Source organism: Symphalangus syndactylus, chromosome 21 (assembly GCF_028878055.3).
Source record: "Symphalangus syndactylus isolate Jambi chromosome 21, NHGRI_mSymSyn1-v2.1_pri, whole genome shotgun sequence".
Lineage (NCBI taxonomy): Eukaryota > Metazoa > Chordata > Mammalia > Primates > Hylobatidae > Symphalangus > Symphalangus syndactylus.
The window spans coordinates 2,898,070-3,042,248 of NC_072443.2; positions in this window are offsets into that span (position 1 = coordinate 2,898,070).

The following is a 144,179-nucleotide window of genomic DNA, read 5'->3' on the forward strand; positions in this document are numbered from 1 at the left end:
ATTTCATCAACTTCTCAAACTGTCACCCTGTTTATATTGCAGTTCCACAATGTCAGCTTTCTTTTTGCTTCACCGTTAAATTCCTTTCCATTCCATTCCCTTCCTTTCCATGTCATTCCATTCAATTCCCTTCCTTTCCATTGCATTCCATTCCATTCCATTCCATTCCATTCCATTCCATTCCATTCCATTCCATTCCATTCCATTCCATTCATCTTCCATTGCACTCCATTCCATTCCATTCCATTGTACTCCATTCCCTTCAATTCCTTTCTTTTGACAGGATCTCACTCTGTCACACAGGCGAGAATGCAGTGCTAGAATCTTATCACAAATTTCATTTCAACATTCCATTCCATTTCCTTCCACTCCATTCCACTGCACTCCACTTCTCTCCATTCCATTCCATTCCACTCCATTCCATTCCATTCCTTTCTTTCAAACGGTTCTCACTCTGTCACCGAGGCTGCCGTGAAGTAGCATAATCTGAGGTCACATTTCATTTCACCATTCCAGTCCATTCCATTTGATTCTATTCCACTCCACTGCATTCCACTCCAATCCACTCCACCCCATCATATTCCCTCGCATTCCATTCCACTCCATTACCCTCTACTTTAATCCACTGCATTACACTCCTCTCTATCCCACTCCTCTCCATTCCACTCCACGCTACTCTAAACCACTCCACTCCACTACATTGCATTCCATTGCCTCCCATTCCATTCCACTCTACTCCACTGCTCTCAATTCTACCCCATTTCATTCCATTCTAATCCATTGCACTTCATTGCAAATCCACTCTTCTCCACTACAATCCTCTCCACTCCACTGCATTCCATTACTTCCCATTCTCTTCTATTCCAGTCGACTCCACTCCATTCCATTCGATTCCATTCCATTCCATTGCATTCATTCAATTCCATTCCCTTCCATCCCATTCCATTCCATTGCATTCCATTCCATTCAATTTCATTCCATTCCATTGCAATTCACTCCACTCCTCTCCACTCCACTGGATTGCATTCATTCCCTTTCGCCCCCATTCCAGTCCACTCCATTCCATTCCATTCAATTCCATTCCTTTCCATTCCTTTCTATTCCATTCCTCTCCATTTTTTTCGACTAGAATCCACTCCACACCACTCTAATCCATTCCTTTTCTTTCCATTCCATTCAAATCCACTATTCTCCACTCTACTCTTCTCCACTCCACTGCATTGCATTCCTTCCCTTTCGCTTCTATTCCAGTCCACTCTATTCCATTCCATTCCATTCCATTCCATTCCATTCCATTCCATTCCATTCCATTCCTTTCCATTCCTTTCCATTCCATTCCTTTCCATTGCTTTCTATTCGATTCCATTCCAGTCCATTCCATTAGACTCCATTCCAATTCTCTCAAATTCCTTCCTTTCTTCTCCATTCCACTCCACTGCACGCCATGGCACTTTATTTCATTCCTTTCCTTTCCATTCCACTCCATTTGAATCCATTCCATTCCATTCCGTTCCATTCCACTCCATTCCATTCCTTTACATTTCATTACATTCTTTTCCCGTAGAACCCACTCCACTCCAATCCAATCCATTTCATTCCATTCCATTCAAATACACTATTCTCTGCTCCACTCCTCTCCACTCCACTGAATTCCATTAGTTCCCATTCGCTTCCATTCCAGTCCACTCCATTCCATTCCATTGCATTGCATTCCATTCCATTCCACTCCTTTCCACTCAACCCCAATCCCTTCCTTCCTTCTCCATTCCACTCTAGTACACTCCCCTCCACTTTTTTCCATTCCATTCAATTCCATTCCTTTCCATTCCACTCCATTCCATTCCATTCCCTTCTTTTCACTGGAATCCTCTCCACTCCACTCCAATACATTCCATTCCATTCTATTTAAATCCACTATTGTCTACTGCACTCCTCTCAACTCCACTGCATTCCATTCCTTCCGACTCACATCCATTCCTTTCCACTCATTTCCTTTGCATTCCATTCCATTCCATTCCTCTCCAGTCCACTCCATTCCATTGCTCTCCATTCCACTCCATTCCATTCCACTCCATTCCATTCCATGCCACTGAAATGCGTTCCATTCCATTCCATTCTTTTCCATTCCATTCCATTCCATTCTTTTCCACTGGAATCCACTCCAATCCACTCCAATCCATTCCATTCCATTCTATTCAAATCCACTCTTCTCCACTCCACTCCTCTCCACTCCACTCCGTTCCGTTCCTTCACATTCGCCTTCATTCCAGTCCACTCCTTTCCATTCCATTCTTTTCTTTTCAATTCCATTCTACTCCTTTGCACTCCACTCCACTCCCTTCCTTTCTTCTCCATTCCACTCCACTGAGCTGCACAGCAATTTTTTCCATTCCATTCCATTCCATTCCATTCCATTCCATTCCATTCCGTTCCATTCTATTCTTTTCCACTGTAATCCACTCCATTCCACTCGAATTTATTCCATTCCATTCCGTTCAATTCAAATCCACACTGCTCCAGTACATTGCTCTCCAATCCAGTGGATTTCATTCCTTCCAATTGGCCTCCACTGCAGTCCATTCCATTCCATTCAACTCCATTCCATTCCATTCCATTCCATTCCATTCCATTCCATTCCACTTCATTCCACTGCACTCCTCTCCCATCCTTACTTCCCCATTCCACTCCACTACACTCCACTGAACTTTTTTCCATTCCGTTCCATTCCATTCCATTCCATTCCATTCCATTCCATTCCATTCCATTCCATTCCACTAAATTCCATTCCATTGCATTCGATAGCATTACACTCCATTCCATTCTTTTCTGTTCCGTTCCATTCCATTCCATTCAAATGCATTCCATTACCCTCCCTGCACCTCCACTCCAATCCACTGCATCCCATTCCATTTCATTGTATTACATTCCATTCCATTCCTTTCCATTCCATTCCATTCTACTCCAATCCACTTCACTGCAATCCACTGCATTCCATTCCATTCCATTCTATTCCATTCCATTCCATTCCATTCCATTCCATTCCATTCCATTCCTTTCCACTATAATCTACTCCAGTAAAATCGAATCCATTCCATTACATTCCATACAATTCAAATCCACACTTCTCCACTAAATTCCTTTCCACTCCACTGCATTCCATTCCTTCACATTCGCCTCCACTCCGTTCCACTCCACTCCTTTCCATTCCATTGCATTGCATTCCATTCTACTCTGTTCTGTTCCATTCTGTTCCTTTCCATTCCATTCCATTCCTTTCCATTCCACAGTATTCTATTCTATTCCTATCTTGCGACAAGTTATCAATCTCTCACCCTGGTTGGATTGCGGTGGCCCTATGTCAGCTCTCATTTTATTTCCCCTTTCCATTCCAATCCATTCCGTTCCATTGTATTCCATTCCATTCCATTCCATTCCGTTCCGTTGCGCTCCATTCCATTCCATTCCATTCCATTCCATTCCATTCCATTCCATTCCAGTTCATTTCGTTCTATTCCTTACCATTCCACACGATTCTATTCTATTCCTTTCTTTCAACCAGTTCTCAATGTGTCACACTGACTGGATTGCAGTGGCACAATGTCAGCTCCCATTTTATTTCACTGTTCTATTCCATTCCGTTCCATTCCATTCCATTCCATTCAATTCCATTCCATTCCATTCCGTTCCATTCCTTTCCATTCCATTCCATTCCCTTACACTCCATTCCATTCCATTTCATTCCATTCCATTCCATTACATGCGATTCCTCACTGTTCTATTATATTCCTTTCTTTCAATAAGTTCTGAGTCTGTCACGCTGTCTGGATTGCTGTGGCAAAAATTCAGCACACATTTTATTTCACAGTTCCTTTCCAATAAATTAGATTATATTCCATTCCATTCCATTCCATTCCATTTAATTCCATTCCGCATGTTGCTCACCATTGCATTCCATTCATTCCATTTCATTCCATTCCATTCCATTACTTTCCTTTCCCCACTAATCTATTCTATTCCTTCCATTCAAAAATTCCTCAATCTGTCACCCTGGCTGGATTTCAGTTTTGCAGTATCAACCCACATTTTATTTCACCATTCCTTTCCATCCCATTCCATTCCATTCCATTCCATTCTCTTCCCTTCCGTTCCATTCCATTCCATTCTATTCCATTCCGTTCCATTCTGTTCCATTCCTTTCCATTGAAACCAATTCCTTTCTATTAAATTCTATTCCATTCCATTGCATTCCATTCCATTCCATTCCATTCCATTCCATTCCATTCCACAAGATTTTATTCTATTCCTTTCTTTCAACAAGCTCTCAATCTGTAACCATTGTAGGATTGCAGTGGCACAATGTCAGCTCATATTTCATTTCACCATTCCATTCCATTCCGTTGCATTCCATTCCATTCTATTCATTCCATTCCCTTCCATTCCATTTGATTACCTTCCGGTCAATTCCGTTCCGTTGCATTCCATTCCATTTCATTCCATTCCATTCCAAACTATTCTATTCTACTCCTTTCTTTCAACATGTTCTCAATCTGTCACCCTGGCTGGATTGCAGTGGCACAATGTCAGCTCACATTTTGTTACACTGTTTCATTCCATTCCATTCTTTTCCACTCCATTCCATTCCATTTCATTCCGTTCCATTCCATTCCCTTCCATTGCATTCCATTCCATTCCATTCCATTCCATTCCATTCCATTCTTTTCCATTCCATTCCATTCCACACTATTCTATTCTACTCCTTTGTTTCAACAATTCTTAAGATGTCACCCTGGCTGGATTGCAGTGGCACAATGTCAGCTCACATTTACTCTCACCATTCCATTCTGTTCCATTCCTTTCCATTCCATTCCATTCCATTCCATTCCATTCCATTCCATTCCATTCCATTCCATTCCATTCCATTCATTTCCATTCGGTTCCTTTACACTCCATTCCATTCCATTCAGTTGTATTCCACACTATTCTATTCTCTTCCTTTCTTTCAACAAGTTCTCAATCGGTCACCCTGGGTGGATTGCAGTGACACAATGTCAGCTCACATTATATTTCACCGTTCCATTCCATTCCATTCCATTCCATTCCATTCCATTCCATTCATCTTCCATTGCACTCCATTCCATTCCATTCCAGACTATTTGATTCTATTACTTTCTTTCAACAAGTTCTTTATCTGTCACCCTGGCTTGATTGCAGTGGCACAATATCAGCTCACATTTTATTTAACCATTCCATTCCATTTCATTCCATTCCATTCCATTCCATTTCATTCCATTCCATTCCATTCCATTCCATTCCATTCCATTCCATTCCACAGTATGCTATTCTATTCCTTTCTTTCAACAAGCTCTCAATCTGTCACCCTGGCTGAATTTCAGTGGCAGTACATCAGCTCACATTTTATTTCACTGTTCCATTCCATTCATTTCCATTCCTTTCCATTCCACGCCACGCCACTCCACTCCACTCCACTCTACTCCACTCCACTCCACTCCACTCCATTCCATTCCATTCCATTCCATTCCATTCCATTCCATTCCATTCCATTCCATTCCTTTCCATTCCATTCCATTCCACAGTATTCTATTCTATTCCTTTCTTTCAACAAGCTCTCAATCTGTCACCCTGGCTGAATTTCAGTGGCAGTACATCAGCTCACATTTTATTTCACTGTTCCATTCCATTCATTTCCATTCCATTCCATTCCACGCCACTCCACTCCACTCCATTCCATTCCATTCCATTCCATTCCATTCCATTACATTACATTTCATTCTATTCCATTCAATTCTTTTCCATTCGATTTCATTCTATTCTCTTCTATTATGTTCAATTGCACTCCATTCCATTCCATTCTTATTTCATCAACTTCTCAAACTGTCACCCTGATTATATTGCAGTTCCACAATGTCAGCTTTCTTTTTGCTTCACCGTTAAATTCCTTTCCATTCCATTCCCTTCCTTTCCATGTCATTCCATTCAATTCCCTTCCTTTCCATTGCATTCCATTCCATTGCATTCCATTCCATTCCATTCCATGCCATTCCATTCCATTCCATTACATTCCATTCCATTTCATTCCATTCCATTCCATTCCATTCCATTCCATTACATTCCATTCCATTTCATTCCATTCCATTCCATTCCATTCCATTCATCTTCCATTGCACTCCATTCCATTCCGTTCCATTGTACTCCATTCCCTTCAATTCCTTTCTTTTGACAGGATCTCACTCTGTCACACAGGCGAGAATGCAGTGCTAGAATCTTATCACAAATTTCATTTCAACATTCCATTCCATTTCCTTCCACTCCATTCCACTGCACTCCACTTCTCTCCATTCCATTCCATTCCACTCCATTCCATTCCATTCCTTTCTTTCAAACGGTTCTCACTCTGTCACCGAGGCTGCCGTGAAGTAGCATAATCTGAGGTCACATTTCATTTCACCATTCCAGTCCATTCCATTTGATTCTATTCCACTCCACTGCATTCCACTCCAATCCACTCCACCCCATCATATTCCCTCGCATTCCATTCCACTCCATTACACTCTACTTTAATCCACTGCATTACACTCCTCTCTATCCCACTCCTCTCCATTCCACTCCACGCTACTCTAAACCACTCCACTCCACTACATTCCATTCCATTGCCTCCCATTCCATTCCACTCTACTCCACTGCTCTCAATTCTACCCCATTTCATTCCATTCTAATCCATTGCACTTCATTGCAAATCCACTCTTCTCCACTACAATCCTCTCCACTCCACTGCATTCCATTACTTCCCATTCTCTTCTATTCCAGTCGACTCCACTCCATTCCATTCCATTCCATTCCATTCCATTGCATTCATTCAATTCCATTCCCTTCCATCCCATTCCATTCCATTGCATTCCATTCCATTCCCTTTCATTCGATTCCATTGCAATCCACTCCACTCCTCTCCACTCCACTGGATTGCATTCATTCCCTTTCTCCCCCATTCCAGTCCGCTCCATTCCATTCCATTCAATTCCATTCCTTTCCATTCCTTTCTATTCCATTCCTCTCCATTTTTTTCGACTAGAATCCTCTCCACACCACTCTAATCCATTCCTTTACATTCCATTCCATTCAAATCCACTATTCTCCACTCTACTCTTCTCCACTCCACTGCATTGCATTCCTTCCCTTTCGCTTCTATTCCAGTCCACTCTATTCCATTCCATTCCATTCCATTCCATTCCATTCCATTCCATTCCATTCCATTCCATTCCTTTCCATTCCATTCCTTTCCATTGCTTTCTATTCCATTCCATTCCAGTCCATTCCATTAGACTCCATTCCAATTCTCTCAAATTCCTTCCTTTCTTCTCCATTCCACTCCACTGCACGCCATGGCACTTTATTTCATTCCTTTCCTTTCCATTCCACTCCATTTCAATCCATTCCATTCCATTCCGTTCCATTCCACTCCATTCCATTCCTTTACATTTCATTACATTCTTTTCCCGTAGAACCCACTCCACTCCAATCCAATCCATTTCATTCCATTCCATTCAAATACACTATTCTCTGCTCCACGCCTCTCCACTCCACTGAATTCCATTAGTTCCCATTCGCTTCCATTCCAGTCCACTCCATTCCATTCCATTGCATTGCATTCCATTCCATTCCACTCCTTTCCACTCAACCCCAATCCCTTCCTTCCTTCTCCATTCCACTCTAGTACACTCCCCTCCACTTTTTTCCATTCCATTCAATTCCATTCCTTTCCATTCCACTCCATTCCATTCCATTCCCTTCTTTTCACTGGAATCCTCTCCACTCCACTTCAATACTTTACATTCCATTCTATTTAAATCCACTATTGTCTACTGCACTCCTCTCAACTCCACTGCATTCCATTCCTTCCGACTCACATCCATTCCTTTCCACTCCTTTCCATTGCATTCCATTCCATTCCATTCCTCTCCAGTCCACTCCATTCCATTCCTCTCCATTCCACTCCATTCCATTCCACTCCATTCCATTCCATGCCACTGCAATGCGTTCCATTCCATTCCATTCCTTTCCATTCCATTCCATTCCATTCTTTTCCACTGGAATCCACTCCAATCCACTCCAATCCATTCCATTCCATTCTATTCAAATCCACTCTTCTCCACTCCACTCCTCTCCACTCCACTCCGTTCCGTTCCTTCACATTCGCCTTCATTCCATTCCACTCCTTTCCATTCCATTCTTTTCTTTTCAATTCCATTCTACTCCATTCCACTCCACTCCACTCCCTTCCTTTCTTCTCCATTCCACTCCACTGAGCTGCACAGCAATTTTTTTCCATTCCATTCCATTCCATTCCATTCCATTCCATTCCATTCCATTCTATTCTTTTCCACTGTAATCCACTCCATTCCACTCGAATTTATTCCATTCCATTCCGTTCAATTCAAATCCACCCTGCTCCAGTACATTGCTCTCCAATCCAGTGGATTTCATTCCTTCCAATTGGCCTCCACTGCAGTCCATTCCATTCCATTCAACTCCATTCCATTCCATTCCATTCCATTCCATTCCATTCCATTCCATTCCACTTCATTCCACTGCACTCCTCTCCGTTCCTTACTTCTCCTTTCCACTCCACTACACTCCATTGAAATTTTTTCCATTCCATTCCATTCCGTTCCATTCCATTCCATTCCATTCCATTCCATTCCACTAAATTCCATTCCATTGCATACGATAGCATTACACTCCATTCCATTCTTTTCTGTTCCGTTCCATTCCATTCCATTCAAATGCATTCCATTCCCCTCCCTGCACCTCCACTCCAATCCACTGCATCCCATTCCATTTCATTGTATTATATTCCATTCCATTCCTTTCCATTCCATTCCATTCTACTCCAATCCACTTCACTGCAATCCACTGCATTCCATTCCATTCCATTCTATTCCATTCCATTCCATTCAATTCCATTCCATTCCATTCCATTCCATTCCATTCCATTCCATTCTTTTCCACTATAAACTACTCCACTATAATCGAATCCATTCCATTACATTCCATACAATTCAAATCCACACTTCTCCACTAAATTCCTTTCCACTCCACTGCATTCCATTCCTTCACATTCGCCTCCACTCCGTTCCACTCCACTCCTTTCCATTCCATTGCATTGCATTCCATTCTGCTCTGTTCTGTTCCATTCTGTTCCTTTCCATTCCATTCCATTCCTGTCCATTCCACAGTATTCTATTCTATTCCTATCTTGCGACAAGTTATCAATCTCTCGCCCTGGTTGGATTGCGGTCGCCCTATGTCAGCTGTAATATTATTTCCCCTATCCATTCCAATCCGTGCCATTCCATTCCATTCCATTCTATTCCATTCCATTCCATTCCATTCTGTTCCGTTGCGCTCCATTCCATTTCATTCCATTCCATTCCATTCCATTCTATTCTTTCCCACTGTAATCCACTCCATTCCCCTCGAATTTATTCCACTCCATTCCGTTCAATTCAAATCCACCCTTCGCCCGTACATTGCTCTCCAATCCAGTGAATTTCCTTCCTTCAAATTGTCCTCCACTGCAGTCCATTCCATTCCATTCAACTCCATTCCATTCCACTTCATTCCACTGCACTCCTCTCCCATCCTTACTTCTCCATTCCACTCCACTACACTGCATTGAAATTTTTTACATTCCATTCCATTCCATTCCATTCTATTCCATTAAATTCCATTCCATTGCATTCGATAGCATTACACTCCATTCCATTCCTTTCTGTTCCGTTCCATTCCATTCCATTCCAACGCATTCCATTCCCGTCCATGCACCTCCACTCCAATCCACTGCATCCCATTCTATTCCTTTGTATTACATTCCATTCCATTCCTTTCCATTCCATTCCATTCTACTCCAATCCACTTCATGGGAATCCACTGCATTCCATTCCATTCCATTCCATTCCATTCCATTCCATTCCATTCCATTCTATTCTTTTCCACTATAATCTACTTCACTAAAATCGAATCCATTCCATTCCAGTCCATACAATTCAAATCCACACTTCTCCACTAAATTCCTTTCCACTCCACTGCATTCCATTCCTTCACATTCGCCTCCACTCCGTTACACTCCACTGCTTTCCATTCCATTGCATTGCATTCCATTCTGCTCTGTTCTGTTCCATTCTGTTCCTTTCCATTCCATTCCATTCCTTTCCATTCCACAGTATTCTATTCTATTCCTATCTTGCGACAAGTTATCAATCTCTCACCCTGGTTGGATTGCGTTGGCCCTATGTCAGCTCTCATTTTATTTCCCCTTTCCATTCCAATCCATTCCGTTCCATTGTATTCCATTCCATTCCGTTCCATTCCGTTCCGTTGCGCTCCATTCCAATTCATTCCATTCCATTCCATTCCATTCCATTCCATTCCATTCCATTCCAGTTCATTTCGTTCTATTCCTTACCATTCCACACGATTCTATTCTATTCCTTTCTTTCAACCATTTCTCAATGTGTCACCCTGACTGGATTGCAGTGGCACAATGTCAGCTCCCATTTTATTTCACTGTTCTATTCCATTCCGTTCCATTCCATTCCATTCCATTCCATTCCATTCCATTCCATTCCATTCCTTTCCATTCCATTCCATTCCACAGTATTCTATTCTATTCCTTTCTTTCAACAAGCTCTCAATCTGTCATCCTGGCTGAATTGCAGTGGCAGTACATCAGCTCACATTTTATTTCACTGTTCCATTCCATTCATTTCCATTCCATTCCATTCCACGCCACTCCACTCCACTCCACTCCATTCCATTCCATTCCATTCCATTGCATTACATTACATTTCATTCTATTCCATTCAATTCTTTTCCATTCGATTTCATTCTGTTCTCTTCTATTATGTTCAATTGCACTCCATTCCATTCCATTCTTATTTCATCAACTTCTCAAACTGTCACCCTGATTATATTGCAGTTCCACAATGTCAGCTTTCTTTTTGCTTCACCGTTAAATTCCTTTCCATTCCATTCCCTTCCTTTCCATGTCATTCCATTCAATTCCCTTCCTTTCCATTGCATTCCATTCCATTGCATTGCATTCCATTCCATTCCATTCCATTCATATTCCATTGCACTCCATTCCATTCCATTCCATTGTACTCCATTCCCTTCAATTCCTTTCTTTTGACAGGATCTCACTCTGTCACACAGGCGAGAATACAGTGCTAGAATCTTATCACAAATTTCATTTCAACATTCCATTCCATTTCCTTCCACTCCATTCCACTGTACTCCACTTCTCTCCATTCCATTCCATTCCACTCCATTCCATTCCATTCCTTTCTTTCAAACGGTTCTCACTCTGTCACCGAGGCTGCCGTGAAGTAGCATAATCTGAGGTCACATTTCATTTCACCATTCCAGTCCATTCCATTTGATTCTATTCCACTCCACTGCATTCCACTCCAATCCACTCCACCCCATCATATTCCCTCGCATTCCATTCCACTCCATTACACTCCACTTTAATCCACTGCATTACACTCCTCTCTATCCCACTCCTCTCCATTCCACTCCACGCTACTCTAAACCACTCCACTCCACTACATTCCATTCCATTGCCTCCCATTCCATTCCACTCTACTCCACTGCTCTCAATTCTACCCCATTTCATTCCATTCTAATCCATTGCACTTCATTGCAAATCCACTCTTCTCCACTACAATCCTCTCAACTCCACTTCATTCCATTACTTCCCATTCTCTTCTATTCCAGTCGACTCCACTCCATTCCATTCCATTCCATTCCATTCCATTCCATTGCATTCATTCAATTCCATTCCCTTCCATCCCATTCCATTCCATTGCATTCCATTCCATTCCCTTTCATTCCATTCCATTGCAATCCACTCCACTCCTCTCCACTCCACTGAATTGCATTCATTCCCTTTCGCCCCCATTCCAGTCCACTCCATTCCATTCCATTCAATTCCATTCCTTTCCATTCCTTTCTATTCCATTCCTTTCCATTTTTTTCGACTAGAATACACTCCACACCACTCTAATCTATTCCTTTACTTTCCATTCCATTCAAATACACTATTCTCCACTCTACTCTTCTCCACTCCACTGCATTGCATTCCTTCCCTTTCGCTTCTATTCCAGTCCACTCTATTCCATTCCATTCCATTCCATTCCATTCCATTCCATTCCATTCCATTCCATTCCATTCCATTCCTTTCCATTCCATTCCTTTCCATTGCTTTCTATTCCATTCCATTCCAGTCCATTCCATTAGACTCCATTCCAATTCTCTCAAATTCCTTCCTTTCTTCTCCATTCCACTCCACTGCACGCCATGGCACTTTATTTCATTCCTTTCCTTTCCATTCCACTCCATTTCAATCCATTCCATTCCATTCCGTTCCATTCCACTCCATTCCATTCCTTTTCATTTCATTACATTCTTTTCCCGTAGAACCCACTCCACTCCAATCCAATCCATTTCATTCCATTCCATTCAAATACACTATTCTCCGCTCCACTCCTCTCCACTCCACTGAATTCCATTAGTTCCCATTCGCTTCCATTCCAGTCCACTCCATTCCATTCCATTGCATTGCATTCCATTCCATTCCACTCCTTTCCACTCAACCCCAATCCCTTCCTTCCTTCTCCATTCCACTCTAGTACACTCCCCTCCACTTTTTTCCATTCCATTCAATTCCATTCCTTTCCATTCCACTCCATTCCATTCCATTCCCTTCTTTTCACTGGAATCCTCTCCACTCCACTCCAATACATTCCATTCCATTCTATTTAAATCCACTGTTGTCTACTGCACTCCTCTCAACTCCACTGCATTCCATTCCTTCCGACTCACATCCATTCCTTTCCACTCCTTTCCATTGCATTCCATTCCATTCCATTCCTCTCCAGTCCACTCCATTCCATTCCTCTCCATTCCACTCCATTCCATTCCACTCCATTCCATTCCAAGCCACTGCAATGCGTTCCATTCCATTCCATTCCTTTCCATTCCATTCCATTCCATTCTTATCCACTGGAATCCACTCCAATCCACTCCAATCCATTCCATTCCATTCTATTCAAATCCACTCTTCTCCACTCTACTCCTCTCCACTCCACTCCGTTCCGTTCCTTCACATTCGCCTTCATTCCAGTCCACTCCTTTCCATTCCATTCTTTTCTTTTCAATTCCATTCTACTCCATTGCACTCCACTCCACTCCCTTCCTTTCTTCTCCATTCCACTCCACTGAGCTGCACAGCAATTTTTTCCATTCCATTCCATTCCATTCCATTCCATTCCATTCCATTCCATTCCATTCCATTCTATTCTTTTCCACTGTAATCCACTCCATTCCACTCGAATTTATTCCATTCCATTCCGTTCAATTCAAATCCACCCTGCTCCAGTATATTGCTCTCCAATCCAGTGGATTTCATTCCTTCCAATTGGCCTCCACTGCCGTCCATTCCATTCCATTCAACTCCATTCCATTCCATTCCATTCCATTCCATTCCATTCCATTCCACTTCATTCCACTGCACTTCTCTCCCATCCTTACTTCTCCATTCCACTCCACTACACTCCATTGAAATTTTTTCCATTCCATTCCATTCCATTCCATTCCATTCCATACTTTTCCACTATAATCTACTCCACTAAAATCGAATCCATTCCATTACATTCCATACAATTCAAATCCACACTTCTCCACTAAATTCTTTCCACTCCACTGCATTCCATTCCTTCACATTCGCCTCCACTCCGTTCCACTCCACTCCTTTCCATTCCGTTGCATTGCATTCCATTCTGCTCTGTTCTGTTCCATTCTTTTCCTTTCCATTCCATTCCATTCCTGTCCATTCCACAGTATTCTATTCTATTCCTATCTTGCGACAAGTTATCAATCTCTCACCCTGTTTGGATTGCGGTGGCCCTATGTCAGCTCTAATTTTATTTCCCCTTTCCATTCCAATCCGTGCCATTCCATTCCATTCCATTCTATTCCATTCCATTCCATTCCATTCTGTTCCGTTGCGCTCCATTCCATTTCATTCCATTCCATTCCATTCCATTCTATTCTTTTCCACTGTAATCCACTCCATTCCACTCGAATTTATTCCACTCCATTCCGTTCAATTCAAATCCACCCTTCGCCAGTACATTGCTCTCCAATCCAGTGGATTTCATTCCTTCAAATTGGCCTCCACTGCAGTCCATTCCATTCCATTCAACTCCATTCCATTCCACTTCATTCCACTGCACTCCTCTCCCATCCTTACTTCTCCATTCCACTCCACTACACTGCATTGAAATTTTTTACATTCCATTCCATTCCATTCCATTCCATTCCATTCCATTCCATTCCATTCCATTAAATTCCATTCCATTGCATTCGATAGCATTACATTCCATTCCATTCTTTTCTGTTCCATTCCATTCCATACCATTCCAACGCATTCCATTCCCGTCCATGCACCTCCACTCCAATCAACTGCATCCCATTCTATTCCATTTTATTACATTCCATTCCATTCCTTTCCATTCCATTCCATTCTACTCCAATCCACTTCACGGCAATCCACTGCATTCCATTCCATTCCATTCCATTCCATTCCATTCCATTCCATTCCATTCCATTCCATTCCATTCCAGTCTATTCTTTTCCACTATAATCTACTTCACTAAAATCGAATCCATTCCATTCCATTCCATACAATTCAAATCCACACTTCTCCACTAAATTCCTTTCCACTCCACAGCATTCCATTCCTTCACATTCGCCTCCACTCCGTTCCACTCCACTCCTTTGCATTCCATTGCATTGCATTCCATTCTGCTCTGTTCTGTTCCATTCTGTTCCTTTCCATTCCATTCCATTCCTTTCCATTCCACAGTATTCTATTCTATTCCTATCTTGCGACATGTTATCAATCTCTCACCCTGGTTGGATTGCGGTGGCCCTATGTCAGCTCTTATTTTATTTCCCCTTTCCATTCCAATCCATTCCGTTCCATTGTATTCCATTCCATTCCATTCCATTCCGTTCCGTTACGCTCCATTCCATTTCATTCCTTTCCATTCCATTCCATTCCATTCCATTTCATTCCATTCCAGTTCATTTCGTTCTATTCCTTACCATTCCACACGATTCTATTCTATTCCTTTCTTTCAACCAGCCCTCAATGTGTCACCCTGACTGGATTGCAGTGGCACAATGTCAGCTCCCATTTTATTTCACTGTTCTATTCCATTCCGTTCCATTCCATTCCATTCCATTCCATTCCTTTCCGTTCCATTCCTTTCCATTCCATTCCATTCCCTTACACTCCATTCCATTCCATTTCCTTCCATTCCATTCCATTACATGCGATTCCTCACTGTTCTATTATATTCCTTTCTTTCAATAAGTTCTGAGTCTGTCACGCTGTCTGGATTGCTGTGGCAAAAATTCAGCACACATTTTATTTCACAGGTCCTTTCCAATAAATTAGATTCTATTCCATTCCATTCCATTCCATTCCATTTAATTCCATTCCGCATGTTGCTCACCATTGCATTCCATTCATTCCATTTCATTCCATTCCATTCCATTACTTTCCTTTCCCCACTAATCTATTCTATTCCTTCCATTCAACAATTCCTCAATCTGTCACCCTGGCTGGATTTCAGTTTTGCAGTATCACCCCACATTTTATTTCACCCTTCCTTTCCATCCCATTCCATTCCATTCCATTCCATTCTCTTCCCTTCCGTTCCATTCCATTCCATTCTATTCCATTCCGTTCCATTCTGTTCCATTCCTTTCCATTACAACCAATTCCATTCTATTCCATTCTATTCCATTCCATTGCATTACATTCCATTCCATTACATTCCTTTCAATTCCATTCCATCCCATTCCACACGATTTTATTCTATTACTTTCTTTCAACAAGCTCTCAATCTGTAACCATTGTAGGATTGAAGTGGCACAATGTCAGCTCATATTTCATTTCACCATTCCATTCCATTCCGTTGCATTCCATTCCATTCTATTCATTCCATTCCCTTCCATTCCATTTGATTACTTTCCGGTCAATTCCGTTCCGTTGCATTCCATTCCATTTCATTCCATTCCATTCCAAACTATTCTATTCTACTCCTTTCTTTCAACATGTTCTCAATCTGTCACCCTGGCTGGATTGCAGTGGCACAATGTCAGCTCACATTTTGTTACACTGTTTCATTCCATTCCATTCTTTTCCACTCCATTCCATTCCATTTCATTCCGTTCCATTCCATTCCCTTCCATTGCATTCGATTCCATTCCATTCCATTCCATTCCATTCCATTCCATTCCATTCCATTCCATTCTTTTCCATTCCATTCCATTCCACACTATTCTATTCTACTCCTTTGTTTCAACAATTCTTAAGATGTCACCCTGGCTGGATTGCAGTGCCACAATGTCAGCTCACATTTACTCTCACCATTCCATTCTGTTCCATTCCATTCCATTCCATTCAGTTGTATTCCACACTATTGTATTCTCTTCCTTTCTTTCAACAAGTTCTCAATCGGTCACCCTGGGTGGATTGCAGTGACACAATGTCAGCTCACATTTTATTTCACCGTTCCATTCCATTCCATTCCATTCCATTCCATTCCATTCCATTCCATTCCATTCCATTCTATTCCATTCATCTTCCATTGCACTCCATTCCATTCCATTCCAGACTATTTGATTCTATTACTTTCTTTCAACAAGTTCTTTATCTGTCACCCTGGCTTGATTGCAGTGGCACAATATCAGCTCATATTTTATTTAACCATTCCATTCCATTTCATTCCATTCCATTCCATTTCATTCCATTCCATTCCATTCCATTCCATTCCATTCCATTCCATTCCATTCCATTCCATTCCACAGTATGCTATTCTATTCTTTCTTTCAAGAAGCTCTCAATCTGTCACCCTGGCTGAATTGCAGTGGCAGTACATCAGCTCACATTTTATTTCACTGTTCCATTCCATTCATTTCCATTCCTTTCCATTCCACGCCACGCCACTCCACTCCACTCCACTCCACTCCACTCCACTCCACTTCATTCCATTCCATTCCATTCCATTCCATTCCATTCCATTCCATTCCATTCCATTCCATTCCATTCCACAGTATTCTATTTTATTCCTTTCTTTCAACAAGCTCTCAATCTGTCACCCTGGCTGAATTGCAGTGGCAGTACATCAGCTCACATTTTATTTCACTGTTCCATTCCATTCATTTCCATTCCATTCCATTCCACGCCACTCCACTCCACTGCATTCCATTCCATTCCATTCCATTCCATTCCATTCCATTACATTTCATTCTATTCCATTCAATTCTTTTCCATTCGATTTCATTCTATTCTCTTCTATTATGTTCAATTGCACTCCATTCCATTCCATTCTTATTTCATCAACTTCTCAAACTGTCACCCTGATTATATTGCAGTTCCACAATGTCAGCTTTCATTTTGCTTCACCGTTAAATTCCTTTCCATTCCATTCCCTTCGTTTCCATATCATTCCATTCAATTCCCTTCCTTCCCATTGCATTCCATTCCATTGCATTCCATTCCATTCCATTCCCTTCCATTCCATTCATCTTCCATTGCACTCCATTCCATTCCATTCCATTGTACTCCATTCCCTTCAATTCCTTTCTTTTGACAGGATCTCTCTCTGTCACACAGGCGAGAATGCAGTGCTAGAATCTTATCACAAATTTCTTTTCAACATTCCATTCCATTTCCTTCCACTCCATTCCACTGCACTCCACTTCTCTCCATTCCATTCCATTCCACTCCATTCCATTCCATTCCTTTCTTTCAAACGGTTCTCTCTCTGTCACTGAGGCTGCCATGAAGTAGCATAATCTGAGGTCACATTTCATTTCACCATTCCAGTCCATTCCATTTGATTCTATTCCACTCCACTGCATTCCACTCCAATCCACTCCACCCCATCATATTCCCTCGCATTCCATTCCACTCCATTACACTCTACTTTAACCCACTGCATTACTCTCCTCTCTATCCTACTCCTCTCCATTCCATTCCACGCTACTCTAAACCACTCCACTCCACTACATTCCATTCCATTGCCTCCCATTCCATTCCACTCTACTCTACTGCTCTCAATTCTACCCCATTTCATTCCATTCTAATCCATTGCACTTCATTGCAAATCCACTCTTATCCACTACAATCCTCTCCACTCCACTGCATTCCATTACTTCCCATTCTCTTCTATTCCAGTCGACTCCACTCCATTCCATTCCATTCCATTACATTACATTACATTACATTCCATTGCATTCATTCAATTCCATTCCCTTCCATCCCATTCCATTCCATTGCATTCCATTCCATTCCCTTTCATTCCATTCCATGGCAATCCACTCCACTCCTCTCCACTCCACTGGATTGCATTCATTCCCTTTCGCCCCCATTCCAGTCCACTCCATTCCATTCCATTCAATTCCATTCCTTTCCAATCCTTTCTATTCCATTCCTCTCCATTTTTTTCGACTAGAATCCACTCCACACCACTCTAATCCATTCCTTTACTTTCCATTCCATTCAAATCCACTATTCTCCACTCTACTCTTCTCCACTCCACTGCATTGCATTCCTTCCCTTTCGCTTCTATTCCAGTCCACTCTATTCCATTCCATTCCATTCCATTCCATTCCATTCCATTCCATTCCATTCCGGTCCATTCCATTCCTTTCCATTCCATTCCTTTCCTTTGCATTCTATTCCATTCCATTCCAGTCCATTCCATTAGACTCCATTCCAATTCTCTCAAATTCCTTCCTTTCTTCTCCATTCCACTCCACTGCACGCCATGGCACTTTATTTCATTCCTTTCCTTTCCATTCCACTCCATTTCAATCCATTCCATTCCATTCCGTTCCATTCCACTCCATTCCATTCCTTTACATTTCATTACATTCTTTTCCCGTAGAACCCACTCCACTCCAATCCAATCCATTTCATTCCATTCCATTCAAATACGCTATTCTCCGCTCCACTCCTCTCCACTCCACTGAATTCCATTCGTTCCCATTCGCTTCCATTCCAGTCCACTCCATTCCATTGCATTTCATTGCATTCCATTCCATTCCACTACTTTCCACTCAACCCCAATCCCTTCCTTCCTTCTCCATTCCACTCTAGTACACTCCCCTCCACTTTTTTCCATTCCATTCAATTCCATTCCTTTCCATTCCACTCCATTCCATTCCATTCCCTTCTTTTCACTGGAATCCTCTCCACTCCACTCCAATACATTCCATTCCATTCTATTTAAATCCACTATTGTCTACTGCACTCCTCTCAACTCCACTGCATTCCATTCCTTCCGACTCACATCCATTCCTTTCCACTCCTTTCCATTGCATTCCATTCCATTCCATTCCTCTCCAGTCCTCTCCATTCCATTCCTCTCCATTCCACTCCATTCCATTCCACTCCATTCCATTCCATGCCACTGCAATGCGTTCCATTCCATTCCATTCCTTTCCATTCCATTCCATTCCATTCTTTTCCACTGGAATCCACTCCAATCCACTCCAATCCATTCCATTCCATTCTATTCAAATCCACTCTTCTCCACTCCACTCCTCTCCACTCCACTCCGTTCCGTTCCTTCATATTCGCCTTCATTCCAGTCCACTCCTTTCCATTCCATTCTTTTCTTTTCAATTCCATTCTACTCCATTCCACTCCACTCCACTCCCTTCCTTTCTTCTCCATTCCACTCCACTGAGCTGCACAGCAATTTTTTCCATTCCATTCCATTCCATTCCATTCCATTCCATTCCATTCCATTCCATTCCGTTCCATTCTATTCTTTTCCACTGTAATCCACTCCATTCCACTCGAATTTATTCCATTGCCTTCCGTTCAATTCAAATCCACCCTGCTGCAGTACATTGCTCTCCAATCCAGTGGATTTCATTCCTTCCAATTGGCCTCCACTGCAGTCCATTCCATTCCATTCAACTCCATTCCAATCCATTCCATTCCATTCCACTTCATTCCACTGCACTCCTCTCCCATCCTTACTTCCGCATTCCACTCCACTACACTCCATTGAACTTTTTTCCATTCCATTCCATTCCATTCCATTCCATTCCATTCCATTCCATTCCATTCCACTAAATTCCATTCCATTGCATTCGATAGCATTACACTCCATTCCATTCTTTCTGTTCCGTTCCATTCCATTCCATTCAAATGCATTCCATTCCCCTCCCTGCACCTCCACTCCAATCCACTGCATCCCATCCCATTCCATTGTATTACATTCCATTCCATTCCTTTCCATTCCATTCCATTCTACTCCAATCCCCTTCACTGCAATCCACTGCATTCCATTCCATTCCATTCTATTCCATTCCATTACATTCCTTTCCATTCCATTCCATTCCATTCTTTTCCACTATAATCTACTCCACTAAAATCGAATCCATTCCATTCCATTCCATACAATTCAAATCCACACTTCTCCACTAAATTCCTTTCCACTCCACTGCATTCCATTCCTTCACATTCGCCTCCACTCCGTTCCACTCCACTCCTTTCCATTCCGTTGCATTGCATTCCATTCTGCTCTGTTCTGTTCTGTTCCATTCTGTTCCTTTCCATTCCATTCCATTCCTGTCCATTCCACAGTATTCTATTCTATTCCTATCTTGCGACAAGTTATCAATCTCTCACCCTGGTTGGATTGCGGTGGCCCTATGTCAGCTCTAATTTTATTTCCCCTTTCCATTCCAATCCGTGCCATTCCATTCCATTCCATTCTATTCCATTCCATTCCATTCCATTCCATTCTGTTCCGTTGTGCTCCATTCCATTTCATTCCATTCCATTCCATTCCATTCTATTCTTTTCCACTGTAATCCACTCCATTCCACTCGAATTTATTCCACTCCATTCCGTTCAATTCAAATCCACCCTTCGCCAGTACATTGCTCTCCAATCCAGTGGATTTCATTCCTTCAAATTGGCCTCCACTGCAGTCCATTCCATTCCATTCAACTCCATTCCATTCCACTTCATTCCACTGCACTCCTCTCCCATCCTTACTTCTCCATTCCACTCCACTACACTGCATTGAAATTTTTTACATTCCATTCCATTCCATTCCATTCCATTAAATTCCATTCCATTGCATTCGATAGCATTACACTCCATTCCATTCTTTTCTGTTCCGTTCCATTCCATTCCATTCCAACGCATTCCATTCCCGTCCATGTACCTCCACTCCAATCCACTGCATCCCATTCTATTCCATTGTTTTACATTCCATTCCATTCCTTTCCATTCCATTCCATTCTACTCCAATCCACTTCATGGCAATCCACTGCATTCCATTCCATTCCATTCCATTCCATTCCATTCCATTCCATTCCATTCCAGTCTATTCTTTTCCACTATAATCTACTTCACTAAATTCGAATCCATTCCATTCCATTCCATACAATTCAAATCCACACTTCCCCACTAAATTCCTTTCCACTCCACTGCATTCCATTCCTTCACATTCGCCTCCATTCCGTTCCACTCCACTCCTTTCCATTCAATTTCATTGCATTCCATTCTGCTCTGTTCTGTTCCATTCTGTTCCTTTCCATTCCATTCCATTCCTTTCCATTCCACAGTATTCTATTCTATTCCTATCTTGCGACAAGTTATCAATCTCTCACCCTGGTTGGATTGCGGTGGCCCTATGTCAGCTCTCATTTTATTTCCCCTTTCCATTCCCATCCATTCCGTTCCATTGTATTCCATTCCATTCCGTTCCATTCCGTTCCGTTGCGCTCCATTCCATTTCATTCCATTCCATTCCATTCCATTCCATTCCAGCTCATTTCGTTCTATTCCTTACAATTCCACACGATTCTATTCTATTCCTTTCTTTCAACCAGTTCTCAATGTGTCACCGTGACTGGATTGCAGTGGCACAATGTCAGCTCCCATTTTATTTCACTGTTCTATTCCATTCCGTTCCATTCCATTCCATTCCATTCCATTCCATTCCATTCCATTCCGTTCCATTCCTTTCCATTCCATACCATTCCCTTACACTCCATTCCATTCCATTTCATTCCATTCCATTCCATTACATGCGATTCCTCACTGTTCTATTATATTCCTGTCTTTCAATAAGTTCTGAGTCTGTCACGCTGTCTGGATTGCTGTGGCAAAAATTCAGCACACATTTTATTTCACAGTTCCTTTCCAATAAATTAGATTCTATTCCATTCCATTCCATTCCATTCCATTTAATTAAATTCCGCATGTTGCTCACCATTGCATTCCATTCATTCCATTTCATTCCATTCCATTCCATTACTTTCCTTTCCCCACTAATCTATTCTATTCCTTCCATTCAACAATTCCTCAATCTGTCACACTGGCTGGATTTCAGTTTTGCAGTATCACCCCACATTTTATTTCACCCTTCCTTTCCATCCCATTCCATTCCATTCCATTCTCTTCCCTTCCGTTCCATTCCATTCCATTCTATTCCTTTCCGTTCCATTCTGTTCCATTCCTTTCCATTGCAACCAATTCCATTCTATTCCATTCTATTCCATTCCATTGCATTCCATTCCATTCCATTCCATTCCATTACATTCCATTCCATTCCATTCCACACGATTTTATTCTATTCCTTTCTTTCAACAAGCTCTCAATCTGTAACCATTGTAGGATTGCAGTGGCACAATGTCAGCTCATATTTCATTTCACCATTCCATTCCATTCCGTTGCATTCCATTCCATTCTATTCATTCCGTTCCCTTCCATTCCATTTGATTACCTTCCGGTCAATTCCGTTCCGTTGCATTCCATTCCATTTCATTCCATTCCATTCCAAACTATTCTATTCTACTCCTTTCTTTCAACATGTTCTCAATCTGTCACCCTGGCTGGATTGCAGTTGCACAATATCAGCTCACATTTTGTTACACTGTTTCATTCCATTCCATTCTTTTCCACTCCATTCCATTCCATTTCATTCCGTTCCATTCCATTCCCTTCCATTGCAATCCATTCCATTCCATTCCATTCCATTCCATTCCATTCCATTCCATTCCATTCCAGTTTATTTCGTTCTATTCCTTACCACTCCACACGATTCTATTCTATTCCTTTCTTTCAACCAGTTCTCAATGTGTCACCCTGACTGGATTGCAGTGGCCCAATGTCAGCTCCCATTTTATTTCACTGTTCTATTCCATTCCGTTCCATTCCATTCCATTCCATTCCATTCCATTCCTTTCCATTCCATTCCTTTCCATTCCATTCCATTCCACAGTATTCTATTCCATTCCTTTCTTTCAACAAGCTCTCAATCTGTCACCCTGGCTGAATTGCAGTGGCAGTACATCAGGTCACATTTTATTTCACTGTTCCATTCCATTCATTTCCATTCCATTCCATTCCACGCCACTCCACTCCACTCCATTCCATTCCATTCCATTCCATTACATTACATTACATTTCATTCTATTCCATTCAATTCTTTTCCATTCGATTTCATTCTATTCTCTTCTGTTATGTTCAATTGCACTCCATTCCATTCCATTCTTATTTCATCAACTTCTCAAACTGTCACCCTGATTATATTGCAGTTCCACAATATCAGCATTCTTTTTGCTTCACCGTTAAATTCCTTTCCATTCCATTCCCTTCCTTTCCATGTCATTCCATTCAATTCCGTTGCTTTCCATTGCATTCCATTCCATTGCATTCCATTCCATTCCATTCCATTCCATTCCATTCCATTCCATTCCATTCCATTCCATTCCATTCCATTCATCTTCCATTGCACTCCATTCCATTCCATTCCATTGTACTCCATTCCCTTCAATTCCTTTCTTTTGACAGGATCTCACTCTGTCACACAGGCGAGAATGCAGTGCTAGAATCTTATCACAAATTTCATTTCAACATTCCATTCCATTTCCTTCCACTCCATTCCACTGCACTCCACTTCTCTCCATTCCATTCCATTCCACTCCATTCCATTCCATTCCTTTCTTTCAAACGGTTCTCACTCTGTCACCGAGGCTGCCGTGAAGTAGCATAATCTGAGGTCACATTTCATTTCACCATTCCAGTCCATTCCATTTGATTCTATTCCACTCCACTGCATTCCACTCCAATCCACTCCACCCCATCATATTCCCTCGCATTCCATTCCACTCCATTACACTCTACTTTAATCCACTGCATTACACTCCTCTCTATCCCACTCCTCTCCATTCCACTCCACGCTACTCTAAACCACTCCACTCCACTACATTCCATTCCATTGCCTCCCATTCCATTCCACTCTACTCCACTGCTCTCAATTCTACCCCATTTCATTCCATTCTAATCCATTGCACTTCATTGAAAATCCACTCTTCTCCACTACAATCCTCTCCACTCCACTGCATTCCATTACTTCCCATTCTCTTCTATTCCAGTCGACTCCACTCCATTCCATTCCATTCCATTCCATTCCATTCCATTCCATTCCATTGCATTCATTCAATTCCATTCCCTTCCATCCCATTCCATTCCATTGCATTCCATTCCATTCCCTTTCATTCCATTCCATTGCAATCCACTCCACTCCTCTCCACTCCACTGGATTGCATTCATTCCCTTTTGCCCCCATTCCAGTCCACTCCATTCCATTCCATTCAATTCCATTCCTTTCCATTCCTTTCTATTCCATTCCTCTCAATTTTTTTCGACTAGAATCCACTCCACACCACTCTAATCCATTCCTTTACTTTCCATTCCATTCAAATCCACTATTCTCCACTCTACTCTTCTCCACTCCACTGCATTGCATTCCTTCCCTTTCGCTTCTATTCCAGTCCACTCTATTCCATTCCATTCCATTCCATTCCATTCCATTCCATTCCATTCCATTCCATTCCGTTCCATTCCATTCCTTTCCATTCCATTCCTTTCCATTGCTTTCTATTCCATTCCATTCCAGTCCATTCCATTAGAATCCATTCCAATTCTCTCAAATTCATTCCTTTCTTCTCCATTCCACTCCACTGCACGCCATGGCACTTTATTTCATTCCTTTCCTTTCCATTCCACTCCATTTCAATCCATTCCATTCCATTCCGTTCCATTCCACTCCATTCCATTCCTTTACATTTCATTACATTCTTTTCCCGTAGAACGCACTCCACTCCAATCCAATCCATTTCATTCCATTCCATTCAAATACACTATTCTCCGCTCCACTCCTCTCCACTCCACTGAATTCCATTAGTTCCCATTCGCTTCCATTCCAGTCCACTCCATTCCATTCCATTGCATTGCATTCCATTCCATTCCACTCCTTTCCACTCAACCCCAATCCCTTCCTTCCTTCTCCATTCCACTCTAGTACACTCCCCTCCACTTTTTTCCATTCCATTCAATTCCATTCCTTTCCATTCCACTCCATTCCATTCCATTCCCTTCTTTTCACTGGAATCCTCTCCACTCCACTCCAATACATTCCATTCCATTCTATTTAAATCCACTATTGTCTACTGCACTCCTCTCAACTCCACTGCATTCCATTCCTTCCGACTCACATCCATTCCTTTCCACTCCTTTCCATTGCATTCCATTCCATTCCATTCCTCTCCAGTCCACTCCATTCCATTCCTCTCCATTCCACTCCATTCCATTCCACTCCATTCCATTCCATGCCACTGCAATGCGTTCCATTCCATTCCATTCCTTTCCATTCCATTCCATTCCATTCTTTTCCACTGGAATCCACTCCAATCCACTCCAATCCATTCCATTCCATTCTATTCAAATCCACTCTTCTCCACTCCACTCCTCTCCACTCCACTCCGTTCCGTTCCTTCACATTCGCCTTCATTCCAGTCCACTCCTTTCCATTCCATTTTTTTCTTTTCAATTCCATTCTACTCCATTCCACTTCACTCCACTCCCTTCCTTTCTTCTCCATTCCACTCCACTGAGCTGCACAGCAATTTTTTCCATTCCATTCCATTCCATTCCATTCCATTCCATTTCATTCCATTCCGTTCCATTCCATTCCATTCTATTCTTTTCCACTGTAATCCACTCCATTCCACTCGAATTTATTCCATTCCATTCCGTTCAATTCAAATCCACCCTGCTCCAGTACATTGCTCTCCAATCCATTGGATTTCATTCCTTCCAATTGGCCTCCTCTGCAGTCCATTCCATTCCATTCAACTCCATTCCATTCCATTCCATTCCATTACATTCCATTCCATTCCACGTCATTCCACTGCACTCCTCTCCCATCCTTACTTCTCCGTTCCACTCCACTACACTCCATTGAACTTTTTTCCATTCCATTCCATTCCATTCCATTCCATTCCATTCCATTCCATTCCACTAAATTCCATTCCATTGCATTCGATAGCATTACACTCCATTCCATTCTTTTCTCTTCCTTTCCATTCCAATCCATTCAAATGCATTCCATTCCCCTCCCTCCACCTCCACTCCAATCCACTGCATCCCATTCCATTTCATTGTATTACATTCCATTCCATTCCTTTCCATTCCATTCCATTCTACTCCAATCCCCTTCACTGCAATCCACTGCATTCCAATCCATTCCATTCTATTCCATTCCATTCCATTCCATTCTTTTCCACTATAATCTACTCCACTAAAATCGAATCCATTCCATTACATTCCATACAATTCAAATCCACACTTCTCCACTAAATTCCTTTCCATTCCACTGCATTCCATTCCTTCACATTCGCCTCCACTCTGTTCCACTAAACTCCTTTCCATTCCGTTGCATTGAATTCCATTCTGCTCTGTTCTTTTCCATTCTGTTCCTTTCCATTCCATTCCATTCCTGTCCATTCCACAGTATTCTATTCTATTCCTATCTTGCGACAAGTTATCAATCTCTCACCCTGGTTGGATTGCGGTGGCCCTATGTCAGCTCTAATTTTATTTCCCCTTTCCATTCCAATCCGTGCCATTCCATTCCATTCCATTCTATTCCATTCCATTCCATTCCATTCTGTTCCGTTGCGCTACATTCCATTTCATTCCATTCCATTCCATTCCATTCTATTCTTTTCCAATGTAATCCACTCCATTCCACTCGAATTTATTCCACTCCATTCGGTTCAATTCAAATCCACCCTTCGCCGGTACATTGCTCTCCAATCCAGTGGATTTCATTCCTTCAAATTGTCCTCCACTGCAGTCCATTCCATTCCATTCAACTCCATTCCATTCCACTTCATTACACTGCACTCCTCTCCCATCCTTACTTCTCCATTCCACTCCACTACACTGCATTGAAATTTTTTACATTCCATTCCATTCCATTCCATTCCATTCCATTCCATTCCATTCCATTAAATTCCATTCCATTGCATTCGATAGCATTACACTCCATTCCATTCTTTTCTGTTCCGTTCCATTCCATTCCATTCCAACGCATTCCATTCCCGTCCATGCACCTCCACTCCAATCCACTGCATCCCATTCTATTCCATTGTATTACATTCCATTCCATTCCTTTCCATTCCATTCCATTCTACTCCAATCCACTTCATGGCAATCCACTGCAATCCATTCCATTCCATTCCATTCCATTCCATTCCACTCCATTCCATTCCAGTCTATTCTTTTCCACTATAATCTACTTCACCTAAATCGAATCCATTCCATTCCATTCCATTCCATTCCATTCCATTCCACTCCATTCCATTCCAGTCTATTCTTTTCCACTATAATCTACTTCACTAAAATCGAATCCATTCCATTCCATTCCATACAATTCAAATCCACACTTCTCCACTCAATTCCTTTCCACTCCACTGCATTCCATTCCTTCACATTCGCCTCCACTCCGTTCCACTCCACTCCTTTCCATTCCATTGCATTGCATTCCATTCTGCTCTGTTCTGTTCCATTCTGTTCCTTTCCATTCCATTCCATTCCTTTCCATTCCACAGTATTCTATTCTATTCCTATCTTGCGACAAGTTATCAATCTCTCACCCTGGTTGGATTGCGGTGGCCCTATGTCAGCTCACATTTTATTTCCCCTTTCCATTCCAATCCATTCCGTTCCATTGTATTCAATTCCATTCCATTCCATTCCGTTCCATTGCGCTCCAATCCATTTCATTCCATTCCATTCCATTCCATTCCATTCCATTCCATTCCATTCCATTCCAGTTCATTTCGTTCTATTCCTTACCACTCCACACGATTCTATTCTATTCCTTTCTGTCAACCAGTTCTCACTGTGTCACCCTGACTGGATTGCAGTGGCACAATGTCAGCTCCCATTTTATTTCACTGTTCTATTCCATTCGGTTCCATTCCATTCCATTCCATTCCATTCCTTTCCATTCCATTCCTTTCCATTCCATTCCATTCCACAGTATTCTATTCTATTCCTTTCTTTCAACAAGCTCTCAATCTGTCACCCTGGCTGAATTGCAGTGGCAGTACATCAGCTCACATTTTATTTCACTGTTCCATTCCATTCATTTCCATTCCATTCCATTCCACGCCACTCCACTCCACTCCATTCCATTCCATTCCATTCCATTCCATTACATTACATTTCATTCTATTCCATTCAATTCTTTTCCATTCGATTTCATTCTATTCTCTTCTGTTATGTTCAATTGCACTCCATTCCATTCCATTCTTATTTCATCAACTTCTGAAACTGTCACCCTGATTATATTGCAGTTCCACAATGTCAGCTTTCTTTTTGCTTCACTGTTAAATTCCTTTCCATTCCATTCCCTTCCTTTCCATGTCATTCCATTCAATTCCCTTCCTTTCCATTGCATTCCATTCCATTGCATTCCATTCCATTCCATTCCATTCATCTTCCATTGCACTCCATTCCATTCCATTCCATTGTACTCCATTCCCTTCAATTCCTTTCTTTTGACAGGATCTCACTCTGTCACACAGGCGAGAATGCAGTGCTAGAATCTTATCACAAATTTCATTTCAACATTCCATTCCATTTCCTTCCACTCCATTCCACTGTACTCCACTTCTCTCCATTCCATTCCATTCCACTCCATTCCATTCCATTCCTTTCTTTCAAACGGTTCTCACTCTGTCACCGAGGCTGCCGTGAAGTAGCATAATCTGAGGTCACATTTCATTTCACCATTCCAGTCCATTCCATTTGATTCTATTCCACTCCACTGCATTCCACTCCAATCCACTCCACCCCATCATATTCCCTCGCATTCCATTCCACTCCATTACACTCTACTTTAATCCACTGCATTACACTCCTCTCTATCCCACTCCTCTCCATTCCACTCCACGCTACTCTAAACCACTCCACTCCACTACATTCCATTCCATTGCCTCCCATTCCATTCCACTCTACTCCACTGCTCTCAATTCTACCCCATTTCATTCCATTCTAATCCATTGCACTTCATTGCAAATCCACTCTTCTCCACTACAATCCTCTCCACTCCACTTCATTCCATTACTTCCCATTCTCTTCTATTCCAGTCGACTCCACTCCATTCCATTCCATTCCATTCCATTCCATTGCATTCATTCAATTCCATTCCCTTCCATCCCATTCCATTCCATTGCATTCCATTCCATTCCCTTTCATTCCATTCCATTGCAATCCACTCCACTCCTCTCCACTCCACTGGATTGCATTCATTCCCTTTCGCCCCCATTCCAGTCCACTCCATTCCATTCCATTCAATTCCATTCCTTTCCATTCCTTTCTATTCCATTCCTCTCCATTTTTTTCGACTAGAATCCACTCCACACCACTCTAATCTATTCCTTTACGTTCCATTCATTTCAAATCCACTATTCTCCACTCTACTCTTCTCCACTCCACGGCATTGCATTCCTTCCCTTTCACTTCTATTCCAGTCCACTCTATTCCATTCCATTCCATTCCATTCCATTCCATTCCGTTCCATTCCATTCCTTTCCATTCCATTCCTTTCCATTGCTTTCTATTCCATTCCATTCCATTCCATTCTACTCCATTCCAATTCTCTCAAATTCCTTCCTTTCTTCTCCATTCCACTCCACTGCACGCCATGGCACTTTATTTCATTGCTTTCCTTTCCATTCCACTCCATTTCAATCCATTCCATTCCATTCCGTTCCATTCCACTCCATTCCATTCCTTTACATTTCATTACATTCTTTTCCCGTAGAACCCACTCCACTCCAATCCAATCCATTTCATTCCATTCCATTCAAATACACTATTCTCCGCTCCACTCCTCTCCACTCCACTGAATTCCATTAGTTCCCATTCGCTTCCATTCCAGTCCACTCCATTCCATTCCATTGCATTGCATTCCATTCCATTCCACTCCTTTCCACTCAACCCCAATCCCTTCCTTCCTTCTCCATTCCACTCTATTACACTCCCCTCCACTTTTTTCCATTCCATTCAATTCCATTCCTTTCCATTCCACTCCATTCCATTCCATTCCCTTCTTTTCACTGGAATCCTCTCCACTCCACTCCAATACATTCCATTCCATTCTATTTAAATCCACTATTGTCTACTGCACTCCTCTCAACTCCACTGCATTCCATTCCTTCCGACTCACATCCATTCCTTTCCACTCCTTTCCATTGCATTCCATTCCATTCCATTCCTCTCCAGTCCACTCCATTCCATTCCTCTCCATTCCACTCCATTCCATTCCACTCCATTCCATTCCATGCCACTGCAATCCGTTCCATTCCATTCCATTCCTTTCCATTCCATTCCATTCCATTCTTTTCCACTGGAATCCACTCCAATCCACTCCAATCCATTCCATTCCATTCTATTCAAATCCACTCTTCTCCACTCCACTCCTCTCCACTCCACTCCGTTCCGTTCCTTCACATTCGCCTTCATTCCAGTCCACTCCTTTCCATTCCATTCTTTTCTTTTCAATTCCATTCTACTCCATTCCACTCCACTCCACTCCCTTCCTTTCTTCTCCATTCCACTCCACTGAGCTGCACAGCAATTTTTTCCATTCCATTCCATTCCATTCCATTCCATTCCATTCCATTCCATTCCATTCTATTCTTTTCCACTGTAATCCACTCCATTCCACTCGAATTTATTCCATTCCATTCCGTTCAATTCAAATCCACCCTGCTCCAGTACATTGCTCTCCAATCCAGTGGATTTCATTCCTTCCAATTGGCCTCCACTGCAGTCCATTCCATTCCATTCAACTCCATTCCATTCCATTCCATTCCATTACAGTCCATTCCATTCCCCTTCATTCCCCTGCACTCCTCTCCCATCCTTACTTCTCCATTCCACTCCACTATACTCCATTGAACTTTTTTCCATTCCATTCCATTCCATTCCATTCCATTCCATTCCACTAAATTCCATTCCATTGCATTCGATAGCATTACACTCCATTCCATTCTTTTCTGTTCCTTTCCATTCCATTCCATTCAAATGCATTCCATTCCCCTCCCTGCACCTCCACTCCAATCCACTGCATCCCATTCCATTTCATTGAATTCCATTCCATTCCATTCCTTTCCATTCCATTCCATTCTACTCCAATCCACTTCACTGCAATCCACTGCATTCCTTTCCATTCCATTCTATTCCATTCAATTCCATTCCATTCCATTCCATTCCATTCCATTCTTTTCCACTATAATCTACTCCACTAAAATCGAATCCATTCCATTCCATTCCATACAATTCAAATCCACACATTTCCACTAAATTCCTTTCCACTCCACTGCATTCCATTCCTTCACATTCGCCTCCACTCCTTTCCACTCCACTCCTTTCCATTCCGTTGCATTGCATTCCATTCTGCTCTGTTCTGTTCCATTCTGTTCCTTTCCATTCCATTCCATTCCTGTCCATTCCACAGTATTCTATTCTATTTCTATCTTGCGACAAGTTATCAATCTCTCACCCTGGTTGGATTGCGGTGGCCCTATGTCAGCTCTAATTTTATTTCCCCTTTCCATTCCAATCCGTGCCATTCCATTCCATTCCATTCTATTCCATTCCATTCCATTCCATTCTGTTCCGTTGCGCTCCATTCCATTTCATTCCATTCCATTCCATTCCATTCTATTCTTTTCCACTGTAATCCACTCCATTCCACTCGAATTTATTCCACTCCATTCCGTTCAATTCAAATCCACCCTTCGCCAGTACATTGCTCTCCAATCCAGTGGATTTCATTCCTTCAAATTGTCCTCCACTGCAGTCCATTCCATTCCATTCAACTCCTTTCCATTCCACTTCATTCCACTGCACTCCTCTCCCATCCTTACTTCTCCATTCCACTCCACTACACTGCATTGAAATTTTTTACATTCCATTCCATTCCATTCCTTTCCATTCCATTCCATTCCATTCCATTAAATTCCATTCCATTGCATTCGATAGCATTACACTCCATTCCATTCTTTTCTGTTCCGTTCCTTTCCATTCCATTCCAACGCATTCCATTCCCGTCCATGCACCTCCACTCCAATCCACTGCATCCCATTCTATTCCATTGTATTACATTCCATTCTATTCCTTTCCATTCCATTCCATTCTACTCCAATCCACTTCATGGCAATGCACTGCAATCCATTCCATTCCATTCCATTCCATTCCATTCCACTCCATTCCATTCCATTCCAGTCTATTCTTTTCCACTATAATCTACTTCAATTAAATCGAATCCATTCCATTCCATTCCATACAATTCAAATCCACACTTCCCCACTAAATTCCTTTCCACTCCACTGCATTCCATTCCTTCACATTCGCCTCCACTCCGTTCCACTCCACTCCTTTCCATTCCATTGCATTGCATTCCATTCTGCTCTGTTCTTTTCCATTCTGTTCCTTTCCATTCCATTCCATTCCATTCCTTTCCATTTCACAGTATTCTATTCTATTCCTATCTTGCGACAAGTTATCAATCCCTCACCCTGGTTGGATTGCGGTGGCCCTATGTCAGCTCACAATTTATTTTCCCTTTCCATTCCAATCCATTCCGTTCCATTGTATTCCATTCCATTCCATTCCATTCCGTTCCATTGTGCTCCATTCCATTTCATTCCATTCCATTCCATTCCATTCCATTCCATTCCATTCCATTCCATTCCATTCCAGTTTATTTCGTTCTATTCCTTACCACTCCACACGATTCTATTCTATTCCTTTCTTTCAACCAGTTCTCAATGTGTCACCCTGACTGGATTGCAGTGGCACAATGTCAGCTCCCATTTTATTTCACTGTTCTATTCCATTCCGTTCCATTCCATTCCATTCCATTCCATTCCATTCCATTCCATTCCATTCCATTCCTTTCCATTCCATTCCATTCCACAGTATTCTATTCCATTCCTTTCTTTCAAAAACCTCTCAATCTGTCACCCTGGCTGAATTGCATTGGCAGTACATCAGCTCACATTTTATTTCACTGTTCCATTCCATTCATTTCCATTCCAATCCATTCCACGCCACTACACTCCACTCCATTCCATTCCATTCCATTCCATTCCATTCCATTACATTACATTACATTTCACTCTATTCCATTCAATTCTTTTCCATTCGATTTCATTCTATTCTCTTCTGTTATGTTCAATTGCACTCCATTCCATTCCATTCTTATTTCATCAACTTCTCAAACTGTCACCCTGATTATATTGCAGTTCCACAATGTCAGCTTTCTTTTTGCTTCACCGTTAAATTCCTTTCCATTCCATTCCCTTCCTTTCCATGTCATTCCATTCAATTCCCTTCCTTTCCATTGCATTCCATTCCATTGCTTTCCATTCCATTCCATTCCATTCCATTCCATTCCATTCATCTTCCATTGCACTCCATTCCATTCCATTCCATTGTACTCCATTCCCTTCAATTCCTTTCTTTTGACAGGATCTCACTCTGTCACACAGGCGAGAATGCAGTGCTAGAATCTTATCACAAATTTCATTTCAACATTCCATTCCATTTCCTTCCACTCCATTCCACTGCACTCCACTTCTCTCCATTCCATTCCATTCCACTCCATTCCATTCCATTCCTTTCTTTCAAACGGTTCTCACTCTGTCACCGAGGCTGCCGTGAAGTAGCATAATCTGAGGTCACATTTCATTTCACCATTCCAGTCCATTCCATTTGATTCTATTCCACTCCACTGCATTCCACTCCAATCCACTCCACCCCATCATATTCCCTCGCATTCCATTCCACTCCATTACACTCTACTTTAATCCACTGCATTACACTCCTCTCTATCCCACTCCTCTCCATTCCACTCCACGCTACTCTAAACCACTCCACTCCACTACATTCCATTCCATTGCCTCCCATTCCATTCCACTCTACTCCACTGCTCTCAATTCTACCCCATTTCATTCCATTCTAATCCATTGCACTTCATTGCAAATCCACTCTTCTCCACTACAATCCTCTCCACTCCACTGCATTCCATTACTTCCCATTCTCTTCTATTCCAGTCGACTCCACTCCATTCCATTCCATTCCATTCCATTCCATTGCATTCATTCAATTCCATTCCCTTCCATCCCATTCCATTCCATTGCATTCCATTAAATTCCCTTACATTCCATTCCATTGCAATCCACTCCACTCCTCTCCACTCCACTGGATTGCATTCATCCCATTTCGCCCCCATTCCATTCCACTCCATTCCATTCCATTCAATTCCATTCCTTTCCATTCCTTTCTATTCCATTCCTTTCCATTTTTTTCGACTAGAATCCACTCCACACCACTCTAATCCATTCCTTTACTTTCCATTCCATTCAAATCCACTATTCTCCACTCTACTCTTCTCCACTCCACTGCATTGCATTCCTTCCCTTTCGCTTCTATTCCAGTCCACTCTATTCCATTCCATTCCATTCCATTCCATTCCATTCCATTCCATTCCATTCCATTCCTTTCCATTCCATTCCTTTCCATTGCTTTCTATTCCATTCCATTCCAGTCCATTCCATTAGACTCCATTCCAATTCTCTCAAATTCCTTCCTTTCTTCTCCATTCCACTCCACTGCACGCCGTGGCACTTTATTTCATTCCTTTCCTTTCCATTCCACTCCATTTCAATCCATTCCATTCCATTCCGTTCCATTCCACTCCATTCCATTCAATTCCATTCCATTCCATTCCATTCAATTCCATTCCATTCCATTCCATTCCATTCCATTCCATTCCACACGATTTTATTCTATTCCTTTCTTTCAACAAGCTCTCAATCTGTAACCATTGTAGGATTGCAGTGTCACAATGTCAGCTCATATTTCATTTCACCATTCCATTCCATTCCGTTGCATTCCATTCCATTCTATTCATTCCATTCCCTTCCATTCCATTTGATTACCTTCCGGTCAATTCCGTTCCGTTGCATTCCATTCCATTTCATTCCATTCCATTCCAAACTATTCTATTCTACTCCTTTCTTTCAACATGTTCTCAATCTGTCACCCTGGCTGGATTGCAGTGGCACAATGTCAGCTCACATTTTGTTAAACTGTTTCATTCCATTCCATTCTTTTCCACTCCATTCCATTCCATTTCATTCCGTTCCATTCCATTCCCTTCCATTGCATTCCATTCCATTCCATTCCATTCCATTCCATTTCATTCCATTCCATTCCATTCTTTTCCATTCCATTCCATTCCACACTATTCTATTCTACTCCTTTGTTTCAACAATTCTTACTATGTCACCCTGGCTGGATTGCAGTGGCACAATGTCAGCTCACATTTAGTCTCACCATTCCATTCTGTTCCATTCCATTCCATTCCATTCCATTCCATTCCATTCCATTCCATTCCATTCCATTCCATTCATTTCCATTCGGTTCCAATACACTCCGTTCCATTCCATTCCATTCAGTTGTATTCCACACTATTCTATTCTCTTCCTTTCTTTCAACAAGTTCTCAATCGGTCACCCTGGGTGGATTGCAGTGACACAATGTCAGCTCACATTTTATTTCACCGTTCCATTCCATTCCATTCCATTCCATTCCATTCCATTCCATTCCATTCCATTCCATTCCATTCCATTCCTGTTCCATTGCACTCCATTCCATTCCATTCCAGACTATTTGATTCTATTACTTTCTTTCAACAAGTTCTTTATCTGTCACCCTGTCTTGATTGCAGTGGCACAATATCAGCTCACATTTTATTTAACCATTCCATTCCATTTCATTCCATTCCATTCCATTCCATTCCATTCCATTCCATTCCATTCCATTCCATTCCATTCATCTTCCATTGCACTCCATTCCATTCCATTCCATTGTACTCCATTCCCTTCAATTCCTTTCTTTTGACAGGATCTCACTCTGTCACACAGGCGAGAATGCAGTGCTAGAATCTTATCACAAATTTCATTTCAACATTCCATTCCATTTCCTTCCACTCCATTCCACTGCACTCCACTTCTCTCCATTCCATTCCATTCCACTCCATTCCATTCCATTCCTTTCTTTCAAACGGTTCTCACTCTGTCACCGAGGCTGCCGTGAAGTAGCATAATCTGAGGTCACATTTCATTTCACCATTCCAGTCCATTCCATTTGATTCTATTCCACTCCACTGCATTCCACTCCAATCCACTCCACCCCATCATATTCCCTCGCATTCCATTCCACTCCATTACACTCTACTTTAATCCACTGCATTACACTCCTCTCTATCCCACTCCTCTCCATTCCACTCCACGCTACTCTAAACCACTCCACTCCACTACATTCCATTCCATTGCCTCCCATTCCATTCCACTCTACTCCACTGCACTCAATTCTACCCCATTTCATTCCATTCTAATCCATTGCACTTCATTGCAAATCCACTCTTCTCCACTACAATCCTCTGCACTCCACTGCATTCCATTACTTCCCATTCTCTTCTATTCCAGTCGACTCCACTCCATTCCATTCCATTCCATTCCATTCCATTGCATTCATTCAATTCCATTCCCTTCCATCCCATTCCATTCCATTGCATTCCATTAAATTCCCTTACATTCCATTCCATTGCAATCCACTCCACTCCTCTCCACTCCACTGGATTGCATTCATTCCCTTTCGCCCCCATTCCAGTCCACTCCATTCCATTCCATTCAATTCCATTCCTTTCCATTCCTTTCTATTCCATTCCTTTCCATTTTTTCGACTAGAATCCACTCCACACCACTCTAATCCATTCCTTTACTTTCCATTCCATTCAAATCCACTATTCTCCACTCTACTCTTCTCCACTCCACTGCATTGCATTCCTTCCCTTTCGCTTCTATTCCAGTCCACTCTATTCCATTCCATTCCATTCCATTTCATTCCATTCCATTCCATTCCTTTCCATTCCATTCCTTTCCATTCCATTCCTTTCCATTGCTTTCTATTCCATTCCATTCCTGTCCATTCCATTAGACTCCATTCCAATTCTCTCAAATTCCTTCCTTTCTTCTCCATTCCACTCCACTGCACGCCATGGCACTTTATTTCATTCCTTTCCTTTCCGTTCCACTCCATTTCAATAAATTCCATTCCATTCCGTTCCATTCCACTCCATTCCATTCCTTTACATTTCATTACATTCTTTTCCCGTAGAACCCACTCCACTCCAATCCAATCCATTTCATTCCATTCCATTCAAATACACTATTCTCCGCTCCACTCCTCTCCACTCCACTGAATTCCATTAGTTCACATTCGCTTCCATTCCAGTCCACTCCATTCCGTTCCATTGCATTGCATTCCATTCCATTGCATTGCATTCCATTCCATTCCACTCCTTTCCACTCAACCCCAATCCCTTCCTTCCTTCTCCATTCCACTCTAGTACACTCCCTTCCACTTTTTTCCATTCCATTCAATTCCATTCCTTTCCATTCCACTCCATTCCATTCCATTCCCTTCTTTTCACTTGAATCCTCTCCACTCCACTCCAATACATTCCATTCCATTCTATTTAAATCCACTATTGTCTACTGCACTCCTCTCAACTCCACTGCATTCCATTCCTTCCGACTCACATCCATTCCTTTCCACTCCTTTCCATTGCATTCCATTCCATTCCATTCCTCTCCAGTCCACTCCATTCCATTCCTCTCCATTCCACTCCATTCCATTCCACTCCATTCCATTCCATGCCACTGCAATGCGTTCCATTCCATTCCATTCCTTTCCATTCCATTCCATTCCATTCTTTTCCACTGGAATCCACTCCAATCCACTCCAATCCATTCCATTCCATTCTATTCAAATCCACTCTTCTCCACTCCACTCCTCTCCACTCCACTCCTTTCCGATCCTTCACATTCGCCTTCATTCCAGTCCACTCCTTTCCATTCCATTCTTTTCTTTTCAATTCCATTCTATTCCATTCCACTCCACTCCACTCCCTTCCTTTCTTCTCCATTCCACTCCACTGAGCTGCACAGCAATTTTTTCCATTCCATTCCATTCCATTCCATTCCATTCCATTCCATTCCATTCCGTTCCATTCTATTCTTTTCCACTGTAATCCACTCCATTCCACTCGAATTTATTCCATTCCATTCCGTTCAATTCAAATCCACCCTGCTCCAGTACATTGCTCTCCAATCCAGTGGATTTCATTCCTTCCAATTGGCCTCCACTGCAGTCCATTCCATTCCATTCAATTCCATTCCATTCCATTCCATTCCATTCCATTAAATTCCATTCCACTTCATTCCACTGCACCCCTCTCCCATCCTTACTTCTCCATTCCACTCCACTACACTCCATTGAACTTTTTTCCATTCCATTCCATTCCATTCCATTCCATTCCATTCCATTCCATTCCATTAAATTCCATTCCATTGCATTCGATAGCATTACACTCCATTCCATTCTTTTCTGTTCCGTTCCATTCCATTCCATTCCAATGCATTCCATTCCCCTCCCTGCACCTCCACTCCAATCCACTGCATCCCGTCCCATTCCATTGTATTACATTCCATTCCATTCCTTTCCATTCCATTCCATTCTACTCCAATCCACTTCACTGCAATCCACTGCATTCCATTCCATTCCATTCTATTCCATTCCATTCCATTTTATTCCATTCCATTCCATTCCATTCCATTCTTTTCCACTATAATCTACTCCACTAAAATCGAATCCATTCCATTCCATTCCATACAATTCAAATCCACACTTCTCCACTAAATTCCTTTCCACTCCACTGCATTCCATTCCTTCACATTCGCCTCCACTCCTTTCCACTCCACTCCTTTCCATTCCGTTGCATTGCATTCCATTCTGGTCTGTTCTGTTCTGTTCCATTCTGTACCTTTCCATTCCATTCCATTCCTGTCCATTCCACAGTATTCTATTCTATTCCTATCTTGCGACAAGTTATCAATCTCTCACCCTGGTTGGATTGCGGTGGCCCTATGTCAGCTCTAATTTTTTTTCCCCTTTCCATTCCAATCCGTGCCATTCCATTCCATTCCATTCTATTCCATTCCATTCCATTCCATTCTGTTCCGTTGCGCTCCATTCCATTTCATTCCATTCCATTCCATTCCATTCTATTCTTTTCCACTGTAATCCACTCCATTCCACTCGAATTTATTCCACTCCATTCCGTTCAATTCAAATCCACCCTTCGCCAGTACATTGCTCTCCAATCCAGTGGATTTCATTCCTTCAAATTGGCCTCCACTGCAGTCCATTCCATTCCATTCAACTCCATTCCATTCCACTTCATTCCACTGCACTCCTCTCACATCCTTACTTCTCCATTCCACTCCACTACACTGCATTGAAATTTTTTACATTCCATTCCATTCCATTCCATTCCATTAAATTCCATTCCATTGCATTCGATAGCATTCCACTCCATTCCATTCTTTTCTGTTCCGTTCCATTCCATTCCATTCCAACGCATTCCATTCCCGTCCATGCACCTCCACTCCAATCCACTGCATCCCATTCTATTCCATTGTTTTACATTCCATTCCATTCCTTTCCATTCCATTCCATTCTACTCCAATCCACTTCATGGCAATCCACTGCATTCCATTCCATTCCATTCCATTCCATTCCATTCCATTCCATTCCATTCCTTTCCATTCCAGTCTATTCTTTTCCACTATAATCTACTTCACTAAATTCGAATCCATTCCATTCCATTCCATACAATTCAAATCCACACTTCTCCACTAAATTCCTTTCCACTCCACTGCATTCCATTCCTTCACATTCGCCTCCACTCCGTTCCACTCCACTCCTTTCCATACCATTGCATTGCATTCCATTCTGCTCTGTTCTGTTCCATTCTGTTCCTTTCCATTCCATTCCATTCCTTTCCATTCCACAGTATTCTATTCTATTCCTATCTTGCGACAAGTTATCAATCTCTCACCCTGGTTGGATTGCGGTGGCCCCATGTCAGCTCTCATTTTATTTCCCCTTTCCATTCCAATCCATTCCGTTCCATTGTATTCCATTCCATTCCATTCCGTTCCGTTGCGCTCCATTCCATTTCATTCCATTCCATTCCATTCCATTCCATTCCATTCCATTCCATTCCAGTTCATTTCGTTCTATTCCTTACCATTCCACACGATTCTATTCTATTCCTTTCTTTCAACCAGTTCTCAATGTGTCACCCTGACTGGATTGCAGTGGCACAATGTCAGCTCCCATTTTATTTCACTGTTCTATTACATTCCGTTCCATTCCATTCCATTCCATTCCATTCCATTCCATTCCATTCCGTTCCGTTCCATTCCTTTCCATTCCATTCCATTCCCTTACACTCCATTCCATTCCATTTCATTCCATTCCATTCCATTACATGCGATTCCTCACTGTTCTATTATATTCCTTTCTTTCAATAAGTTCTGAGTCTGTCACGCTGTCTGGATTGCTGTGGCAAAAATTCAGCACACATTTTATTTCACAGTTCCTTTCCAATAAATTAGATTCTATTGCATTCCATTCCGTTCCATTCCATTTAATTCCATTCCGCATGTTGCTCACCATTGCATTCCATTCATTCCATTTCATTCCATTCCATTCCATTACTTTCCTTTCCCCACTAATCTATTCTATTCCTTCCATTCAACAATTCCTCAATCTGCCACCCTGGCTGGATTTCAGTTTTGCAGTATCACCCCACATTTTATTTCACCCTTCCTTTCCATCCCATTCCATTCCATTCCATTCTCTTCCCTTCTGTTCCATTCCATTCCATTCTATTCCATTCCGTTCCATTCTGTTCCATTCCTTTCCATTGCAACCAATTCCATTCTATTCCATTCTATTCCATTCCATTGCATTCCATTCCATTCCATTCCATTCCATTCCATTCCATTCCATTCCATTCCACACGATTTTATTCTATTCCTTTCTTTCAACAAGCTCTCAATCTGTAACCATTGTAGGATTGCAGTGGCACAATGTCAGCTCATATTTCATTTCACCATTCCATTCCATTCCGTTGCATTCCATTCCATTCTATTCATTCCATTCCCTTCCATTCCATTTGATTACCTTCCGGTCAATTCCGTTCCGTTGCATTCCATTGCATTTCATTCCATTCCATTCCAAACTATTCTATTCTACTCCTTTCTTTCAACATGTTCTCAATCTGTCACCCTGGCTGGATTGCAGTGGCACAATGTCAGCTCACATTTTGTTACACTGTTTCATTCCATTCCAATCTTTTCCACTCCATTCCATTCCATTTCATTCCGTTCCATTCCATGCCCTTCCATTGCATTCCATTCCATTCCATTCCATTCCATTCCATTACATTCCATTCCATTCTTTTCCATTCCATTCCATTCCACACTATTCTATTCTACTCCTTTGTTTCAACAATTCTTAAGATGTCACCCTGGCTGGATTGCAGTGGCACAATGTCAGCTCACATTTACTCTCACCATTCCATTCTGTTCCATTCCATTCCATTCCATTCCATTCCATTCCATTCCATTCCATTCCATTCATTTCCATTCGGTTCCATTACACTCCGTTCCATTCCATTCCATTCAATTCAGTTGTATTCCACACTATTCTATTCTCTTCTTTTCTTTCAACAGGTTCTCAATCGGTCACCCTGGGTGGATTGCAGTGACACAATGTCAGCTCACATTTTATTTCACCGTTCCATTCCATTCCATTCCATTCCATTCCATTCCATTCCATTCCATTCCATTCCATTCCATTCCATTCCATTCCATTCCATTCATCTTCCATTGCACTCCATTCCATTCCATTCCAGACTATTTGATTCTATTACTTTCTTTCAACAAGTTCTTTATCTGTCACCCTGGCTTGATTGCAGTGGCACAATATCAGCTCACATTTTATTTAACCATTCCATTCCATTTCATTCCATTCCATTCCATTTCATTCCATTCCATTCCATTCCATTCCATTCCATTCCATTCCATTCCATTCCATTCCACAGTATGCTATTCTATTCCTTTCTTTCAACAAGCTCTCAATCTGTCACCCTGGCTGAATTGCAGTGGCAATACATCAGCTCACATTTTATTTCACTGTTCCATTCCATTCATTTCCATTCCTTTCCATTCCACGCCACGCCACGCCACTCCACTCCAGTCCACTCCACTCCACTCCACTTCATTCCATTCCATTCCATTCCATTCCATTCCATTCCTTTCCATTCCATTCCATTCCACAGTATTCTATTCTATTCCTTTCTTTCAACAAGCTCTCAATCTGTCACCCTGGCTGAATTGCAGTGGCAGTACATCAGCTCACATTTTATTTCACTGTTCCATTCCATTCATTTCCATTCCATTCCATTCCACGGCACTCCACTCCACTCCATTCCATTCCATTCCATTCCATTCCATTACATTACATTTCATTCTTTTCCATTCAATTCTTTTCCATTCGATTTCATTCTATTCTCTTCTATTATGTTCAATGGCACTCCATTCCATTCCATTCTTATTTCATCAACTTCTCAAACTGTCACCCTGATTATATTGCAGTTCCACAATGTCAGCTTTCTTTTTGCTTCACCGTTAAATTCCTTTCCATTCCATTCCCTTCCTTTCCATGTCATTCCATTCAATTCCCTTCCTTTCCATTGCATTCCATTCCATTGCATTCCATTCCATTCCATTCCATTCCATTCCATTCCATTCCATTCCATTCATCTTCCATTGCACTCCATTCCATTCCATTCCATTGTACTCCATTCCCTTCAATTCCTTTCTTTTGACAGGATCTCACTCTGTCACACAGGCGAGAATGCAGTGCTAGAATCTTATCACAAATTTCATTTCAACATTCCATTCCATTTCCTTCCACTCCATTCCACTGCACTCCACTTCTCTCCATTCCATTCCATTCCACTCCATTCCATTCCATTCCTTTCTTTCAAACGGTTCTCACTCTGTCACCGAGGCTGCCGTGAAGTAGCATAATCTGAGGTCACATTTCATTTCACCATTCCAGTCCATTCCATTTGATTCTATTCCACTCCACTGCATTCCACTCCAATCCACTCCACCCCATCATATTCCCTCGCATTCCATTCCACTCCATTACACTCTACTTTAATCCACTGCATTACACTCCTCTCTATCCCACTCCTCTCCATTCCACTCCACGCTACTCTAAACCACTCCACTCCACTACATTCCATTCCATTGCCTCCCATTCCATTCCACTCTACTCCACTGCTCTCAATTCTACCCCATTTCATTCCATTCTAATCCATTGCACTTCATTGAAAATCCACTCTTCTCCACTACAATCCTCTCCACTCCACTGCATTCCATTACTTCCCATTCTCTTCTATTCCAGTCGACTCCACTAAATTCCATTCCATTCCATTCCATTCCATTCCATTCCATTCCATTCCATTCCATTGCATTCATTCAATTCCATTCCCTTCCATCCCATTCCATTCCATTGCATTCCATTCCATTCCCTTTCATTCCATTCCATTGCAATCCACTCCACTCCTCTCCACTCCACTGGATTGCATTCATTCCCTTTCGCCCCCATTCCAGTCCACTCCATTCCATTCCATTCAATTCCATTCCTTTCCATTCCTTTCTATTCCATTCCTTTCCATTTTTTTCGACTAGAATCCACTCCACACCACTCTAGTCCATTCCTTTACTTTCCATTCCATTCAAATCCACTATTCTCCACTCTACTCTTCTCCACTCCACTGCATTGCATTCCTTCCCTTTCGCTTCTATTCCAGTCCACTCTATTCCATTCCATTCCATTCCATTCCATTCCATTCCATTCCATTCCATTCCATTCCATTCCATTCCATTCCTTTCCATTCCATTCCTTTCCATTCCATTCCTTTCCATTGCTTTCTATTCCATTCCATTCCTGTCCATTCCATTAGACTCCATTCCAATTCTCTCAAATTCCTTCCTTTCTTCTCCATTCCACTCCACTGCACGCCATGGCACTTTATTTCATTCCTTTCCTTTCCATTCCACTCCATTTCAATCCATTGCATTCCATTCCGTTCCATTCCACTCCATTCCATTCCTTTACATTTCATTACATTCTTTTCCCGTAGAACCCACTCCACTCCAATCCAATCCATTTCATTCCATTCCATTCAAATACACTATTCTCCGCTCCACTCCTCTCCACTCCACTGAATTCCATTAGTTCCCATTCGCTTCCATTCCAGTCCACTCCATTCCATTCCATTGCATTGCATTCCATTCCATTCCACTCCTTTCCACTCAACCCCAATCCCTTCCTTCCTTCTCCATTCCACTCTAGTATACTCCTCTCCACTTTTTTCCATTCCATTCAATTCCATTCCTTTCCATTCCACTCCATTCCATTCCATTCCCTTCTTTTCACTGGAATCCTCTCCACTCCACTCCAATACATTCCATTCCATTCTATTTAAATCCACTATTGTCTACTGCACTCCTCTCAACTCCACTGCATTCCATTCCTTCCGACTCACATCCATTCCTTTCCACTCCTTTCCATTGCATTCCATTCCATTCCATTCCTCTCCAGTCCACTCCATTCCATTCCTCTCCATTCCACTCCATTCCATTCCACTCCATTCCATTCCATGCCACTGCAATGCGTTCCATTCCATTCCATTCCTTTCCATTCCATTCCATTCTTTTCCACTGGAATCCACTCCAATCCACTCCAATCCATTCCATTCCATTCTATTCAAATCCACTCTTCTCCACTCCACTCCTCTCCACTCCACTCCGTTCCGATCCTTCACATTCGCCTTAATTCCAGTCCACTCCTTTCCATTCCATTCTTTTCTTTTCAATTCCATTCTACTCCATTCCACTCCACTCCACTCCCTTCCTTTCTTCTCCATTCCACTCCACTGAGCTGCACAGCAATTTTTTCCATTCCATTCCATTCCATTCCATTCCATTCCATTCCATTCAATTCCATTCCATTCCATTCTATTCTTTTCCACTGTAATCCACTCCATTCCACTCGAATTTATTCCATTCCATTCCGTTCAATTCAAATCCACCCTGCTCCAGTACATTGCTCTCCAATCCAGTGGATTTCATTCCTTCCAAATGGCCTCCACTGCAGTCCATTCCATTCCATTCAACTGCATTCCATTCCATTCCATTCCATTCCATTCCATTCCATTCCATTCCATTCCACTTCATTCCACTGCACTCCTCTCCCATCCTTACTTCTCCATTCCACTCCACTACACTCCGTTGAACTTTTTTCCATTCCATTCCATTCCATTCCATTCCATTCCATTCCACTAAATTCCATTCCATTGAATTCGATAGCATTACACTCCATTCAATTCTTTTCTGTTCCGTTCCATTCCATTCCATTCAAATGCATTCCATTCCCCTCCCTGCACCTCCACTCCAATCCACTGCATCCCATTCCATTTCATTGTATTACATTCCATTCCATTCCTTTCCATTCCATTCCATTCTACTCCAATCCACTTCACTGCAATCCACTGCATTCCATTCCATTCCATTCTATTCCATTCCATTCCATTCCATTCCATTCTTTTCCACTATAATCTACTCCACTAAAATCGAATCCATTCCATTCCATTCCATAGAATTCAAATCCACACTTCTCCACTAAATTCCTTTGCACTCCACTGCATTCCATTCCTTCACATTCGCCTCCACTCCTTTCCACTCCCCTCCTTTCCATTCCGTTTCATTGCATTCCATTCTGCTCTGTTCTGTTCTGTTGCATTCTGTTCCTTTCCATTCCATTCCATTCCTTTCCATTCCACAGTATTCTATTCTATTCCTATCTTGCGACAAGTTATCAATCTCTCACCCTTGTTGGATTGCGGTGGCCCTATGTCAGCTCTAATTTTATTTCCCCTTTCCATTCCAATCCGTGCCATTCCATTCCATTCCATTCTATTCCATTCCATTCCATTCCATTCCGTTCTGTGGCGCTCCATTCCATTTCATTCCATTCCATTCCATTCCATTCCATTCTATTCTTTTCCACTGTAATCCACTCCATTCCACTCGAATTTATTCCACTCCATTCCGTTCAATTCAAATCCACCCTTCGCCAGTACATTGCTCTCCAATCCAGTGGATTTCATTCCTTCAAATTGGCCTCCACTGCAGTCCATTCAATTCCATTCAACTCCATTCCATTCCACTTCATTCCACTGCAATCCTCTCCCATCCTTACTTCTCCATTCCACTCCACTCCACTGCATTGTAATTTTTTACATTCCATTCCATTCCATTCCATTCCATTCCATTAAATTCCATTCCATTCCATTCCATTCCATTTCATTAAATTCCATTCCATTGCATTCGATAGCATTACACTCCATTCCATTCTTTTCTGTTCCGTTCCATTCCATTCCATTCCAACGCATTCCATTCCCTTCCATGCACCTCCACTCCAATCCACTGCATCCCATTCTAATCCATTGTATTACATTCCATTCCATTCCTTTCCATTCCATTCCATTCTATTCCAATCCACTTCATGGCAATCCACTGCATTCCATTCCATTCCATTCCATTCCATTCCATTCCATTCCATTCCATTCCAGTCTATTCTTTTCCACTATAATCTACTTCACTAAATTAGAATCCATTCCATTCCATTCCATACAATTCAAATCCACACTTCTCCACTAAATTCCTTTCCACGCCACTGCATTCCATTCCTTCACATTCGCCTCCACTCCGTTCCACTCCACTCCTTTCCATTCCATTGCATTGCATTCCATTGTGCTCTGTTCTGTTCCATTCTGTTCCTTTCTGTTCCCTTCCATTCCTTTCCATTCCACAGTACACTCTTCTATTACTATCTTGCGACAAGTTATCAATCTCTCACCCTGGTTGGATTGCGGTTGCCCTATGTCAGCTCTCATTTTATTTCCCCTTTCCATTCCAATCCATTCCGTTCCATTGTATTCCGTTCCATTCCATTCCAATCCGTTCCGTTGCGCTCCATTCCATTTCATTCCATTCCATTCCATTCCATTCCATTCCAGTTCATTTCGTTCTATTCCTTAACATTCCACACGATTCTATTCTATTCCTTTCTTTCAACCAGTTCTCAATGTGTCACCCTGACTGGATTGCAGTGGCACAATGTCAGCTCCCATTTTATTTCACTGTTCTATTCCATTCCGTTCCATTCCATTCCATTCCATTCCATTCCATTCCATTCCATTCCATTCCGTTCCATTCCTTTCCATTCCATTCCATTCCCTTACACTCCATTCCATTCCATTTCATTCCATTCCATTCCATTACATGCGATTCCTCACTGTTCTATTATATTCCTTTCTTTCAATAAGTTCTGAGTCTGTCACGCTGTCTGGATTGCTGTGGCAAAAATTCAGCACACATTTTATTTCACAGGTCCTTTCCAATAAATTAGATTCTATTCCATTCCATTCCATTCCATTCCATTTAATTCCATTCCGCATGTTGCTCACCATTGCATTCCATTCCTTCCATTTCATTCCATTCCATTCCATTACTTTCCTTTCCCCACGAATCTATTCTATTCCTTCCATTCAACAATTCCTCAATCTGTCACCCTGGCTGGATTTCAGTTTTGCAGTATCACCCCACATTTTATTTCACCCTTCCTTTCCATCCCATCCCATTCCATTCCATTCCATTCTCTTCCCTTCCGTTCCATTCCATTCCATTCTATTCCATTCCGTTCCATTCAGTTCCATTCCTCTCCATTGCAACCAATTCCATTCTATTCCATTCTATTCCATTCCATTGCATTCCATTCCATTCCATTCCATTCCATTCCATTCCATTCCACACGATTTTATTCTATTCCTTTCTTTCAACAAGCTCTCAATCTGTAACCATTGTAGGATTGCAGTGGCACAATGTCAGCTCATATTTCATTTCACCATTCCATTCCATTCCGTTGCATTCCATTCCATTCTATTCATTCCATTCCCTTCCATTCCATTTGATTACCTTCCGGTCAATTCCGTTCCGTTGCATTCCATTCCATTTCATTCCATTCCATTCCAAACTATTCTATTCTACTCCTTTCTTTCAACATGTTCTCAATCTGTCACCCTGGCTGGATTGCAGTGGCACAATGTCAGCTCACATTTTGTTACACTGTTTCATTCCATTCCATTCTTTTCCACTCCATTCCATTCCATTTCATTCCGTTCCATTCCATTCCCTTCCATTGCATTCCATTCCATTCCATTCCATTCCATTCCATTCCATTCCATTCCATTCCATTCCATTCCATTCCATTCTTTTCCATTCCATTCCATTCCACACTATTCTATTCTACTCCTTTGTTTCAACAATTCTTACTATGTCACCCTGGCTGGATTGCAGTGGCACAATGTCAGCTCACATTTACTCTCACCATTCCATTCTGTTCCATTCCATTCCATTCCATTCCATTCCATTCCATTCCATTCCATTCCATTCCATTCCATTCCATTCATTTCCATTCGGTTCCATTACACTCCGTTCCATTCCATTCCATTCCATTCAGTTGTATTCCACACTATTCTATTCTCTTCCTTTCTTTTAACAAGTTCTCAATCGGTCACCCTGGGTGGATTGCAGTGACACAATGTCAGCTCACATTTTATTTCACCGTTCCATTCCATTCCATTCCATTCCATTCCATTCCATTCCATTCCATTCCATTCCATTCCATTCCATTCATCTTCCATTGCACTCCATTCCATTCCATTCCAGATTATTTGATTCTATTACTTTCTTTCAACAAGTTCTTTATCTGTCACCCTGGCTTGATTGCAGTGGCACAATATCAGCTCACATTTTATTTAACCATTCCATTCCATTTCATTCCATTCCATTCCATTTAATTCCATTCCATTCCATTCCATTCCATTCCATTCCATTCCATTCCATTCCACAGTATGCTATTATATTCCTTTCTTTCAACAAGCTCTCAATCTGTCACCCTGGCTGAATTGCAGTGGCCGTACATCAGCTCACATTTTATTTCACTGTTCCATTCCATTCATTTCCATTCCTTTCCATTCCACGCCACGCCACTCCACTCCACTCCACTCCACTACACTCCACTCCAGTTCATTCCGTTCCATTCCATTGCATTCCATTCCATTCCATTCCATTCCTTTCCATTCCATTCCATTCCACAGTATTCTATTCTATTCCTTTCTTTCAACAAGCTCTCAATCTGTCACCCTGGGTTAATTGCAGTGGCTGTACATCAGCTCACATTTTATTTCACTGTTCCATTCCATTCATTTCCATTCCATTCCATTCCACGCCACTCCACTCCACTCCATTCAATTCCATTCCATTCCATTCCATTCCATTCCATTACATTACATTACATTACATTTCATTCTATTCCATTCAATTCTTTTCCATTCGATTTCATTCTATTCTCTTCTATTATGTTCAATTGCACTCCATTCCATTCCATTCTTATTTCATCAACTTCTCAAACTGTCACACTGATTATATTGCAGTTCCACAATGTCAGCTTTCTTTTTGCTTCACCGTTAAATTCCTTTCCATTCCATTCCCTTCCTTTCCATGTCATTCCATTCAATTCCCTTCCTTTCCATTGCATTCCATTCCATTGCATTCCATTCCATTCCATTCCATTCCATTCCATTCTTTTCCACTATAATCTACTCCACTAAAATCGAATCCATTCCATTCCATTCCATACAATTCAAATCCACACTTCTCCACTAAATTCCTTTCCACTCCACTGCATTCCATTCCTTCACATTCGCCTCCACTCTGTTCCACTCCACTCCTTTCCATTCCGTTGCATTGCATTCCATTCTGCTCTGTTCTGTTCTGTTCCATTCTGTTCCTTTCCATTCCATTCCATTCCTGTCCATTCCACAGTATTCTATTCTATTCCTATCTTGCGACAAGTTATCAATCTCTCACCCTGGTTGGATTGCGGTGGCCCTATGTCAGCTCTAATTTTATTACCCCTTTCCATTCCAATCCGTGCCATTCCATTCCATTCCATTCTATTCCATTCCATTCCATTCCATTCTGTTCCGTTGCGCTCCATTCCATTTCATTCCATTCCATTCCATTCCATTCTATTCTTTTCCACTGTAATCCACTCCATTCCACTCTAATTTATTCAACTCCATTCCGTTCAATTCAAATCCACCCGTCGCCAGTAGATTGCTCTCCAATCCAGTGGATTTCATTCCTTCAAATTGGCCTCCACTGCAGTCCTTTCCATTCCATTCAACTCCATTCCATTCCACTTCATTCCACTGCACTCCTCTCCCATCCTTACTTCTCCATTCCACTCCACTACACTGCATTGAAATTTTTTACATTCCATTCCATTCGATTCCATTCCATTCCATTCCATTCCATTCCATTCCATTAAATTCCATTCCATTGCATTCGATAGCATTACACTCCATTCCATTCTTTTCTGTTCCGTTCCATTCCAATCCATTCCAACGCATTCCATTCCCGTCCATGCACCTCCACTCCAATCCACTGCATCCCATTCTATTCCATTGTTTTACATTCCATTCCATTCCTTTCCATTCCATTCCATTCTACTCCAATCCACTTCATGGCAATCCACTGCATTCCATTCCATTCCATTCCATTCCATTCCATTCCATTCCATTCCATTCCATTCCACACGATTTTATTCTATTCCTTTCTTTCAACAAGCTCTCAATCTGTAACCATTGTAGGATTGCAGTGGCACAATGTCAGCTCATATTTCATTTCACCATTCCATTCCATTCCGTTGCATTCCATTCCATTCTATTCATTCCATTCCCTTCCATTCCATTTGATTACCTTCCGGTCAATTCCGTTCCGTTGCATTCCATTCCATTTCATTCCATTCCATTCCAAACTATTCTATTCTACTCCTTTCTTTCAACATGTTCTCAATCTGTCACCCTGGCTGGATTGCAGTGGCACAATGTCAGCTCACATTTTCTTACACTGTTTCATTCCATTCCATTCTTTTCCACTCCATTCCATTCCATTTCATTCCGTTCCATTCCATTCCCTTCCATTGCATTCCATTCCATTCCATTCCATTCCATTCCATTCCATTCCATTCCATTCTTTTCCATTCCATTCCATTCCACACTATTCTATTCTACTCCTTTGTTTCAACAATTCTTACTATGTCACCCTGGCTGGATTGCAGTGGCACAATGTCAGCTCACATTTACTCTCACCATTCCATTCTGTTCCATTCCATTCCATTCCATTCCATTCCATTCCATTCCATTCCATTCCATTCATTTCCATTCGGTTCCATTACACTCCGTTCCATTCCATTCCATTCCATTCAGTTGTATTCCACACTATTCTATTCTCTTCCTTTCTTTCAACAAGTTCTCAATCGGTCACCCTGGGTGGATTGCAGTGACACAATATCAGCTCACATTTTATTTCACCGTTCCATTCCATTCCATTCCATTCCATTCCATTCCATTCCATTCATCTTCCATTGCACTCCATTCCATTCCATTCCAGACTATTTGATTCTATTACTTTCTTTCAACAAGTTCTTTATCTGTCACCCTGGCTTGATTGCAGTGGCACAATATCAGCTCACATTTTATTTAACCATTCCATTCCATTTCATTCCATTCCATTCCATTCCATTCCATTCCATTCCATTCCATTCCATTCCACAGTATGCTATTCTATTCCTTTCTTTCAACAAGCTCTCAATCTTTCACCCTGGTTGAATTGCAGTGGCAGTACATCAGCTCACATTTTATTTCACTGTTCCATTCCATTCATTTCCATTCCTTTCCATTCCACGCCACGCCACTCCACTCCACTCCACTCCACTCCACTTCATTCCATTCCATTCCATTCCATTCCATTCCATTCCATTCCATTCCATTCCAATCCATACCTTTCCATTCCATACCATTCCACAGTATTCTATTCTATTCTTTCTTTCAACAAGCTCTCAATCTGTCACCCTGGCTGAATTGCAGTGGCAGTACATCAGCTCACATTTTATTTCACTGTTCCATTCCATTCATTTCCAATCGATTCCATTCCACGCCACTCCACTCCACTCCATTCCATTCCATTCCATTCCATTACATTACATTTCATTCTATTCCATTCAATTCTTTTCCATTCGATTTCATTCTATTCTCTTCTATTATGTTCAATTGCACTCCATTCCATTCCATTCTTATTTCATCAACTTCTCAAACTGTCACCCTGATTATATTGCAGTTCCACAATGTCAGCTTTCTTTTTGCTTCACCGTTAAATTCCTTTCCATTGCATTCCCTTCCTTTCCATGTCATTCCATTCAATTCCCTTCCTTTCCATTGCATTCCATTCCATTGCATTCCATTCCATTCCATTCCATTCCATTCCATTCCATTCCATTCCATTCCATTCCATTCATCTTCCATTGCACTCCATTCCATTCCATTCCATTGTACTCCATTCCCTTCAATTCCTTTCTTTTGACAGGATCTCACTCTGTCACACAGGCGAGAATGCAGTGCTAGAATCTTATCACAAATTTCATTTCAACATTCCATTCCATTTCCTTCCACTCCATTCCACTGCACTCCACTTCTCTCCATTCCATTCCATTCCACTCCATTCCATTCCATTCCTTTCTTTCAAACGGTTCTCACTCTGTCACCGAGGCTGCCGTGAAGTAGCATAATCTGAGGTCACATTTCATTTCACCATTCCAGTCCATTCCATTTGATTCTATTCCACTCCACTGCATTCCACTCCAATCCACTCCACCCCATCATATTCCCTCGCATTCCATTCCACTCCATTACACTCTACTTTAATCCACTGCATTACACTCCTCTCTATCCCACTCCTCTCCATTCCACTTCACGCTACTCTAAACCACTCCACTCCACTACATTCCATTCCATTGCCTCCCATTCCATTCCACTCTACTCCACTGCTCTCAATTCTACCCCATTTCCTTCCATTCTAATCCATTGCACTTCATTGCAAATCCACTCTTCTCCACTACAATCCTCTCCACTCCACTGCATTCCATTACTTCCCATTCTCTTCTATTCCAGTCGACTCCACTCCATTCCATTCCATTCCATTCCATTCCATTCCATTCCATTCCATTGCATTCATTCAATTCCATTCCCTTCCATCCCATTCCATTCCATTGCATTCCATTCCATTCCCTTTCATTCCATTCCATTGCAATCCACTCCACTCCTCTCCACTCCACTGGATTGCATTCATTCCCTTTCGCCCCATTCCAGTCCACTCCATTCCATTCCATTCAATTCCATTCCTTTCCATTCCTTTCTATTCCATTCCTTTCCATTTTTTTCGACTAGAATCCACTCCACACCACTCTAATCCATTCCTTTACTTTCCATTCCATTCAAATCCACTATTCTCCACTCTACTCTTCTCCACTCCACTGCATTGCATTCCTTCCCTTTCGCTTCTATTCCAGTCCACTCTATTCCATTCCATTCCATTCCATTCCATTCCATTCCATTCCATTCCTTTCCATTCCATTCCTTTCCATTCCATTCCTTTCCATTGCTTTCTATTCCATTCCATTCCAGTCCATTCCATTAGACTCCATTCCAATTCTCTCAAATTCCTTCCTTTCTTCTCCATTCCACTCCACTGCACGCCATGACACTTTATTTCATTCCTTTCCTTTCCATTCCACTCCATTTCAATCCATTCCATTCCATTCCGTTCCATTCCACTCCTTTCCATTCCTTTACATTTCATTACATTCTTTTCCCGTAGAACCCACTCCACTCCAATCCAATCCATTTCATTCCATTCCATTCAAATACACTATTCTCCGCTCCACTCCTCTCCACTCCACTGAATTCCATTAGTTCCCATTCGCTTCCATTCCAGTCCACTCCATTCCATTCCATTGCATTGCATTCCATTCCATTCCACTCCTTTCCACTCAACCCCAATCCCTTCCTTCCTTCTCCATTCCACTCTAGTACACTCCCCTCCACTTTTTTCCATTCCATTCAATTCCATTCCTTTCCATTCCACTCCATTCCATTCCATTCCCTTCTTTTCACTGGAATCCTCTCCACTCCACTCCAATACATTCCATTCCATTCTATTTAAATCCACTATTGTCTACTGCACTCCTCTCAACTCCACTGCATTCCATTCCTTCCGACTCACATCCATTCCTTTCCACTCCTTTCCATTGCATTCCATTCCATTCCATTCCTCTCCAGTCCACTCCATTCCATTCCTCTCCATTCCACTCCATTCCATTCCACTCCATTCCATTCCATGCCACTGCAATGCGTTCCATTCCATTCCATTCCTTTCCATTCCATTCCATTCCATTCTTTTCCACTGGAATCCACTCCAATCCACTCCAATCCATTCCATTCCATTCTATTCAAATCCACTCTTCTCCACTCCACTCCTCTCCACTCCACTCCGTTCCGTTCCTTCACATTCGCCTTCATTCCAGTCCAATCCTTTCCATTCCATTCTTTTCTTTTCAATTCCATTCTACTCCATTCCACTCCACTCCACTCCCTTCCTTTCTTCTCCATTCCACTCCACTGAGCTGCACAGCAATTTTTTCCATTCCATTCCATTCCATTCCATTCCATTCCATTCCATTCCATTCCATTCCGTTCCATTCTATTCTTTTCCACTGTAATCCACTCCATTCCACTCGAATTTATTCCATTCCATTCCGTTCAATTCAAATCCACCCTGCTCCAGTACATTGCTCTCCAATCCAGTGGATTTCATTCCTTTCAATTGGCCTCCACTGCAGTCCATTCCATTCCATTCAACTCCATTCCATTCCATTCCATTCCATTCCATTCCATTCCACTTCATTCCACTGCACTGCTCTCCCATCCTTACTTCTCCATTCCACTCCACTACACTCCATTGAACTTTTTTCCATTCCATTCCATTCCATTCCATTCCATTCCATTCCATTCCACTAAATTCCATTCCATTGCATTCGATAGCATTACACTCCATTCCATTCTTTTCTGTTCCGTTCCATTCCATTCCATTCCAATGCATTCCATTCCCCTCCCTGCACCTCCACCCCAATCCACTGCATCCCATTCCATTCCATTGTATTACATTCCATTCCATTCCTTTCCATTCCATTCCATTCTACTCCAATCCACTTCACTGCAATCCACTGCATTCCATTCCATTCCATTCTATTCCATTCCATTCCATTCCATTCCATTCCATTCCATTCCATTCCATTCCATTCTTTTCCACTATAATCTACTCCACTAAAATCGAATCCATTCCATTCCATTCCATACAATTCAAATCCACACTTCTCCACTAAATTCCTTTCCACTCCACTGCATTCCATTCCTTCACATTCGCCTCCACTCCGTTCCACTCCACTCCTTTCCATTCCGTTGCATTGCATTCCATTCTGCTCTGTTCTGTTCCATTCTGTTCCTTTCCATTCCATTCCATTCCTGTCCATTCCACAGTATTCTATTCTATTCCTATCTTGCGACAAGTTATCAATCTCTCACCCTGGTTGGATTGCGGTGGCCCTATGTCAGCTCTAATTTTATTTCCCCTTTCCATTCCAATCCGTGCCATTCCATTCCATTCCATTCTATTCCATTCCATTCCATTCCATTCTGTTCCGTTGCGCTCCATTCCATTTCATTCCATTCCATTCCATTCCATTCTATTCTTTTCCACTGTAATCCACTCCATTCCACTCGAATTTATTCCACTCCATTCCGTTCAATTCAAATCCACCCTTCGCCAGTACATTGCTCTCCAATCCAGTGGATTTCATTCCTTCAAATGGGCCTCCACTGCAGTCCATTCCATTCCATTCAACTCCATTCCATTCCACTTCATTCCACTGCACTCCTCTCCCATCCTTACTTCTCCATTCCACTCCACCACACTGCATTGAAATTTTTTACATTCCATTCCATTCCATTCCATTCCATTCCATTAAATTCCATTCCATTGCATTCGATAGCATTACACTCCATTCCATTCTTTTCTGTTCCGTTCCATTCCATTCCATTCCAACGCATTCCATTCGCGTCTATGCACCTCCACTCCAATCCACTGCATCCCACTCTATTCCATTGTTATACATTCCATTCCATTCCTTTCCATTCCATTCCATTCTACTCCAATCCACTTCATGGCAATCCACTGCATTAGATTCCATTCCATTCTATTCCATTCCATTCCATTCCATTCCATTCCATTCCATTCCATTCTATTCTTTTCCACTATAATCTACTTCACTAAATTCGAATCCATTCCATTCCATTCCATACAATTCAAATCCACACTTCTCCACTAAATTCCTTTCCACTCCACTGCATTCCATTCCTTCCCATTCGCCTCCACTCCGTTCCACTCCACTCCTTTCCATTCCATTGCATTGCATTCCATTCTGCTCTGTTCTGTTCCATTCTGTTCCTTTCCATTCCATTCCATTCCTTTCCATTCCACAGTATTCTATTCTATTCCTATCTTGCGACAAGTTATCAATCTCTCACCCTGGTTGGATTGCGGTGGCCCTATGTCAGCTCTCATTTTATTTCCCCTTTCCATTCCAATCCATTCCGTTCCATTGTATTCCATTCCATTCCATTCCATTCCGTTCCGTTGCGCTCCATTCCATTCCATTCCATTCCATTCCATTCCATTCCATTCCAGTTCATTTCGTTCTATTCCTTACCATTCCACACGATTCTATTCTATTCCTTTCTTTCAACCAGTTCTCAATGTGTCACCCTGACTGGATTGCAGTGGCACAATGTCAGCTCCCATTTTATTTCACTGTTCTATTCCATTCCCTTCCATTCCCTTCCATTCCATTCCATTCCATTCCATTCCATTCCATTCCATTCCATTCCATTCCATTCCGTTCCGTTCCATTCCTTTCCATTCCATTCCATTCCCTTACACTCCGTTCCATTCCATTTCATTCCATTCCATTCCATTACATGCGATTCCTCACTGTTCTATTATATTCCTTTCTTTCAATAAGTTCTGAGTCTGTCACGCTGTCTGGATTGCTGTGGCAAAAATTCAGCACACATTTTATTTCACAGTTCCTTTCCAATAAATTAGTTTCTATTCCATTCCATTCCATTCCATTCCATTTAATTCCATTCCGCATGTTGCTCACCATTGCATTCCATTCATTCCATTTCCTTCCATTCCATTCCATTACTTTCCTTTCCCCACTAATCTATTCTATTCCTTCCATTCAAAAATTCCTCAATCTGTCACCCTGGCTGGATTTCAGTTTTGAAGTATCACCCCACATTTTATTTCACCCTTCCTTTCCATCCCATTCCATTCCATTCCATTCTCTTCCCTTCCGTTCCATTCCATTCCATTCTATTCCATTCCGTTCCATTGTGTTCCATTCCTTTCCATTGCAACCAATTCCATTCTATTCCATTCTATTCCATTCCATTGCATTGCATTCCATTCCATTCCATTCCATTATATTCCATTCCATTCCATTCCATTCCATTCCATTCCTTTCCACACGATTTTATTCTATTCCTTTCTTTCAACAAGCTCTCAATCTGTAACCATGGTAGGATTGCAGTGGCACAATGTCAGGTCATATTTCATTTCACCATTCCATTCCATTCCGTTGCATTCCATTCAATGCTATTCATTCCATTCCATTCTATTCCATTTGATTACTTCCGGTCAATTCCGTTCCATTGCATTCCATTCCATTTCATTCCATTCCATTCCAAACTATTCTATTCTACTCCTTTCTTTCAACATGTTCTCAATCTGTCACCCTGGCTGGATTGCAGTGGCACAATGTCAGCTCACATTTTGTTACACTGTTTCATTCCATTCCATTCTTTTCCACTCCATTCCATTCCATTTCATTAAGTTCCATTCCATTCCCTTCCATTGCATTCCATTCCATTCCATTCCATTCCATTCCATTCCATTCCATTCCATTCCATTCCATTCCATTTTTCCATTCCATTCCATTCCACACTATTCTATACTACTCCTTTGTTTCAACAATTCTTACTATGTCACCCTGGCTGGATTGCAGTGGCACAATGTCAGCTCACATTTAGTCTCACCATTCCATTCTGTTTCATTCCATTCCATTCCATTCCATTCCATTCCATTCCATTCCATTCCATTCATTTCCATTCGGTTCCATTACACTCCGTTCCATTCCATTCCATTCCATTCAGTTGTATTCCACACTATTCTATTCTCTTCCTTTCTTTCAACAAGTTCTCAATCGGTCACCCTGGGTGGATTGCAGTGACACAATGTCAGCTCACATTTTATTTCACCATTCCATTCCATTCCATTCCATTCCATTCCATTCCATTCCATTCCATTCCATTCATCTTCCATTGCACTCCATTCCATTCCATTCCAGACTAATTGATTCTATTACTTTCTTTCAACAAGTTCTTTATCTGTCACCCTGGCTTGATTGCAGTGGCACAATATCAGCTCACATTTTATTTAACCATTCCATTCCATTTCATTCAATTCCATTCATTTCATTCCATTCCATTCCATTCCATTCCATTCCATTCCATTCCATTCCACAGTATGCTATTCTATTCCTTTCTTTCAACAAGCTCTCAATCTGTCACCCTGGCTGAATTGCAGTGGCAGTACATCAGCTCACATTTTATTTCACTGTTCCATTCCATTCATTTCCATTCCTTTCCATTCCACGCCACGCCACTCCACTCCACTCCACTCCACTCCACTCCACTCCACTTCATTCCATTCCATTCCATTCCATTCCATTCCATTCCATTCCATTCCACTCCATTCCATTCCATTCCATTCCATTCCATTCCTTTCCATTCCATTCCATTCCACAGTATTCTATTCTATTCCTTTCTTTCAACAAGCTCTCAATCTGTCACCCTGGCTGAATTGCAGTGGCAGTACATCAGCTCACATTTTGTTTCACTGTTCCATTCCATTCATTTCCATTCCATTCCATTCCACGCCACTCCACTCCAGTCCATTCCATTCCATTCCATTCCATTACATTACATTTCATTCTATTCCATTCAATTCTTTTCCATTCGATTTCATTCTATTCTCTTCTATTATGTTCAATTGCACTCCATTCCATTCAATTCTTATTTCATCAACTTCTCAAACTGTCACCCTGATTATATTGCAGTTCCACAATGTCAGCTTTCTTTTTGCTTCACCGTTAAATTCCTTTCCATTTCATTCCCTTCCTTTCCATGTCATTCCATTCAATTCCCTTCCTTTCCATTGCATTCCATTCCATTGCATTCCATTCCATTCCATTCCATTCCATTCCATTCCATTCCATTCCATTCCATTCCATTCCATTCCATTCATCTTCCATTGCACTCCATTCCATTCCATTCCATTGTACTCCATTCCCTTCAATTCCTTTCTTTTGACAGGATCTCACTCTGTCACACAGGCGAGAATGCAGTGCTAGAATCTTATCACAAATTTCATTTCAACATTCCATTCCATTTCCTTCCACTCCATTCCACTGCACTCCACTTCTCTCCATTCCATTCCATTCCACTCCATTCCATTCCATTCCTTTCTTTCAAACGGTTCTCACTCTGTCACCGAGGCTGCCGTGAAGTAGCATAATCTGAGGTCACATTTCATTTCACCATTCCAGTCCATTCCATTTGATTCTATTCCACTCCACTGCATTCCACTCCAATCCACTCCACCCCATCATATTCCCTCGCATTCCATTCCACTCCATTACCCTCTACTTTAATCCACTGCATTACACTCCTCTCTATCCCACTCTTCTCCATTCCACTCCACGCTACTCTAAACCACTCCACTCCACTACATTCCATTCCATTGCCTCCCATTCCATTCCACTCTACTCCGCTGCTCTCAATTCTACCCCATTTCATTCCATTCTAATCCATTGCACTTCATTGCAAATCCACTCTTCTCCACTACAATCCTCTCCACTCCACTGCATTCCATTACTTCCCATTCTCTTCTATTCCAGTCGACTCCACTCCATTCCATTACATTCCATTCCATTCCATTCCATTGCATTCATTCAATTCCATTCCCTTCCATCCCATTCCATTCCATTGCATTCCATTCCATTCCCTTTCATTCCATTCCATTGCAATCCACTCCACTCCTCTCCACTCCACTGGATTGCATTCATTCCCTTTCGCCCCCATTCCAGTCCACTCCATTCCATTCCATTCAATTCCATTCCTTTCCATTCCTTTCTATTCCATTCCTTTCCATTTTTTTCGACTAGAATCCACTCCACACCACTCTAATCCATTCCTTTACTTTCCATTCCATTCAAATCCACTATTCTCCACTCTACTCTTCTCCACTCCACTGCATTGCATTCCTTCCCTTTCGCTTCTATTCCAGTCCACTCTATTCCATTCCATTCCATTCCATTCCATTCCATTACATTCCATTCCAATCCATTCCTTTCCATTCCATTCCTTTCCATTCCATTCCTTTCCATTGCTTTCTATTCCATTCCATTCCAGTCCATTCCATTAGACTCCATTCCAATTCTCTCAAATTCCTTCCTTTCTTCTCCTTTCCACTCCACTGCACGCCATGGCACTTTATTTCATTCCTTTCCTTTCCATTCCACTCCATTTCAATCCATTGCATTCCATTCCGTTCCATTCCACTCCATTCCATTCCTTTACATTTCATTACATTCTTTTCCCGTAGAACCCACTCCACTCCAATCCAATCCATTTCATTCCATTCCATTCAAATACACTATTCTCCGCTCCACTCCTCTCCACTCCACTGAATTCCATTAGTTCCCATTCGCTTCCATTCCAGTCCACTCCATTCCATTCCATTGCATTGCATTCCATTCCATTCCACTCCTTTCCACTCAACCCCAATCCCTTCCTTCCTTCTCCATTCCACTCTAGTACACTCCCCTCCACTTTTTTCCATTCCATTCAATTCCATTCCTTTCCATTCCACTCCATTCCATTCCATTCCCTTCTTTTCACTGGAATCCTCTCCACTCCACTCCAATACATTCCATTCCATTCTATTTAAATCCACTATTGTCTACTGCACTCCTCTCAACTCCACTGCATTCCATTCCTTCCGACTCACATCCATTCCTTTCCACTCCTTTCCATTGCATTCCATTCCATTCCATTCCTCTCCAGTCCACTCCATTCCATTCCTCTCCATTCCACTCCATTCCATTCCACTCCATTCCATTCCATGCCACTGCAATGCGTTCCATTCCATTCCATTCCTTTCCATTCCATTCCATTCCATTCTTTTCCACTGGAATCCACTCCAATCCACTCCAATCCATTCCATTCCATTCTATTCAAATCCACTCTTCTCCACTCCACTCCTCTCCACTCCACTCCGTTCCGTTCCTTCACATTCGCCTTCATTCCAGTCCACTCCTTTCCATTCCATTCTTTTCTTTTCAATTCCATTCTACTCCATTCCACTCCACTCCACTCCCTTCCTTTCTTCTCCATTCCACTCCACTGAGCTGCACAGCAATTTTTTCCATTCCATTCCATTCCATTCCATTCCACTCCATTCCATTCCATTCCGTTCCATTCTATTCTTTTCCACTGTAATCCACTCCATTCCACTCGAATTTATTCCATTCCATTCCGTTCAATTCAAATCCACCCTGCTCCAGTACATTGCTCTCCAATCCAGTGGATTTCATTCCTTCCAATTGGCCTCCACTGCAGTCCATTCCATTCCATTCAACTCCATTCCATTCCATTCCATTCCATTGCATACCATTCCACTACATTCCATTCCACTTCATTCCACTGCACTCCTCTCCCATCCTTACTTCTCCATTCCACTCCACTACACTCCATTGAACTTTTTTCCATTCCATTCCATTCCATTCCATTCCATTCCATTCACTAAATTCTATTCCATTGCATTCGATAGCTTTACACTCCATTCCATTCTTTTCTGTTCCGTTCCATTCCATTCCATTCCAATGCATTCCATTCCCCTCCCTGCACCTCCACTCCAATCCACTGCATCCCATTCCATTCCATTGTATTACATTCCATTCCATTCCTTTCCATTCCATTCCATTCTACTCCAATCCACTTCACTGGAATCCACTGCATTCCATTCCATTCCATTCTATTCCATTCCATTCCATTCCATTCCATTCCATTCCATTCCATTCCATTCCATTCCATTCTTTTCCACTATAATCTACTCCACTAAAATCGAATCCATTCCATTCCATTCCATACAATTCAAATCCACACTTTTCCACTAAATTCCTTTCCACTCCACTGCATTCCATTCCTTCACATTCGCCTCCACTCCGTTCCAGTCCACTCCTTTCCATTCCGTTGCATTGCATTCCATTCTGCTCTGTTCTGTTCCATTCTCTTCCTTTCCATTCCATTCCATTCCTGTCCATTCCACAGTATTCTATTCTATTCCTATCTTGCGACAAGTTATCAATCTCTCACCCTGGTTGGATTGCGGTGGCCCTATGTCAGCTCTAATTTAATTTCCCCTTTCCATTCCAATCCCTGCCATTCCATTCCATTCCATTCTATTCCATTCCATTCCATTCCATTCTGTTCCGTTGCGCTCCATTCCATTTCATTCCATTCTATTCCATTCCATTCCATTCCATTCCATTCCATTCCATTATATTCTTTTCCACTGTAATCCACTCCATTCCACTCGAATTTATTCCACTCCCCTCCGTTCAATTCAAATCAACAATTCGCCAGTACATTGCTCTCCAATCCAGTGGATTTCATTCCTTCAAATTGGCCTCCACTGCAGTCCATTCCATTCCATTCAACTCCATTCCATTCCACTTCATTCCACTGCACTCCTCTCCCATCCTTACTTCTCCATTCCACTCCACTACACTGCATTGAAATTTTTTACATTCCATTCCATTCCATTGCATTCCATTCCATTCCATTCCATTCCATTCCATTAAATTCCATTCTGTTGCATTCGATATCATTACACTCCATTCCATTCTTTTCTGTTCCGTTCCATTCCATTCCATTCCAACGCATTCCATTCCCGTCCATGCACCTCCACTCCAATCCACTGCATCCCATTCTATTCCAATGTTTTACATTCCATTCCATTCCTTTCCATTCCATTCCATTCTACTCCAATCCACTTCATGGCAATCCACTGCATTCCATTCCATTCCATTCCATTCCATTCCGTTCCATTCCATTCCATTCCATTCTGTTCTTTTCCACTATAATCTACTTCACTAAATTCGAATCCATTCCATTCCATTCCATACAATTCAAATCCACACTTCTCCACTAAATTCCTTTCCACTCCACTGCATTCCATTCCTTCACATTCGCCTCCACTCCGTTCCACTCCACTCCTTTCCATTCCATTGCATTGCATTCCATTCTGCTCTGTTCTGTTCCATTCTGTTCCTTTCCATTCCATTCCATTCCTTTCCATTCCACAGTATTCTAATCTATTCCTATCTTGCGACAAGTTATCAATCTCTCACCCTGGTTGGATTGCGGTGGCCCTATGTCAGCTCTCATTTTATTTCCCCTTTCCATTCCAATCCATTCCGTTCCATTGTATTCCATTCCATTCCATTCCATTCCGTTCCGTTGCGCTCCATTCCATTTCATTCCATTCCATTCCATTCCATTCCATTCCAGTTCATTTCGTTCTATTCCTTACCATTCCACACGATTCTATTCTATTCCTTTCTTTCAACCAGTTCTCAATGTGTCACCCTGACTGGATTGCAGTGGCACAATATCAGCTCCCATTTTATTTCACTGTTCTATTACATTCCGTTCCATTCCATTCCATTCCATTCCATTCCATTCCATTCCATTCCGTTCCATTCCTTTCCATTCCATTCCATTCCCTTACACTCCATTCCATTCCATTTCATTCCATTCCATTCCATTACATGCGATTCCTCACTGTTCTATTATATTCCTTTCTTTCAATATGTTCTGAGTCTGTCACGCTGTCTGGATTGCTGTGGCAAAAATTCAGCACACATTTTATTTCACAGTTCCTTTCCAATAAATTAGATTCTATTCCATTCCATTCCATTCCATTCCATTTAATTCCATTCCGCATGTTGCTCACCATTGCATTCCATTCATTCCATTTCATTCCATTCCATTCCATTACTTTCCTTTCCCCACTAATCTATTCTATTCCTTCCATTCAACAATTCCTCAATCTGTCACCCTGGCTGGATTTCAGTTTTGCAGTATCACCCCACACTTTATTTCACCCTTCCTTTCCATCCCATTCCATTCCATGCCATTCTCTTCCCTTCCGTTCCATTCCATTCCATTCTATTCCATTCCGTTCCATTCTGTTCCATTCCTTTCCATTGCAACCAATTCCATTCTATTCCATTCTATTCCATTCCATTGCATTCCATTCCATTCCATTCCATTCCATTCCATTCCATTCCATTCCATTCCACACGATTTTATTCTATTCCTTTCTTTCAACAAGCTCTCAATCTGTAACCATTGTAGGATTGCAGTGGCACAATGTCAGCTCATATTTCATTTCACCATTCCATTCCATTCCGTTGCATTCCATTCCATTCTATTCATTCCATTCCCTTCCATTCCATTTGATTACCTTCCGGTCAATTCCGTTCCGTTGCATTCCATTCCATTTCATTCCATTCCATTCCAAACTATTCTATTCTACTCCTTTCTTTCAACATGTTCTCAATCTGTCACCCTGGCTGGATTGCAGTGGCACAATGTCAGCTCACATTTTGTTACACTGTTTCATTCCATTCCATTCTTCTCCACTCCATTCCATTCCATTTCATTCCGTTCCATTCCATTCCCTTCCATTGCATTCCATTCCATTCCATTCCATTCCATTCCATTCCATTCCATTCCATTCCATTCTTTTCCATTCCATTCCATCCCACACTATTCTATTCTACTCCTTTCTTTCAACAATTCTTACTATGTCACCCTGGCTGGATTGCAGTGGCACAATGTCAGCTCACATTTACTCTCACCATTCCATTCTGTTCCATTCCATTCCATTCCATTCCATTCCATTCCATTCCATTCCATTCCACTCCATTCATTTCCATTCGGTTCCATTACACTCCGTTCCATTCCATTCCATTCCATTCAGTTGTATTCCACACTATTCTATTCTCTTCCTTTCTTTCAACAAGTTCTCAATCGGTCACCCTGGGTGGATTGCAGTGACACAATGTCAGCTCACATTTTATTTCACCGTTCCATTCCATTCCATTCCATTCCATTCCATTCCATTCCATTCCATTCCATTCATCTTCCATTGCACTCCATTCCATTCCATTCCAGACTATTTGATTCTATTACTTTCTTTCAACAAGTTCTTTATCTGTCACCCTGGCTTGATTGCAGTGGCACAATATCAGCTCACATTTTATTTAACCATTCCATTCCATTTCATTCCATTCCATTCCATTTCATTCCATTCCATTCCATTCCATTCCATTCCATTCCATTCCATTCCATTCCATTCCATTCCATTCCACAGTATGCTATACTATTCCTTTCTTTCAACAAGCTCTCAATCTGTCTCCCTGGCTGAATTGCAGTGGCCGTACATCAGCTCAAATTTTATATCACTGTTCCATTCCATTCATTTCCATTCCTTTCCATTCCACGCCACGCCACTCCACTCCACTCCACTCCACTCCACTCCACTCCACTCAACTCCACTTCATTCCATTCCATTCCATTCCATTCCATTCCATTCCATTCCATTCCATTCCATTCCATTCCTTTCCATTCCATTCCATTCCACAGTATTCTATTCTATTCCTTTCTTTCAATAAGCTCTCAATCTGTCACCCTGGCTGAATTGCAGTGGCAGTACCTCAGCTCACATTTTATTTCACTGTTCCATTCCATTCATTTCCATTCCATTCCATTCCACGCCACTCCACTCCACTCCATTCCATTCCATTCCATTCCATTCCATTCCATTACATTTCATTCTATTCCATTCAATTCTTTTCCATTCGATTTCATTCTATTCTCTTCTATTATGTTCAATTGCACTCCATTCCATTCCATTCTTATTTCATCAACTTCTCAAACTGTCACCCTGATTATATTGCAGTTCCACAATGTCAGCTTTCTTTTTGCTTCACCGTTAAATTCCTTTCCATTCCATTCCCTTCCTTTCCATGTCATTCCATTCAATTCCCTTCCTTTCCATTGCATTCCATTCCATTGCATTCCATTCCATTCCATTCCATTCCATTCCATTCCATTCATCTTCCATTGCACTCCATTCCATTCCATTCCATTGTACTCCATTCCCTTCAATTCCTTTCTTTTGACAGGATCTCACTCTGTCACACAGGCGAGAATGCAGTGCTAGAATCTTATCACAAATTTCATTTCAACATTCCATTCCATTTCCTTCCACTCCATTCCACTGCACTCCACTTCTCTCCATTCCATTCCATTCCACTCCATTCCATTCCATTCCTTTCTTTCAAACGGTTCTCACTCTGTCACCGAGGCTGCCGTGAAGTAGCATAATCTGAGGTCACATTTCATTTCACCATTCCAGTCCATTCCATTTGATTCTATTCCACTCCACTGCATTCCACTCCAATCCACTCCACCCCATCATATTCCCTCGCATTCCATTCCACTCCATTACACTCTACTTTAATCCACTGCATTACACTCCTCTCTATCCCACTCCTCTCCATTCCACTCCACGCTACTCTAAACCACTCCACTCCACTACATTCCATTCCATTGCCTCCCATTCCATTCCACTCTACTCCACTGCTCTCAATTCTACCCCATTTCATTCCATTCTAATCCATTGCACTTCATTGAAAATCCACTCTTCTCCACTACAATCCTCTCCACTCCACTGCATTCCATTACTTCCCATTCTCTTCTATTCCAGTCGACTCCACTCCATTCCATTCCATTCCATTCCATTCCATTCCATTCCATTCCATTGCATTCATTCAATTCCATTCCCTTCCATTACATTCCATTCCATTGCATTAAATTCCATTCCCTTTCATTCCATTCCATTGCAATCCACTCCACTCCTCTCCACTCCACTGGATTGCATTCATTCCCTTTCGCCACCCTTCCAGTCCACTCCATTCCATTCCATTCAATTCCATTCCTTTCCATTCCTTTCTATTCCATTCCTTTCCATTTTTTTCGACTAGAATCCACTCCACACCACTCTAATCCATTCCTTTATTTCCATTCCATTCAAATCCACTATTCTCCACTCTACTCTTCTCCACTCCACTGCATTGCATTCCTTCCCTTTCGCTTCTATTCCAGTCCACTCTATTCCATTCCATTCCATTCCATTCCATTCCATTCCATTCCATTCCATTCCATTCCATTCCATTCCATTCCATTCCTTTCCATTGCTTTCTATTCCATTCCATTCCAGTCCATTCCATTAGACTCCATTCCAATTCTCTCAAATTCCTTCCTTTCTTCTACATTCCACTCCACTGCACGCCATGGCACTTTATTTCATTCCTTTCCTTTCCATTCCACTCCATTTCAATCCATTCCATTCCATTCCGTTCCATTCCACTCCATTCCATTCCTTTACATTTCATTACATTCTTTTCCCGTAGAACCCACTCCACTCCAATCCAATCCATTTCATTCCATTCCATTCAAATACACTATTCTCCGCTCCACTCCAATCACTCCACTGAATTCCATTAGTTCCCATTCGCTTCCATTCCAGTCCACTCCATTCCATTCCATTGCATTGCAGTCCATTCCATTCCACTCCTTTCCACTCAACCCCAATCCCTTCCTTCCTTCTCCATTCCACTCTAGTACACTCCCCTCCACTTTTTTCCATTCCATTCAATTCCATTCCTTTCCATTCCACTCCATTCCATTCCATTCCCTTCTTTTCACTGGAATCCTCTCCACTCCACTCCAATACATTCCATTCCATTCTATTTAAATCCACTATTGTCTACTGCACTCCTCTCAACTCCACTGCATTCCATTCCTTCCGACTCACATCCATTCCTTTCCACTCCTTTCCATTGCATTCCATTCCATTCCATTCCTCTCCAGTCCGCTCCATTCCATTCCTCTCCATTCCACTCCATTCCTTTCCACTCCATTCCATTCCATGCCACTGCAATGCGTCCATTCCATTCCATTCCTCTCCATTCCATTCCATTCCATTCTTTTCCACTGGAATCCACTCGAATCCACTCCAATCCATTCCATTCCATTCTATTCAAATCCACTCTTCTCCACTCCACTCCTCTCCACTCCACTCCGTTCCGTTCCTTCACATTCGCCTTCATTCCAGTCCACTGTTTCCATTCCATTCTTTTCTTTTCAATTCCATTCTACTCCATTCCACTCCACTCCACTCACTTCCTTTCTTCTCCATTCCACTCCACTGAGCTGCACAGCAATTTTTTCCATTCCATTCCATTCCATTCCATTCCACTCCATTCCATTCCATTCTATTCTTTTCCACTGTAATCCACTCCATTCCACTCGAATTTATTCCATTCCATTCCGTTCAATTCAAATCCAACCTGCTCCAGTACATTGCTCTCCAATCCAGTGGATTTCATTCCTTCCAATTGGCCTCCACTGCAGTCCATTCCATTCCATTCAACTCCATTCCATTCCATTCCATTCCATTCCACTTCATTCCACTGCACACCTCTCCCATCCTTACTTCCCCATTCCACTCCACTACACTCCATTGAACTTTTTTCCATTCCATTCCATTCCATTCCATTCCATTCCATTCCATTCCGTTCCATTCTATTCTTTTCCACTGTAATCCACTCCATTCCACTCGAATTTATTCCATTCCATTCCGTTCAATTCAAATCCACCCTGCTCCAGTACATTGCTCTCCAATCCAGTGGATTTCATTCCTTCCAATTGGCCTCCACTGCAGTCCATTCCATTCCATTCAACTCCCTTCCATTCCATTCCATTCCATTCCACTTCATTCCACTGCACTCCTCTCCCATCCTTACTTCTCCATTCCACTCCACTACACTCCATTGAACTTTTTTCCATTCCATTCCATTCCATTCCATTCCATTCCATTCCATTCCATTCCATTCCATCCCATTAAATTCCATTCCATTGCATTCGGTAGTATTACACTCCATTCCATTCTTTTCTGTTCCGTTCCATTCCATTCCATTCAAATGCATTCCATTCCCCTCCCTGCACCTCCACTCCAATCCACTGCATCCCATTCCATTCCATTGTATTACATTCCATTCCATTCCTTTCCATTCCATTCCATTCTACTCCAATCCACTTCACTGCAATCCACTGCATTCCATTCCATTCCATTCTAATCCATTCCATTCCATTCCATTCCATTCCATTCCATTCCATTCCATTCCATTCCAGTCCATTCCATTCTTTTCCAGTATAATCTACTCCACTAATATCGAATCCATTCCATTACATTCCATACAATTCAAATCCACACTTCTCTACTAAATTCCTTTCCACTCCACTGCATTCCATTCCTTCACATTCGCCTCCACTCCTTTCCACTCCACTCCTTTCCATTCCGTTGCATTGCATTCCATTCTGCTCTGTTCTGTTCTGTTCCATTCTGTTCCTTTCCATTCCATTCCATTCCTGTCCATTCCACAGTATTCTATTCTATTCCTATCTTGCGACAAGTTATCAATCTCTCACCCTGGTTGGATTGCGGTGGCCCTATGTCAGCTCTAATTTTATTTCCCCTTTCCATTCCAATCCGTGCCATTCCATTCCATTCCATTCTATTCCATTCCATTCCATTCCATTCTGTTCCGTTGCGCTCCATTCCATTTCATTCCATTCCATTCCATTCCATTCTATTCTTTTCCGCTGTAATCCACTCCATTCCACTCGAATTTATTCCACTCCATTCCGTTCAATTCAAATCCACCCTTCGCCAGTACATTGCTCTCCAATCCAGTGGTTTTCATTCCTTCAAATTGGCCTCCACTGGAGTCCATTCCATTCCATTCAACTCCATTCCATTCCACTTCATTCCACTGCACTCCTCTCCCATCCTTACTTCTCCATTCCACTCCACTACACTGCATTGAAATTTTTTACATTCCATTCCATTCCATTCCATTCCATTCCATTCCATTCCATTCCATTCCATTAAATTCCATTCCATTGCATTCGATAGCATTACACTCCATTCCATTCTTTTGTGTTCCGTTCCATTCCATTCCATTCCAACGCATTCCATTCCCGTCCATGCACCTCCACTACAATCCACTGCATAACATTCTATTCCATTGTATTACATTCCATTCCATTCCTTTCCATTCCATTCCATTCTACTCCAATCCACTTCATGGCAATCCACTGCATTCCATTCCATTCCATTCCATTCCATTCCATTCCATTCCATTCCATTCCAGTCTATTCTTTTCCACTATAATCTACTTCACTAAATTCGAATCCATTCCATTCCATTCCATACAATTCAAATCCACACTTCTCCACTAAATTCCTTTCCACTCCACTGCATTCCATTCCTTCACATTCGCCTCCACTCCGTTCTACTCCACTCCTTTCCATTCCATTGCATTGCATTCCATTCTGCTCTGTTCTGTTCCATTCTGTTCCTTTCCATTCCATTCCATTCCTTTCCATTCCACAGTATTCTATTCTATTCCTATCTTGCGACAAGTTATCAATCTCTCACCCTGGTTGGATTGCGGTGGCCCTATGTCAGCTCTCATTTTATTTCCCCTTTCCATTCCAATCCATTCCGTTCCATTGTATTCCATTCCATTCCATTCCATTCCGTTCCGTTGCGCTCCATTCCATTTCATTCCATTCCATTCCATTCCATTCCATTCCATTCCATTCCATTCCAGTTCATTTCGTTCTATTCCTTACCATTCCACACGATTCTATTCTATTCCTTTCTTTCAACCAGTTCTCAATGTGTCACCCTGACTGGATTGCAGTGGCACAATGTCAGCTCCCATTTTATTTCACTGTTCTATTCCATTCCGTTCCATTCCATTCCATTCCATTCCATTCCATTCCATTCCATTCCATTCCGTTCCATTCCTTTCCATTCCATTCCATTCCCTTACACTCCATTCCATTCCATTTCATTCCATTCCATTCCATTACATGCGATTCCTCACTGTTCTATTATATTCCTTTCTTTCCATAAGTTCTGAGTCTGTCACGCTGTCTGGATTGCTGTGGCAAAAATTCAGCACACATTTTATTTCACAGTTCCTTGCCAATAAATTAGATTCTATTCCATTCCATTCCATTCCATTCCATTTAATTCCATTCCGCATGTTGCTCACCATTGCATTCCATTCATTCCATTTCATTCCATTCCATTCCATTACTTTCCTTTCCCCACTAATCTATTCTATTCCTTCCATTCAACAATTCCTCAATCTGTCACCCTGGCTGGATTTCAGTTTTGCAGTATCACCCCACATGTTATTTCACCCTTCCTTTCCATCCCATTCCATTCCATTCCATTCTCTTCCCTTCCGTTCCATTCCATTCCATTCTATTCCATTCCGTTCCATTCTGTTCCATTCCTTTCCATTGCAACCAATTCCATTCTATTCCATTCTATTCCATTCCATTGCATTCCATTCCATTCCATTCCATTCCATTCCATTCCATTCCATTCCATTCCACATGATTTTATTCTATTCCTTTCTTTCAACAAGCTCTCAATCTGTAACCATTGTAGGATTGCAGTGGCACAATGTCAGCTCATATTTCATTTCACCATTCCATTCCATTCCGTTGCATTCCATTCCATTCTATTCATTCCATTCCCTTCCATTCCATTTGATTACCTTCCGGTCAATTCCGTTCCGTTGCATTCCATTCCATTTCATTCCATTCCATTCCAAACTATTCTATTCTACTCCTTTCTTTCAACATGTTCTCAATCTGTCACCCTGGCTGGATTGCACTGGCACAATGTCAGCTCACATTTTGTTACACTGTTTCATTCCATTCCATTCTTTTCCACTCCATTCCATTCCATTTCATTCCGTTCCATTCCATTCCCTTCCATTGCATTCCATTCCATTCCATTCCATTCCATTCCATTCCATTCCATTCCATTCCATTCTTTTCCATTCCATTCCATTCCACACTATTCTATTCTACTCCTTTGTTTCAACAATTCTTACTATGTCACCGTGGCTGGATTGCAGTGGCACAATGTCAGCTCACATTTACTCTCACCATTCCATTCTGTTCCATTCCATTCCATTCCATTCCATTCCATTCCATTCCATTCCATTCCATTCCATTCCACTCCATTCCATTCATTTCCATTCGGTTCCATTACACTCCGTTCCATTCCATTCCATTCCATTCAGTTGTATTCCACACTATTCTATTCTCTTCTTTCTTTCAACAAGTTCTCAATCGCTCACCCTGGGTGGATTGCAGTGACACAATGTCAGCTCACATTTTATTTCACCGTTCCATTCCATTCCATTCCCTTCCATTGCATTCCATTCCATTCCATTCCATTCCATTCCATTCCATTCCATTCTTTTCCATTCCATTCCATTCCACACTATTCTATTCTACTCCTTTGTTTCAACAATTCTTACTATGTCACCCTGGCTTGATTGCAGTGGCACAATGTCAGCTCACATTTACTCTCACCATTCCATTCTGTTCCATTCCATTCCATTCCATTCCATTCCATTCCATTCCATTCCATTCATTTCCATTCGGTTCCATTACACTCCGTTCCATTCCATTCCATTCCATTCAGTTGTATTCCACACTATTCTATTCTCTTCCTTTCTTTCAACAAGTTCTCAATCGGTCACCCTGGGTGGATTGCAGTGACACAATGTCAGCTCACATTTTATTTCACCGTTCCATTCCATTCCATTCCATTCCATTCCATTCCATTCCATTCCATTCCATTCCATTCCATTCATCTTCCATTGCACTCCATTCCATTCCATTCCAGACTATTTGATTCTATGACTTTCTTTCAACAAGTTCTTTATCTGTCACCCTGGCTTGATTGCAGTGGCACAATATCACCTCACATTTTATTTAACCATTCCATTCCATTTCATTCCATTCCATTCCATTCCATTCCATTCCATTCCATTCCATTCCATTCCACAGTATGCTATTCTATTCCTTTCTTTCAACAAGCTCTCAATCTTTCACCCTGGCTGAATTGCAGTGGCAGTACATCAGCTCACATTTTATTTCACTGTTCCATTCCATTCATTTCCATTCCTTTCCATTCCACGCCACGCCACTCCACTCCACTCCACTCCACTCCACTTCATTCCATTCCATTCCATTCCATTCCATTCCATTCCATTCCATTCCATTCCATTCCAATCCATACCTTTCCATTCCATTCCATTCCACAGTATTCTATTCTATTCTTTCTTTCAACAAGCTCTCAATCTGTCACCCTGGCTGAATTGCAGTGGCAGTACATCAGCTCACATTTTATTTCACTGTTCCATTCCATTCATTTCCAATCGATTCCATTCCACGCCACTCCACTCCACTCCATTCCATTCCATTCCATTCCATTCCATTACATTTCATTCTATTCCATTCAATTCTTTTCCATTCGATTTCATTCTATTCTCTTCTATTATGTTCAATTGCACTCCATTCCATTCCATTCTTATTTCATCAACTTCTCAAACTGTCACCCTGATTATATTGCAGTTCCACAATGTCAGCTTTCTTTTTGCTTCACCGTTAAATTCCTTTCCATTGCATTCCCTTCCTTTCCATGTCATTCCATTCAATTCCCTTCCTTTCCATTGCATTCCATTCCATTGCATTCCATTCCATACCATTCCATTCCATTCCATTCCATTCCATTCCATCCATCTTCCATTGCACTCCATTCCATTCCATTCCATTGTACTCCATTCCCTTCAATTCCTTTCTTTTGACAGGATCTCACTCTGTCACACAGGCGAGAATGCAGTGCTAGAATCTTATCACAAATTTCATTTCAACATTCCATTCCATTTCCTTCCACTCCATTCCACTGCACTCCACTTCTCTCCATTCCATTCCATTCCACTCCATTCCATTCCATTCCTTTCTTTCTAACGGTTCTCACTCTGTCACCGAGGCTGCCGTGAAGTAGCATAATCTGAGGTCACATTTCATTTCACCATTCCAGTCCATTCCATTTGATTCTATTACACTCCACTGCATTCCACTCCAATCCACTCCACCCCATCATATTCCCTCGCATTCCATTCCACTCCATTACACTCTACTTGAATCCACTGCATTACACTCCTCTCTATCCCACTCCTCTCCATTCCCCTCCATGCTACTCTAAACCACTCCACTCCACTACATTCCATTCCATTGCCTCCCATTCCATTCCACTCTACTCCACTGCTCTCAATTCTACCCCATTTCATTCCATTCTAATCCATTGCACTTCATTGCAAATCCACTCTTCTCCACTACAATCCTCTCCACTCCACTGCATTCCATTACTTCCCATTCTCTTCTATTCCAGTCTACTCCACTCCATTCCATTCCATTCCATTCCATTCCATTCCATTCCATTGCATTCATTCAATTCCATTCCCTTCCATCCAATTCCATTCCATTGCATTCCATTCCATTCCCTTTCATTCCATTCCATTGCAATCCACTCCACTCCTCTCCACTCCACTGGATTGCATTCATTCCCTTTCGCCCCCATTCCAGTCCACTCCATTCCATTCCGTTCAATTCCATTCCTTTCCATTCCTTTCTATTCCATTCCTTTCCATTTTTTTCGACTAGAATCCACTCCACACCACTCTAATCCATTCCTTTACTTTCCATTCCATTCAAATCCACTATTCTCCACTCTACTCTTCTCCACTCCACTGCATTGCATTCCTTCCCTTTCGCTTCTATTCCAGTCCACTCTATTCCATTCCATTCCATTCCATTCCATTCCATTCCATTCCATTCCATTCCTTTCCATTCCATTCCTTTCCATTGCTTTCTATTCCATTCCATTCCAGTCCATTCCATTAGACTCCATTCCAATTCTCTCAAATTCCTTCCTTTCTTCTCCATTCCACTCCACTGCACGCCATGGCACTTTATTTCATTCCTTTCCTTTCCATTCCACTCCATTTCAATCCATTCCATTCCATTCCGTTCCATTCCACTCCATTCCATTCCTTTACATTTCATTACATTCTTTTCCCGTAGAACCCACTCCACTCCAATCCAATCCATTTCATTCCATTCCATTCAAATACACTATTCTCCGCTCCACTCCTCTCCCCTCCACTGAATTCCATTAGTTCCCATTCGCTTCCATTCCAGTCCACTCCATTCCATTCCATTGCATTGCATTCCATTCCATTCCACTCCTTTCCACTCAACCCCAATCCCTTCCTTCCTTCTCCATTCCACTCTAGTACACTCCCCTCCACTTTTTTCCATTCCATTCAATTCCATTCCTTTCCATTCCACTCCATTCCATTCCATTCCCTTCTTTTCACTGGAATCCTCTCCACTCCACTCCAATACATTCCATTCCATTCTATTTAAATCCACTATTGTCTACTGCACTCCTCTCAACTCCACTGCATTCCATTCCTTCCGACTCACATCCATTCCTTTCCACTCCTTTCCATTGCATTCCATTCCATTCCATTCCTCTCCAGTCCACTCCATTCCATTCCTCTCCATTCCACTACATTCCATTCCACTCCATTCCATTACATGCCACTGCAATGCGTTCCATTCCATTCCATTCCTTTCCATTCCATTCCATTCCATTCTTTTCCACTGGAATCCACTCCAATCCACTCCAATCCATTCCATTCCATTCTATTCAAATCCACTCTTCTCCACTCCACTCCTCTCCACTCCACTCCGTTCCGATCCTTCACATTCGCCTTCATTCCAGTCCAATCTTTCCATTCCATTCTTTTCTTTTCAATTCCATTCTACTCCATTCCACTCCACTCCACTCCCTTCCTTTCTTCTCCATTCCACTCCACTGAGCTGCACAGCAATTTTTTCCATTCCATTCCATTCCATTCCATTCCATTCCATTCCATTCCATTCCGTTCCATTCTATTCTTTTCCACTGTAATCCACTCCATTCCACTCGAATTTATTTCATTCCATTCCGTTCAAGTCAAATCCACCCAGCTCCAGTACATTGCTCTCCAATCCAGTGGATTTCATTCCTTCCAATTGGCCTCCACTGCAGTCCATTCCATTCCATTCAACTCCATTCCATTCCATTCCATTCCATTGCATACCATTCCACTGCATTCCATTCCACTTCATTCCACTGCACTCCTCTCCCATCCTTACTTCTCCATTCCACTCCACTACACTCCATTGAACTTTTTTCCATTCCATTCCATTCCATTCCATTCCATTCCATTCCACTAAATTCCATTCCATTGCATTCGATAGCATTACACTCCATTCCATTCTTTTCTGTTCCGTTCCATTCCATTCCATTCCAATGCATTCCATTCCCCTCCCTGCACCTCCACTCCAATCCACTGCATCCCATTCCATTCCATTGTATTACATTCCATTCCATTCCTTTCCATTCCATTCCATTCTACTCCAATCCACTTCACTGCAATCCACTGCATTCCATTCCATTCCATTCTATTCCATTCCATTCCATTCCATTCCATTCCATTCCATTCCATTCCATTCCATTCCATTCTTTTCCACTATAATCTACTCCACTAAAATCGAATCCATTCCATTCCATTCCATACAATTCAAATCCACACTTTTCCACTAAATTCCTTTCCACTCCACTGCATTCCATTCCTTCACATTCGCCTCCACTCCGTTCCACTCCACTCCTTTCCATTCCGTTGCATTGCATTCCATTCTGCTCTGTTCTGTTCCATTCTCTTCCTTTCCATTCCATTCCATTCCTGTCCATTCCACAGTATTCTATTCTATTCCTATCTTGCGACAAGGTATCAATCTCTCACCCTGGTTGGATTGCGGTGGCCCTATGTCAGCTCTAATTTTATTTCCCCTTTCCATTCCAATCCCTGCCATTCCATTCCATTCCATTCTATTCCATTCCATTCCATTCCATTCTGTTCCGTTGCGCTCCATTCCATTTCATTCCATTCCATTCCATTCCATTCCATTCTATTCTTTTCCACTGTAATCCACTCCATTCCACTCGAATTTATTCCACTCCCTTCCGTTCAATTCAAATCCACAATTCGCCAGTACATTGCTCTCCAATCCAATGGATTTCATTCCTTCAAATTGGCCTCCACTGCAGTCCATTCCATTCCAATCAACTCCATTCCATTCCACTTCATTCCACTGCACTCCTCTCCCATCCTTACCTCTCCATTCCACTCCACTACACTGCATTGAAATTTTTTACATTCCATTCCATTCCATTCCATTCCATTCCATTCCATTCCATTCCATTCCATTAAATTCCATTCTGTTGCATTCGATATCATTACACTCCATTCCATTCTTTTCTGTTCCGTTCCATTCCATTCCATTCCAACGCATTCCATTCCCGTCCATGCACCTCCACTCCAATCCACTGCATCCCATTCTATTCCATTGTTTTACATTCCATTCCATTCCTTTCCATTCCATTCCATTCTACTCCAATCCACTTCATGGCAATCCACTGCATTCCATTCCATTCCATTCCATTCCATTCCATTCCAATCCATTCCATTCCATTCCATTCCATTCCATTCCATTCTGTTCTTTTCCACTATTATCTACATCACTAAATTCGAATCCATTCCATTCCATTCCATACAATTCATATCCACACTTCTCCACTAAATTCCTTTCCACTCCACTGCATTCCATTCCTTCACATTCGCCTCCACTCCGTTCCACTCCACTCCTTTCCATTCCATTGCATTGCATTCCATTCTGCTCTGTTCTGTTCCATTCTGTTCCTTTCCATTCCATTCCATTCCTTTCCATTCCACAGTATTCTAATCTATTCCTATCTTGCGACAAGTTATCAATCTCTCACCCTGGTTGGATTGCGGTGGCCCTATGTCAGCTCTCATTTTATTTCCCCTTTCCATTCCAATCCATTCCGTTCCATTGTATTCCATTCCATTCCATTCCATTCCGTTCCGTTGCGCTCCATTCCATTTCATTCCATTCCATTCCATTCCATTCCATTCCAGTTCATTTCGTTCTATTCCTTACCATTCCACACGATTCTATTCTATTCCTTTCTTTCAACCAGTTCTCAATGTGTCACCCTGACTGGATTGCAGTGGCACAATATCAGCTCCCATTTTATTTCACTGTTCTATTCCATTCCGTTCCATTCCATTCCATTCCATTCCATTCCATTCCATTCCATTCCATTCCGTTCCATTCCTTTCCATTCCATTCCATTCCCTTACACTCCATTCCATTCCATTTCATTCCATTCCATTCCATTACATGCGATTCCTCACTGTTCTATTATATTCCTTTCTTTCAATATGTTCTGAGTCTGTCACGCTGTCTGGATTGCTGTGGCAAAAATTCAGCACACATTTTATTTCATAGTTCCTTTCCAATAAATTAGATTCTATTCCATTCCATTCCATTCCATTCCATTTAATTCCATTCCGCATGTTGCTCAACATTGCATTCCATTCATTCCATTTCATTCCATTCCATTCCATTACTTTCCTTTCCCGACTAATCTATTCTATTCCTTCCATTCAACAATTCCTCAATCTGTCACCCTGGCTGGATTTCAGTTTTGCAGTATCACCCCACATTTTATTTCACCCTTCCTTTCTATCCCATTCCATTCCATTCCATTCCATTCTCTTCCCTTCCGTTCCATTCCATTCCATTCTATTCCATTCCGTTCCATTCTGTTCCATTCCTTTCCATTGCAACCAATTCCATTCTATTCCATTCTATTCCATTCCATTGCATTCCATTCCATTCCATTGCATTCCATTCCAATCCATTCCATTCCATTCCATTCCATTCCATTCCACACGATTTTATTCTGTTCCTTTCTTTCAACAAGCTCTCAATCTGTAACCATTGTAGGATTGCAGTGGCACAATGTCAGCTCATATTTCATTTCACCATTCCATTCCATTCCGTTGCATTCCATTCCATTCTATTCATTCCATTCCCTTCCATTCCATTTGATTACCTTCCGGTCAATTCCGTTCCGTTGCATTCCATTCCATTTCATTCCATTCCATTCCAAACTATTCTATTCTACTCCTTTCTTTCAACATGTTCTCAATTTGTCACCATGGCTGGATTGCAGTGGCACAATGTCAGCTCACATTTTGTTACACTGTTTCATTCCATTCCATTCTTTTCCACTCCATTCCATTCCATTTCATTCCGTTCCATTCCATTCCCTTCCATTCCATTCCATTCCATTCCATTCCATTCCATTCCATTCTTTTCCATTCCATTCCATTCCACACTATTCTATTCTACTCCTTTGTTTCAACAATTCTTACTATGTCACCCTGGCTGGATTGCAGTGGCACAATGTCAGCTCACATTTACTCTCACCATTCCATTCTGTTCCATTCCATTCCATTCCATTCCATTCCATTCCATTCCATTCCATTCCATTCCATTCATTTCCATTCGGTTCCATTACACTCCGTTCCATTCCATTCCATTCCATTCAGTTGTATTCCACACTATTCTTTTCTCTTCCTTTCTTTCAACAAGTTCTCAATCGGTCACCCTGGGTGGATTGCAGTGACACAATGTCAGCTCACATTTTATTTCACCGTTCCATTCCATTCCATTCCATTCCATTCCATTCATCTTCCATTGCACTCCATTCCATTCCATTCCAGACTATTTGATTCTATTTCTTTCAACAAGTTCTTTATCTGTCACCCTGGCTTGATTGCAGTGGCACAATATCAGCTCACATTTTATTTAACCATTCCATTCCATTTCATTCCATTCCATTCCATTTCATTCCATTCCATTCCATTCCATTCCATTCCATTCCATTCCATTCCATTCCACAGTATGCTATTCTATTCCTTTCTTTCAACAAGCTCTCAATCTGTCTCCCTGGCTGAATTGCAGTGGCCGTACATCAGCTCACATTTTATATCACTGTTCCATTCCATTCATTTCCATTCCTTTCCATTCCACGCCACGCCACTCCACTCCACTCCACTCCACTCCACTCCACTCCACTCCAATTCATTCCATTCCATTCCATTCCATTCCATTCCATTCCATTCCATTCCATTCCATTCCATTCCATTCCATTCCTTTCCATTCCATTCCATTCCACAGTATTCTATTCTATTCCTTTCTTTCAACAAGCTCTCAATCTGTCACCCTGGCTGAATTGCAGTGGCAGTACATCAGCTCACATTTTATTTCACTGTTCCATTCCATTCATTTCCATTCCATTCCATTCCACGCCACTCCACTCCACTCCATTCCATTCCATTCCATTCCATTCCATTACATTACATTTCATTCTATTCCATTCAATTCTTTTGCATTCGATTTCATTCTATTCTCTTCTATTATGTTCAATTGCACTCCATTCCATTCCATTCTTATTTCATCAACTTCTCAAACTGTCACCCTGATTATATTGCAGTTCCACAATGTCAGCTTTCTTTTTGCTTCACCGTTAAATTCCTTTCCATTCCATTCCCTTCCTTTCCATGTCATTCCATTCAATTCCCTTCCTTTCCATTGCATTCCATTCCATTGCATTCCATTCCATTCCATTCCATTCCATTCCATTCCATTCCATTCCATTCATCTTCCATTGCACTCCATTCCATTCCATTCCATTGTACTCCATTCCCTTCAATTCCTTTCTTTTGACAGGATCTCACTCTGTCACACAGGCGAGAATGCAGTGCTAGAATCTTATCACAAATTTCATTTCAACATTCCATTCCATTTCCTTCCACTCCATTCCGCTGCACTCTACTTCTCTCCATTCCATTCCATTCCACTCCATTCCATTCCATTCCTTTCTTTCAAACGGATCTCACTCTGTCACCGAGACTGCCATGAAGTAGCATAATCTGAGGTCACATTTCATTTCACCATTCCAGTCCATTCCATTTGATTCTATTCCACTCCACTGCATTCCACTCCAATCCACTCCACCCCATCATATTCCCTCGAATTCCATTCCACTCCATTACACTCTACTTTAATCCACTGCATTACACTCCTCTCTATCCCACTCCTCTCCATTCCAATCCACGCTACTCTAAACCACTCCACTCCACTACATTCCATTCCATTGCCTCCCATTCCATTCCACTCTACTCCACTGCTCTCAATTCTACCCCATTTCATTCCATTCTAATCCATTGCACTTCATTGCAAATCCACTCTTCTCCACTACAATCCTCTCCACTCCACCGCATTCCATTACTTCCCATTCTCTTCTATTCCAGTCGACTCCACTCCATTCAATTCCATTCCATTCCATTGCATTCATTCAATTCCATTCTCTTCCATTACATTCCATTCCATTGCATTCCATTCCATTCCCTTTCATTCCATTCCATTGCAATCCACTCCACTCCTCTCCACTCCACTGGATTGCATTCATTCCCTTTCGCCCCCATTCCAGTCCACTCCATTCCATTCCATTCAATTCCATTCCTTTCCATTCCTTTCTATTCCATTCCTTTCCATTTTTTTCGACTAGAATCCACTCCACACCACTCTAATCCATTCCTTTACTTTCCATTCCATTCAAATCCACTATTCTCCACTCTACTCTTCTCCACTCCACTGCATTGCATTCCTTCCCTTTCGCTTCTATTCCAGTCCACTCTCTTCCATTCCATTCCATTCCATTCCATTCCATTCCATTCCATTCCATTCCATTCCATTCCATTCCTTTCCATTGCTTTCTATTCCATTCCATTCCAGTCCATTCCATTAGACTCCATTCCAATTCTCTCAAATTCCTTCCTTTCTTCTCCATTCCACTCCACTGCACGCCATGGCACTTTATTTCATTCCTTTCCTTTCCATTCCACTCCATTTCAATCCATTCCATTCCATTCCGTTCCATTCCACTCCATTCCATTCCTTTACATTTCATTACATTCTTTTCCCGTAGAACCCACTCCACTCCAATCCAATCCATTTCATTCCATTCCATTCAAAGACACTATACTCCGCTCCACTCCTCTCACTCCACTGAATTCCATTAGTTCCCATTCGCTTCCATTCCAGTCCACTCCATTCCATTCCATTGCATTGCATTCCATTCCATTCCACTCCTTTCCACTCAACCCCAATCCCTTCCTTCCTTCTCCGTTCCACTCTAGTACACTCCCCTCCACTTTTTTCCATTCCATTCAATTCCATTCCTTTCCATTCCACTCCATTCCATTCCATTCCCTTCTTTTCACTGCAATCCTCTCCACTCCACTCCAATACATTCCATTCCATTCTATTTAAATCCACTATTGTCTACTGCACTCCTCTCAACTCCACTGCATTCCATTCCTTCCGACTCACATCCATTCCTTTCCACTCCTTTCCATTGCATTCCATTCCATTCCATTCCTCTCCAGTCCGCTCCATTCCATTCCTCTCCATTCCAGTCCATTCCTTTCCACTCCATTCCATTCCATGCCACTGCCATCCGTTCCATTCCATTCCATTCCTTTCCATTCCATTCCATTCCATTCTTTTCCACTGGAATCCACTCGAATCCACTCCAATCCATTCCATTCCATTCTATTCAAATCCACTCTTCTCCACTCCACTCCTCTCCACTCCACTCCGTTCCGTTCCTTCACATTCGCCTTCATTCCAGTCCACTCCTTTCCATTCCATTCTTTTCTTTTCAATTCCATTCTACTCCATTCCACTCCACTCCACTCCCTTCCTTTCTTCTCCATTCCACTCCACTGAGCTGCACAGCAATTTTTTCCATTCCATTCCATTCCATTCCATTCCATTCCATTCCATTCCATTCTATTCTTTTCCACTGTAATCCACTCCATTCCACTCGAATTTATTCCCTTCCATTCCGTTCAATTCAAATCCACCCTGCTCCAGTACATTGCTCTCCAATCCAGTGGATTTCATTCCTTCCAATTGGCCTCCACTGCAGTCCATTCCATTCCATTCAACTCCATTCCATTCCATTCCATTCCACTTCATTCCACTGCACTCCTCTCCCATCCTTACTTCCCCATTCCACTCCACTACACTCCATTGAACTTTTTTCCATTCCATTCCATTCCATTCCATTCCATTCCATTCCATTCCATTCCATCCCACTAAATTCCATTCCATTGCATTCGATAGCATTACACTCCATTCCATTCTTTTCTGTTCCGTTCCATTCCATTCCATTCAAATGCATTCCATTCCCCTCCCTGCACCTCCACTCCGATCCACTGCATCCCATTCCATTCCATTGTATTACATTCCATTCCATTCCTTTCCATTCCATTCCATTCTACTCCAATCCACTTCACTGCAATCCACTGCATTCCATTCCATTCCATTCTAATCCATTCCATTCCATTCCATTCCATTCCATTCCATTCCATTCCATTCCATTCCATTCCATTCCATTCTTTTCCAGTATAATCTACTCCACTAATATCGAATCCATTCCATTCCATTCCATACAATTCAAATCCACACTTCTCCACTAAATTCCTTTACACTCCACTGCATTCCATTCCTTCACATTCGCCTCCACTCCGTTCCACTCCACTCCTTTCCAATCCGTTGCATTGCATTCCATTCTGCTCTGTTCAGTTCTGTTCCATTCTGTTCCTTTCCATTCCAGTCCATTCCTGTCCATTCCACAGTATTCTATTCTATTCCTATCTTGCGACAAGTTATCAATCTCTCACCCTGGTTGGATTGCGGTGGCCCTATGTCAGCTCTAATTTTATTTCCCCTTTCCATTCCAATCCGTGCCATTCCATTCCATTCCATTCTATTCCATTCCATTCCATTCCATTCTGTTCCGTTGCGCTCCATTCCATTTCATTCCATTCCATTCCATTCCATTCTATTCTTTTCCACTGTAATCCACTCCATTCCACTCAAATTTATTCCACTCCATTCCGTTCAATTCAAATCCACCCTTCGTCAGTACATTGCTCTCCAATCCAGTGGATTTCATTCCTTCAAATTGGCCTCCACTGCAGTCCATTCCATTCCATTCAACTCCATTCCATTCCACTTCATTCCACTGCACTCCTCTCCCATCCTTACTTCTCCATTCCACTCCACTACACTGCATTGAAATTTTTTACATTCCATTCCATTCCATTCCATTCCATTCCATTCCATTCCATTCCATTAAATTCCATTCCATTGCATTCGATAGCATTACACTCCATTCCATTCTTTTGTGTTCCGTTCCATTCCATTCCATTCCAACGCATTCCATTCCCGTCCATGCACCTCCACTACAATCCACTGCATAACATTCTATTCCATTGTATTACATTCCATTCCATTCCTTTCCATTCCATTCCATTCTACTCCAATCCACTTCATGGCAATCCACTGCATTCCATTCCATTCCATTCCATTCCATTCCATTCCATTCCATTCCATTCCATTCCAGTCTATTCTTTTCCACTATAATCTACTTCACTAAATTCGAATCCATTCCATTCCATTCCATACAATTCAAATCCACACTTCTCCACTAAATTCCTTTCCACTCCACTGCATTCCATTCCTTCACATTCGCCTCCACTCCGTTCCACTCCACTCCTTTCCATTCCATTGCATTGCATTCCATTCTGCTCTGTTCTGTTCCATTCTGTTCCTTTCCATTCCATTCCATTCCTTTCCATTCCACAGTATTCTATTCTATTCCTATCTTGCGACAAGTTATCAATCTCTCACCCTGGTTGGATTGCGGTGGCCCTATGTCAGCTCTCATTTTATTTCCCCTTTCCATTCCAATCCATTCCGTTCCATTGTATTCCATTCCATTCCATTCCATTCCGTTCCGTTGCGCTCCATTCCATTTCATTCCATTCCATTCCATGCCATTCCATTCCATTCCATTCCATTCCAGTTCATTTCGTTCTATTCCTTACCATTCCACACGATTCTATTCTATTCCTTTCTTTCAACCAGTTCTCAATGTGTCACCCTGACTGGATTGCAGTGGCACAATGTCAGCTCCCATTTTATTTCACTGTTCTATTCAATTCCGTTCCATTCCATTCCATTCCATTCCATTCCATTCCATTCCGTTCCATTCCTTTCCATTCCATTCCATTCCCTTACACTCCATTCCATTCCATTTCATTCCATTCCATTCCATTACATGCGATTCCTCACTGTTCTATTATATTCCTTTCTTTCAATAAGTTCTGAGCCTGTCACGCTGTCTGGACTGCTGTGGCAAAAATTCAGCACACATTTTATTTCACAGTTCCTTTCCAATAAATTAGATTCTATTGCATTCCATTCCATTCCATTCCATTTAATTCCATTCCGCATGTTGCTCACCATTGCATTCCATTCATTCCATTTCATTCCATTCCATTCCATTACTTTCCTTTCCCCACTAATCTATTCTATTCCTTCCATTCAACAATTCCTCAATCTGTCACCCTGGCTGGATTTCAGTTTTGCAGTATCACCCCACATGTTATTTCACCCTTCCTTTCCATCCCATTCCATTCCATTCCATTCTCTTCCCTTCCGTTCCATTCCATTCCATTCTATTCCATTCCGTTCCATTCTGTTCCATTCCTTTCCATTGCAACCAATTCCATTCTATTCCATTCTATTCCATTCCATTGCATTCCATTCCATTCCATTCCTTTCCATTCCACACGATTTTATTCTATTCCTTTCTTTCAACAAGCTCTCAATCTGTAACCATTGTAGGATTGCAGTGGCACAATGTCAGCTCATATTTCATTTCACCATTCCATTCCATTCCGTTGCATTCCATTCCATTCTATTCATTCCATTCCCTTCCATTCCATTTGATTACCTTCATGTCAATTCCGTTCCGTTGCATTCCATTCCATTTCATTCCATTCCATTCCAAACTATTCTATTCTACTCCTTTCTTTCAACATGTTCTCAATCTGTCACCCTGGCTGGATTGCAGTGGCACAATGTCAGCTCACATTTTGTTACACTGTTTCATTCCATTCCATTCTTTTCCACTCCATTCCATTCCATTTCATTCCGTTCCATTCCATTCCCTTCCATTGCATTCCATTCCATTCCATTCCATTCCATTCCATTCTTTTCCATTCCATTCCATTCCATTCCACACTATTCTATTCTACTCCTTTGTTTCAACAATTCTTACTATGTCACCCTGGCTGGATTGCAGTGGCACAATGTCAGCTCACATTTACTCTCACCATTCCATTCTGTTCCATTCCATTCCATTCCATTCCATTCCATTCCATTCCATTCCATTCCATTCCTCTCGATTCCATTCATTTCCATTCGGTTCCATTACACTCCGTTCCATTCCATTCCATTCCATTCAGTTGTATTCCAGACTATTCTATTCTCTTCCTTTCTTTCAACAAGTTCTCAATCGGTCACCCTGGGTGGATTGCAGTGACACAATGTCAGCTCACATTTTATTTCACCGTTCCATTCCATTCCATTCCATTCCATTCCATTCCATTCCATTCCATTCATCTTCCATTGCACTCCATTCCATTCCATTCCAGACTATTTGAATCTATTACTTTCTTTCAACAAGTTCTTTATCTGTCACCCTGGCTTGATTGCAGTGGCACAATATCAGCTCACATTTTATTTAACCATTCCATTCCATTTCATTCCATTCCAGTCCATTCCATTCCATTAAATTCCATTCCATTCCACAGTATGGTATTCTATTCCTTTCTTTCAAAAAGCTCTCAATCTGTCACCCTGGCTGAATTGCAGTGGCAGTACATCCGCTCACATTTTATTTCACTGTTCCATTCCATTCATTTCCATGCCTTTCCATTCCACGCCACGCCACTCCACTCCACTCCACTCCACTCCACTCCACTCCACTCCACTTCATTCCGTTCCATTCCATTGCATTCCATTCCATTCCATTCCATTCCTTTCCATTCCATTCCATTCCACGGTGTTCTATTCTATTCCTTTCTTTCAACAAGCTCTCAATCTGTCACCCTGGCTGAATTGCAATGGCAGTACATCAGCTCACATTTTATTTCACTGTTCCATTCCATTCATTTCCATTCCATTCCATTCCACGCCACTCCACTCCACTCCATTCCATTCCATTCCTTTCCATTCCATTACATTACATTTCATTCTATTCCATTCAATTCTTTTCCATTCGATTTCATTCTATTCTCTTCTATTATGTTCAATTGCACTCCATTCCATTCCATTCTTATTTCATCAACTTCTCAAACTGTCACCCTGATTATATTGCAGTTCCACAATGTCAGCTTTCTTTTTCCTTCACCGTTAAATTCCTTTCCATTCCATTCCCTTCCTTTCCATGTCATTCCATTCAATTCCCTTCCTTTCCATTGCATTCCATTCCATTGCATTCCATTCCATTCCATTCCATTCCATTCCATTCCATTCCATTCCATTCCATTCCATTCCATTCATCTTCCATTGCACTCCATTCCATTCCATTCCATTGTACTCCATTCCCTTCAATTCCTTTCTTTTGACAGGATCTCACTCTGTCACACAGGCGAGAATGCAGTGCTAGAATCTTATCACAAATTTCATTTCAACATTCCATTCCATTTCCTTCCACTCCATTCCACTGCACTCCACTTCTCTCCATTCCATTCCATTCCACTCCATTCCATTACATTCCTTTCTTTCAAACGGTTCTCACTCTGTCACCGAGGCTGCCGTGAAGTAGCATAATCTGAGGTCACATTTCATTTCACCATTCCAGTCCATTCCATTTGATTCTATTCCACTCCACTGCATTCCACTCCAATCCACTCCACCCCATCATATTCCCTCGCATTCCATTCCACTCCATTACACTCTACTTTAATCCACTGCATTACACTCCTCTCTATCCCACTCCTCTCCATTCCACTAAACGCTACTCTAAACCCCTCCACTCCACTACATTCCATTCCATTGCCTCCCATTCCATTCCACTCTACTCCACTGCTCTCAATTGTACCCCATTTCATTCCATTCTAATCCATTGCACTTCATTGCAAATCCACTCTTCTCCACTACAATCCCCTCCACTCCACTGCATTCCATTACTTCCCATTCTCTTCTATTCCAGTCGACTCCACTCCATTCCATTCCATTCCATTCCATTCCATTGCATTCATTCAATTCCATTCCCTTCCATCCCATTCCATTCCATTGCATTCCATTCCATTCCCTTTCATTCCATTCCATTGCAATCCACTCCACTCCTCTCCACTCCACTGGATTGCATTCATTCCCTTTCGCCCCCATTCCAGTCCACTCCATTCCATTCCATTCAATTCCATTCCTTTCCATTCCTTTCTATTCCATTCCTTTCCATTTTTTTCGACTAGAATCCACTCCACACCACTCTAATCCATTCCTTTACTTTCCATTCCATTCAAATCCACTATTCTCCACTCTACTCTTCTCCACTCCACTGCATTGCATTCCTTCCCTTTCGCTTCTATTCCAGTCCACTCTATTCCATTCCATTCCATTCCATTCCATTCCATTCGATTCCATTCCATTCCATTCCATTCCATTCCATTCCATTCCATTCCATTCCATTCCTTTCCATTGCTTTCTATTCCATTCCATTCCAGTCCATTCCATTAGACTCCATTGCAATTCTCTCAAATTCCTTCCTTTCTTCTCCATTCCACTCCACTGCACGCCATGGCACTTTATTTCATTCCTTTCCTTTCCATTCCACTCCATTTCAATCCATTCCATTCCATTCCATTCCATTCCACTCCATTCCATTCCTTTACATTTCATTACATTCTTTTCCCGTAGAACCCACTCCACTCCAATCCAATCCATTTCATTCCATTCCATTCAAATACACTATTCTCCGCTCCACTCCTCTCCACTCCACTGAATTCCATTAGTTCCCATTCGCTTCCATTCCAGTCCACTCCATTCCATTCCATTGCATTGCATTCCATTCCATTCCACTCCTTTCCACTCAACCCCAATCCCTTCCTTCCTTCTCCATTCCACTCTAGTACACTCCCCTCCACTTTTTTCCATTCCATTCAATTCCATTCCTTTCCATTCCACTCCATTCCATTCCATTCCCTTCTTTTCACTGGAATCCTCTCCACTCCACTCCAATACATTCCATTCCATTCTATTTAAATCCACTATTGTCTACTGCACTCTTCTCAACTCCACTGCATTCCATTCCTTCCGACTCACATCCATTCCTTTCCACTCCTTTCCATTGCATTCCATTCCATTCCATTCCTCTCCAGTCCACTCCATTCCATTCCTCTCCATTCCACTCCATTCCATTCCACTCCATTCCATTCCATGCCACTGCAATGCGTTCCATTCCATTCCATTCCTTTCCATTCCATTCCATTCCATTCTTTTCCACTGGAATCCACTCCAATCCACTCCAATCCATTCCATTCCATTCTATTCAAATCCACTCTTCTCCACTCCACTCCTCTCCACTCCACTCCCTTCCGTTCCTTCACATTTGACTTCATACCAGTCCACTCCTTTCCATTCCATTCTTTTCTTTTCAATTCCATTCTACTCCATTCCACTCCACTCCACTCCCTTCCTTTCTTCTCCATTCCACTCCACTGAGCTGCACAGCAATTTTTTCCATTCCATTCCATTCCATTCCATTCCATTCCATTCCATTCCAATCCATTCCATTCCGTTCCATTCTGTTCCTTTCCACTGTATTCCACTCCATTCCACTCGAATTTATTCCATTCCATTCCGTTCAATTCAAATCCACCCTGCTCCAGTACATTGCTCTCCAATCCAGTGGATTTCATTCCTTCCAATTGGCCTCCTCTGCAGTCCATTCCATTCCATTCAACTCCATTCCATTCCATTCCATTCCATTCCATTCCATTCCATTCCATTCCACTTCATTCCACTGCACTCCTCTCTCATCCTTACTTCTCCATTCCACTCCACTACACTCCATTGAACTTTTTTCCATTCCATTCCATTCCATTCCATTCCATTCCATTCCACTAAATTCCATTCCATTGCATTCGATAGCATTACACTCCATTCCATTCTTTTCTGTTCCGCTCCATTCCATTCCATTCCAATGCATTCCATTCCCCTCCCTGCACCTCCACTCCAATCCACTGCATCCCATTCCATTCCATTGTATTACATTCCATTCCATTCCTTTCCATTCCATTCCATTCTACTCCAATCCACTTCACTGCAATCCACTGCATTCCATTCCATTCCATTCTATTCCATTCCATTCCATTCCATTCCATTCCTTTCCATTCCATTCTTTTCCACTATAATCTACTCCACTAAAATCGAATCCATTCCATTCCATTCCATACAATTCAAATCCACACTTCTCCACTAAATTCCTTTCCACTCCACTGCATTCCATTCCTTCACATTCGCCTCCACTCCGTTCCACTCCACTCCTTTCCATTCCGTTGCATTGCATTCCATTCTGCTCTGTTCTGTTCCATTCTCTTCCTTTCCATTCCATTCCATTCCTGTCCATTCCATTCCATTCCATTCTATTCTTTTCCACTGTAATCCACTCCATTCCACTCGAATTTATTCCACTCCATTCCGTTCAATTCAAATCCACCCTTGGCCAGTACATTGCTCTCCAATCCAGTGGATTTCATTCCTTCAAATTGGCCTCCACTGCAGTCTATTCCATTCCATTCAACTCCATTACATTCCACTTCATTCCACTGCACTCCTCTCCCATCCTTACTTCTCCATTGCACTCCACTACACTGCATTGAAATTTTTTACATTCCATTCCATTCCATTCCATTCCATTCCAATCCTTTCCATTAAATTCCATTCCGTTGCATTCGATAGCATTACACTCCATTCCATTCTTTTCTGTTCCGTTCCATTCCATTCCATTCCAACGCATTCCATTCCCGTCCATGCACCTCCACTCCAATCCACTGCATCCCATTCTATTCCATTGTTTTACATTCCATTCCATTCCTTTCCATTCCATTCCATTGTACTCCAATCCACTTCATGGCAATCCACTGCATTCTATTCCATTCCATTCCATTCCATTCCATTCCATTCCAGTCTATTCTTTTCCACTATAATCTACTTCACTAAATTCAAATCCATTCCATTCCATTCCATACAATTCAATTCCACACTTCTCCACTAAATTCCTTTCCACTCCACTGCATTCCATTCCTTCACATTCACCTCCACTCCGTTCCACTCCACTCCTTTCCATTCCATTGCATTGCATTAAATTCTGCTCTGTTCTGTTCCATTCTGTTCCTTTCCATTCCATTCCATTCCTTTCCATTCCACAGTATTCTATTCTATTCCTATCTTGCGACAAGTTATCAATCTCTCACCCTGGTTGGATTGCGGTGGCCCTATGTCAGCTCTCATTTTATTTCCCCTTTCCATTCCAATCCATTCCGTTCCATTGTATTCCATTCCATTCCATTCCATTCCGTTCCGTTGCGCTCCATTCCATTTCATTCCATTCCATTCCATTCCATTCCATTCCATTCCATTCCATTCCAGTTCATTTCGTTCTATTCCTTACCATTCCACACGATTCTATTCTATTCCTTTCTTTCAACCAGTTCTCAATGTGTCTCCCTGACTGGATTGCAGTGGCACAATGTCAGCTCCCATTTTATTTCACTGTTCTATTCCATTCCGTTCCATTCCATTCCATTCCATTCCATTCCGTTCCGTTCCATTCCTTTCCATTCCATTCCATTCCCTTACACTCCATTCCATTCCATTTCATTCCATTCCATTCCATTACATGTGATTCCTCACTGTTCTATTATATTCCTTTCTTTCAATAAGTTCTGAGTCTGTCACGCTGTCTGGATTGCTGTGGCAAAAATTCAGCACACATTTTATTTCACAGTTCCTTTCCAATAAATTAGATTCTATTCCATTCCATTCCATTCCATTCCATTTAATTCCATTCCGCATGTTGCTCACCATTGCATTCCATTCATTCCATTTCATTCCATTCCATTCCATTACTATCCTTTCCCCACTAATCTATTCTATTCCTTCCATTCAACAATTCCTCAATCTGTCACCCTGGCTGGATTTCAGTTTTGCAGTATCACCCCACATTTTATTTCACCCTTCCTTTCCATCCCATTCCATTCCATTCCATTCTCTTCCCTTCCGTTCCATTCCATTCCATTCTATTCCATTCCGTTCCATTCTGTTCCATTCCTTTCCATTGCAACCAATTCCATTCTATTCCATTCTATTCCATTCCATTGCATTCCATTCCATTCCATTCCATTCCATTCCATTCCATTCCATTCCACACGATTTTATTCTATTCCTTTCATTCAACAAGCTCTCAATCTGTAACCATTGTAGGATTGCAGTGGCACAATGTCAGCTCATATTTCATTTCACCATTCCATTCCATTCCGTTGCATTCCATTCCATTCTATTCATTCCATTCCCTTCCATTCCATTTGATTTCCTTCCGGTCAATTCCGTTCCGTTGCATTCCATTCCATTTCATTCCATTCCATTCCAAACTATTCTATTCTAGTCCTTTCTTTCAACATGTTCTCAATCTGTCACCCTGGCTGGATTGCAGTGGCACAATGTCAGCTCACATTTTGTTACACTGTTTCATTCCATTCCATTCTTTTCCACTCCATTCCATTCCATTTCATTCCGTTCCATTCCATTCCCTTCCATTGCATTCCATTCCATTCCATTCCATTCCATTCTTTTCCATTCCATTCCATTCCACATTATTCTATTCTACTCCTTTGTTTCAACAATTCTTACTATTTCACCCTGGCTGGATTGCAGTGGCACAATGTCAGCTCACATTTACTCTCACCATTCCATTCTGTTCCTTTCCATTCCATTCCATTCCTGTCCATTCCACAGTATTCTATTCTATTCCTATCTTGCGACAAGTTATCAATCTCTCACCCTGGTTGGATTGCGGTGGCCCTCTGTCAGCTCTAATTTTATTTCCCCTTTCCATTCCAATCCGTGCCATTCCATTCCATTCCATTCTATTCCATTCCATTCCATTCCATTCTGTTCCGTTGCGCTCCATTCCATTTCATTCCATTCCATTCCATTCCATTCTATTCTTTTCCACTGTAATCCACTCCATTCCACTCGAATTTATTCCACTCCATTCCGTTCAATTCAAATCCACACTTGGCCAGTACATTGCTCTCCAATCCAGTGGATTTCATTCCTTCAAATTGGTCTCCACTGCAGTCTATTCCATTCCATTCAACTCCATTACATTCCACTTCATTCCACTGCACTCCTCTCCCATCCTTACTTTTCCATTCCACTCCACTACACTGCATTGAAATTTTTTACATTCCATTCCATTCCATTCCATTCCATTCCAATCCTTTCCATTAAATTCCATTCCGTTGCATTCGATAGCATTACACTCCATTCCATTCTTTTCTGTTCCGTTCCATTCCATTCCATTCCAACGCATTCCATTCCCGTCCATGCACCTCCACTCCAATCCACTGCATCCCATTCTATTCCATTGTTTTACATTCCATTCCATTCCTTTCCATTCCATTCCATTCTACTCCAATCCACTTCATGGCAATCCACTGCATTCTATTCCATTCCATTCCATTCCATTCCATTCCAGTCTATTCTTTTCCACAATAATCTACTTCACTAAATTCAAATCCATTCCATTCCATTCCATACAATTCAAATCCACACTTCTCCACTAAATTCCTTTCCACTCCACTGCATTCCATTCCTTCACATTCACCTCCACTCCGTTCCACTCCACTCCTTTCCATTCCATTGCATTGCATTCCATTCTGCTCTGTTCTGTTCCATTCTGTTCCTTTCCATTCCATTCCATTCCTTTCCATTCCACAGTATTCTATTCTATTCCTATCTTGCGACAAGTTATCAATCTCTCACCCTGGTTGGATTGCGGTGGCCCTATGTCAGCTCTCATTTTATTTCCCCTTTCCATTCCAATCCATTCCGTTCCATTGTATTCCATTCCATTCCATTCCATTCCGTTCCGTTGCGCTCCATTCCATTTCATTCCATTCCATTCCATTCCATTCCATTCCATTCCATTCCAGTTCATTTCGTTCTATTCCTTACCATTCCACACGATTCTATTCTATTCCTTTCTTTCAACCAGTTCTCAATGTGTCTCCCTGACTGGATTGCAGTGGCACAATGTCAGCTCCCATTTTATTTCACTGTTCTATTCCATTCCGTTCCATTCCATTCCATTCCATTCCATTCCGTTCCGTTCCATTCCTTTCCATTCCATTCCATTCCCTTACACTCCATTCCATTCCATTTCATTCCATTCCATTCCATTACATGCGATTCCTCACTGTTCTATTATATTCCTTTCTTTCAATAAGTTCTGAGTCTGTCACGCTGTCTGGATTGCTGTGGCAAAAATTCAGCACACATTTTATTTCACAGTTCCTTTCCAATAAATTAGATTCTATTCCATTCCATTCCATTCCATTCCATTTAATTCCATTCCGCATGTTGCTCACCATTGCATTCCATTCATTCCATTTCATTCCATTCCATTCCATTACTATCCTTTCCCCACTAATCTATTCTATTCCTTCCATTCAACAATTCCTCAATCTGTCACCCTGGCTGGATTTCAGTTTTGCAGTATCACCCCACATTTTATTTCACCCTTCCTTTCCATCCCATTCCATTCCATTCCATTCTCTTCCCTTCCGTTCCATTCCATTCCATTCTATTCCATTCCGTTCCATTCTGTTCCTTTCCTTTCCATTGCAACCAATTCCATTCTATTCCATTCTATTCCATTCCATTGCATTCCATTCCATTCCATTCCATTCCATTCCATTCCATTCCATTCCATTCCACACGATTTTATTCTATTCCTTTCTTTCAACAAGCTCTCAATCTGTAACCATTGTAGGATTGCAGTGGCACAATGTCAGCTCATATTTCATTTCACCATTCCATTCCATTCCGTTGCATTCCATTCCATTCTATTCATTCCATTCCCTTCCATTCCATTTGATTACCTTCATGTCAATTCCGTTCCGTTGCATTCCATTCCATTTCATTCCATTCCATTCCAAACTATTCTATTCTACTCCTTTCTTTCAACATGTTCTCAATCTGTCACCCTGGCTGGATTGCAGTGGCACAATGTCAGCTCACATTTTGTTACACTGTTTCATTCCATTCCATTCTTTTCCACTCCATTCCATTCCATTTCATTCCGTTCCATTCCATTCCCTTCCATTGCATTCCATTCCATTCCATTCCATTCCATTCCATTCTTTTCCATTCCATTCCATTCCATTCCACACTATTCTATTCTACTCCTTTGTTTCAACAATTCTTACTATGTCACCCTGGCTGGATTGCAGTGGCACAATGTCAGCTCACATTTACTCTCACCATTCCATTCTGTTCCATTCCATTCCATTCCATTCCATTCCATTCCATTCCATTCCATTCCATTCCATTCCTCTCGATTCCATTCATTTCCATTCGGTTCCATTACACTCCGTTCCATTCCATTCCATTCCATTCAGTTGTATTCCAGACTATTCTATTCTCTTCCTTTCTTTCAACAAGTTCTCAATCGGTCACCCTGGGTGGATTGCAGTGACACAATGTCAGCTCACATTTTATTTCACCGTTCCATTCCATTCCATTCCATTCCATTCCATTCCATTCCATTCCATTCAACTTCCATTGCACTCCATTCCATTCCATTCCAGACTATTTGAATCTATTACTTTCTTTCAACAAGTTCTTTATCTGTCACCCAGGCTTGATTGCAGTGGCACAATATCAGCTCACATTTTATTTAACCATTCCATTCCATTTCATTCCATTCCAGTCCATTCCATTCCATTAAATTCCATTCCATTCCACAGTATGGTATTCTATTCCTTTCTTTCAAAAAGCTCTCAATCTGTCACCCTGGCTGAATTGCAGTGGCAGTACATCCGCTCACATTTTATTTCACTGTTCCATTCCATTCATTTCCATGCCTTTCCATTCCACGCCACGCCACTCCACTCCACTCCACTCCACTCCACTCCACTCCACTTCATTCCGTTCCATTCCATTGCATTCCATTCCATTCCATTCCATTCCTTTCCATTCCATTCCATTCCACGGTATTCTATTCTATTCTTTCTTTCAACAAGCTCTCAATCTGTCACCCTGGCTGAATTGCAATGGCAGTACATCAGCTCACATTTTATTTCACTGTTCCATTCCATTCATTTCCATTCCATTCCATTCCACGCCACTCCACTCCACTCCATTCCATTCCATTCCTTTCCATTCCATTACATTACATTTCATTCTATTCCATTCAATTCTTTTCCATTCGATTTCATTCTATTCTCTTCTATTATGTTCAATTGCACTCCATTCCATTCCATTCTTATTTCATCAACTTCTCAAACTGTCACCCTGATTATATTGCAGTTCCACAATGTCAGCTTTCTTTTTGCTTCACCGTTAAATTCCTTTCCATTCCATTCCCTTCCTTTCCATGTCATTCCATTCAATTCCCTTCCTTTCCATTGCATTCCATTCCATTGCATTCCATTCCATTCCATTCCATTCCATTCCATTCCATTCCATTCCATTCCATTCCATTCATCTTCCATTGCACTCCATTCCATTCCATTCCATTGTACTCCATTCCCTTCAATTCCTTTCTTTTGACAGGATCTCACTCTGTCACACAGGCGAGAATGCAGTGCTAGAATCTTATCACAAATTTCATTTCAACATTCCATTCCATTTCCTTCCACTCCATTCCACTGCACTCCACTTCTCTCCATTCCATTCCATTCCACTCCATTCCATTACATTCCTTTCTTTCAAACGGTTCTCACTCTGTCACCGAGGCTGCCGTGAAGTAGCATAATCTGAGGTCACATTTCATTTCACCATTCCAGTCCATTCCATTTGATTCTATTCCACTCCACTGCATTCCACTCCAATCCACTCCACCCCATCATATTCCCTCGCATTCCATTCCACTCCATTACACTCTACTTTAATCCACTGCATTACACTCCTCTCTATCCCACTCCTCTCCATTCCACTAAACGCTACTCTAAACCCCTCCACTCCACTACATTCCATTCCATTGCCTCCCATTCCATTCCACTCTACTCCACTGCTCTCAATTCTACCCCATTTCATTCCATTCTAATCCATTGCACTTCATTGCAAATCCACTCTTCTCCACTACAATCCCCTCCACTCCACTGCATTCCATTACTTCCCATTCTCTTCTATTCCAGTCGACTCCACTCCATTCCATTCCATTCCATTCCATTACATTGCATTCATTCAATTCCATTCCCTTCCATCCCATTCCATTCCATTGCATTCCATTCCATTCCCTTTCATTCCATTCCATTGCAATCCACTCCACTCCTCTCCACTCCACTGGATTGCATTCATTCCCTTTCGCCCCCATTCCAGTCCACTCCATTCCATTCCATTCAATTCCATTCCTTTCCATTCCTTTCTATTCCATTCCTTTCCATTTTTTTCGACTAGAATCCACTCCACACCACTCTAATCCATTCCTTTACTTTCCATTCCATTCAAATCCACTATTCTCCACTCTACTCTTCTCCACTCCACTGCATTGCATTCCTTCCCTTTCGCTTCTATTCCAGTCCACTCTATTCCATTCCATTCGATTCCATTCCATTCCATTCCATTCCATTCCATTCCATTCCATTCCATTCCATTCCATTCCTTTCCATTGCTTTCTATTCCATTCCATTCCAGTCCATTCCATTAGACTCCATTGCAATTCTCTCAAATTCCTTCCTTTCTTCTCCATTCCACTCCACTGCACGCCATGGCACTTTATTTCATTCCTTTCCTTTCCATTCCACTCCATTTCAATCCATTCCATTCCATTCCATTCCATTCCACTCCATTCCATTCCTTTACATTTCATTACATTCTTTTCCCGTAGAACCCACTCCACTCCAATCCAATCCATTTCATTCCATTCCATTCAAATACACTATTCTCCGCTCCACTCCTCTCCACTCCACTGAATTCCATTAGTTCCCATTCGCTTCCATTCCAGTCCACTCCATTCCATTCCATTGGATTGCATTCCATTCCATTCCACTCCTTTCCACTCAACCCCAATCCCTTCCTTCCTTCTCCATTCCACTCTAGTACACTCCCCTCCACTTTTTTCCATTCCATTCAATTCCATTCCTTTCCATTCCACTCCATTCCATTCCATTCCCTTCTTTTCACTGGAATCCTCTCCACTCCACTCCAATACATTCCATTCCATTCTATTTAAATCCACTATTGTCTACTGCACTCTTCTCAACTCCACTGCATTCCATTCCTTCCGACTCACATCCATTCCTTTCCACTCCTTTCCATTGCATTCCATTCCATTCCATTCCTCTCCAGTCCACTCCATTCCATTCCTCTCCATTCCACTCCATTCCATTCCACTCCATTCCATTCCATGCCACTGCAATGCGTTCCATTCCATTCCATTCCTTTCCATTCCATTCCATTCCATTCTTTTCCACTGGAATCCACTCCAATCCACTCCAATCCATTCCATTCCATTCTATTCAAATCCACTCTTCTCCACTCCACTCCTCTCCACTCCACTCCCTTCCGTTCCTTCACATTTGACTTCATACCAGTCCACTCCTTTCCATTCCATTCTTTTCTTTTCAATTCCATTCTACTCCATTCCACTCCACTCCACTCCCTTCCTTTCTTCTCCATTCCACTCCACTGAGCTGCACAGCAATTTTTTCCATTCCATTCCATTCCATTCCATTCCATTCCATTCCATTCCATTCCAATCCATTCCATTCCGTTCCATTCTATTCCTTTCCACTGTATTCCACTCCATTCCACTCGAATTTATTCCATTCCATTCCGTTCAATTCAAATCCACCCTGCTCCAGTACATTGCTCTCCAATCCAGTGGATTTCATTCCTTCCAATTGGCCTCCTCTGCAGTCCATTCCATTCCATTCAACTCCATTCCATTCCATTCCATTCCATTCCATTCCATTCCATTCCATTCCATTCCACTTCATTCCACTGCACTCCTCTCTCATCCTTACTTCTCCATTCCACTCCACTACACTCCATTGAACTTTTTTCCATTCCATTCCATTCCATTCCATTCCATTCCATTCCATTCCACTAAATTCCATTCCATTGCATTCGATAGCATTACACTCCATTCCATTCTTTTCTGTTCCGCTCCATTCCATTCCATTCCAATGCATTCCATTCCCCTCCCTGCACCTCCACTCCAATCCACTGCATCCCATTCCATTCCATTGTATTACATTCCATTCCATTCCTTTCCATTCCATTCCATTCTACTCCAATCCACTTCACTGCAATCCACTGCATTCCATTCCATTCCATTCTATTCCATTCCATTCCATTCCATTCCATTCCTTTCCATTCCATTCTTTTCCACTATAATCTACTCCACTAAAATCGAATCCATTCCATTCCATTCCATACAATTCAAATCCACACTTCTCCACTAAATTCCTTTCCACTCCACTGCATTCCATTCCTTCACATTCGCCTCCACTCCGTTCCACTCCACTCCTTTCCATTCCGTTGCATTGCATTCCATTCTGCTCTGTTCTGTTCCATTCTCTTCCTTTCCATTCCATTCCATTCCTGTCCATTCCATTCCATTCCATTCTATTCTTTTCCACTGTAATCCACTCCATTCCACTCGAATTTATTCCACTCCATTCCGTTCAATTCAAATCCACCCTTGGCCAGTACATTGCTCTCCAATCCAGTGGATTTCATTCCTTCAAATTGGCCTCCACTGCAGTCTATTCCATTCCATTCAACTCCATTACATTCCACTTCATTCCACTGCACTCCTCTCCCATCCTTACTTCTCCATTCCACTCCACTACACTGCATTGAAATTTTTTACATTCCATTCCATTCCATTCCATTCCATTCCAATCCTTTCCATTAAATTCCATTCCGTTGCATTCGATAGCATTACACTCCATTCCATTCTTTTCTGTTCCGTTCCATTCCATTCCATTCCAACGCATTCCATTCCCGTCCATGCACCTCCACTCCAATCCACTGCATCCCATTCTATTCCATTGTTTTACATTCCATTCCATTCCTTTCCATTCCATTCCATTGTACTCCAATCCACTTCATGGCAATCCACTGCATTCTATTCCATTCCATTCCATTCCATTCCATTCCATTCCAGTCTATTCTTTTCCACTATAATCTACTTCACTAAATTCAAATCCATTCCATTCCATTCCATACAATTCAAATCCACACTTCTCCACTAAATTCCTTTCCACTCCACTGCATTCCATTCCTTCACATTCACCTCCACTCCGTTCCACTCCACTCCTTTCCATTCCATTGCATTGCATTAAATTCTGCTCTGTTCTGTTCCATTCTGTTCCTTTCCATTCCATTCCATTCCTTTCCATTCCACAGTATTCTATTCTATTCCTATCTTGCGACAAGTTATCAATCTCTCACCCTGGTTGGATTGCGGTGGCCCTATGTCAGCTCTCATTTTATTTCCCCTTTCCATTCCAATCCATTCCGTTCCATTGTATTCCATTCCATTCCATTCCATTCCGTTCCGTTGCGCTCCATTCCATTTCATTCCATTCCATTCCATTCCATTCCATTCCATTCCATTCCATTCCAGTTCATTTCGTTCTATTCCTTACCATTCCACACGATTCTATTCTATTCCTTTCTTTCAACCAGTTCTCAATGTGTCTCCCTGACTGGATTGCAGTGGCACAATGTCAGCTCCCATTTTATTTCACTGTTCTATTCCATTCCGTTCCATTCCATTCCATTCCATTCCATTCCGTTCCGTTCCATTCCTTTCCATTCCATTCCATTCCCTTACACTCCATTCCATTCCATTTCATTCCATTCCATTCCATTACATGTGATTCCTCACTGTTCTATTATATTCCTTTCTTTCAATAAGTTCTGAGTCTGTCACGCTGTCTGGATTGCTGTGGCAAAAATTCAGCACACATTTTATTTCACAGTTCCTTTCCAATAAATTAGATTCTATTCCATTCCATTCCATTCCATTCCATTTAATTCCATTCCGCATGTTGCTCACCATTGCATTCCATTCATTCCATTTCATTCCATTCCATTCCATTACTATCCTTTCCCCACTAATCTATTCTATTCCTTCCATTCAACAATTCCTCAATCTGTCACCCTGGCTGGATTTCAGTTTTGCAGTATCACCCCACATTTTATTTCACCCTTCCTTTCCATCCCATTCCATTCCATTCCATTCTCTTCCCTTCCGTTCCATTCCATTCCATTCTATTCCATTCCGTTCCATTCTGTTCCATTCCTTTCCATTGCAACCAATTCCATTCTATTCCATTCTATTCCATTCCATTGCATTCCATTCCATTCCATTCCATTCCATTCCATTCCATTCCATTCCATTCCATTCCACACGATTTTATTCTATTCCTTTCATTCAACAAGCTCTCAATCTGTAACCATTGTAGGATTGCAGTGGCACAATGTCAGCTCATATTTCATTTCACCATTCCATTCCATTCCGTTGCATTCCATTCCATTCTATTCATTCCATTCCCTTCCATTCCATTTGATTTCCTTCCGGTCAATTCCGTTCCGTTGCATTCCATTCCATTTCATTCCATTCCATTCCAAACTATTCTATTCTAGTCCTTTCTTTCAACATGTTCTCAATCTGTCACCCTGGCTGGATTGCAGTGGCACAATGTCAGCTCACATTTTGTTACACTGTTTCATTCCATTCCATTCTTTTCCACTCCATTCCATTCCATTTCATTCCGTTCCATTCCATTCCCTTCCATTGCATTCCATTCCATTCCATTCCATTCCATTCTTTTCCATTCCATTCCATTCCACATTATTCTATTCTACTCCTTTGTTTCAACAATTCTTACTATTTCACCCTGGCTGGATTGCAGTGGCACAATGTCAGCTCACATTTACTCTCACCATTCCATTCTGTTCCTTTCCATTCCATTCCATTCCTGTCCATTCCACAGTATTCTATTCTATTCCTATCTTGCGACAAGTTATCAATCTCTCACCCTGGTTGGATTGCGGTGGCCCTCTGTCAGCTCTAATTTTATTTCCCCTTTCCATTCCAATCCGTGCCATTCCATTCCATTCCATTCTATTCCATTCCATTCCATTCCATTCTGTTCCGTTGCGCTCCATTCCATTTCATTCCATTCCATTCCATTCCATTCTATTCTTTTCCACTGTAATCCACTCCATTCCACTCGAATTTATTCCACTCCATTCCGTTCAATTCAAATCCACACTTGGCCAGTACATTGCTCTCCAATCCAGTGGATTTCATTCCTTCAAATTGGTCTCCACTGCAGTCTATTCCATTCCATTCAACTCCATTACATTCCACTTCATTCCACTGCACTCCTCTCCCATCCTTACTTTTCCATTCCACTCCACTACACTGCATTGAAATTTTTTACATTCCATTCCATTCCATTCCATTCCATTCCAATCCTTTCCATTAAATTCCATTCCGTTGCATTCGATAGCATTACACTCCATTCCATTCTTTTCTGTTCCGTTCCATTCCATTCCATTCCAACGCATTCCATTCCCGTCCATGCACCTCCACTCCAATCCACTGCATCCCATTCTATTCCATTGTTTTACATTCCATTCCATTCCTTTCCATTCCATTCCATTCTACTCCAATCCACTTCATGGCAATCCACTGCATTCTATTCCATTCCATTCCATTCCATTCCATTCCAGTCTATTCTTTTCCACAATAATCTACTTCACTAAATTCAAATCCATTCCATTCCATTCCATACAATTCAAATCCACACTTCTCCACTAAATTCCTTTCCACTCCACTGCATTCCATTCCTTCACATTCACCTCCACTCCGTTCCACTCCACTCCTTTCCATTCCATTGCATTGCATTCCATTCTGCTCTGTTCTGTTCCATTCTGTTCCTTTCCATTCCATTCCATTCCTTTCCATTCCACAGTATTCTATTCTATTCCTATCTTGCGACAAGTTATCAATCTCTCACCCTGGTTGGATTGCGGTGGCCCTATGTCAGCTCTCATTTTATTTCCCCTTTCCATTCCAATCCATTCCGTTCCATTGTATTCCATTCCATTCCATTCCATTCCGTTCCGTTGCGCTCCATTCCATTTCATTCCATTCCATTCCATTCCATTCCATTCCATTCCATTCCAGTTCATTTCGTTCTATTCCTTACCATTCCACACGATTCTATTCTATTCCTTTCTTTCAACCAGTTCTCAATGTGTCTCCCTGACTGGATTGCAGTGGCACAATGTCAGCTCCCATTTTATTTCACTGTTCTATTCCATTCCGTTCCATTCCATTCCATTCCATTCCATTCCGTTCCGTTCCATTCCTTTCCATTCCATTCCATTCCCTTACACTCCATTCCATTCCATTTCATTCCATTCCATTCCATTACATGCGATTCCTCACTGTTCTATTATATTCCTTTCTTTCAATAAGTTCTGAGTCTGTCACGCTGTCTGGATTGCTGTGGCAAAAATTCAGCACACATTTTATTTCACAGTTCCTTTCCAATAAATTAGATTCTATTCCATTCCATTCCATTCCATTCCATTTAATTCCATTCCGCATGTTGCTCACCATTGCATTCCATTCATTCCATTTCATTCCATTCCATTCCATTACTATCCTTTCCCCACTAATCTATTCTATTCCTTCCATTCAACAATTCCTCAATCTGTCACCCTGGCTGGATTTCAGTTTTGCAGTATCACCCCACATTTTATTTCACCCTTCCTTTCCATCCCATTCCATTCCATTCCATTCTCTTCCCTTCCGTTCCATTCCATTCCATTCTATTCCATTCCGTTCCATTCTGTTCCTTTCCTTTCCATTGCAACCAATTCCATTCTATTCCATTCTATTCCATTCCATTGCATTCCATTCCATTCCATTCCATTCCATTCCATTCCATTCCATTCCATTCCACACGATTTTATTCTATTCCTTTCTTTCAACAAGCTCTCAATCTGTAACCACTGTAGGATTGCAGTGGCACAATGTCAGCTCATATTTCATTTCACCATTCCATTCCATTCCGTTGCATTCCATTCCATTCTATTCATTCCATTCCCTTCCATTCCATTTGATTACCTTCCGGTCAATTCCGTTCCGTTGCATTCCATTCCATTTCATTCCATTCCATTCCAAACTATTCTATTCTACTCCTTTCTTTCAACATGTTCTCAATCTGTCACCCTGGCTGGATTGCAGTGGCACAATGTCAGCTCACATTTTGTTACACTGTTTCATTCCATTCCATTCTTTTCCACTCCATTCCATTCCATTTCATTCCGTTCCATTCCATTCCCTTCCATTGCATTCCATTCCATTCCATTCCATTCCATTCCATTCCATTCCATTCCATTCCATTCCATTCTTTTCCATTCCATTCCATTCCACATTATTCTATTCTACTCCTTTGTTTCAACAATTCTTACTATGTCACCCTGGCTGGATTGCAGTGGCACAATGTCAGCTCACATTTACTCTCACCATTCCATTCTGTTCCATTCCATTCCATTCCATTCCATTCATTTCCATTCGGTTCCATTACACTGCGTTCCATTCCATTCCATTCCATTCAGTTGTATTCCACACTATTCTATTCTCTTCCTTTCTTTCAACAAGTTCTCAATCGGTCACCCTGGGTGGATTGCAGTGACACAATGTCAGCTCACATTTTATTTCACCGTTCCATTCCATTCCATTCCATTCCATTCCATTCCATTCCATTCATCTTCCATTGCACTCCATTCCATTCCATTCCAGACTATTTGATTCTATTACTTTCTTTCAACAAGTTCTTTATCTGTCACCCTGGCTTGATTGCAGTGGCACAATATCAGCTCACATTTTATTTAACCATTCCATTCCATTTCATTCCATTCCATTCCATTTCATTCCATTCCATTCCATTCCATTCCATTCCATTCCATTCCATTCCACAGTATGCTATTCTATTCCTTTCTTTCAAAAAGCTCTCAATCTGTCACCCTGGCTGAATTGCAGTGGCAGTACATCATCTCACATTTTATTTCACTGTTCCATTCCATTCATTTCCATTCCTTTCCATTCCACGCCACGCCACTCCACTCCACTCCACTCCACTCCACTCCACTCCACTCCACTTCATTCCGTTCCATTCCATTGCATTCCATTCCATTCCATTCCATTCCTTTCCATTCCATTCCATTCCACAGTATTCTATTCTATTCCTTTCTTTCAACAAGCTCTCAATCTGTCACCCTGGCTGAATTGCAGTGGCAGTACATCAGCTCACATTTTATTTCACTGTTCCATTCCATTCATTTCCATTCCTTTCCATTCCACGCCACGCCACTCCACTCCACTCCACTATACTCCACTCCACTCCACTCCACTTCATTCCATTCAATTCCATTCCATTCCATTCCATTCCATTCCATTCCATTCCATTCCATTCCAATCTTCCATTGCACTCCATTCCATTCCATTCCAGACTATTTGATTCTATTACTTTCTTTCAACAAGTTCTTTATCTGTCACCCTGGCTTGATTGCAGTGGCACAATATCAGCTCACATTTTATTTAACCATTCCATTCAATTTCATTCCATTCCATTCCATTTCATTCCATTCCATTCCATTCCATTTCATTCCATTCCATTCCATTCCATTCCATTCCATTCAATTCCATTCCATTCCATTCCACAGTATGCTATTCTATTCCTTTCTTTCAACAAGCTCTCAATCTGTCACCCTGGCTGAATTGCAGTGGCAGTACATCAGCTCACATTTTATTTCACTGTTCCATTCCATTCATTTCCATTCCATTCCATTCCACGCCACTCCACTCCACTCCATTCCATTCCATTCCATTCCATTCCATTACATTACATTTCATTCTATTCCATTCAATTCTTTTCCATTCGATTTCATTCTATTCTCTTCTATTATGTTCAATTGCACTCCATTCCATTCCATTCTTATTTCATCAACTTCTCAAACTGTCACCCTGATTATATTGCAGTTCCACAATGTCAGCTTTCTTTTTGCTTCACCGTTAAATTCCTTTCCATTCCATTCCCTTCCTTTCCATGTCATTCCATTCAATTCCCTTCCTTTCCATTGCATTCCATTCCATTGCATTCCATTCCATTCCATTCCATTCCATTCCATTCCATTCCATTCCATTCCATTCCATTCATCTTCCATTGCACTCCATTCCATTCCATTCCATTGTACTCCATTCCCTTCAATTCCTTTCTTTTGACAGGATCTCACTCTGTCACACAGGCGAGAATGCAGTGCTAGAATCTTATCACAAATTTCATTTGAACATTCCATTCCATTTCCTTCCACTCCATTCCACTGCACTCCACTTCTCTCCATTCCATTCCATTCCACTCCATTCCATTCCATTCCTTTCTTTCAAACGGTTCTCACTCTGTCACCGAGGCTGCCGTGAAGTAGCATAATCTGAGGTCACATTTCATTTCACCATTCCAGTCCATTCCACTTGATTCTATTCCACTCCACTGCATTCCACTCCAATCCACTCCACCCCATCATATTCCCTCGCATTCCATTCCACTCCATTACACTCTACTTTAATCCACTGCATTACACTCCTCTCTATCCCACTCCTCTCCATTCCAATCCACGCTACTCTAAACCACTCCACTCCACTACATTCCATTCCATTGCCTCCCATTCCATTCCACTCTACTCCACTGCTCTCAATTCTACCCCATTTCATTCCATTCTAATCCATTGCACTTCATTGCAAATCCACTCTTCTCCACTACAATCCTCTCCACTCCACTGCATTCCATTACTTCCCATTCTCTTCTATTCCAGTCGACTCCACTCCATTCCATTCCATTCCATTCCATTCCATTCCATTCATTCAATTCCATTCCCTTCCATCCCATTCCATTCCATTGCATTCCATTCCATTCCCTTTCATTCCATTCCATTGCAATCCACTCCACTCCTCTCCACTCCACTGGATTGCATTCATTCCCTTTCGCCCCCATTCCAGTCCACTCCATTCCATTCCATTCAATTCCATTCCTTTCCATTCCTTTCTATTCCATTCCTTTCCATTTTTTTCGACTAGAATCCACTCCACACCACTCTAATCCATTCCTTTACTTTCCATTCCATTCAAATCCACTATTCTCAACTCTACTCTTCTCCACTCCACTGCATTGCATTCCTTCCCTTTCGCTTCTATTCCAGTCCACTCTATGCCATTCCATTCGATTCCATTCCATTCCATTCCATTCCATTCCATTCCTTTCCATTGCTTTCTATTCCATTCCATTCCAGTCAATTCCATTAGACTCCATTCCAATTCTCTCAAATTCCTTCCTTTCTTCTCCTTTCCACTCCACTGCACGCCATGGCACTTTATTTCATTCCTTTCCTTTCCATTCCACTCCATTTCAATCCATTCCATTCCATTCCGTTCCATTCCCCTCCATTCCATTCCTTTACATTTCATTACATTCTTTTCCCGTAGAACCCACTCCACTCCAATCCAATCCATTTCATTCCATTCCATTCAAATACACTATTCTCCGCTCCACTCCTCTCCACTCCACTGAATTCCATTAGTTCCCATTCGCTTCCACTCCAGTCCACTCCATTCCATTCCATTGCATTGCATTCCATTCCATTCCACTCCTTTCCACTCAACCCCAATCCCTTCCTTCCTTCTCCATTCCACTCTAGTACACTCCCCTCCACTTTTTTCCATTCCATTCAATTCCATTCCTTTCCATTCCACTCCATTCCATTCCATTCCCTTCTTTTCACTGGAATCCTCTCCACTCCACTCCAATACATTCCATTCCATTCTATTTAAATCCACTATTGTCTACTGCACTCCTCTCAACTCCACTGCATTCCATTCCTTCCGACTCACATCCATTCCTTTCCACTCCTTTCCATTGCATTCCATTCCATTCCATTCCATTCCTCTCCAGTCCACTCCATTCCATTCCTCTCCATTCCACTCCATTCCATTCCACTCCATTCCATTCCATGCCACTGCAATGCGTTCCATTCCATTCCATTCCTTTCCATTCCATTCCATTCTTTTCCACTGGAATCCACTCCAATCCACTCCAATCCATTCCAATCCATTCTATACAAATCCACTCTTCTCCACTCCACTCCTCTCCACTCCACTCCGTTCCGTTCCTTCACATTCGCCTTCATTCCAGTCCACTCCTTTCCATTCCATTCTTTTCTTTTCAATTGCATTCTACTCCATTCCACTCCACTCCACTCCCTTCCTTTCTTCTCCATTCCACTCCACTGAGCTGCACAGCAATTTTTTCCATTCCATTCCATTCCATTCCATTCCAATCCATTCCATTCCGTTCCATTCTATTCTTTTCCACTGTAATCCACTCCATTCCACTCGAATTTATTCCATTCCATTCCGTTCAATTCAAATCCACCCTGCTCCAATACATTGCTCTCCAATCCAGTGGATTTCATTCCTTCCAATTGGCCTCCACTGCAGTCCGTTCCATTCCATTCAACTCCATTCCATTCCATTCCATTCCATTCCATTCCATTCCATTCCACTTCATTCCACTGCACTCCTCTCTCATCCTTACTTCTCCATTCCACTCCACTACACTCCATTGAACTTTTTTCCATTCCATTCCATTCCATTCCATTCCATTCCACTAAATTCCATTCCATTGCATTCGATAGCATTACACTCCATTCCATTCTTTTCTGTTCCGTTCCATTCCATTCCATTCCAATGCATTACATTACCCTCCCTGCACCTCCACTCCAATCCACTGCATCCCATTCCATTCCATTGTATTACATTCCATTCCATTCCTTTCCATTCCATTCCATTCTACTCCAATCTACTTCACTGCAATCCACTGCATTCCATTCCATTCCATTCTATTCCATTCCATTCCATTCCATTACATTCCATTCCATTCCATTCCATTCCATTCTTTTCCACTATAATCTACTCCACTAAAATCGAATCCATTCCATTCCATTCCATACAATTCAAATCCACACTTTTCCACTAAATTCCTTTCCACTCCACTCCATTCCATTCCATCACATTCGCCTAGACTCCGTTCCACTCCACTCCTTTCCATTCCGTTGCATTGCATTCCATTCTGCTCTGTTCTGTTCCATTCTGTTCCTTTCCATTCCATTCCATTCCTGTCCATTCCACAGTATTCTATTCTATTCCTATCTTGCGACAAGTTATCAATCTCTCACCCTGGTTGGATTGCGGTGGCCCTATGTCAGCTCTAATTTTATTTCCCTTTTCCATTCCAATCCGTGCCATTCCATTCCATTCCATTCTATTCCATTCCATTCCATTCCATTCTGTTCCGTTGCGCTCCATTCCATTTCATTCCATTCCATTCCATTCCATTCTATTCTTTTCCACTGTAATCCACTCCATTCCACTCGAATTTATTCCACTCCATTCCGTTCAATTCAAATCCACCCTTCGCCAGTACATTGCTCTCCAATCCAGTGGATTTCATTCCTTCAAATTGGCCTCCAATGCAGTCCATTCCATTCCATTCAACTCCATTCCATTCCACTTCATTCCACTGCACTCCTCTCCCATCCTTACTTCTCCATTCCACTCCACTAGACTGCATTGAAATTTTTTACATTCCATTCCATTCCATTCCATTCCATTCCAATCCATTCCATTCCATTCCATTCCATTAAATTCCATTCCATTGCATTCGATAGCATTACACTCCATTCCATTCTTTTCTGTTCCATTCCATTCCATTCCATTCCAACGCATTCCATTCCCGTCCATGCACCTCCACTCCAATCCACTGCATCCAATTCTATTCCATTGTATTACATTCCAATCCATTCCTTTCCATTCCATTCCATTCTACTCCAATCCACTTCACGGCAATCCACTGCATTCCATTCCATTCCATTCCATTCCATTCCATTCCATTCCATTCCATTCCAGTCTATTCTTTTCCACTATAATCTACTTCACTAAAATCGAATCCATTCCATTCCATTCCATACAATTGAAATCCACACTTCTCCCCTAAATTCCTTTCCACTCCACTGCATTCCATTCCTTCACATTCGCCTCCACTCCGTTCCACTCCACTCCTTTCCATTCCATTGCATTGCATTCCATTCTGCTCTGTTCTGTTCCATTCTGTTCCTTTCCATTCCATTCCATTCCTTTCCATTCCACAGTATTCTATTCTATTACTATCTTGCGACAAGTTATCAATCTCTCACCCTGGTTGGATTGCGGTGGCCCTATGTCAGCTCTCATTTTATTTCCCCTTTCCATTCCAATCCATTCCGTTCCATTGTATTCCATTCCATTCCATTCCATTCCGTTCCGTTGCGCTCCATTTCATTCCATTCCATTCCATTACATTCCATTCCATTCCATTCCATTCCATTCCATTCCAATCTTTTCCAGTATAATCTACTCCACTAATATCGAATCCATTCCATTCCATTCCATACAATTCAAATCCACACTTCTCCACTAAATTCCTTTCCACTCCACTGCATTCCATTCCTTCACATTCGCCTCCACTCCGTTCCACTCCACTCCTTTCCATTCCGTTGCATTGCATTCCATTCTGCTCTGTTCTGTTCTGTTCCATTCTGTTCCTTTCCATTCCATTCCATTCCTGTCCATTCCACAGTATTCTATTCTATTCCTATCTTGCGACAAGTTATCAATCTCTCACCCTGGTTGGATTGCGGTGGCCCTATGTCAGCTCTAATTTTATTACCCCTTTCCATTCCAATCCGTGCCATTCCATTCCATTCCATTCTATTCCATTCCATTCCATTCCATTCTGTTCCGTTGCGCTCCATTCCGTTTCATTCCATTCCATTCCATTCTATTCTTTTCCACTGTAATCCACTCCATTCCACTCGAATTTATTCCACTCCATTCCGTTCAATTCAAATCCACCCTTCGCCAGTACATTGCTCTCCAATCCAGTGGATTTCATTCCTTCAAATTGTCCTCCACTGCAGTCCAATCCATTCCATTCAACTCCCTTCCATTCCACTTCATTCCACTGCACTCCTCTCCCATCCTTACTTCTCCATTCCACTCCACTACACTGCATTGAAATTTTTTACATTCCATTCCATTCCATTCCATTCCATTCCATTCCATTCCATTCCATTCCATTAAATTCCATTCCATTGCATTCGATAGCATTACACTCCATTCCATTCTTTTGTGTTCCGTTCCATTCCATTCCATTCCAACGCATTCCATTCCCGTCCATGCACCTCCACTCCAATCCACTGCATCCCATTCTATTCCATTGTATTACATTCCATTCCATTCCTTTCCATTCCATTCCATTCTACTCCAATCCACTTCATGGCAATCCACTGCATTCCATTCCATTCCATTCCATTCCATTCCATTCCATTCCATTCCAGTCTGTTCTTTTCCACTATAATCTACTTCACTAAATTCGAATCCATTCCATTCCATTCCATAGAATTCAAATCCACACTTCTCCACTAAATAACTTTCCACTCCACTGCATTCCATTCCTTCACATTCGCCTCCACTCCGTTCCACTCCACTCCTTTCCATTCCATTGCATTGCATTCCATTCTGCTCTGTTCTGTTCCATTCTGTTCCTTTCCATTCAATTCCATTCCTTTCCATTCCATTCCATTCCTTTCCTTTCCACAGTATTCTATTCTATTCCTATCTTGCGACAAGTTATCAATCTCTCACCCTGGTTGGATTGCGGTGGCCCTATGTCAGCTCTCATTTTATTTCCCCTTTCCATTCCATCCATTCCGTTCCATTGTATTCCATTCCATTCCATTCCATTCCGTTCCATTGCGCTCCATTCCATTTCATTCCATTCCATTCCATTCCATTCCATTCCATTCCATTCCATTCCAGTTCATTTCGTTCTATTCCTTACCATTCCACACGATTCTATTCTATTCCTTTCTTTCAACCAGTTCTCAATGTGTCACCCTGACTGGATTGCAGTGCACAATGTCAGCTCCCATTTTATTTCACTGTTCTATTCCATTCCGTTCCATTCCATTCCATTCCATTCCATTCCATTCCGTTCCATTCCTTTCCATTCCATTCCATTCCCTTACACTCCATTCCATTCCATTTCATTCCATTCCATTCCATTACATGCGATTCCTCACTGTTCTATTATATTCATTTCTTTCAATATGTTCTGAGTCTGTCACGCTGTCTGGATTGCTGTGGCAAAAATTCAGCACACATTTTATTTCACAGTTCCTTTCCAATAAATTAGATTCTATTCCTTTCCATTCCATTCCATTCCATTTAATTCCATTCCGCATGTTGCTCACCATTGCATTCCATTCATTCCATTTCATTCCATTCCATTCCATTACTTTCCTTTCCCCACTAATCTATTCTATTCCTTCCATTCAACAATTCCTCAATCTGTCACCCTGGCTGGATTTCAGTTTTGCAGTATCACCCCACATGTTATTTCACCCTTCCTTTCCATCCCATTCCATTCCATTCCATTCTCTTCCCTTCCGTTCCATTCCATTCCATTCTATTCCATTCCGTTCCATTCTGTTCCACTCCTTTCCATTGCAACCAATTCCATTCTATTCCATTCTATTCCATTCCATTGCATTCCATTCCATTCCATTCCATTCCATTCCATTCCATTCCATTCCATTCCATTCCACACGATTTTATTCTATTCCTTTCTTTCAACAAGCTCTCAATCTGTAACCATTGTAGGATTGCAGTGGCACAATGTCAGCTCATATTTCATTTCACCATTCCATTCCATTCCGTTGCATTCCATTCCATTCTATTCATTCCATTCCCTTCCATTCCATTTGATTACCTTCCGGTCAATTCCATTCCGTTGCATTCCATTCCATTTCATTCCATTCCATTCCAAACTATTCTATTCTACTCCTTTCTTTCAACATGTTCTCAATCTGTCACCCTGGCTGGATTGCAGTGGCACAATGTCAGCTCACATTTTGTTACACTGTTTCATTCCATTCCATTCTTTTCCACTCCATTCCATTCCATTTTATTCCGTTCCATTCCATTCCCTTCCATTGCATTCCATTCCATTCCATTCCATTCCATTCCATTCCATTCCATTCCATTCCATTCTTTTCCATTCCATTCCATTCCACACTATTCTATTCTACTCCTTTGTTTCAACAATTCTTGCAATGTCACCCTGGCTGGATTGCAGTGGCATAATGTCAGCTCACATTTACTCTCACCATTCCATTCTGTTCCATTCCATTCCATTCCATTCCATTCCATTCCATTCCATTCCATTCCATTGCATTCCACTCCATTCCATTCCATTCATTTCCATTCGGTTCCATTACACTCCGTTCCATTCCATTCCATTCCATTCCATTCCATTCAGTTGTATTCCACACTATTCTATTCTCTTCCTTTCTTTCAACAAGTTCTCAATCGGTCACCCTGGGTGGATTGCAGTGACACAATGTCAGCTCACATTTTATTTCACCGTTCCATTCCATTCCATTCCATTCCATTCCATTCCATTCCATTCCATTCATCTTCCATTGCACTCCATTCCATTCCATTCCAGACTATTTGATTCTATTACTTTCTTTCAACAAGTTCTTTATCTGTCACCCTGGCTTGATTGCAGTGGCACAATATCAGCTCACATTTTATTTAACCATTCCATTCCATTTCATTCCATTCCATTCCATTTCATTCCATTCCATTCCATTCCATTCCATTCCATTCCATTCCATTCCATTCCACAGTATGCTATTCTATTCCTTTCTTTCAACAAGCTCTCAATCTGTCACCCTGGCTGAATTGCAGTGGCAGTACATCAGCTCACATTTTATTTCACTGTTCCATTCCATTCATTTCCATTCCTTTCCATTCCACGCCACTCCACTCCACTCCACTCCACTCCACTCCACTTCATTCCATTCCATTCCATTCCATTCCATTCCATTCCATTCCATTCCATTCCATTCCATTCCATTCCATTCCATTCCACAGTATTCTATTCTATTCCTTTCTTTCAACAAGCTCTCAATCTGTCACCCTGGCTGAATTGCAGTGGCAGTACATCAGCTCACATTTTATTTCACTGTTCCATTCCATTCATTTCCATTCCATTCCATTCCACGCCACTCCACTCCACTCCATTCCATTCCATTCCATTACATTACATTTCATTCTATTCCATTCAATTCTTTTCCATTCGATTTCATTCTATTCTCTTCTATTATGTTCAATTGCACTCCATTCCATTCCATTCTTATTTCATCAACTTCTCAAACTGTCACCCTGATTATATTGCAGTTCCACAATGTCAGCTTTCTTTTTGCTTCACCGTTAAATTCCTTTCCATTCCATTCCCTTCCTTTCCATGTCATTCCATTCAATTCCCTTCCTTTCCATTGCATTCCATTCCATTGCATTCCATTCCATTCCATTCCATTCCATTCATCTTCCATTGCACTCCATTCCATTCCATTCCATTGTACTCCATTCCCTTCAATTCCTTTCTTTTGACAGGATCTCACTCTGTCACACAGGCGAGAATGCAGTGCTAGAATCTTATCACAAATTTCATTTCAACATTCAATTCCATTTCCTTCCACTCCATTCCACTGCACTCCACTTCTCTCCATTCCATTCCATTCCACTCCATTCCATTCCATTCCTTTCTTTCAAAGGGTTCTCACTCTGTCACCGAGGCTGCCGTGAAGTAGCATAATCTGAGGTCACATTTCATTTCACCATTCCAGTCCATTCCATTTGATTCTATTCCACTCCACTGCATTCCACTCCAATCCACTCCACCCCATCATATTCCCTCGCATTCCATTCCACTCCATTACACTCTACTTTAATCCACTGCATTACACTCCTTTCTATCCCACTCCTCTCCATTCCACTCCACGCTACTCTAAACCACTCCACTCCACTACATTCCATTCCATTGCCTCCCATTCCATTCCACTCTACTCCACTGCTCTCAATTCTACCCCATTTCATTCCATTCTAATCCATTGCACTTCATTGCAAATCCACTCTTCTCCACTACAATCCTCTCCACTCCACTGCATTCCATTACTTCCCATTCTCTTCTATTCCAGTCGACTCCACTCCATTCCATTCCATTCCATTCCATTCCATTGCATTCATTCATTTCCATTCCTTTCCATCCCATTCCATTCCATTGCATTCCATTCCATTCCCTTTCATTCCATTCCATTGCAATCCACTCCACTCCTCTCCACTCCACTGGATTGCATTCATTCCCTTTCGCCCCCATTCCAGTCCACTCCATTCCATTCCATTCAATTCCATTCCTTTCCATTCCTTTCTATTCCATTCCTTTCCATTTTTTTCGACTAGAATCCACTCCACACCACTCTAATCCATTCCTTTACTTTCCATTCCATTCAAATCCACTATTCTCCACTCTACTCTTCTCCACTCCACTGCATTGCATTCCTTCCCTTTCGCTTCTATTCCAGTCCACTCTATTCCATTCCATTCCATTCCATTCCATTCCATTCCATTCCATTCCATTCCATTCCATTCCTTTCCATTCCATTCCTTTCCATTCCATTCCTTTCCATTGCTTTCTATTCCATTCCGTTCCAGTCCATTCCATTAGACTCCATTCCAATTCTCTCAAATTCCTTCCTTTCTTCTCCATTCCACTCCACTGCGCGCCATGGCACTTTATTTCATTCCTTTCCTTTCCATTCCACTCCATTTCAATCCATTCCATTCCATTCCGTTCCATTCCACTCCATTCCATTCCTTTACATTTCATTACATTCTTTTCCCGTAGAACCCACTCCACTCCAATCCAATCCATTTCATTCCATTCCATTCAAATACACTATTCTCCGCTCCACTCCTCTCCACTCCACTGAATTCCATTAGTTCCCATTCACTTCCATTCCAGTCCACTCCATTCCATTCCATTGCATTGCATTCCATTCCATTCCACTCCTTTCCACTCAACCCCAATCCCTTCCTTCCTTCTCCATTCCACTCTAGTACACTCCCCTCCACTTTTTTCCATTCCATTCAATTCCATTCCTTTCCATTCCACTCCATTCCATTCCATTCCCTTCTTTTCACTGGAATCCTCTCCACTCCACTCCAATACATTCCATTCCATTCTATTTAAATCCACTATTGTCTACTGCACTCCTCTCAACTCCACTGCATTCCATTCCTTCCGACTCACATCCATTCCTTTCCACTCCTTTCCATTGCATTCCATTCCATTCCATTCCTCTCCAGTCCACTCCATTCCATTCCTCTCCATTCCACTCCATTCCATTCCACTCCATTCCATTCCATGCCACTGCAATGCGTTCCATTCCATTCCATTCCTTTCCATTCCATTCCATTCCATTCTTTTCCACTGGAATCCACTCGAATCCACTCCAATCCATTCCATTCCATTCTATTCAAATCCACTCTTCTCCACTCCACTCCTCTCCACTCCACTCCGTTCCGTTCCTTCACATTCGCCTTCATTCCAGTCCACTCCTTTCCATTCCATTCTTTTCTTTTCAATTCCATTCTACTCCTTTCCACTCCACTCCACTCCCTTCCTTTCTTCTCCATTCCACTCCACTGAGCTGCACAGCAATTTTTTCCATTCCATTCCATTCCATTCCATTCCGTTCCATTCTATTCTTTTCCACTGTAATCCAATCCATTCCACTCGAATTTATTCCATTCCATTCCGTTCAATTCAAATCCACCTTGCTCCAGTACATTGCTCTCCAATCCAGTGGATTTCATTCCTTCCAATTGGCCTCCACTGCAGTCCATTCCTTTCCATTCAACTCCATTCCATTCCATTCCATTCCATTCCATTCCATTCCATTCCACTTCATTCCACTGCACTCCTCTCCCATCCTTACTTCTCCATTCCACTCCACTACACTCCATTGAACTTTTTTCCATTCCATTCCATTCCATTCCATTCCATTCCATTCCATTCCATTCCATTCCACTAAATTCCATTCCATTGCATTCGATAGCATTACACTCCATTCCATTCTTTTCTGTTCCGTTCCATTCCATTCCATTCCATTCCAATGCATTCCAATCCCCTCCCTGCACCTCCACTCCAATCCACTGCATCCCATTCCATTCCATTGTATTACATTCCATTCCATTCCTTTCCATTCCATTCCATTCTACTCCAATCCACTTCACTGCAGTCCACTGCATTCCATTCCATTCCATTCTATTCCATTCCATTCCATTCCATTCCATTCCATTCTTTTCCACTATAATCTACTCCACTAAAATCGAATCCATTCCATTCCATTCCATACAATTCAAATCCACACTTTTCCACTAAATTCCTTTCCACTCCACTGCATTCCATTCCTTCACATTCGCCTCCACTCCGTTCCACTCCACTCCTTTCCATTCCGTTGCATTGCATTCCATTCTGCTCTGTTCTGTTCCATTCTGTTCCTTTCCATTCCATTCCATTCCTGTCCATTCCACAGTATTCTATTCTATTCCTATCTTGCGACAAGTTATCAATCTCTCACCCTGGTTGGATTGCGGTGGCCCTATGTCAGCTCTAATTTTATTTCCCCTTTCCATTCCAATCCGTGCCATTCCATTCCATTCCATTCTATTCCATTCCATTCCATTCCATTCTGTTCCGTTGCGCTCCATTCCATTTCATTCCATTCCATTCCATTCCATTCTATTCTTTTCCACTGTAATCCTCTCCATTCCACTCGAATTTATTCCACTCCATTCCGTTCAATTCAAATCCACCCTTCGCCAGTACATTGCTCTCCAATCCAGTGGATTTCATTCCTTCAAATTGGCCTCCACTGCAGTCCATTCCATTCCATTCAACTCCATTCCATTCCACTTCATTCCACTGCACTCCTCTCCCATCCTTACTTCTCCATTCCACTCCACTACACTGCATTGAAATTTTTTACATTCCATTCCATTCCATTCCATTCCATTCCATTCCATTAAATTCCATTCTGTTGCATTCGATAGCATTACACTCCATTCCATTCTTTTCTGTTCCGTTCCATTCCATTCCATTCCAACGCATTCCATTCCCGTCCATGCACCTCCACTCCAATCCACTGCATCCCATTCTATTCCATTGTTTTACATTCCATTCCATTCCTTTCCATTCCATTCCATTCTACTCCAATCCACTTCATGGCAATTCACTGCATTCCATTCCATTCCATTCCATTCCATTCCATTCCATTCCATTCCATTCCATTCCATTCCAGTCTATTCTTTTCCACTATAATCTACTTCACTAAATTCGAATCCATTCCATTCCATTCCATACAATTCAAATCCACACTTCTCCACTAAATTCCTTTCCACTCCACTGCATTCCATTCCTTCACATTCGCCTCCACTCCTTTCCACTCCACTCCTTTCCATTCCATTGCATTGCATTCCATTCTGCTCTGTTCTGTTCCATTCTGTTCCTTTCCATTCCATTCCATTCCTTTCCATTCCACAGTATTCTATTCTATTCCTATCTTGCGACAAGTTATCAATCTCTCACCCTGGTAGGATTGCGGTGGCCCTATGTCAGCTCTCATTTTATTTCCCCTTTCCATTCCAATCCATTCCGTTCCATTGTATTCCATTCCATTCCATTCCATTCCGTTCCGTTGCGCTGCATTCCATTTCATTCCATTCCATTCCATTCCATTCGATTCCATTCCATTCCATTCCAGTTCATTTCGTTCTATTCCTTACCATTCCACACGATTCTATTCTATTCCTTTCTTTCAACCAGTTCTCAAAGTGTCACCCTGACTGGATTGCAGTGGCACAATGTCAGCTCCCATTTTATTTCACTGTTCTATTCCATTCCGTTCCATTCCATTCCATTCCATTCCATTCCATTCCATTCCATTCCGTTCCATTCCTTTCCATTCCATTCCATTCCCTTACACTCCATTCCATTCCATTTCATTCCATTCCATTCCATTACATGCGACTCCACACTGTTCTATTATATTCCTTTCTTTCAATATGTTCTGAGTCTGTCACGCTGTCTGGATTGCTGTGGCAAAAATTCAGCACACATTTTATTTCACAGTTCCTTTCCAATAAATTAGATTCTATTCCATTCCATTCCATTCCATTCCATTCCATTTAATTCCGTTCCGCATGTTGCTCACCATTGCATTCCATTCATTCCATTTCATTCCATTCCATTCCATTACCTTCCTTTCCCCACTAATCTATTCTATTCCTTCCATTCTACAATTCCTCAATCTGTCACCCTGGCTGGATTTCAGTTTTGCAGTATCACCCCACATTTTATTTCACCCTTCCTTACCATCCCATTCCATTCCATTCCATTCTCTTCCCTTCCGTTCCATTCCATTCCATTCTATTCCATTCCGTTCCATTCTGTTCCATTCCTTTCCATTGCAACCAATTCCATTCTATTCCATTCTATTCCATTCCATTGCATTCCATTCCATTCCATTCCATTCCATTCCATTCCATTCCATTCCATTCCATTCCATTCATCTTCCATTGCACTCCATTCCATTCCATTCCAGACTATTTGATTCTATTACTTTCTTTCAACAAGTTCTTTATCTGTCACCCTGGCTTGATTGCAGTGGCACAATATCAGCTCACATTTTATTTAACCATTCCATTCCATTTCATTCCATTCCATTCCATTTCATTCCATTCCATTCCATTCCATTCCATTCCATTCCATTCCATTCCATTCCACAGTATGCTATTCTATTCCTTTCTTTCAACAAGCTCTCATCTGTCACCCTGGCTGAATTGCAGTGGCAGTACATCAGCTCACATTTTATTTCACTGTTCCATTCCATTCATTTCCATTCCTTTCCATTCCACGCCACGCCACTCCACTCCACTCCACTCCACTCCACTCCACTTCATTCCATTCCATTCCATTCCATTCCATTCCATTCCATTCCATTCCATTCCATTCCTTTCCATTCCATTCCATTCCACAGTATTCTATTCTATTCCTTTCTTTCAACAAGCTCTGAATCTGTCACCCTGGCTGAATTGCAGTGGCAGTACATCAGCTCACATTTTATTTCACTGTTCCATTCCATTCATTTCCATTCCATTCCATTCCATTCCATTCCATTCCATTCCATTCCATTCCACACGATTTTATTCTATTCCTTTCTTTCACCATCTCTCAATCTGTAACCATTGTAGGATTGCAGTGGCACAATGTCAGCTCATATTTCATTTCACCATTCCATTCCATTCCGTTGCATTCCATTCCATTCTATTCATTCCATTCCCTTCCATTCCATTTGATTACATTCCGGTCAATTCCGTTCCGTTGCATTCCATTCCATTTCATTCCATTCCATTCCAAACTATTCTATTCTACTCCTTTCTTTCAACATGTTCTCAATCTGTCACCCTGGCTGGATTGCAGTGGCACAATGACAGCTCACATTTTGTTACACTGTTTCATTCCATTCCATTCTTTTCCACTCCATTCCATTCCATTTCATTCCGTTCCATTCCATTCCCTTCCATTGCATTCCATTCCATTCCATTCCATTCCATTCCATTCCATTCCATTCCATTCTTTTCCATTCCATTCCATTCCACACTATGCTATTCTACTCCTTTGTTTCAACAATTCTTACTATGTCACCCTGGCTGGATTGCAGTGGCACAATGTCAGCTCACATTTACTCTCACCATTCCATTCTGTTCCATTCCATTCCATTCCATTCCATTCCATTCCATTCCATTCCATTCCATTCCATTCCATTCCATTCCATTCATCTTCCATTGCACTCCATTCCATTCCATTCCAGACTATTTGATTCTATTACTTTCTTTCAACAAGTTCTTTATCTGTCACCCTGGCTTGATTGCTGTGGCACAATATCAGCTCACATTTTATTTAACCATTCCATTCCATTTCATTCCATTCCATTCCATTTCATTCCATTCCATTCCATTCCATTCCATTCCATTCCATTCCATTCCATTCCATTCCATTCCACAGTATGCTATTCTATTCCTTTCTTTCAACAAGCTCTCAATCTGTCACCCTGGCTGAATTGCAGTGGCAGTACATCAGCTCACATTTTATTTCACTGTTCCATTCCATTCATTTCCATTCCTTTCCATTCCACGCCACTCCACTCCACTCCACTCCACTCCACTCCACTCCACTCCACTTCATTCCATTCCATTCCATTCCATTCCATTCCATTCCATTCCATTCCATTCCATTCCATTCCTTTCCATTCCATTCCATTCCACAGTATTCTATTCTATTCCTTTCTTTCAACAAGCTCTCAATCTGTCACCCTGGCTGAATTGCAGTGGCAGTACATCAGCTCACATTTTATTTCACTGTTCCATTCCATTCATTTCCATTCCATTCCATTCCACGCCACTCCACTCCACTCCATTCCATTCCATTCCATTCCATTCCATTCCATTACATTTCATTCTATTCCATTCAATTCTTTTGCATTCGATTTCATTCTATTCTCTTCTATTATGTTCAATTGCACTCCATTCCATTCCATTCTTATTTCATCAACTTCTCAAACTGTCACCCTGATTATATTGCACTTCCACAATGTCAGCTTTCTTTTTGCTTCACCGTTAAATTCCTTTCCATTCCATTCCCTTCCTTTCCATGTCATTCCATTCAATTCCCTTCCTTTCCATTGCATTCCATTCCATTGCATTCCATTCCATTCCATTCCATTCCATTCATCTTCCATTGCACTCCATTCCATTCCATTCCATTGTACTCCATTCCCTTCAATTCCTTTCTTTTGACAGGATCTCACTCTGTCACACAGGCGAGAATGCAGTGCTAGAATCTTATCACAAATTTCATTTCAACATTCCATTCCATTTCCTTCCACTCCATTCCACTGCACTCCACTTCTCTCCATTCCATTCCATTCCACTCCATTCCATTCCATTCCTTTCTTTCAAAGGGTTCTCACTCTGTCACCGAGGCTGCCGTGAAGTAGCATAATCTGAGGTCACATTTCATTTCACCATTCCAGTCCATTCCATTTGATTCTATTCCACTCCACTGCATTCCACTCCAATCCACTCCACCCCATCATATTCCCTCGCATTCCATTCCACTCCATTACACTCTACTTTAATCCACTGCATTACACTCCTTTCTATCCCACTCCTCTCCATTCCACTCCACGCTACTCTAAACCACTCCACTCCACTACATTCCATTCCATTGCCTCCCATTCCATTCCACTCTACTCCACTGCTCTCAATTCTACCCCATTTCATTCCATTCTAATCCATTGCACTTCATTGCAAATCCACTCTTCTCCACTACAATCCTCTCCACTCCACTGCATTCCATTACTTCCCATTCTCTTCTATTCCAGTCGACTCCACTCCATTCCATTCCATTCCATTCCATTCCATTGCATTCATTCATTTCCATTCCTTTCCATCCCATTCCATTCCATTGCATTCCATTCCATTCCCTTTCATTCCATTCCATTGCAATCCACTCCACTCCTCTCCACTCCACTGGATTGCATTCATTCCCTTTCGCCCCCATTCCAGTCCACTCCATTCCATTCCATTCAATTCCATTCCTTTCCATTCCTTTCTATTCCATTCCTTTCCATTTTTTTCGACTAGAATCCACTCCACACCACTCTAATCCATTCCTTTACTTTCCATTCCATTCAAATCCACTATTCTCCACTCTACTCTTCTCCACTCCACTGCATTGCATTCCTTCCCTTTCGCTTCTATTCCAGTCCACTCTATTCCATTCCATTCCATTCCATTCCATTCCATTCCATTCCATTCCTTTCCATTCCATTCCTTTCCATTCCATTCCTTTCCATTGCTTTCTATTCCATTCCGTTCCAGTCCATTCCATTAGACTCCATTCCAATTCTCTCAAATTCCTTCCTTTCTTCTCCATTCCACTCCACTGCGCGCCATGGCACTTTATTTCATTCCTTTCCTTTCCATTCCACTCCATTTCAATCCATTCCATTCCATTCCGTTCCATTCCACTCCATTCCATTCCTTTACATTTCATTACATTCTTTTCCCGTAGAACCCACTCCACTCCAATCCAATCCATTTCATTCCATTCCATTCAAATACACTATTCTCAGCTCCACTCCTCTCCACTCCACTGAATTCCATTAGTTCCCATTCACTTCCATTCCAGTCCACTCCATTCCATTCCATTGCATTGCATTCCATTCCATTCCACTCCTTTCCACTCAACCCCAATCCCTTCCTTCCTTCTCCATTCCACTCTAGTACACTCCCCTCCACTTTTTTCCATTCCATTCAATTCCATTCCTTTCCATTCCACTCCATTCCATTCCATTCCCTTCTTTTCACTGGAATCCTCTCCACTCCACTCCAATACATTCCATTCCATTCTATTTAAATCCACTATTGTCTACTGCACTCCTCTCAACTCCACTGCATTCCATTCCTTCCGACTCACATCCATTCCTTTCCACTCCTTTCCATTGCATTCCATTCCATTCCATTCCTCTCCAGTCCACTCCATTCCATTCCTCTCCATTCCACTCCATTCCATTCCACTCCATTCCATTCCATGCCACTGCAATGCGTTCCATTCCATTCCATTCCTTTCCATTCCATTCCATTCCATTCTTTTCCACTGGAATCCACTCCAATCCACTCCAATCCATTCCATTCCATTCTATTCAAATCCACTCTTCTCCACTCCACTCCTCTCCACTCCACTCCGTTCCGTTCCTTCACATTCGCCTTCATTCCAGTCCACTCCTTTCCATTCCATTCTTTTCTTTTAAATTCCATTCTACTCCTTTCCACTCCACTCCACTCCCTTCCTTTCTTCTCCATTCCACTCCACTGAGCTGCACAGCAATTTTTTCCATTCCATTCCATTCCATTCCATTCCATTCCATTCCATTCCATTCCATTCCGTTCCATTCTATTCTTTTCCACTGTAATCCAATCCATTCCACTCGAATTTATTCCATTCCATTCCGTTCAATTCAAATCCACCTTGCTCCAGTACATTGCTCTCCAATCCAGTGGATTTCATTCCTCCCAATTGGCCTCCACTGCAGTCCATTCCTTTCCATTCAACTCCATTCCATTCCATTCCATTCCATTCCATTCCATTCCATTCCATTCCACTTCATTCCACTGCACTCCTCTCCCATCCTTACTTCTCCATTCCACTCCACTACACTCCATTGAACTTTTTTCCATTCCATTCCATTCCATTCCATTCCATTCCATTCCATTCCATTCCATTCCACTAAATTCCATTCCATTGCATTCGATAGCATTACACTCCATTCCATTCTTTTCTGTTCTGTTCCATTCCATTCCATTACAATGCATTCCAATCCCCTCCCTGCACCTCCACTCCAATCCACTGCATCCCATTCCATTCCATTGTATTACATTCCATTCCATTCCTTTCCATTCCATTCCATTCTACTCCAATCCACTTCACTGCAATCCACTGCATTCCATTCCATTCCATTCTATTCCATTCCATTCCATTCCATTCCATTCCATTCTTTTCCACTATAATCTACTCCACTAAAATCGAATCCATTCCATTCCATTCCATACAATTCAAATCCACACTTTTCCACTAAATTCCTTTCCACTCCACTGCATTCCATTCCTTCACATTCGCCTCCACTCCGTTCCACTCCACTCCTTTCCATTCCGTTGCATTGCATTCCATTCTGCTCTGTTCTGTTCCATTCTGTTCCTTTCCATTCCATTCCATTCCTGTCCATTCCACAGTATTCTATTCTATTCCTATCTTGCGACAAGTTATCAATCTCTCACCCTGGTTGGATTGCGGTGGCCCTATGTCAGCTCTAATTTTATTTCCCCTTTCCATTCCAATCCGTGCCATTCCATTCCATTCCATTCTATTCCATTCCATTCCATTCCATTCTGTTCCGTTGCGCTCCATTCCATTTCATTCCATTCCATTCCATTCCATTCTATTCTTTTCCACTGTAATCCTCTCCATTCCACTCGAATTTATTCCACTCCATTCCGTTCAATTCAAATCCACCCTTCGCCAGTACATTGCTCTCCAATCCAGTGGATTTCATTCCTTCAAATTGGCCTCCACTGCAGTCCATTCCATTCCATTCAACTCCATTCCATTCCACTTCATTCCACTGCACTCCTCTCCCATCCTTACTTCTCCATTCCACTCCACTACACTGCATTGAAATTTTTTACATTCCATTCCATTCCATTCCATTCCATTCCATTCCATTCCATTAAATTCCATTCTGTTGCATTCGATAGCATTACACTCCATTCCATTCTTTTCTGTTCCGTTCCATTCCATTCCATTCCAACGCATTCCATTCCCGTCCATGCACCTCCACTCCAATCCACTGCATCCCATTCTATTCCATTGTTTTACATTCCATTCCATTCCTTTCCATTCCATTCCATTCTACTCCAATCCACTTCATGGCAATTCACTGCATTCCATTCCATTCCATTCCATTCCATTCCATTCCATTCCATTCCAGTCTATTCTTTTCCACTATAATCTACTTCACTAAATTCGAATCCATTCCATTCCATTCCATACAATTCAAATCCACACTTCTCCACTAAATTCCTTTCCACTCCACTGCATTCCATTCCTTCACATTCGCCTCCACTCCTTTCCACTCCACTCCTTTCCATTCCATTGCATTGCATTCCATTCTGCTCTCTTCTGTTCCATTCTGTTCCTTTCCATTCCATTCCATTCCTTTCCATTCCACAGTATTCTATTCTATTCCTATCTTGCGACAAGTTATCAATCTCTCACCCTGGTTGGATTGCGGTGGCCCTATGTCAGCTCTCATTTTATTTCCCCTTTCCATTCCAATCCATTCCGTTCCATTGTATTCCATTCCATTCCATTCCATTCCGTTCCGTTGCGCTGCATTCCATTTCATTCCATTCCATTCCATTCCATTCGATTCCATTCCATTCCATTCCAGTTCATTTCGTTCTATTCCTTACCATTCCACACGATTCTATTCTATTCCTTTCTTTCAACCAGTTCTCAAAGTGTCACCCTGACTGGATTGCAGTGGCACAATGTCAGCTCCCATTTTATTTCACTGTTCTATTCCATTCCGTTCCATTCCATTCCATTCCATTCCATTCCATTCCATTCCATTCCATTCCATTCCGTTCCATTCCTTTCCATTCCATTCCATTCCCTTACACTCCATTCCATTCCATTTCATTCCATTCCATTCCATTACATGCGATTCCACACTGTTCTATTATATTCCTTTCTTTCAATATGTTCTGAGTCTGTCACGCTGTCTGGATTGCTGTGGCAAAAATTCAGCACACATTTTATTTCACAGTTCCTTTCCAATAAATTAGATTCTATTCCATTCCATTCCATTCCATTCCATTTAATTCCATTCCGCATGTTGCTCACCATTGCATTCCATTCATTCCATTTCATTCCATTCCATTCCATTACTTTCCTTTCCCCACTAATCTATTCTATTCCTTCCATTCTACAATTCCTCAATCTGTCACCCTGGCTGGATTTCAGTTTTGCAGTATCACCCCACATTTTATTTCACCCTTCCTTTCCATCCCATTCCATTCCATTCCATTCTCTTCCCTTCCGTTCCATTCCATTCCATTCTATTCCATTCCGTTCCATTCTGTTCCATTCCTTTCCATTGCAACCAATTCCATTCTATTCCATTCCATTGCATTCCATTCCATTCCATTCCATTCCATTCCATTCCATTCCATTCCATTCCACACGATTTTATTCTATTCCTTTCTTTCAACAAGCTCTCAATCTGTAACCATTGTAGGATTGCAGTGGCACAATGTCAGCTCATATTTCATTTCACCATTCCATTCCATTCCGTTGCATTCCATTCCATTCTATTCATTCCATTCCCTTCCATTCCATTTGATTACCTTCCGGTCAATTCCGTTCCGTTGCATTCCATTCCATTTCATTCCATTCCATTCCAAACTATTCTATTCTAGTCCTTTCTTTCAACATGTTCTCAATCTGTCACCCTGGCTGGATTGCAGTGGCACAATGTCAGCTCACATTTTGTTACACTGTTTCATTCCATTCCATTCTTTTCCACTCCATTCCATTCCATTTCATTCCGTTCCATTCCATTCCCTTCCATTGCATTCCATTCCATTCCATTCCATTCCATTCCATTCCATTCCATTCCATTCCATTCTTTTCCATTCCATTCCATTCCACACTATTCTATTCTACTCCTTTGTTTCAACAATTCTTACTATGTCACCCTGGCTGGATTGCAGTGGCACAATGTCAGCTCACATTTACTCTCACCATTCCATTCTGTTCCATTCCATTCCATTCCATTCCATTCCATTCCATTCCATTCCATTCCACTCCATTCCATTCCATTCATTTCCATTCGGTTCCATTACACTCCTTTCCATTCCATTCCATTCCATTCAGTTGTATTCCACACTATTCTATTCTCTTCCTTTCTTTCAACAAGTTCTCAATCGGTCACCCTGGGTGGATTGCAGTGACACAATGTCAGCTCACATTTTATTTCACCGTTCCATTCCATTCCATTCCATTCCATTCCATTCCATTCCATTCCATTCCATTCCATTCCATTCTATTCCATTCCATTCATCTTCCATTGAACTCCATTCCATTCCATTCCAGACTATTTGATTCTATTACTTTCTTTCAACAAGTTCTTTATCTGTCACCCTGGCTTGATTGCAGTGGCACAATATCAGCTCACATTTTATTTAACCATTCCATTCCATTTCATTCCATTCCATTCCATTTCATTCCATTCCATTCCATTCCATTCCATTCCATTCCATTCCATTCCACAGTATGCTATTCTATTCCTTTCTTTCAACAAGCTCTCATCTGTCACCCTGGCTGAATTGCAGTGGCAGTACATCAGCTCACATTTTATTTCACTGTTCCATTCCATTCATTTCCATTCCTTTCCATTCCACGCCACGCCACTCCACTCCACTCCACTCCACTCCACTCCACTTCATTCCATTCCATTCCATTCCATTCCATTCCATTCCATTCCATTCCTTTCCATTCCATTCCATTCCACAGTATTCTATTCTATTCCTTTCTTTCAACAAGCTCTGAATCTGTCACCCTGGCTGAATTGCAGTGGCAGTACATCAGCTCACATTTTATTTCACTGTTCCATTCCATTCATTTCCATTCCATTCCATTCCATTCCATTCCATTCCATTCCATTCCACACGATTTTATTCTATTCCTTTCTTTCAACAAGCTCTCAATCTGTAACCATTGTAGGATTGCAGTGGCACAATGTCAGCTCATATTTCATTTCACCATTCCATTCCATTCCGTTGCATTCCATTCCATTCTATTCATTCCATTCCCTTCCATTCCATTTGATTACATTCCGGTCAATTCCGTTCCGTTGCATTCCATTCCATTTCATTCCATTCCATTCCAAACTATTCTATTCTACTCCTTTCTTTCAACATGTTCTCAATCTGTCACCCTGGCTGGATTGCAGTGGCACAATGACAGCTCACATTTTGTTACACTGTTTCATTCCATTCCATTCTTTTCCACTCCATTCCATTCCATTTCATTCCGTTCCATTCCATTCCCTTCCATTGCATTCCATTCCATTCCATTCCATTCCATTCCATTCCATTCCATTCCATTCCATTCTTTGCCATTCCATTCCATTCCACACTATGCTATTCTACTCCTTTGTTTCAACAATTCTTACTATGTCACCCTGGCTGGATTGCAGTGGCACAATGTCAGCTCACATTTACTCTCACCATTCCATTCTGTTCCATTCCATTCCATTCCATTCCATTCCATTCCATTCCACTCCATTCCATTCCATTCATTTCCATTCGGTTCCATTACACTCCGTTCCATTCCATTCCATTCCATTCAGTTGTATTCCACACTATTCTATTCTCTTCCTTTCTTTCAACAAGTTTTCAATCGGTCACCCTGGGTGGATTGCAGTGACACAATGTCAGCTCACATTTTATTACACCATTCCATTCCATTCCATTCCATTCCATTCCATTCCATTCCATTCCATTCCATTCCATTCATCTTCCATTGCACTCCATTCCATTCCATTCCAGACTATTTGATTCTATTACTTTCTTTCAACAAGTTCTTTATCTGTCACCCTGGCTTGATTGCAGTGGCACAATATCAGCTCACATTTTATTTAACCATTCCATTCCATTTCATTCCATTCCATTCCATTTCATTCCATTCCATTCCATTCCATTCCATTCCATTCCATTCCATTCCATTCCACAGTATGCTATTCTATTCCTTTCTTTCAACAAGCTCTCAATCTGTCACCCTGGCTGAATTGCAGTGGCAGTACATCAGCTCATATTTTATTTCACTGTTCCATTCCATTCATTTCCATTCCTTTCCATTCCACGCCACGCCACTCCACTCCACTCCACTCCACTCCACTCCACTTCATTCCATTCCATTCCATTCCATTCCATTCCATTCCATTCCATTCCATTCCATTCCTTTCCATTCCATTCCATTCCACAGTATTCTATTCTATTCCTTTCTTTCAACAAGCTCTGAATCTGTCACCCTGGCTGAATTGCAGTGGCAGTACATCAGCTCACATTTTATTTCACTGTTCCATTCCATTCATTTCCATTCCATTCCATTCCATTCCATTCCATTCCATTCCATTCCATTCCACACGATTTTATTCTATTCCTTTCTTTCAACAAGCTCTCAATCTGTAACCATTGTAGGATTGCAGTGGCACAATGTCAGCTCATATTTCATTTCACCATTCCCTTCCATTCCGTTGCATTCCATTCCATTCTATTCATTCCATTCCCTTCCATTCCATTTGATTACCTTCCGGTCAATTCCGTTCCGTTGCATTCCATTCCATTTCATTCCATTCCATTCCAAACTATTCTATTCTACTCCTTTCTTTCAACATGTTCTCAATCTGTCACCCTGGCTGGATTGCAGTGGCACAATGACAGCTCACATTTTGTTACACTGTTTCATTCCATTCCATTCTTTTCCACTCCATTCCATTCCATTTCATTCCGTTCCATTCCATTCCCTTCCATTGCATTCCATTCCATTCCATTCCATTCCATTCCATTCCATTCCATTCCATTCTTTTCCATTCCATTCCATTCCACACTATTCTATTCTACTCCTTTGTTTCAACAATTCTTACTATGTCACCCTGGCTGGATTGCAGTGGCACAATGTCAGCTCACATTTACTCTCACCATTCCATTCTGTTCCATTCCATTCCATTCCATTCCATTCCATTCCATTCCATTCATTTCCATTCGGTTCCATTACACTCCGTTCGATTCCATTCCATTCCATTCAGTTGTATTCCACAATATTCTATTCTCTTCCTTTCTTTCAACAAGTTCTCAATCGGTCACCCTGGGTGGATTGCAGTGACACAATGTCAGCTCACATTTTATTTCACCGTTCCATTCCATTCCATTCCATTCCATTCCATTCCATTCCATTCCATTCCATTCCATTCCATTCCATTCATTTCCATTCGGTTCCATTACACTCCGTTCCATTCCATTCCATTCCATTCAGTTGTATTCCACACTATTCTATTCTCTTCCTTTCTTTCAACAATTTCTCAATCGGTCACCCTGGGTGGATTGCAGTGACACAATGTCAGCTCACATTTTATTTCACCGTTCCATTCCATTCCATTCCATTCCATTGCATTCCATTCCATTCCATTCCATTCATCTTCCATTGCACTCCATTCCATTCCATTCCAGACTATTTGATTCTATTACTTTCTTTCAACAAGTTCTTTATCTGTCACCCTGGCTTGATTGCAGTGGCACAATATCAGCTCACATTTTATTTAACCATTCCATTCCATTTCATTCCATTCCATTCCATTTCATTCCATTCCATTCCATTCCATTCCATTCCATTCCATTCCACAGTATGCTATTCTATTCCTTTCTTTCAACAAGCTCTCAATCTGTCACCCTGGCTGAATTGCAGTGGCAGTACATCAGCTCACAATTTATTTCACTGTTCCATTCCATTCATTTCCATTCCTTTCCATTCCACGCCACGCCACTCCACTCCACTCCACTCTACTCCACTCCACTCCACTCCACTTCATTCCATTCCATCCCATTCCATTCCATTCCATTCCATTCCATTCCATTCCATTCCATTCCATTCCATTCCTTTCCATTCCATTCCATTCCACAGTATTCTATTCTATTCCTTTCTTTCAACAAGCTCTCAATCTGTCACCCTGGCTGAATTGCAGTGGCAGTACATCTGCTCACATTTTATTTCACTGTTCCATTCCATTCATTTCCATTCCATTCCATTCCACGCCACTCCACTCCACTCCATTCCATTCCATTCCATTCCATTCCATTCCATTACATTTCATTCTATTCCATTCAATTCTTTTCCATTCGATTTCATTCTATTCTCTTCTATTATGTTCAATTGCACTCCATTCCATTCCATTCTTATTTCATCAACTTCTCAAACTGTCACCCTGATTATATTGCAGTTCCACAATGTCAGCTTTCTTTTTGCTTCACCGTTAAATTCCTTTCCATTCCATTCCCTTCCTTTCCATGTCATTCCATTCAATTCCCTTCCTTTCCATTGCATTCCATTCCATTGCATTCCATTCCATTCCATTCCATTCCATTCCATTCCATTCCATTCCATTCATCTTCCATTGCACTCCATTCCATTCCATTCCATTGTACTCCATTCCCTTCAATTCCTTTCTTTTGACAGGATCTCACTCTGTCACACAGGCGAGAATGCAGTGCTAGAATCTTATCACAAATTTCATTTCAACATTCCATTCCATTTCCTTCCACTCCATTCCACTGCACTCCACTTCTCTCCATTCCATTCCATTCCACTCCATTCCATTCCATTCCTTTCTTTCAAACGGTTCTCACTCTGTCACCGAGGCTGCCGTGAAGTAGCATAATCTGAGGTCACATTTCATTTCACCATTCCAGTCCATTCCATTTGATTCTATTCCACTCCACTGCATTCCACTCCAATCCACTCCACCCCATCATATTCCCTCGCATTCCATTCCACTCCATTACACTCTACTTTAATCCACTGCATTACACTCCTCTCTATCCCACTCCTCTCCATTCCACTCCACGCTACTCTAAACCACTCCACTCCACTGCATTCCATTCCATTGCCTCCCATTCCATTCCACTCTACTCCACTGCTCTCAATTCTACCCCATTTCATTCCATTCTAATCCATTGCACTTCATTGCAAATCCACTCTTCTCCACTACAATCCTCTCCAATCCACTGCATTCCATTACTTCCCATTCTCTTCTATTCCAGTCGACTCCACTCCATTCCATTCCATTCCATTCCATTACATTCCATTCCATTGCATTCATTCATTTCCATTCCTTTCCATCCCATTCCATTCCATTGCATTCCATTCCATTCCCTTTCATTCCATTCCATTGCAATCCACTCCACTCCTCTCCACTCCACTGGATTGCATTCATTCCCTTTCGACCCCATTCCAGTCCACTCCATTCCATTCCATTCAATTCCATTCCTTTCCATTCCTTTCTATTCCATTCCTTTCCATTTTTTTCGACTAGAATCCACTCCACACCACTCTAATCCTTTCCTTTACTTTCCATTCCATTCAAATCCACTATTCTCCACTCTACTCTTCTCCACTCCACTGCATTGCATTCCTTCCCTTTCGCTTCTATTCCAGTCCACTCTATTCCATTCCATTCCATTCCATTCCATTCCATTCCATTCCATTCCTTTCCATTCCATTCCTTTCCATTCCATTCCTTTCCATTGCTTTCTATTCCATTCCATTCCAGTCCATTCCATTAGACTCCATTCCAATTCTCTCAAATTCCTTCCTTTCTTCTCCATTCCACTCCACTGCACGCCATGGCACTTTATTTCATTCCTTTCCTTTCCATTCCACTCCATTTCAATCCATTCCATTCCATTCCGTTCCATTCCACTCCATTCCATTCCTTTACATTTCATTACATTCTTTTCCCGTAAAACCCACTCCACTCCAATCCAATCCATTTCATTCCATTCCATTCAAATACACTATTCTCCGCTCCACTACTCTCCACTCCACTGAATTCCATTAGTTCCCATTCGCTTCCATTCCAGTCCACTCCATTCCATTCCATTGCATTGCATTCCATTCCATTCCACTCCTTTCCACTCAACCCCAATCCCTTCCTTCCTTCTCCATTCCACTCTAGTACACTCCCCTCCACTTTTTTCCATTCCATTCAATTCCATTCCTTTCCATTCCACTCCATTCCATTCCATTCCCTTCTTTTCACTGGAATCCTCTCCACTCCACTCCAATACATTCCATTCCATTCTATTTAAATCCACTATTGTCTACTGCACTCCTCTCAACTCCACTGCATTCCATTCCTTCCGACTCACATCCATTCCTTTCCACTCCTTTCCATTGCATTCCATTCCATTCCATTCCTCTCCAGTCCACTCCATTCCATTCCTCTCCATTCCACTCCATTCCATTCCATCCCACTGCAATGCGTTCCATTCCATTCCATTCCTTTCCATTCCATTCCATTCCATTCTTTTCCACTGGAATCCACTCCAATCCACTCTAATCCATTCCATTCCATTCTATTCAAATCCATTCTTCTCCACTCCACTCCTCTCCACTCCACTCCGTTCCGTTCCTTCACATTCGCCTTCATTCCAGTCCACTCCTTTCCTTTCCATTCTTTACTTTTCAATTGCATTCTACTCCATTCCACTCCACTCCACTCCCTTCCTTTCTTCTCCATTCCACTCCACTGAGCTGCACAGCAATTTTTTCCATTCCATTCCATTCCATTCCATTCCATTCCATTACATTCCATTCCATTCCATTCCATTCTATTCTTTTCCACTGTAATCCACTCCATTCCACTCGAATTTATTCCATTCCATTCCGTTCAATTCTAATCCACCCTGCTCCAGTACATTGCTCTCCAATCCAGTGCATTTCATTCCTTCCAATTGGCCTCCACTGCAGTCCATTCCATTCCATTCAACTCCATTCCATTCCATTCCATTCCACTTCATTCCACTGCACTCCTCTCCCATCCTTACTTCTCCATTCCACTCCACTACACTCCATTGAATTTTTTCCATTCCATTCCATTCCATTCCATTCCATTCCATTCCATTCCATTCCATTCCAATAAATTCCATTCCATTGCATTCGATAGCATTACACTCCATTCCATTCTTTTCTGTTCCGTTCCATTCCATTCCATTCCAATGCAATCCATTCCCCTCCCTGCATCTCCACTCCAATCCACTGCATCCCATTCCATTCCATTGTAATACATTCCATTCCATTCCTTTCCATTCCATTCCATTCTACTCCAATCCACTTCACTGCAATCCACTGCATTCCATTCCATTCCATTCCATTCATTTCCATTCGGTTCCATTACACTCCGTTCCATTCCATTCCATTCCATTCAGTTGTATTCCACACTATTCTATTCTCTTCCTTTCTTTCAACAAGTTCTCAATCGGTCACCCTGGGTGGATTGCAGTGACACAATGTCAGCTCACATTTTATTTCACCGTTCCATTCCATTCCATTCCATTCCATTCCATTCCATTCCATTCCATTCCATTCTATTCCATTCCATTCATCTTCCATTGCACTCCATTCCATTCCATTCCAGACTATTTGATTCTATTACTTTCTTTCAAGAAGTTCTTTATCTGTCACCCTGGCTTGATTGCAGTGGCACAATATCAGCTCACATTTTATTTAACCATTCCATTCCATTTCATTCCATTCCATTCCATTTCATTCCATTCCATTCCATTCCATTCCATTCCATTCCATTCCATTCCACAGTATGCTATTCTATTCCTTTCTTTCAACAAGCTCTCATCTGTCACCCTGGCTGAATTGCAGTGGCAGTACATCAGCTCACATTTTATTTCACTGTTCCATTCCATTCATTTCCATTCCTTTCCATTGCACGCCACGCCACTCCACTCCACTCCACTCCACTCCACTCCACTTCATTCCCTTCCATTCCATTCCATTCCATTCCATTCCATTCCATTCCATTCCATTCCATTCCATTCCTTTCCATTCCATTCCATTCCACAGTATTCTATTCTATTCCTTTCTTTCAACAAGCTCTGAATCTGTCACCCTGGCTGAATTGCAGTGGCAGTACATCAGCTCACATTTTATTTCACTGTTCCATTCCATTCATTTCCATTCCATTCCATTCCATTCCATTCCATTCCATTCCATTCCACACGATTTTATTCTATTCCTTTCTTTCAACAAGCTCTCAATCTGTAACCATTGTAGGATTGCAGTGGCACAATGTCAGCTCATATTTCATTTCACCATTCCATTCCATTCCGTTGCATTCCATTCCATTCTATTCATTCCATTCCCTTCCATTCCATTTGATTACATTCCGGTCAATTCCGTTCCGTTGCATTCCATTCCATTTCATTCCATTCCATTCCAAACTATTCTATTCTACTCCTTTCTTTCAACATGTTCTCAATCTGTCACCCTGGCTGGATTGCAGTGGCACAATGACAGCTCACATTTTGTTACACTGTTTCATTCCATTCCATTCTTTTCCACTCCATTCCATTCCATTTCATTCCGTTCCATTCCATTCCCTTCCATTGCATTCCATTCCATTCCATTCCATTCCATTCCATTCCATTCCATTCCATTCCATTCTTTGCCATTCCATTCCATTCCACACTATGCTATTCTACTCCTTTGTTTCAACAATTCTTACTATGTCACCCTGGCTGGATTGCAGTGGCACAATGTCAGCTCACATTTACTCTCACCATTCCATTCTGTTCCATTCCATTCCATTCCATTCCATTCCATTCCATTCCATTCCATTCCATTCCATTCCACTCCATTCCATTCCATTCATTTCCATTCGGTTCCATTACACTCCGTTCCATTCCATTCCATTCCATTCAGTTGTATTCCACACTATTCTATTCTCTTCCTTTCTTTCAACAAGTTCTCAATCGGTCACCCTGGGTGGATTGCAGTGACACAATGTCAGCTCACATTTTATTTCACCATTCCATTCCATTCCATTCCATTCCATTCCATTCCATTCCATTCCATTCCAATCTTCCATTGCACTCCATTCCATTCCATTCCAGACTATTTGATTCTATTACTTTCTTTCACCAAGTTCTTTATCTGTCACCCTGGCTTGATTGCAGTGGCACAATATCAGCTCACATTTTATTTAACCATTCCATTCCATTTCATTCCATTCCATTCCATTTCATTCCATTCCATTCCATTCCATTCCATTCCATTCCATTCCATTCCATTCCATTCCATTCCACAGTATGCTATTCTATTCCTTTCTTTCAACAAGCTCTCAATCTGTCACCCTGGCTGAATTGCAGTGGCAGTACATCAGCTCACATTTTATTTCACTGTTCCATTCCATTCATTTCCATTCCTTTCCATTCCACGCCACGCCACTCCACTCCACTCCACTCCACTCCACTCCACTTCATTCCATTCCATTCCATTCCATTCCATTCCATTACATTCCATTCCATTCCTTTCCATTCCATTCCATTCCACAGTATTCTATTCTATTCCTTTCTTTCAACAAGCTCTGAATCTGTCACCCTGGCTGAATTGCAGTGGCAGTACATCAGCTCACATTTTATTTCACTGTTCCATTCCATTCATTTCCATTCCATTCCATTCCATTCCATTCCATTCCATTCCACTCCATTCCACACGATTTTATTCTATTCCTTTCTTTCAACAAGCTCTCAATCTGTAACCATTGTAGGATTGCAGTGGCACAATGTCAGCTCATATTTCATTTCACCATTCCCTTCCATTCCGTTGCATTCCATTCCATTCTATTCATTCCATTCCCTTCCATTCCATTTGATTACCTTCCGGTCAATTCCGTTCCGTTGCATTCCATTCCATTTCATTCCATTCCATTCCAAACTCTTCTATTCTACTCCTTTCTTTCAACATGTTCTCAATCTGTCACCCTGGCTGGATTGCAGTGGCACAATGACAGCTCACATTTTGTTACACTGTTTCATTCCATTCCATTCTTTTCCACTCCATTCCATTCCATTTCATTCCGTTCCATTCCATTCCCTTCCATTGCATTCCATTCCATTCCATTCCATTCCATTCCATTCCATTCCATTCCATTCTTTTCCATTCCATTCCATTCCACACTATTCTATTCTACTCCTTTGTTTCAACAATTCTTACTATGTCACCCTGGCTGGATTGCAGTGGCACAATGTCAGCTCACATTTACTCTCACCATTCCATTCTGTTCCATTCCATTCCATTCCATTCCATTCCATTCCATTCCATTCATTTCCATTCGGTTCCATTACACTCCGTTCCATTCCATTCCATTCCATTCAGTTGTATTCCACAATATTCTATTCTCTTCCTTTCTTTCAACAAGTTCTCAATCGGTCACCCTGGGTGGATTGCAGTGACACAATGTCAGCTCACATTTTATTTCACCGTTCCATTCCATTCCATTCCATTCCATTCCATTCCATTCCATTCCATTCATTTCCATTCGGTTCCATTACACTCCGTTCCATTCCATTCCATTCCATTCAGTTGTATTCCACACTATTCTATTCTCTTCCTTTCTTTCAACAATTTCTCAATCGGTCACCCTGGGTGGATTGCAGTGACACAATGTCAGCTCACATTTTATTTCACCGTTCCATTCCATTCCATTCCATTCCATTGCATTCCATTCCATTCCATTCCATTCATCTTCCATTGCACTCCATTCCATTCCATTCCAGACTATTTGATTCTATTACTTTCTTTCAACAAGTTCTTTATCTGTCACCCTGGCTTGATTGCAGTGGCACAATATCAGCTCACATTTTATTTAACCATTCCATTCCATTTCATTCCATTCCATTCCATTTCATTCCATTCCATTCCATTCCATTCCATTCCATTCCATTCCACAGTATGCTATTCTATTCCTTTCTTTCAACAAGCTCTCAATCTGTCACCCTGGCTGAATTGCAGTGGCAGTACATCAGCTCACAATTTATTTCACTGTTCCATTCCATTCATTTCCATTCCTTTCCATTCCACGCCACGCCACTCCACTCCACTCCACTCTACTCCACTCCACTCCACTCCACTTCATTCCATTCCATTCCATTCCATTCCATTCCATTCCATTCCATTCCATTCCATTCCATTCCATTCCTTTCCATTCCATTCCATTCCACAGTATTCTATTCTATTCCTTTCTTTCAACAAGCTCTCGATCTGTCACCCTGGCTGAATTGCAGTGGCAGTACATCAGCTCACATTTTATTTCACTGTTCCATTCCATTCATTTCCATTCCATTCCATTCCACGCCACTCCACTCCACTCCATTCCATTCCATTCCATTCCATTCCATTCCATTACATTTCATTCTATTCCATTCAATTCTTTTCCATTCGATTTCATTCTATTCTCTTCTATTATGTTCAATTGCACTCCATTCCATTCCATTCTTATTTCATCAACTTCTCAAACTGTCACCCTGATTATATTGCAGTTCCACAATGTCAGCTTTCTTTTTGCTTCACCGTTAAATTCCTTTCCATTCCATTCCCTTCCTTTCCATGTCATTCCATTCAATTCCCTTCCTTTCCATTGCATTCCATTCCATTGCATTCCATTCCATTCCATTCCATTCCATTCCATTCCATTCCATTCCATTCCATTCATCTTCCATTGCACTCCATTCCATTCCATTCCATTGTACTCCATTCCCTTCAATTCCTTTCTTTTGACAGGATCTCTCTCTGTCACACAGGCGAGAATGCAGTGCTAGAATCTTATCACAAATTTCATTTCAACATTCCATTCCATTTCCTTCCACTCCATTCCACTGCACTCCACTTCTCTCCATTCCATTCCATTCCACTCCATTCCATTCCATTCCTTTCTTTCAAACGGTTCTCACTCTGTCACCGAGGCTGCCGTGAAGTAGCATAATCTGAGGTCACATTTCATTTCACCATTCCAGTCCATTCCATTTGATTCTATTCCACTCCACTGCATTCCACTCCAATCCACTCCACCCCATCATATTCCCTCGCATTCCATTCCACTCCATTACACTCTACTTTAATCCACTGCATTACACTCCTCTCTATCCCACTCCTCTCCATTCCACTCCACGCTACTCTAAACCACTCCACTCCACTACATTCCATTCCATTGCCTCCCATTCCATTCCACTCTACTCCACTGCTCTCAATTCTACCCCATTTCATTCCATTCTAATCCATTGCACTTCATTGCAAATCCACTCTTCTCCACTACAATCCTCTCCAATCCACTGCATTCCATTACTTCCCATTCTCTTCTATTCCAGTCGACTCCACTCCATTCCATTCCATTCCATTCCATTCCATTCCATTCCATTGCATTCATTCATTTCCATTCCTTTCCATCCCATTCCATTCCATTGCATTCCATTCCATTCCCTTTCATTCCATTCCATTGCAATCCACTCCACTCCTCTCCACTCCACTGGATTGCATTCATTCCCTTTCGACCCCATTCCAGTCCACTCCATTCCATTCCATTCAATTCCATTCCTTTCCATTCCTTTCTATTCCATTCCTTTCCATTTTTTTCGACTAGAATCCACTCCACACCACTCTAATCCTTTCCTTTACTTTCCATTCCATTCAAATCCACTATTCTCCACTCTACTCTTCTCCACTCCACTGCATTGCATTCCTTCCCTTTCGCTTCTATTCCAGTCCACTCTATTCCATTCCATTCCATTCCATTCCATTCCATTCCATTCCATTCCATTCCTTTCCATTCCATTCCTTTCCATTCCATTCCTTTCCATTGCTTTCTATTCCATTCCATTCCAGTCCATTCCATTAGACTCCATTCCAATTCTCTCAAATTCCTTCCTTTCTTCTCCATTCCACTCCACTGCACGCCATGGCACTTTATTTCATTCCTTTCCTTTCCATTCCACTCCATTTCAATCCATTCCATTCCATTCCGTTCCATTCCACTCCATTCCATTCCTTTACATTTCATTACATTCTTTTCCCGTAGAACCCACTCCACTCCAATCCAATCCATTTCATTCCATTCCATTCAAATACACTATTCTCCGCTCCACTACTCTCCACTCCACTGAATTCCATTAGTTCCCATTCGCTTCCATTCCAGTCCACTCCATTCCATTCCATTGCATTGCATTCCATTCCATTCCACTCCTTTCCACTCAACCCCAATCCCTTCCTTCCTTCTCCATTCCACTCTAGTACACTCCCCTCCACTTTTTTCCATTCCATTCAATTCCATTCCTTTCCATTCCACTCCATTCCATTCCATTCCCTTCTTTTCACTGGAATCCTCTCCACTCCACTCCAATACATTCCATTCCATTCTATTTAAATCCACTATTGTCTACTGCACTCCTCTCAACTCCACTGCATTCCATTCCTTCCGACTCACATCCATTCCTTTCCACTCCTTTCCATTGCATTCCATTCCATGCCATTCCTCTCCAGTCCACTCCATTCCATTCCTCTCCATTCCACTCCATTCCATTCCATCCCACTGCAATGCGTTCCATTCCATTCCATTCCTTTCCATTCCATTCCATTCCATTCTTTTCCACTGGAATCCACTCCAATCCACTCTAATCCATTCCATTCCATTCTATTCAAATCCATTCTTCTCCACTCCACTCCTCTCCACTCCACTCCGTTCCGTTCCTTCACATTCGCCTTCATTCCAGTCCACTCTTTCCTTTCCATTCTTTACTTTTCAATTGCATTCTACTCCATTCCACTCCACTCCACTCCCTTCCTTTCTTCTCCATTCCACTCCACTGAGCTGCACAGCAATTTTTTCCATTCCATTCCATTCCATTCCATTCCATTCCATTCCATTCTATTCTTTTCCACTGTAATCCACTCCATTCCACTCGAATTTATTCCATTCCATTCCGTTCAATTCTAATCCACCCTGCTCCAGTACATTGCTCTCCAATCCAGTGCATTTCATTCCTTCCAATTGGCCTCCACTGCAGTCCATTCCATTCCATTCAACTCCATTCCATTCCATTCCATTCCACTTCATTCCACTGCACTCCTCTCCCATCCTTACTTCTCCATTCCACTCCACTACACTCCATTGAACTTTTTTCCATTCCATTCCATTCCATTCCATTCCATTCCATTCCATTCCATTCCATTCCATTCCAATAAATTCCATTCCATTGCATTCGATAGCATTACACTCCATTCCATTCTTTTCTGTTCCGTTCCATTCCATTCCATTCCAATGCAATCCATTCCCCTCCCTGCACCTCCACTCCAATCCACTGCATCCCATTCCATTCCATTGTAATACATTCCATTCCATTCCTTTCCATTCCATTCCATTCTACTCCAATCCACTTCACTGCAATCCACTGCATTCCATTCCATTCCATTCTATTCCATTCCATTCCATTCCATTCTATTCCATTCCATTCCATTCCATTCTTTTCCACTATCATCTACTCCACTTAAATCGAATCCATTCCATTCCATTCCATACAATCCAAATCCACACTTCTCCACTAAATTCCTTTCCACTCCACTGCATTCCATTCCTTCACATTCGCCTCCACTCCGTTCCACTCCACTCCTTTCCATTCCGTTGCATTGCATTCCATTCTGCTCTGTTCTGTTCTGTTCCATTCTGTTCCTTTCCATTTCATTCCATTCCTGTCCATTCCACAGTATTCTATTCTATTCCTATCTTGCGAAAAGTTATCAATCTCTCACCCTGGTTGGATTGCGGTGGCCCTATGTCAGCTCTAATTTTATTTCCCCTTTCCATTCCAATCCGTGCCATTCCATTCCATTCCATTCCATTCCATTCCATTCCATTCCATTCCATTCCATTCCATTCTGTTCCATTGCGCTCCATTCCATTTCATTCCATTCCATTCCATTCCATTCCATTCCATTCTATTCTTTTCCACTGTAATCCACTCCATTCCACTCGAATTTATTCCACTCCATTCCGTTCAATTCAAATCCACCCTTCGCCAGTACATTGCTCTCCAATCCAGTGGATTTCATTCCTTCAAATTGGCCTCCACTGCAGTCCATTCCATTCCATTCAACTCCATTCCATTCCACTTCATTCCACTGCACTCCTCTCCCATCCTTACTTCTCCATTCCACTCCACTACACTGCATTGAAATTTTTTACATTCCATTCCATTCCATTCCATTCCATTCCATTCCATTAAATTCCATTCCATTGCATTCGATAGCATTACACTCCATTCCATTCTTTTCTGTTCCATTCCATTCCATTCCATTCCAACGCATTCCATTCCCGTCCATGCACCTCCACTGCAATCCACTGCATCCCATTCTATTCCGTTGTATTACATTCCATTCCATTCCTTTCCATTCCATTCCATTCTACTCCAATCCACTTCATGGCAATCCACTGCATTCCATTCCATTCCATTCTATTCCATTCCATTCCATTCCATTCCATTCCATTCCAGTCTATTCTTTTCCACTATAATCTACTTCACTAAAATCGAATAAATTCCATTTAATTCCATACAATTCAAATCCACAATTCTCCACTAAATTCCTTTCCACTCCACTGCATTCCATTCCTTCACATTCGCCTCCACTCCGTTCCACTCCACTCCTTTCCATTCCATTGCATTGCATTCCATTCTGCTCTGTTCTGTTCCATTCTGTTCCTTTCCATTCCATTCCATTACTTTCCATTCCACAGTATTCTATTCTATTCCTATCTTGCGACAAGTTATCAATCTCTCACCCTGGTTGGATTGCGGTGGCCCTA